Here is a 130,253-nt window from a genome sequence, read left to right as displayed (position 1 = left end):
AGTGCTAAAAAACTTTTTAAATCCTTATAAACAGTAGCAGAGTAACAGCACTCACTTTTCCAGCTGGGATTTGCACCAATTCCTTGTACCACATTTCTCCCCCTTTTCTGCAACCCTCTCAGTTGGAATACTCTGAAATTAATCTGGCAGGCACTCAGATTAACCTCCTCTGCTCAGCATAGGAGCCTTTCCTGGGCAAGGTACATCACTCTGGTTGATTGCAGCTGCTTTGACCATCCCCCCCAAAAGTGCTCTTGTTGTGGTTTAACCCCAGCCAGCAACTAAGCACCACGCAGCTGCTCACTCACTCCCCCCCACCCAGTGGGATGGGGGAGAAAATTGGGAACAGAAGTAAAACTTGTGGGTTGAGATAAGAATGGTTTAATAGAACAGAAAAGAAAAAACTAATAATGATGATACTAATAAAATGACAACAGCACTAATAAAAGGATTGGAATGTACAAATGATGCACAGTGCAATTGCTCACCACCTGCCAATCGACACCCAGCCAGTCCCCGAGCAGTGATCCCCCCAACCCCACTCCCCCCAGTTCCTATACTAGATGTGACGTCCCATGGTATGGAATACACCGTTGGCCAGATTGGGTCAGCTGCCCTGGCTGTATCCTGTGCCAGCTTCTTGTGCCCCTCCAGCTTTCTCGCTGGCTGGGGATGAGAAGCTGAAAAAATCCCTGACTTTAGTCTAAACACTACTTAGCAACAACTGGAAACATCAGTGTTATCAACATTCTTTGCATATTGAACTCAAAACATAGCACCTTACCAGTTACTAGGAAGACAACTCTATCCCAGCTGAAACCAGAACAGCTGTACTGCCTGAGCAGCTCACACAGGAGGGTTAATCACAAATTCTTGTTTAAATGCCCCCAGGGTGTAACAGAGACCTTTCCACTTCCAGCCCTGGCCCAGCACTCTCTGCTGTCATCACATGCCATAGTCTCCCTTGCAGTATCCAGAATCCTGCCTGCTGTTAAGCATCCTGCACTGTCAGCACTCCACTTATGTCCGTTAGTGTGAAAAGATATTAATTGTAAACATACTTTTCAGCCTGGAGTTCATATCATGTTTTCAGGAGGAGCCAAATTACTTTTAGCAGCAGCTGACAACTGCCGAGTACTGCCAGGCAGTTCCTCTGGCAGATTCCTAATTCAAACTTCCCTGGGTTTGCTGCACAGCTTTTGTTTTTATTCTAGCAGACATATCTGCATTGAATGGAAAAATGTTTTTTTGGTAGCACTAGTACAGATCTGCTTTGAGCTGCTATGTAGACAGGGTAACAGTACTACGTTTTATGGTGAATTTATTACACTCCCTAAAATGGCACTTGCTTAGGCACTGGCAGAACGCTTGTTTGAAACAGCACAATGCAGTGCTTCATGCTGATGTTCTCAATAGTTGGTTCAAGTGGATTCCAGCATCTGGGAATACCCTTGCCAGATACTTCCCTGTAGTAGCTACACAGCCATGTTCAGCACATTTTACTACTACAAAGCAAACAGGTGAAACCATGGCCTTAGTGAATCAGCAGCAAATTTCCATTCACTTCAGTGCTTCCCCCCAGTCTCTTTTATCTTCCTTTTTTTGTCAGCTGGTATCATTTATGGGAGAAGCATATTAATTACCTCTGAAACCCCCTGCAGCGAAGTTTATGTGGGGAATTTCGCATGGGTTATTTCCATTCCCTTTGCTTACCAAAACCTTGGCTTTGAGTGCCGTGAGCTTCGGTAATATCCCTGACTTCCCAGAATAAACTTCCCATGGTAAAGGAGACACAGGCTGCTGGATGTCAGAGGGACAGAAAAACCGATCCCAGTTTCGCACTGCTTCTCGTATTGGGCAGGTTAAATGTGAGGCAGCGAGGAAAGACAACAGCGTGGAGGGCTGTGCCGACAGAAGCCCAGCCAGTAGCTGGAGGGAAGCAACTACTGCCCTTTCCTCAGCCATAGGGGTAACCTTGGGGGGGGGGGGGTGTCAGCAGGAAGACAAAGCCAGCAGAGCCAGGCTTTTCACAATGCTGCATGGCAGGAGGATGAGAGATGGTGGAATAGAAGTGGTTCAGTCCAGATACAAGGAAAACGTTTTTCACTCAGAGGATAAACACTGCAGCAGGGACCCAGAAACGTGGTGGATCCTCCATCCTTAGAGGCTTCAAGACCTGACTGAACAAAGCCCTGAACACCCTGGTCTGACTTGTGTTGATCCTGCTTTGAGCAGGAGTTGCCCTGGATGACCTCCAAGGTTCCTTCAATCCTGACTGAAGCATCTATGATTCGTACCAATTTCACAACAGAAGTCACATCAGATCTAAGGTTAAGCACGCAATCATTATTTGGTCAACAGACAAACTCATATCGATAGTTTTATATGGATAGCATCTATCTTGGTTTTAATTATTCTCTATTCTAAAATTTCAGGCTGTATTGCTCTGGAGAAAACAGTAGCTTAGAAGTACAGAGTGTTTTATTGGAAGACCAAGACCACTGAAGGCTGCTCCTCAACTGATTCTGGCCAACAGGTTGTTTTCAAGCGACTTTATTCTCCAAACATATTCCTGGGTAGAATCAAACTGCAGGAGCCCATTTGTCTGGCCGTGGATCCGTTAGAGAGAGACAAGCTAGGCAATAGACCCAGACAGTCAGGAAAACACAACTTCTGCCTGGCTGTTTCACAAGTCTTTCCTAATAAATTAGCCCACTACAACTACAAGAACAAAAGCAACTGTTGCTGTAATTATTTCTCTGATATCTCACTGTATTATCATTAAAATCCCAGAGTAAACAAAGAACTACAGCATATACAAAACAGCAAGTGAGTCAATAAGAGAGGTAGGTTAGAGAGGAACCCTGGCATACAACATTTACTGTAGCTGCCAAATAAAGAATTCACATTGAAATTAGCAAGAGCACTAAACTTAATTTGTCCTTGTATTTTAATGGGAAGTTAGTACGTTAGCAGGAGAAACAGCAAGAAGTTTTCTCACTAACTGTGGAAGCAGATCACTGGCACTGCAAAAAAGCCTGCCAGCATTTGGCATGTTGACAATGAATGAAGCACTGCCAACTGCCCTTTCCTTAACCAAGAAATAATTGAAAATACTATTTTTTCTATTTTACTAGTGGATTAGGAAAAAACTGCTAGAAAATTGTTTTCAATATTTGCTGGTGTTTTATAAGAGAATCCTAACAAAAATAGAAAAAGTTCTTTAGTTTTGATAGCTTTCTTTTAGCTACATCTAAAACACACTGCATTTTTTTAGTCCTTTTAGGTGAAAATAAAACATCAAGGTACCCTGACTTCATCATACTCAACTAGAAAATTATCCTCGTCTCTTAGTCTATACCACTGGCTGTGTTTTCTTCAGGAGGATCTATTTTGACTTTTAATGCTATTTATCCTGATGAGGGAATGTGTAATTATCTTCCCACTTCTTTTATTTGGAAGAAAATAAATAAGGCAAGACAGTTCTCCATCAGTTAAAACTTCTGGGGTATCTGAGGTTTGTAGCTCTCACTGGGAGTAAGGTTTGCTAATGAAGCTTTTGAAGCACAGTGGCGATGTCTGATTGTAATTGCTGAAAGGTGACTCTTGAAGAGGTTTATTTGCACTAATCAACACCATGTTGTGCCTCAAAGCTAGAGTTCCCTTAGATGCACTGTCCCTACCGAGTTATTCTGCAATAACTAAACAGGCTTTTCTGTTTACTTCTGTTCTGGCACCATATCTGGTTTTTAATGGGATCCTTTGAAGCTGCTCTCCAAACCTGTTGTACAGTTAAAACTTTATCATTTCTTTCTAACACTTTCCTCTTGCAGCCCCCAACCCCTTCTCCTCTGGTGCCTGAGCCAAAGGGACCTTCAGTGAAAGTGTTAATGTAAAATATCCAAGGGCTCAGGGGTGGGCTGTAAATATCGAATCTATTACATGCAGAGTAACAATAATTTCTTGTTTTCCTGATGGTGTCCATTTGGAAACATTACATTCACAGTGCTGGATGCAGGTGGACAATATTAGAGAGTGATTCTTGTTCACAGCTGAAACAGGTCTACGCTTCCCTGAGTTTTTGTGGCCTATATTTTACTATACAATTGTTCTCCAGTAAAGTAGAAAATAGTCTGAGCATGTCAGTTACCAAGGTGAGCTTACTGTTCATGCTTCACGTGGACCGTTCGCCCATTAGCATCCACCATATGACTGAACAGATTTTCAGAAAAATAGCATTGGTGTTACAGGAAAAATGCAACAGCTCACCCCAAACTTACCCCCAGCATGTTGTTTTGTGCTTGTTTTATCAACTCAGAATAAATTGTTGTAACTTTGCTCTAAATTCCTTTCAGACTAGATTGCTATGCAGTTCAGGCTGTTACATTACACAGGTCCTCTTATTTTACAAAGTCCTTGCCCATCGATGCTGAGCTCATTGGATCATATTAATGCTTATTAGCACGAGGCAGTTGTGGCACTCAGGACACAGCACCATAACCGTGTCCTGCTCTCTAGTCTTCTCTGCAGGTCAGTTACCAATGGATGCCTGGATGGTGCTTGTTTCACTAACGCAAAAGTAGTATTGCTACAGCTCCATTTTAAGGCATTCTGAGATGCATGAAATCCTAGTCTGATTGATCATAATATCACCTTCAATGCACAGTACACTACATGAAGAAGAACATCATTAAGTGAAAGGCAGAACCCACAGTGAGATGAGTCTTGGATTGTAATGATGCTAGGTTTGGGGTTTTAGGCTGCCACAGCAATAGTCTTAAGGCAATTACAGACATTGCCTTAACGAACAGACCTTTCCTGCATAGACCCATTCCCCTGGATGTGCACAGTGCCTGTGGAAGGCTGTCACTGAAGCCAATTATGGAAAAAAATTGAAAACCCTGTAAAGGTGTTTGGAAAGTGAGAAATAAATCCTACCTGTCATTTCTTACTCAATCCAGCCAGCAAATCACAATCCTCACTCATTACCACCCTTGTACATTGTAGCAAGGGAAGGATCTAGCTCTGAAGATCCAGGATTGCACGTCACTTTGGGGACTGTGATTAGCCCAAGTCTTAAGTAAATGAGTTTGAAGCTGACAGCTCACTCAATACTCTAAAGCCACTAAGTGTAGCTGGCACACAGTGTCAGCACAGGCGCTCTGCGTGCCATAGAGGCTTAGCGGGAGCGAGCCGGGAGGCTGAATTACGATTCCTCTTGCAGACAGGGTGAACCTTTCGGGCTGAGGCTGAGATCATCGGCTAGACACCGCCGAGGAGCCGAGCAGCAGTGAGGCCATCAGACCAGAACAGAGATATAAAGCAAGCACTTCAGTAAACAAAGAGGCTTTTGCAAGGAATTAACACCTTCTCAAGCACAGGACGAAACACACCTGGGTTTCATCCACGGCGTCTGGGTTTGTGGCACTTGTGTGTTTTACCTCTGTAAGGAAAAGGTGCTGCCTGTGTCTGCTGGGCACTGACGGAGCAGGGGACCTGCACGAGTCCCTCACCTCCTCCTGGCTCATCCTTTCCTTCAGCCCGCTTCAGAGAATTTCCCCCACCTGGGGATGTTCCAAATACTCATATTTGGAAATGCTTTAAGATACAAACTGCTAAATACAACATTAGGATACTTTGGCCACTAGTTGCTGCTTGTGTTGTGTCTCAGCCCTAGAGAAGTATTAAGATGGCAGAGAATACCTGGCATTGTTTGTTGTTTCAAGATGCTGGTCTTTGTGATCCCAACATTCCTGTGCATGCCATTCAGTAAAACATTGGCCGAGTATTGCTAGAGATCAGAATCCGAAGTTGGATTTAACTCCCTTAAGTCATAGCTCTGTCGGGTCGTTGCCACATGAATTTTCAGAACAGCAAAGCCTTCCCCTGCTCATTTAAGTGTATAAATGCATTATTTTTGTCATAGACTAAACATTTTTCATGGGTACAATTTTACACAGATCTGTTACGAGCTTCTACTGGACGGTAGCAGAAACCAATCTCAAAGTAATTTATTAACATTTTGAGGCTATCTGAAGGTCACATGTAATCAAGATTTGAGGCAAAAAGAGGGGGATGCTTGTTTAAAGCAAACAAGGATTTGATTAGCCTTGAAACCCTTCAAACTACTGGGGCCAAATCCTTTCCTAGCAGGCAAAGGAGGTTCCTGCTGTCAGTCAGGGTAACATAACCCTTCCAAAACTGCCATGCAGAAGGTGCAGGTTCATCTGAGTGTTTCCAGCTCTCATGCCAATGACTGACAAATGATTTTAACACTTCAAAAACTTTAAAAAACAAAACAAAAAGTCAGTCAAAAGATTTAGAGCCCCAGATGCTGAAGTCAGATGACTTTAGGAGGTACTTAGTTGTCATTAAAAACATCTAGTCCTCATGATTGCCTGCAATCAAATGGTCTAGTTTCACATAGGAAAAAAAACCCCTCCAGATCTGTTGCATTTTAAATTTAATCTGCTGGATTTGGCTGCTAGTTTTTGTGTACATGGAGTTGGCGGAATGAGGGAGGGGTGGACTCAATCAATCAGTAGGTCTTTTTTTTCATCATGAACGCTCAGGGAATTGTCATCACCAACAGTAAACTCTAAATGCCACTTAGCTGAGATTTACAATGTGGAAGAATTAGAAGCCTCCTTTTCTCAAAGTTATGGTATGTTCAATCCTTGCCCAGAAGACACTGGTGTTTTTTTTTTTTTTTTACCTTTCTCCTCAAAATGCAAAAGTTTTGATTTTCCACAGAACGTAAAATCAAACATCCCTTCATTCCTGACCCACATTTGCCACAGGTCAAGTAATTATGAATGAAAATGCCACTTTGTTTATATGAGCTCTGCTTATGACAGAGATTAAGTTATGAAATTTGTACTCCTGGCATCTTATTAATACTGCTCTGCTGTAAAATCCCTCAGGCAACAGGCAAAATAATGACTTAAAACTGCAACAAGATAATTACCTTACAATGCAGGCATTTTGAAGATAGACTTAGCTCTGGATTTGAAAATACAATTTTTTTAGGACCTTATCCTTTATATAAAAGGGTGCGAAACACTTACAATTACCTACATTTATTTTCATGACATTTTGGTTTAGATCCAATCAATTCCTAGTACATTAAGGAAAATCTTGTCATTATTCAATAACGGGATTTAGCTATTCAAAGCAATTTTCTTAACCTTTGATTTTGAAAAGGTAACTCTTCAAATCTTAGCAAAATTAACTTTGTGCCATGGTGAAGACTTTGATATATACAATATCTGTATTGTGTCTGGTGTGCCAAGATGCTTTGATGAATGAAAGAAATTAGCAGTTTCAGCACTTCCCTTCAACTTCCAGCTGAAAGCCCAGCGTACACGCACAGAGAAGCAATGTCCTTGCTGATACAAGGCCACGGAGGAAGGTTCTTCTGAAGCATCTCTAAAGCAGATGACATAAACTACATCTAAATATTAAGTGGGCACTCTTCAAAATTAATTGATTTGATTTAGCTTCCTCTGCTTTCAAATGCAAGTAAACAAAGCTTCTTTCTGCTTAGTGATAATCCACACTAATGTCATAGTTCAAGATCATGAACTCTCCCAAGTGTCCCTTTGTAGGTAACACCTGATGTGGAAATAGCACAACAGGTTAATTCAACAAATGAATTTCCTTTACGAGTGGAGCAGGTCAAATTCCTGCAATGGGAAAAGATCTTGATAGTGCATTTCATCCTTGTCAGTCCTGCAAAGCCAATACATGCCGGAGGGGACACCCTGCCTTCCCTACGCGTGGAGACAAGTTTCTCACTTGCCCAGCTACTGAAGATTACAAAAGGGGACAGCAGCTACTCAGGACCATTAACATGGGAACATTGTTACTGATGAAGATGCACAAGCCCATGGAAATACTTCACTGAAAACCTACTTTCTGGTGTTCAGCTACACAAAGCAAAACCACTTGACCTAACGAGGCAGCCTAGAGAAAATTTTCCATGAATTTCTCATTCCCAATTCTAAAGTTGCAACGTTCTGGCCTTGTAAGGTGCTTAGGCTTGTCATTTCTCCACTGAGCTCCAAAATGAACACGACTTCCCCGAACACAGTCAGAGCTCACATCGCTGTTTTCAGGAAAACATCACCTTTTTTTTTTTTTTTTTTTTTTTTTTTTTTTTCCCCTCCTGTAAGCAAAGCAAGACTACTATCAGCATCCAGTCAGGACAGTCTTCCACGAATGAAAAACAATCAAAAACCAGGCACCTAAGGAAACCCATACAGGTATTTCTTCTTGGTCACCAACATGTGGGAGATGGCAACCCACCAAAGGGGAACACAGAAACAAAAATCAGTTGCCTCCCTGAACTGTTTTCTGCCCTCTTTGCAAACACCTGCAAACTTGGAAAGTAAAGGCTAATCAGAAGAAAACTCCTCCCCTATAACTGGTCTTAATAATGGTTGCTGAGAGAATCTAAGTATTTTATTTGGAAAGCATGACTATAGCAGATTCCTGAAATAAATCTGAAAACGCTGAAGTTTACCCCTGATTGTGCCTTTGTTTTCCTGGTTTGGTTTGTTTTTAACAGGTACTATTAGCAATTTCTGAGAATAAACTTCACTGTTCCCCAACAATGAAAATAATTTTCTATCTATCTCCATAAAGTGAGTGTAAAAGACAGGTGAAAAGATTGCAGCTTTCTTCTTTTGCCTCTTAACACACCCCTCCACCCTGAAAAGGAGATGTCAGGTGCTCAATAACCATTACAGATCACATCCAGCCAGGATTTACAGACGTTTAATTTCTCACATGCTCCAGCCATTGTTCCTAATGTAAATTAGAGTTTACACAAAAGCTAGAAAACATTGTACTTCCAGGCGAAAATACCAATAATGCCTTTAACCTTTAGCTAAGGTCAGACATATTAAAAAAGTGACGACATAAGGATACACTAAAACAAACAGTTTACAATTTCTCCTAACCGTCTTCCTACAAAAATGCTTTCAGAACCGAAGTTCAACATTTGTGTAGGGACAGTAATTAAATGCTAATACGTGTATGTATGTATTGCATCCAAACTGGTAGTATCTTGTGTGGCATTACATTCTCTTTCTTGGTTACTCGGACTTCAAAAACAAACCTGCTCCACTGTTTTTTTGCTCTCTCCCTATTTAGCGAATACAGTTTTTATCTGTGCAGAATCTCACTTTGATAATGTTAACTGCAAAAGGAAGCAGTTATAGTAGGTATAAGAATTCCAAGCAGTTGCAGAAAGCAGCTCTTTAAGGAACAAAAAAAAGCCACCACTGAACTGGGCCTTCCATGTGACTATAACTGAGAACAGGGTAGACAAAGTGTCTGTGCAAAGTTCGGTACAGGGTTAGTAGATAGCTACCTGCTACGTGAATTCTCCAAGAGGAGATTTACACAAACCAACATTTACCACTCAGGCAGAAAGAGGAGTTGGGGCTTTTCAGTAATTTTTACCTAATCAGGCATGCTTTTACCATTTTACATCCAATGAAGAAATCCCCTTGTTGCATTCCATTGCTCTGAAAACTTGAACATCAAAGTAGTCCTCTTAGATACTCCAAAAGGAAAAAAAAAAAAAGGCAACAAATCTCCCATTTTTAATATTGCCTGTTCAATTTACCATTAAAAAAACCAAACCAAAACAAAACCCTGTCTTTTTCTTGTTGTTGTTAGGCAGATAAGCTATGGAAAGGATTTTCAGTGCAACCTGTTTTCCATGTGATCTAGAGAAGAGCTGACTCTAAAGGCTGAGGTGCGTGAACTGCGGATCCCAGACAGCCGGCAAGCACGGTCAGATTGTAAAGACAGTGCAATCTCTCTCTCTATTGTGCACAGGTTCCACTGTGCTCTGCTTGCTAGATATACAGTTGGTTATCCATGTATTAATGATCCACACTCCTTGTAGTTTTTGACAGCTCCTTTAAGCTTCTGCAATATATATATCAACTAGCCAGCAAGCATATCTGCAACCGGAACAGTGTACCACAGTACTGCCAAGAGGACGTGGAACACACCAGCACTTCTTTTAACTGCATACCAAGTGCCACTTACCAGAACCATGTAATGTAACCCCAGCTGACAGCTCAGTTGAGCAGAAATTGATGGTATTGCTATAATGGAGTTATCAGTGACAGATACCTCCTATGCAGCTTCCAGGTCACACTCACTTAAGCAATGATAAACGAGCATGAAACACTATTAGCACAAAACAAGATCATAAATACTCAATTTGTAGTTAAAAAACCCCACCAACTTCAGACAGCGGTAGCATCTTGTAGTTTCCATGATTTTATGGATGTTCTCACTCTTGTCAAAAATATACCACAAAATAGTGAAAGGAGACTTTTTGCAGGTTTAAAAAAAAGAAAGGAAAAAACCTCCAGCCATCCATCCAGAGAAAATATTACATCACCCTACACTGGCTAATACACAAATACATCGGTGAACCTTGCAGAGTTTGTAACAGCTTTTGGTATCCCAAGGTCTGACATCCATCTGTCCATCCTTCTGTCATAGAAAGCTGCTTAGGCTGAGAGGATGCAGACTGTTTGGAATGTAAATGTCAAAAGTTGCGAAATTCAGTTGTCTGGGACTCTTCTGTCCAAGTACTGACATAGGTGGGAAGCCAATGGTTTGCAATGGAGAAAAATTGGAAAAGTCCATGGGGAAGCAGCCCTTGCAATTGTGCTTTATCCCTAAGGAGTTATCTCCACAGGCTCCAGTTGCTTTTAAGAATGAATAAAGCATATTCCTGAGGGTGTTTGCTGATTACAGTTAGATCAGTGACAGCTTGGGACACGAAAGACTGGCAGCTGCTTCCCCACTGCAGCAGCAGAGAACCTGAGCGCCTTCTCCTGCTTCCCCATCACCTGGGATTTACCAGGTACAACACGAAGGGCATCAACCCTTCTCTACCCAGCCATCACGCTACCAGCAGTCTGCCATCTCCAGATTATCCAACACTTAGCCAAACGCCTCTCAGAGAGAGTGATAGCATTTTGGCTGTTTACATGAGAAGCATTAAATCTAAAACCAGGAATGACAAACCACGCTTGTGGATGCACCGAGACCTAGCGTGCAGGAGCCAGCGAGCGTGTTGCACAGGGCACCCCTGCTCAGCCACGACCAAGCTGCTCACTCCTGCTTCGGTGGATGTGCCTGCTGGTCAACGTCTTCGTTACTGGCACTGCTGTACTACAGACTAAATCCTTTAGTATTAACAGTGCAAACTTTAAAAAGCCTGGCTACATCTAAAACCTTAGGAGCAATCAGAAATTGTATTTTATCCTAATTTTCTGTATTGCTAAAAAAATGAGTTCCTTACTGGCTTAAAACAAGATTTTTGAAAAACAGTTCTAAATCTTTTCATTTAGGAGGATGTCAGTCTCACTTTTACAAACCATGTAAACATTTATGCGTGTTCATTATTTATATCTTTTTAGGGTTTTATTTGCTTTTATTTAGTTGTATTTCCTTCATGAAGTTCAAAGAATAATCAAACACTTACTTGCTTACCAAAAGCAAATTGGAAATTAACATAAAAATGTCTGCATATGGCCATACACCCATATGAAATCTTACACTCATGCTAACACCCTTCCAATTTACAGTAGTTACTTCCTTTTTACATTGCTACACAGACGGGAGCAACTGCTACAATATTGTACAGTAAGAATAAATTACTTAGCTATATTTTATGTGTCAAAATACTTGCATTATTAAATTTACTGCTAGAACTGTCTGTTGTATTGTGTCATGTACATTCAAATGTGCTGCAATTTCTCTGTCCTGGAAAGTGTATTACGAGACAAAGCACACAATATTGCTTCAGTCAGAATTTTTTAATCGTATTCCTACAAAATCATGTAAACAGTAGCATACAGATCCAGAAAAATCAATATAATATTATGGTGCATAAACTGTAAGTTTAGAAGAACATCAGGAACACTGCAACAGTTTATAAATTAATATATACAGTAATGGGTACTCATCATTAGATAAGAACACCTCAAAACTGAGGAACTTAGGTGCAAGAGCTGTAGAACAACAGAAGTGCTCCGACACCAAACTTGACCATGAGGCAACACTGCAATCTACATGACTGCTTGTTGTCGTTTTATATTAAGCATTCGATTTAGCTGCTAGAAAGTATAAAACAAAAATTTTGGTAGGAAGTTTATTTTTATTTGAAATCATATAGCAAACATCCCTAAAGTAATAAAAAACCCAAAAAATGGAATACTCCATAAACAGGTTTCTAGAAGAGTGAAACTGAAGCTTACTAGGCTGCACAAAGAGATCATTAACATCTCCATTCCATGCTAGTTCAAACAGAGCACCAAAAGGCATCTCTAGCTAAAGAAAACGTTTCAGGTAGTTTATAAATGGAGAGCGGTGGGCGGAGGGAAAAAGAAAGAAAGATGCAGAGCACGTATTGGGCTGATGCAAAATTCCTGCTTCCACATGCAGCATTCTGGGCAGTTTAGCTCTTTATTGAATTAGAAAGTTATGGGAATGTAACACCGTTGATAATTTGTTAACTCTGGGCTATTTTGCTTAAAAAAACCCTCCAAAACAATAAAGAAAATCTTCAGCCTGTCTGCGATCAAAGTCGTATTCAAAGTGTTCTTACAACATTGCCCTTTACGAGATCAGGGACACACAGTAGAATGCAGGATATATCACTCTTATTTAGATGATACATTAAACAGAAAATGAGTTATTACTTTCCTTTTCTCCTGTCTGTACAACCATATTTCACGGGGGGGGGGGGGGGATAATAAAAGTATGGTAAACATATCCTAAAGAAATAAAAGGCATTCTTCCCCATATTAGAAAATTCTCAGATATCAGTGAAAATACGGACTGCATAAAATGACTAGGATTATCCTGGAAACACCTGACACTGCAAAAACTCTCTTAACTAGATACCCTATAACATGATTTTCAGAGAATCTTTCCAACATTAAATATATTTTTCTGTTTCTAGAGTTGAAGCAGAATTTTATGCCATCTTGTTTTGGTACATTTTTCATACCTGACCAATCACTTCCCCTTACAATGAAAATTAATATTGCACTAATAAAGGGGCATTTATTTACAATAAAGGGGAGGTCATATCTAGCCACCTAAAGCTTTTTGCTGCATTTTCTTCCAGTTGTTTAGGAACAAATTCTGTTCACCTTTTCTATAGGAAATCCTGAGTAGTAAGGTGAAGAATGTTTGGCAGATAGCACCAATTTTCCATCACTTGTCTTAATTAACAGGGTACATTTATCATCAGCAACGCATCTAGAAGCACTATCGTAGTTGAACCTAAATGCCCAAGTAAGAGCTTATTGTAAAACACTGTTATGCCTGTTGCCAGAATCTGAGCCAACACTGAAACACCAGGAACAGGAGAAAAGATTTCCGCTAACTCTGAGGACGCAGGTTGCAAACACAGAAAAAGGTCTGAAATTCTAGCCCAAATCTTTTCCTTATAATGGATGGGGGTGGAGAAAACTACAGCTGGTGGGAAGAATAGAAAGAAACCCTTGAACTGCTGTTGTCTGTCACGTTCCAAGCAACATGCTTCCAAGCTGCCCACTTAGCATTAATGCAAAGGTGCAGCGCTCTGGAGGTGTTTATAAATGACCCAAACCCTTTGCTATTGCTTCCACCAGAGCAGCTCAAGCAGCAAGTGCTTGAATTGTAAGCCAGACTGCCAACAGCTTCCAGCATTTAATTACCATGTTATGTTTCAGGCTTAGAGAGGTTTATGTCTGACATTAGCCGACAAGATTTGTTGATATTAGAGCCCTAGTTCACTACATTTCCTGCTGCAGTTTTTACTTGTATTACTAAACTTGTAATAGCAACCATGACAGACCAGAAAATCTAACACAGAAGAGGCTAAACTTAGCCATTTGGGCTTAAACTTAAGCTGGGTTTAAACTACTAATAGACAAACATTTCATTGGATTGTACATAGTACATAGACCTGGAAAAGTTTTATCACAGATGTATCTGCAGCTTTGTGTAAACTATTAATGTACTAAAGCAACACTAATTTGGTATTCACAGAGATAGTAATAGCACAGTTTTTACACATCTTTTGCCCTCTCTTCATTGTCATTATTCCCATGCCTAAAAAGACACAGGCACAAACTCCTAACAAGACCTCATGTTCTTATCTGTAGCCTGCAGACTTTCCTCCCACTGATATGTAAGTGATTTCCATTTCCTCACTCATGTTATCCCATGGGGATCTTATACTCACATATACGTGTACTGTGATAAAGGAGAACTGATATGACAATATAAACACAACTAGCAGACCTCAATTCAAATGATATCGCCAACAACAGTGAACCTTGAGAAACTCCAAATATACTAACACATCTAAGACCTTGTTCAACGTTGTAACAGATAGCACCAGCAAAATGGTATTGAAGAGTGTCAGGTGAAAATGTTTCCCTCTGCTAACTTTGGTCACATTTCTCATTTTCCCACCCTCCCATACTTTGTTTTTTCTCTACTTCTTCATGCTAGCTTTTGTGTCTGATTTGATAAAGACAATGCAGTTGTGAAATGCATTATAGCTCCCCCAGAATCTTCCCATTTTTAACCATTTATTAAAAAAATAGATTTAAACCAGGACATTTTAAGTTAAATGAATGAAAAAGTTGATAAGAACAATGAAGGTACCGTGGCAGTCTTAAGGAGGTAATCAAATTATGACAATTTTCAGTAAAAACGATCATTACAACCCTTCTCTCTAAAATCATCCCCAGAGTTACATGGCTGCCTGTACTCCAGCACTAAGCTTACATGAGAAATCTAAGTAAGATCTCTGAAAAATAAAGGCAAAGGAGTATAGAGAAATCTTCTGAAGTCTTTCAGCAATTTCTTGACTGAAGTACAAATGTGTACCAAAAAAATCCTGCTTAACAAGGTATAATGCGAACCAGATTTACCAAAGAAATCTTTTCTGTACACATATGAACAAGGTTTTCATGTACAAAACCATCAAACAAAAAAAATCTCATCTCTCAAAGGTGGTTTTTTTTGTTTGGGTGTTATACATAACTACCAATGCAGTCAATATATATTAAATTAAGCCAATTCATACATTATACCCAGCAATTCACACAATATACCAGTGGGAGGAGATGGACAATATTCTGGACGAACACATTTATTTTAATCCTCGAAGCACAACCCTTTTTCTTCATCATCATCATCAGTAGAATCTGCATAGGACTCAATGGTGTTGTACATGAAAGAGTACAGCTTGACATCTGGTCCTGAAGTAGAACAGCTTCTGCATTCTTCATTGTAATATCTCAGTAACAGCCTATAAATGTCCCCTTAAAAATAAAAAGAAATAAAAACCATGTAAGATCATGCCATATGAAGAATGTATGACTGCAAATGAAGACTAGAAATGCACACTCACACTGAGATAGTGGCTAGGAGCATCTCTTTAAATGAGCAGTGAAAGAGGAGGTAGACAACTGTATGAGGGGAATGTAACTGTTTCCAAGTTTGTTCAAAACATAGAGTGAGCTCCCTCAACTTCCTGCTGAGCTTTCTGCACAAGCTATCCGAACATTAGGCTTGCATACGTGTTACTTAAAAGTGTATTGCCAATTACCTAGCTTTGTGCTTCTGTTCCAGAAATTAAAGACATTTGACAATTATAGTGGGGCAATGGATACATTGCTTTTCTTGTATTGCTACTGCATAACACATCTGACCACATCTTGCAGGATCAAGCCAGAACCACAGTAAGACAAATCTGTTTCAAGAATGCGTAAGCAGATTTTCCCTTTTTAAAGCATTTTGAGTTATATTAAAAACTTTTGCAAACCTTCTGTCTACCACATGTATCTGTATTTTCCAAATTCTGGAGCATAACTCTCAAGTGAATTAGAAAAGGATTCTAGAAGTCTTCTAACAGATTAACACTGCGCAGTGGACCCTGACTCAGAAGAGCTCCCCACTCTGGAAACAGGTACAAATAAACCGAGACCCATTTGCTTGTGTTCAGGACTTGATGACAGTAATTCTTATTGGAGAATTTCTACTTAAAGAGATGGTTAAGTCTCTTTGCTGCGTGAAAAGATTTCTTTATGCTCACCAATAGTTTGGCCCTTCTCACAGAGAAAAGTGTGCATGCTGTAAATATCTCGCATCAGCTCCACATCTCCAAAGGTAAAATAAACAACATCACGTCCAGCCTCAGCAGCTGCCAGTATCTGTATTAAGGCTGAAACAACAAAAAAGATTACACAAATGAATACAGGATAAAACAATTTGCTGAAGGGAAAAATACAGCCTAAGTTTACAGCAAATAATCACACCACCAGCAGTATGAACAATGGGTGGGTAAGTATTACTTCCACTTTTAAAACAAAGTAAAGAATACTGGGCACTGCAGCTCAGAATGTTGAAGTGTTCTGCTGGAGTCACTAGTGACAACCACCCTTACTTTCCAGATAAATAATGTGCTTAAAAATCAAAGGGTTTTTTGGTCTGCATCCGCCCCCAAGCACAATGCAGCCATTAGTTATCTAATAAATGTGACAGCCTAAGACGACAGCACCATCTTACATCCTGGTTTAAGCTCCTTGCATCGAGTCACAAATAGTAGGGTAAAAAGCATCCATTAGCACGTCACAATTTCCATTCTCTACCACCCTTCAGAAGGAATGGAGCCAACCCTTTCACTAGGTAAGCTACACAAAGCAGGAGCTGACCCAACTTTTAGCTGCCAGGAGATCTATGGTTCTGCAGCCGCTTACTGCACAATTTAAGGTGTCCATCTTACCTATAATAGAAGCATGCAGCATGGAATATGATGTCTCGTTCTGACCTATAAAAAGCGAGTGGCAATGCCAAGAATGCAATTGAGGTTACTCAACTTCCAGCTTCATGTCAAACTCGCTGGATCAAGCTGCATCCCCAAGTTCTGTCAATGGCTAACATTACAAAATAGACAGACTTTGTTTTCCTATATGGAAAAGAAAGAAGAATGCTTCCTATCTTGGAAACAGATTTTTGAAGACTCATCTTGAGAAATCATCTGGGGCATTGATCAATGGTCCAGCTGAGCCAAGCCAATGACCCACTGAAACTGGAGAAAGTGGCTCTGGTCCAGCTACATTTTCTGCCTTCTCACCCACCTCCTGACTTCTGCAGCTCTCAGGTGCTCATCAGACATCTCACTGAGCCAACTCCATTCACCAACCTGGCAGAAAATTTATATGACAAAAGAATAAAAGCTAACTGTTTTCTGCTAGATCTGCAGTTGAATTGGCTGAGTGAAGGGTTTGCTAAAAGCCAGAGCTGATGTAAGGGAGGGCACCAGACCATACGGCCAAGAACAGGGAAGGGGAGAAGAAAAAACAGGACCCTTTTAGGTAGCACCAAACTATTACAAGAGTGCAGCTTTTTCACCAACCAGTACTGTGAGGTTGGAGTGTCACAGATGCGTGCAATCAATCACACATACATTTCAGGTAATGTTAAAACAGTCCAAATAATGGACCCCAGCAACGATTTAATCTATTGCGGCTTGTCTTATTTCAGAGCCTATGGGTGCAGTTCTGATATTAATTCTTTCCTTTTCCACACAGTAAGCAGAGTTAATTAAAATGTGATTAATATTGTCTTTGTAAAGATTAATTTTAAGTAAAATAGCATACGTACTGCATTACCACCTGCTACTGGAAACTAAATAGAAAGCTGTTCATAGCTCAGCTCAAGAATCTTTCACATTTTTAAACAGACCTAATAAAATGCTGCATTCTTTAATCAAACAAACCTCTTGTAAACCCATAGCTAAAATTATAAATTACATGATTCACATGTGAAATTAATCTCAATCTGGGAATGATATTTTAATTAAACTACTGAACCAGCTGTGGATTTGGTAAAGCTTCAGTAGTTCAGCTTTTAAAGGGTCTAATTAACTAGCTTGCATAGGGGAACAGAACCTAATGAATCTTAGTATTCATTCCAAACAAACAATGCAGTTTCATTTTACAGAAGATATTAAAAATATCCTACTGTTTATTTTGAATTGCTATAGACCTTATGAAACGAGGGTCAAAATTTCTGTCAAGAATCAGGCTTCACAATCTTCTGGGCATTAATGATATACAATACCATGTGAAATTTCCATGCTACTGATTGTCCTGGTTTTGGCTGGGATAGAGTTAATTTTCTTTCTAGTAGCTAGTATAGTGTTATGTTTTGGATTCAGTATGAGAAGAATGTTGATAACACACTGATGTTTTCAATGGTTGCTAAGTAGTGTTTAGACTAAGTCAAGGATTTCTCAGCTTCTCATGCCCAGCCAGCAAGAAGGCTGGAGGGGCACAAGAAGTTGGGAGGGGACACAGCCAGGACAGCTGATCCAAACTGGCCAAAGGGATATTCCATACCATGTGACATCATGCCCAGTATATACACTGGGGGGAGTTGGCTGGGGCAGGGTGGATCGCCGCTCAGGAACTAACTGGGCATCAGTCAGCAAGTGGTGAGCAATTGCATTGTGCATCACTTGTTTTGTATATTCCAATTCTTCTATTATTATTATTATTGTCATTTCATTATTGTTATTACTATCATTATTATTTTCTTCCTTTCTGTTCTATTAAACCATTCTTATCTCAACCCACAAGTTTTACCTTTTTCCTTCCATTTCTCTCCCCCATCTCACTGGGGAGGGGGGGAAGTGAGTGAGCGGCTGCATAGTGCTTATTTGCTGGCTGGGGTTAAACCATGACACTGATACAGAAAGGAGCATCACATGAAGAGCAATAGAGCCTGTGGTACAGGGGTCTGGAGGGATCTGGGCTCTCTTGCCCCATGCACCCAGCTGATGTGATCCCATTTAACTCTTCTAGACTCACACCTGAAGGGATGGCTGTGCTGACATACCTTCTTCTACCACCCACTGAGGGTGGTAGAAGCATGATACAAATCCCTCTAGGGACCCAACTATCCTCACAGGCCCTACACCTTCAATCCCTTTTACCCAGAGTAAAGGATGTTATCACCAGGGACTCCTCTCCTGCAGTACCCTTGCAGCAGCGCAGCTAAAGTCCAGAGATCGGTGCGAGGCAAGCGGCACCAGAGACACCGCAGGAGCAAACAGAGCGGAACTCCACTACTGCAGGTGCAGCAATGCTACACTGCGCGAAATGCCCCATACTCCTTGTGTCGTTGCCTATTGTGTGAGTTCAGAACTGCAGTACTATCATGGTAGCACCTCAATATCGCACGCATTTACATGAGGCAAGATGCATGCTTTTCTCTCCTTCCACTAATCCTCTTTTTAAAGCTGACAGCAGTCTTCCTATTGAACTTCATTTTCTCAGATAAATAAGAACACCAATTCAGCTAAAGAGTACTTTCTCACAATCATTAGGAGTTAAATTTATGTATTTATAAGATGCCTTATCAGATCATCTCCTTTGCATTTTCAATAAAACAACACTTTTCCAATCTTTAGACAGTTGCACAGAGCCCCTGCAGCTAGTAATTGTTAAATTATCTTCTGGTTTGAAGAGCAAGACAAGATCTTCCAACTTCTCCCAATTACATAAACATACTTTTTTTCAGTATTGAAAGTCTTAAGTTCATAGTAAAATTTTGTGGAAATACCCCTAACTTAACTGGAATCTGGCTTGTTTACATACCAGGTCTTTAATTTATAAAGCCAGATTATATTTTTCCTCCTTTAAGACAACTTTAGTTTTCACATCATCCGTGACCTTGAATGAAACCATATTTTATACACAATCATACACCTTTAATTCATGACTAAAAAAAATCATGGCAAAATATCATAATGCATTATGGAACTTATCCAGTTATATCCAATTATATCAATTACTTTGGTGGTTCTGAAGTCTTTGTTACAGATCCAGATAACTACTTCTGAAAGGACAAGGGTATATATTTAAGAGCGTTAAATGAAAAAGTAAGTTTTTAAACTACGAAAATTATTTTGTCATTGCAATATGCTGTCAAGCCTGTGTAGTCAACAAAAGCTATTTATTTGGGTTCAGTGAAATTGTGATACTGATAATCTCAGAGTTTTCTAAAACATACTCAGAAATGAAGAATTTATGACTCCCTATGAAGTGTAAAAGATTATTCTCCAGTGTAAGAAATTTGCTTATAATGAAATGAAACCACTGAGAGAATTTGCAGAATATATTTCAGAATAACCCTATACAGCATTTTAGAACAAAAGGGAGAAACACCTTTAGCACTTATGACTACGCAGGGAGTATCTGTGAACTAGAGAAGACTTCATATGGTTATCACACATCAAATGCAACTCTATTCTGACAAAACCACACATGACAAACTACTGTACTCTTTTAGTAGCTCTTAGTTTACAAAAATAAAGAATGAAGCCATCTTGTTTCTAGTCAGCATCAGCTCAGAGAAAAACATCACATACTAAACGACTAGCTCCATATCCCATAGCATATCACTGTCATTTAATTCTCTTTATTAGGTATTGATTTTTCAGAGTCAACTAAGAAATTAAGCTGAGTTTACAACAAGAGTAACTTTAGTGCAAGTTAAATCAATGTCTGTCTTTGTAAGGTCTGCCAAAAGAACAGGAGAAGACTTGAGAGTACACACATAGATTTAGATGAATTTTTCACAACAGCAGCAGTGCTGTAATTTGCTGTTAAGTGTTAACTCTTGCAGACTTTGGAAAAAAAAAAAAAAAAAAAAGGTTGATCCAAAACCAGAGGAAAAGTTACATAAATGAAAGCTCAAACTAAAACATTAAGTTAAAATAAAATTGAGACAATGTTCAAGACTTTATATGCTCTTGTTCTGGCCAGAGTTCATATCCAAGTTACAAAGCACCACATCTCATGGCTCATTTCTTTGTCTACATCAAAGACTTTTCTTATGGGCTACCTCACCAAATAGACTCAGCTCTGGTGGTCTTTGTCATTATGCTTCAGTTTTGAGTTCCGACCAATGGGGAGAGGAAGTAAAGCACTGCAGTGAGCAATCCCTATTCTAAAAGTCACATCCAGTGTTGAACAAATAATGGCTTAGATCAGATGAGCCGTATTTTTATCAGAAAGCCATACGTTAAAAAAAATATACATGCGATATTACAGTTCAGATCCAAGAGGAGGCCTTATGCAGATCAAAGCATTTATTAAACCTTCCTAACATAATCAAGTATGGTCAGATCCTGCAGTAAATACTACTTCTGATATTGATGATCTGCACTAGGCAGCCCATTTTATCTAATGGAAATCAAAAAACAACTGTCAGGAAATCAATGAGCATTGAGGAAAAAAATAGATGCTCAATGAATAAAACACACTAAGAAAGAAAACTAATGAAGCTGGTAGCCTGGTGATTGTTTGTCTCAATATAACTACCTAAAGCTGTGCAGAAAAGCAAATGTTAAATACTCTCCAAGTGTTTGAAAACAACGAAAATGTAAATTTCTACTTAGAACTATATGAATCAGGATATCAATTTAAATGTCAGGATCCATCAGTTCTTGGCTTGATGGGAAAAAGTCTTAAATGAATGCAGGCATGTGATATCTGCTGCATTATAAATACTCTAATTAAAAATAAAAGAACATGAGAAAGTGAGTGATATAGCAGGCAAGTCAGGAAAGACGCTTGTCTGAGTGACTGGAAACCTCTCTGGCATATGGCAATATATTAAGGAGCAAAACTAAACATTAACTATTGCCAGCAAGTTTGTGAAGCCTTGCAGATTACCAGGTATTTTAAACAGCTTTGCAGAGATATGAATTTTAGGCATAATCTGAAAAGGTTGCTCCAGAAAGGTCAACTGATTTATACAACTGAGAACTGCAATGAACATGTTCTTTTGTGAACTAATATTGCATGTTCGTGCTTTTGAAGGTTTCAGGTCCCTGTAAACCCAGCATTTCACCATAACGTACTTACCTCAAACTTTAAACTGAAAATAGCATATAAAAGCAGTGTGCATTTTTATTGTTTAAGGCCACAATACTCATGGCCTAAAGATCAAAGCTAATGAACCAGTTCTATGGAGAGTTTAACTACTATTCCAATTCTTGGCTAAAATGTATTAATTTGAAGAAAACAAAAAAATGTACTTGAACAACAACAACAAAAAGGCCAAGAATTAAAATCTATTTGATTCATTTGGACATTAATGAATTGCTACAATTTACCTTTTAATCGGGAGTCCCCTCCAAAGGCACCACATCCCCAGTTTCCTGTGGCTATTGCAGAGAGATGCTGAGGTGGAACATTGGGTCGAGAGAAGCCGCAATAGGCCTGCAGGCAGACAAGAGTCAGAAGATGAAGTTGACAGGCAATCTGGTGCAATATTTTCAAACAGTAAGGTGACAACGATAATCAGTGTTGTCTTCTAGCAATACCAAATTCAAACTACTTCAATCCACCATTAGTCTTCCTTTAAATTTAAGGTCAATCACTAAAGAATTTAAGGCAGGAATAATTTTGCCTTATTTGGATCCAAGTTAAAAATTAAATACAGGTGCTGACTCCTAAGGATTTCATCACAGCTATAGGAAACTTCTCAGGATAGCCAGAGCAGAGAATAACTTTAACTGCAGATTGTATCACGTTTGTTGGTTTTTGGCCCATTTAGCACAAGACAGCTGAACCGCTGCATCCAGTATTACTGAAATTCCTCAGAACTGAAAATAAAATACAAAATAGGCATCCTAGAATACAGGTCTGATGCAATAAATGAGGGTAGGAGGAAAAAGTGTGTGATATTCAGTAAGAAATCTTGAGTAAAGGCAGATGCTTCCATGTATAGAAAAAAAGGATAAATCTCTTCAGGAAGTTTTTCAACAGTACAAAAATTTATTGAATTGGTACAATTGTCTGGTACAGATTGAAGTACCGACAGTTTCACTCCAATCTGATCTAAGCTGCAAATTCAGACTTCTGTTAGTTGTAATTTAGCAGGGTACCATGATTCAGAGTTTGCATAAGAAGCACTTACACATCATCAGGTACATGCAGCTTCTTGAGCTCTTTCAAGTCAGAGCTATTAGTGTGCTTAATGTCCAAAGCATGTTTGTACGAAACTAGTGGGCCAAGCAAGCTAGTACTCTGGCTGTGTGGACAATAATTCTTCAAACTCCATCCTCCCAGTGAGGGAAATGGACTGGTGTTGCAACAGGATGCCATTTTCTTTTCAGCTTTTACTTAATGGGCATGTATTTCTCAACTCACCAGGACATGGAGAACAGAAACTGTCTCATCAGACACAATAAGTAAGTCAGCAATTACTTGGAAGGACTTCAGCAGAAATGAATAAAAATATCTAAGTAAGTGCTCCCATATGATTTTTCATAGCGAATAAAGGATAAAGATAAAACTAATAACTTTTTTTAAAAAAGAGGCAATGCACCAATATTTTAAATAGGTTTCACCTAGGAATACAGAAATATGAAAAAAGCTTTCTGTCCAGTTTTAAAGCAGTTGCTTCTATTTGGGAAGCAGAAGACCTGTTCCTTTTGAACTACATAAAGGAATCTGTTTTGAAGTTGTAGACAACTTCAAATATATGGTATCTCATATTGTTTAGAAGTTGTGTGATGTTTACAATTGGTTTGTTTTCATATAAAACTGTTATATATAGTTCTCACAGCTAACCATTTGAAACATAACTGTTCTACATACCATAATTCTTAGGGAAGCATTTCTTGTCAAATACGAAACTGTAGCTTTTTTTAATTGGTGACTATCAAAATAGGCTTAATGACATTTATGAATGGGATTGCAAGCCCAATAATAACTCAGTTGTTGCTTAGGATTTGGAAACTGGAACTTGCAACTGGAAAAATTATTGCTAGTGAGAGTCTTTATTAGGCAATAATCTCAAGGGGCTAGCAAGGATGAAACAGTGACATCTCTTACACATACATCTGCAAATCTTAATGCTGAAATCAGATACAATGGGTTTTTTTCTTATTCTGAACAGCTGACCTTAGACAATATTAATCTTGTTTTCTGAGTATGGGTTACACCAGAAACAAGGGTCGGCCTCAGACAGTGACCTTTTGAGAAAACTAACCAGGACTGAACATCTGGTTCTTTAAGACAGATAGATCTTATAAGGAGAAATCACATAGGCTTATAAGAAAATACAAGTTGTAAGAAAAATCACTTTAAGTTGTTTCAATCATTTCCTAACGTCTAACAAAATAACAGACAAACAAAAGAACCTCTGGACACTGGGCTCTGTCTACTAATACATAATACACTCGGATTTCAAAGCCTGTGTGCATACACTGCGTTTACTGAGTCCTGGTTTATTAAGTCATAATAGAAATAGAGTTGCAGCTTATTCCATCAACTTGTTTTCACCCACAGAAAAATCTTAAGGTTAATATTTATTTTATATCAAACTGAAAAAAACCCACCACAGTACATTTGAAAATATTTGTTAAAATATTATAGAACCTCCAATAAACTTAATGAAATTTTTACTGTAGTAAACAGAATTAACTCAGGCTTAAAATTTTCTTTAAATACCAATCAGTCCTTATCAAACATCAGCCAAACCAACACACTGTATAAAAGTTGCATGGATCTATCATAATTTATTTTAAAAATCCAAACCCAATCAATAATACTGAAAATTGTAGGCAGATCATAAATTCACTAGAGTAGGTAATTTGGATTTTGTACTAAGATATCACTGAAGTTTATAAAATTTATTTACTGTCTTTTTCAGGGCTAATTTCATTACCAACCATGAAGAAACAAGCTGATGAATATTACTTTAGTCAAGATGCTAAGATTTTATAACTAAATTAAATTAGTCCTTCAGCACTGTACATCGTTTCGGGGTGGGGAACAAAGCACCACTACCAAAAAACCCCCACAAAAACAAACAAACAAAAAACCCCAAACCACCCTCCCCCCTACCCCTCCAAAAAAAAAGAAATGAGCTTTCAGGTATATTCCCTTTCTCTTTTCAGGTCAGAATTGGGAACACACTGCCCCACGTTTGAATTTATTTACAATGCATCCTATATTATTCTATAACCTCCTATACTACAGAAAGCAGGAGACTAACAACAGCAGTATTGTGCCCTCATATTTAACACCCTAGCTAAAGCAGAGGCCCACTGCATCTATAAACACAGAAGCACACTAAACAGACTTTATCATTAGCATGTTTTGAACCCAAATATAAGCACACTAATATAGTATAACTGTATAAACATTCTTGTACTCAACTGCCCAGTAAAAATAGCATTGCCATTGCTATAACAGGCCACAGACCTTTCACTACCTATGCCTTATACTAGCCATGCAAGACCCTCATTCTGGCCCATTAGCCTTCTTATTAACTTATGAGAATTTGCTATGTGAACTGGAGATTGATACCAGGCATCTTTTGTTAGGAGATAAAATTTATGCATGGGATAACAGCAAAGGCCTTGAAAACATTGGCATAGGTTGAAAGCTAAGGCCTCAGAACTATGAACAGCTCACTGATGGCAATTGCTAGTCATTGGAAAAGTACAACCTCAAGAGCTGGGAAAAGACTGCTTTAGCTTTAAGAAAAGAAGCAGCAGCAAAACAAGAAGTAAAACAAGTAACATGAAAATCTCAGCCATACAACATAAAGCACCTGCCATGGCTTGGCAAAGTAACCCCACATTCCCAAATATTATGCAGCACACAGTCCAGGGCAGAGACCAAGGGCTGGGAACCATCTAGAACCTCAAATACCTTGTTTAAGGACAAGATCCCAAATTAGGGAGGGCAGAGGAGAGAAAAAAAGATGCCCACCGCAGTTCCAGCTTTCCCTGTCAAAGAGCTCTTCAGCCCAGCAACTTTGATGACTATGAGTATAAAGGACCATAGCCATTGGAGCAGTGTAGTTTTGTATACACACAGTTAATCTAGGGTAAGGTCAAGGACTGACTGCTTTGAATACATAGTGATAATGATTAATAATGTGTAAGAATTATTAGCAGGAAGTGTGCTGTTTCTGAACATTAGTCTAAAAGTTTTGTTTAAAGGATTAAAACTGGCCTGATTTATCAGTCTTCTGAATGCCCTCATCACTGTAAGCTCTAACTGGCATGTATATACACATACTCAGTTGCAACAGCCCTTACAGCTATTGTTCAAATAAAGATATGAGATTTATGAACAGCTGGATCTGATCTCAAGAAGACATCAATATATGAAAAGATAAACTCCCAGGTAATATGGCAATACCCCAAGAGCAAACAAGAAAGGTGGAAGAAAAGTAAGTGGCACCGTATTTATGAACTGTCACCATATTAAAACAGGAGGCACACCCTTCTCCACCTTGACTGCAGGGCTGAGTAGGATATTCGGCAGAGCCAATCAAGGGAAGAGAACTTAAAATCATAATTTAGAAGCAGGACAGGGAAGAGTTAACAAGTTAATCCACATTTCATTTACATTTTTGAAAGTTAAATAAAATACACCTTTGAATAGCATATCAAAGGATAAGAGTCATTCTATTTGACAAGCTGCTGCTTTAACATTGGACAGCAAAACCCTGAAGTACATCTTTTATGAGAGAGACAACTAAGCAAGACCTTCCTTAGCTGAAGATAATAATAGAAAAATATTTGAAAAGCTACTATAAACATTCGACTGCAGGCCACTGTAAGAAGTTACTGGCCTTGTTGAGCTCTCTTCTAATTTTCTCTGGACCAAACTGATCAAGGAAACGTCTGAAGTGAAATGCATCTATAGCAACAATTTCAGTGTAGCGTCGCTGCCATTCATCCCTAAAATTGGAGGGAGAAGAAAAGTAGATGACATTAGTTATTTAATATTGGCAATATAATCATGATCCGAAATAAGCAATTCCGTGCAGAGCTTCTCTGTTAGAAGAAGCTAGAAAGGTGAGCTCATAACAAACAATGGAGCACTTTTTTTTTTTTTTTCTTCTTTGTGGGTTGGGAATGAAAGCAGCATCAGAAGTGAGACAGGTCTCCCTATAAATTTAGAAATACTTTGGCTAGACTTTGGGCATAAACGTGAAACAAATCTAATTACAGACGTAAGAACACTGCAAGGTCAAAGAAAAGCACTTTGGCTCTCTGTCTTCCTCCAACATTTAAATGAGAGTACATTGTGTATGTTTCTAGACCAAATGAATAATTTTGTGTATACACTACAATAACCTTGTTGGAGAAATAAATTCAAGAGCTCAGAGCTTTCTACTCAGATTCACGATATTAAATCTTATTTTGCCACACATCAGCTGCACTGTGGCACCTGAGGTATCATTGTCAAACTTCTTGTGGCATTATAATCCACAGTTCAGTCAGCATCTTAAAAATTTGGATTAAATACATATAACTGTAAAAGATGTTGGTTTAAGAACTGACATATTGGCAGGTACCATTTATTAGCATTAATATCTCATTATTAATATGAGATAATTTTCTTAGCTTGTTGGCTCTACTGAAGAGAGCAGGATCAAACAGGCAAATTCTCTATTAAGGCAAATGCTAGGCAATACTTAAAGCACCAAGTTTTCAAATTTATAACATTTATTTATTCCTTCGCTTGAAATATTTATGTGGAAGTTTACCTTGGGGTCTTATCTTCGTGGCTTCTTGCCCACCGGTAAGTTTCTGCATAGCCTGTATACTCACTGTACTGCTCAGTACCTGAAACAAATTATTTTCCATATTACTTACAAAATACGTACATATTTTTTCACTTGGCAAATCCTTCATAGGAATCACTGCTTCTCCAAATGAACATGCAGCTCTCAGAAGCAACGGAAAATAAAGACTCATATCTGCACCAAGAATACAAGATCTTCCTGTAACCAGTAGAAGCTTCTTTTCCACAGATAATGTATAGCATCCAGCATAAAACATTACAAGTGCAGATCTATGTATGTCGTCCAGTATAAAACAAGAAGATAGTTTTCAACTTGGCCACTCTCAAGTTCAATAGCTTCTCCATAAACTGCCCATCATCTTTAAGGTTTTACTGGCTAATACCTGGTTAAGAAAGACCGTGAGCCTTTGCGTCACCAGTATTTTGCTTTTCTTTTCTCTTTTTTGAGGCTACTACCCCTAAACACGATGATAAAATAGTCATTCCACTATTGAAAATGTGGCAACCTTACTTCATCACAATTTAGCAAACATCTGGGCTGACATTTTAGGAAACATAAGAAGAAAAATATAAAGAGATTCAAAAGTGTATGTGGCAAGCTATATGTTTATATATTTTATTTCTCTAACAAGTTTTATTTCTCTAACAAAATTAAAATCCATAAAGCCAAAGAAAACCCTGATGGTCAGAAACCAAGCAGATTTCCAACGTGCCAGTGTTACCCAGTTTGTAGCCCTACAGTCTCTTGAGGGCAACCTTACATAAGGATAGGTAGGACTGTTAAGCTTCCTAGTCTCATTGCCCAATACACCTCTTTCCCTTGTTATTGTTTTGTTTTACATTAGTTCAGCATGATTTCTGCGCTATGGTTCCTGACACAAATTCTCAGATATCACAGCAATGTATGGCACTGAATGGACCGAAAGGCCACTGCTCTCGGCTACAGTGGTCAGTACCAAGAAGCTACTTCTGTAAAAGCTCGAGGACCCACAAAACCATGGTCTGGAACATACTTGGCTGCTCTGTGAAGAAGTCCAGCAGGGTATCTTGGCAAGCATTACGGGCTATAAGAAAGTAGCTCACTAAGACCTCCAGTAATTTTAGCTATTATGCGCTGCTATGCCAATTCCTTTTTCAAAGGTTTATCCCAAGACCAAGAAGGAGAGCATTTTAACTGAGAGTAAAGATCATAACCTTTCTAAAAGGCTGTCCTTCACCTCATTTTACTGAATTTCAGGACCTTGCTTCAAAACCTGGAGTTGCACAACTGCTTCAAAGAAATACTCCTAAAGTAATGCCACAGCAAAATCACAACTTTTCCCCCTGTTCTGAGCTTGCAACAGCTGAATTTCAAAAGTAGGGGACTGAAAAGAATACCCTGTTTGGAAATTTTCAGCTCATACAGGTACAGTTTGGCACAAGTGATAAACAATACGAGTAAGAAGAGAACTGTTAAGCAACCCCTTAACTACAAACAGTGGCACCAGCCATGCCTATAAATATAACAGAAAAATAGGTTTTAGAAAGACGTGCAAGCTGACAGCACAAAACATCTGATTAGTAAGACAGCAGTAATGCCTAACGATTGCACAGATTAGTGATACTCTGAGAACACAAATGTTTAATATCAAAGTTTTTCAATCTCTAAATAAAAATAAAAAGTTGAAGAATCAGAAACATAAAACTATTCACTTTTAACAAGGGAATTTAAATGCTTGCTTTCAGTAGTCTCAAGCATAGGAAACACAAGCTGTTAAAAACTGTTTAAAATTATGCATATACTCCAAGTCATTTTCTCCATCTACCCAAATTCATTTTAACTGAAAAGACTTTTCAGCGCTTCTTTAACTCATCTGCCCTATTATCCACCCATTATTTATTTAGATTTGTCTAGATGAATAACCATACTGAGGGCACACAAATACCACTCAAGGCTATTTTGGAAAGCTGCTATGCAAAATGAGTGGGATGGTAAAAGATTCCTCACCCAGAATTCACTTCCTGTTACAAAATCAAAGTCCCCCAAGTTGGGTGGCAGAATATGCCTATATATTCACACACATCCATGCTCTTGTACAAAGGACAACTGTGAGCAGCTTAAATATTCAGAAGTCAGCCTTCTAATCGAATTGTAGGCTATCAATCTTCAGTAAGACTTTTCCTGACATAGGTAAAATTCAGTTTTACTGATATGCTTGGAAAAAGTGTCTGAGCAAATAGTAAGAAAAGACAGACAAGAAAGTTACGTGACTCTTCTGAGAGCTCTCTTTAGGGGACAACTTAGCAAAACTTCCAACTTTGAAAAGGAAGCATTTTGTTTGGTGTCTAGCATATGGAAAGAAAAGACTAGGTTATCAAGATATTGCAACAGGATAGATTAAATGACAGTCAAAGTATTAAGCTGACTTTTTCAAAAGGGTCATTGTTTTCATTTATTTTTAGGGAAGTGCAGTGTCTGATTATGAAAACACCAGGAAACAAACAAACAAGCAAATACACATATATTAAAAAAAAAAAATCAATAACAGAGAAACTCAAAGAAATCACACGAACTCTAAACTCATGTCCCAGAAACGCAAAGTTAATGAAAATCAATGGGTTTTCATAAATAAAGCTCTGGAAATTTGTCAGACAATAATTGTTATTCAACTGGAAGCACTTTTTGCCTGTGAACTACTGGGATACAAACTGCTGTTGCTGGAAGAACAGAAGCAGTATGGGAAAATTGGATATGCTAATGCTTCTGGTGAATCTTTTTGTGGCCAAGCCACAAATACAGCATAATAGCACAGTTCCATCAGAACTTTAAAAACAAGTTACAAAAACTAAAAAAGCCTAAAGTCAAAAGAAAGTATATACTAGTACCATTCAAAAATACATTCTTTGTGAAACTTGTAATAGTTACAGCATCAAACAAATAGTGAAATTGCCAAGTGTTAGTGCTTATGGGACCTCCTCCATCTAGAGAGAGTTGCAATTATTACTGAATAAAAAGGAGTACATGTGAAAAGTGCAAGAGTATAGTTTTGTAGTCACCAACATAAATGCACATTTACTGCCAAAAGTGAGGGGAAGGTCTTTCTCTCCTTTTCAACCAGTTCTTCTGACCCTTATCTTGCACCACCATTAGTCTTCTGGCTCTCCAGACAGTGGCACGATCAGTTTGCTAAATCCAGCTGAAAAACAATTTTTCCCCTCTAAGTAAATTTTCAGCTGAACCAATTATCTGATCTCATTTACTGCATGGGTAATGTGCTTAGAAGTCTCTGAAAATGCATCACTAAGATGTAGTCAGGACTGGCCATTGTTCAGTCAGTAGATTTAAAGCAAACATGGAATACAGCTTCATTTGCTCTTAACATCACCTGAGTATACATGAACTCAAATAGGAAAAAAAAGAAGGGAAAAAAAAAAAAGAAAAAAAAAACTGAATGAAAACCACTGATACTTATTCACAGCTCTACCAGAAATGCAGCTGTGGAAATCTTTGGCATTGCTGCTGACATTTCTGTAGGTAGATGTCTGTGTGGAATAACTTGACTGTTTGCATGACCAGTTCCATATTCATTACAGCAGTGATCTTAACCAGATACTGTGCAATCACAACAAATTTAATTTCTCTCCAATTTCTCAGACTCTTCTGCAAATTTAAGCTGCACAGTTATACCCATTAGGCCGCTGAGTCAAGATGCATCACAAAGAATGTAATTTATCAAGAGGATTGTGACACGCAGTGGAGACTTGGCTAAGAACTGAGGTGGAAAAGCTCCAGTGATGAAATTAAAATGATGGAATGGCCATTTCCATTAGAGAAGAACACCATATCACAAATACTAATTGCAAAACACTATAAAGTACTCAAGAAAACTAAAAGAATAATGCCGCAGTGAAAAAATATCCTCACCTTTATTTGTTCATGCCAAATCACTGGTTTTTTTGCAGGGGAATGGAAGAAGGTCTTTCAAAACATCCATTTAGTGTTTTCCCCCAAGCAGTTATTACAGACTGATAGCTGTGCTCTGTTTTTACCCTCCCCAGAGGAGCCTCACCCAGAGGACAGTATTTCAACATGTTAATCTTGTTATAGTATCATATCCAAAATACACAACAGAAATCGGCGATGGCCAAGAATTCTCTGACTCGTTTTTTTAAAAGGTAATCACAAAAGCCAATTTATCAAGAAGATTTCATAGAAAAGGCATTAATTTTGGCAGGGTGGAAAAACAAAATAAAACACTCTTAAAAAGATTACCAAGTATAAAACGAAAACTAAAAGATGCTCTGCACAGTACAATCAATAGCTCAGGACACAGTAAGATTTGCAAGATCTAAGCTCAAATTTTTACTGTGCATGCATGCGAGAGAAAGAAGTGCTTTGGAAGGACTTTTCCAAGAAATGTGTTCTAGTAACTGTACAAATTCCTGACTGTTGAGGTAGCTCAGGTAACTAAACCCAATGTTTTTTACTATAGCAGACTGAAAAATATAAAATATACATAGTGTATTACAGTATTTACCCAGAGGATCTCCCTGATCAAATATTTTTTCTTCATAGCTGTTCTTTAGAGTAAATAAAAAAATATTATAGCATCATTTTATTTTTCAGTCATGAAAAATGCCCACTGTGTTCCTGTGTATACAACTGAGCCACACACAGCATGACCTGGGCCTCTCCAGTTCTTAATGGCGACATTTGGTGTTTTGATGCTAACTGTTTTGATCCAATGGATAATAAAACATTCCAAGTTCTATGACAGAGGTGGAAACAAAAGGAAAAACGCTTTCAGCAAAGCACTGGACAGACAGCTCATCTCCATACACAGCCCCTCAACAACATACTGGAGAAGTGTTTAGTTTTTGATGATGTAATTAGGAACCCGTAACTACCCTACAAGTAACACAAACACATGCTTGTAACTTAACAAGATCAAATTCCTTAAGAGACATTTCCTGACTTTTTACTGTTTCTAATGGATGCTGATTTTCTCCTCTTCCAGTTCCTCCCCTTTTTGTAACCAGAAGGCAGTTCCTCTTCTCAGAGTTTTCAATCCCACTGATCACATCAAATTTTACAAATTCCAGACAGGAACAAAAAAAAAATCCCTGCTTTAACGTAACAGAAACATTACCTCCTAATAGCTGGGACAAACTGATAGCTGGTAATTGTGGCTTTTACCTATATTGCCCAACAGTATTCTTTAGCTAGGCCTAAAGACACTGAGTCCTCAAACACATTTATATAGGATAAAAAAAAAGTTCTGTCTGCTTGCTGTCACTTTTTTTTTTTTTAATGTTTCCTTCACAAAACATCTATTGAAACAGAAGCCCTATGGTCTTAAGAGGTGGGGTGAAGAAGGAAGTTCTTTGTCAAATTAGTATTATTTTTTTTTCTTTTTTTTTTATCCCTACAGCATTTAAAAATACTAAACTTCAACTTGGAATATATTTTCTATATATAAAACCAGAGTAAGATGTGAAACATTTTCTGTGGAGACTAACCTGTGATGATAAGACATTCATTGTGATCCAAGACTTCAGTGATGAGCCTTGATACAATCAGTTCTGGGTTGATTAAAAAACGAATTTCTTCTTGAACTAGCCCTGCCCCAGTCACACCACCTCCAACAAAACGGTTTGCAAAGTCAACCTAACAAAAATATATTCAGGAGGATTATTAGATAAGCAAACAGCATAAAATCCTTTCATTTACCGAGGTAGACGAAGTCCCGTACAAATTTCAATAATTCTGTTGAAATCTGCTGGAATCACTTGAAATACAAGCAGCAGGACAGAGCCTGTTCAACAGAATGTCTTTGTATTTTTTTCCTTTCTACTTCTCAGAAAACTTAAAAGACGACAAGTGAGATATTACACAGCAAAATAAAGTTTTGCATCTCAAATGCTCTGAATCCAAGTTTTGTGGGTTTTCTTTGAAGAGCACATATTTAAGAGTAAAATGCATTTCAGTAAATGTGAAAGATGAAAACAGCAAATTACAGTATTTTTTGCATTTTATGAACACTGAAGAATTACTGAGTTGTCCTTTAATAAGCATTCTGCCCCAGCTGTCCACACTGAAGCATTTTTAGATTAGCATTGCCCCTGTACCAGTTGTTCTGTACCTAAAATTTTCTTACAAATTCTTACGAATTCTCCTTGAAATACACTTAAACAAGGCAAGTCATTTAAATCATTAAGGTTTCTGCATGAAACAGAGAAGCTCTGGACTCTTTTTTTATGCAATAATACATACTTTGCAAATTATGTTTTTATATAGACAACAGTTTTTAAAGGATTTGGTTTATTCAATAAAGTGATTACTATTTATGCAAATTAACTGCCCATATAAATTTATAATTTTAAAAAGTCACTTCATCTTTCAAATGCTATTAGCTTCTTACTGATTTTTATTTAGGTAGCTGATGAGAGCACATTTACAGGAAGGGAACAAAAGTTGCTGGAGTGATACGAGCATCCGTTGAAATTACAAACTGATTCAGGAGTCAGAGTCAAGCCTAAAGCACACTGAGAGCCGGCCACTACAACAGCAAGCATTCCTGAAGTCTATCCTGGAAATACCAAAGGACTGCGGTCGTTTAAGATTTGCTGAACTCGATTATGATACAAAAAAGTAACGTGAAAACTACCCAAACGTTCAGTGCGTCTGGGCTCCAAATGCACTTTTAACTGTGCTGAGTAGGCTCACCTTGGGCCCCCATCCTTGGCCCCGGCACACGGTCCCCTTGTCCTGGACCTCGCCTGAGACACATCAAGTATAGGCCCATGCCCAGCCCTGTCCTCTGCTGATGCCCATTTGCTGACCTTTGTGACCTGACTCATCACCTTGCCTTTGTCTGATGTCTACCAGCCTGTCAGCAGAAACTGTTATTGTCACCATCCCTGGTCTGCCTGCCCCAGCCAGCGACCCTGCCCGCTGAGGCTGGGGTCACTGTGGACTCCTGCATTGTCTTGCCTTGGTCATCCTGCTCCCTCTTGGAGTAAGCGCTCTTCATCTGAGTGGAGATATTGTGTTTGATAAGACTTGAAACAGCCAAAAGGAAAAATCCTAGGCAATACTCACTTTTACAGAGTGCAACAGAAACAGCACATGAAAAGGCACAATTCAACCTTCTCTCACCTCTGAGGTTATAGTATATTTGAATAGAGAGACAACAGAAAAATAATGATTATTGAGCAGTTGCTGAGTTCTCAATAATTTCAATACACATTTGAGTGCTCAAGTTTCATAAAGTCATAAGACATTTTAAAGTTTGAGCAAAAAGCATTGCAAAAAAAAGTCTTCCTATTCTCCCTCCTCCTCCTCCTCTGCAGCACTTGTTCCCAGCTAAAGAAGTTGTAATGAACTCTAGAAGGCAGACTTTTTTTTTTGTTTGTTTAAGAAAAGCAAAAACCAAACAACTAATTTGAAACCTCAAATGTGTTCCTTGCTATAGACATGGACAGGACATCCTCCTTATGAATTTTTTGCTGACTGGCTCCAAGACCAAAACAGTGGTGCTGGCAGCAGCAAGAAAGTCTGCTGAACCACTGACCTGGTCACTGTCTGGGGCACAAGAATAATTTTTTAAAAATAAACTGAAACCCTTGACAGCTCATCAAGATCACAGCCTGAAACTTTTATCTTGTCAATCTTTGATCCTGGTTTGAACCAGAAGACCTGTCCAGGCCTTGTGATTTCCTGTCAGTTCTTTCTGTACCAGGTACATGTGCAAAACTAGATGAGCTAAGGAATATTGGCAGTACTAAGAATGCCCATGGAATTAATTTTGATGTTTCTTTTACACCACATAACATCTTGTCATTTAAGTCAATTGAGGATAAACAAATAACTTTGTTAAGCTGGCAGACCATAAAAGTATGACAAAGACATGACAAAGCCACATTTACTGTTAGATGCGCTTACCTGTAGCATACCTTGCCCATTGCTTTCAATGGTGCCTTCATAGGTGACATGCAATCTAGACAGTTTTTTCTGAGATCTATCATTAAGGAAAAATATTGTACAGAAAGGATGATTACAGAATCTCCACACACAGAGATCCATTTTAAAAGAAAACACATCCAAACCCAAACTTCTTGCACACCTTAAATATAAGGTAGTTTAAAAAAAACCCCTGGTGGATTAACGAAAATGCAATTTTCCTTTCAGAAACTATTTGTAAAGGTTTAACATAGTCAATTGTTCAGATTCTCCACCTCTTCCACCATAAAACCCCAAATGTGAAATTGAAGTTCTATGTTTTTCACACAAGTTTGTCCCACATTAACTTGCTAACCAGCAACACTTCTGTTTTCATGCTGGTTATCACCCATACTTCATTATATTTCCTGTCATTTCTGAAATCAAGTCATCTCTCTCTTTTTTTCCCCACTCAAGCAACAGCACCAAAGATGTACTACTGTTTTAAAAATTCACTTAAGACTTGTTGGCTTCACAAGCAAACAAACATTTTTGGGGCACTCAAACTACCTGTGACAGTTCACCCACTTACCTCTGTACTTTTCTCCATAACAATTCATACCAAACATTGTCTTCGAGGCCTGAATCAATTCCACGTGAATGGGATTCAGTTATCGATTTAAGAAATTTCTTACATTAACACGCTTGGCTTACCTTTCCCAATCTGGAAACTCCTGGAGACACTGCCTTGTAAACGTCACCAATCCCGTAGGTTCTACAGGCAAATCAACCCCAGAGGAAAATGTATTAACTGCTGGAGCTTTAGTCCTTAGATTCTTTGAAGTGGTAAACTTTTAAAATTACAACAAACATCATTCTTGGCAGAAACACGAAAGCTTAACTTTCCTCAAGAGCAGCTTTGAATTTTCCCCTGACAGCCCATGCTCAAATTGAAAACAAGTAACATGAAGACCAAAATATACACTTCTCTTCTCCCCTTGGAGTTTGAGTATTTTCTTTTTCCAGATCAAGGAAAAACTATTTCTTAAGTGATTTTCACTTAAACTGTAAACACTACTAGAAGGACTCAATAGCTGAAGTAAAATGTGCTGCCACTTAAAAACAAGAAATTGCGAACCTTTAGAGGTGACTACTGTTCAGTGTCAACAGGCAATGCACAGAGTACTCAACCCATAGATGGATGAAGCAGCAGCTCATATTTCCAAGAAAGTCCTACTATGTCAATAAAGATGCAGTGTTAGTGGATTCCATATCAAGCCGTTTTCAGCCCTGCCAGAATGCTAGTGAAATTCACTGTATTTCAAGTGAAAAAAGACTCCTGCCCACAAGAGAAAAAGAGGAGCCGTTGCTCATTGCAGGAAGGATGCATTACCACCTTCTCTCCTTATTTTACTCAAAAAAGTCCGGTTTTGCAACAGAAAGAAAATATCAACCTTTTATTAGGTGATGTCATCCTAATAAAAAATTTGAGACTCATTTCTTTGCTCCAGTAAGTCTACTGTGCTGGCTTGCGAAAAACATTCAAAACAGTATGTAAAGAACACAAATCCTTCCAAAAGCCTTAAATAATCCTATGCTTTTCTTCAAAATTATAGGGGTGCAGGGAGAAAAAAGGGTTGCTTGGTCTTAAAAAAAGTGCAGAGCTTTCAATAATCAAGTGCTTTTCCACAAGGGAACTCTGGTATCAGTGGTGATATTTTACAAATTAAGCATTCACCTTTTGAGCAGAAAGTCTTCAGCTGATATAGTCTCCACTGTGTTCTTTTACAAGGAATTCAATTACCATTTACAATAAAGAGAGTTGCAAAATTATTACAGTAATTTATAGAGCTAAGTTACTTCAGTCTTACTAATTCCTTGGACAAAAAAGAACAAGAAATGGAGTCTTTTAAAGGTATGATAGGAATTTTTAATTCAAGAAAAGAGCACTCAAGAATCTCATTAAATATTATTTAAAGTTATAATATTAAGAAATCTAATCATAAAGCATGTTCCCAACAGATTTCATATGCACAGGGGGTCAGGCACAGCTGCCTAAATTTAGGATTTGGTTTGCATGAAAACATTATTACTCAAATATAAAAAATAGCTAGTACACTCTATCTCTTCTCAGTCCCACACATAGATCATAATTTACTTTTTACCTCAGAGATTTAGTTCTATTGACATTGCTGAAAGTTTGCTAGCTAAAACAGGATGTAGCTGCATTTAATTTGTGGTGAACTAGAACGATGAATTGAATCAAGTAAAGGGATTTTTATATTTAATAGTTTAAAGCTGTCTTCCTTTTAAAGCAAACCCTTCTGAGAGAATATGAAGCTAATAGTGAACTACTGACATGTAAAAAAAAAGTTTTTTAAAAAAATACTATAAGGATATTGCTGCAGATGTGATATATGCTACTGCAGTAAAATCTCTTTCTCCCCCAAAATATAATATATGAGCTCTGATACAGTTCTCACATAAATAAATCTATTTTTGAAAGCTTATGCAGATGTTCAAATTCATGGTAACAACAGACGATCTGACTACGCACACTAAAGAAAATACGGCAATAATGTCTAAAAGAGTTGTGGATATCTCATGTCTTGCTATCACTTGTTTTATTTGAACTGGGAAAACTTCACAACAGCTTTGCTTTGTGTAAATAGAAGGTAAAAACCTGAAATATCAACACAAGTAGTGGAAAATCCCTCAGAACAACAAACATTATAGGCAAAGGACTAAATGTGCACGCTGCAAGAAATCTGAAGCTTGATTCAGAATCTTTTAAGCCTGTGATTTTAATGATTACATATGGTGCTAAGCTCCCTCTACATTCTCATTCTGATGTGGTACAGCAAGTAGTTGCATATATTACAAACATTATACATATATATATTTATATATACACATACACTTTATATATATATTTAAAGGAGGGTGAAAATATTTCTCTGTTTTACACATCCCTCCACATATATATCTTGGAAAAAAGAAAACAGAGTAAGCTCTGTACAAGAAATTTAATTGCATGCATCATCTATATGAGAAGAAGTGACATTAATATGAATATCAGTGTACTTAGCAAGCTGGCTTTTGTTACACACTTCCATCATAATGTTGCATAGCCATTTCTAAATTTAATGGGATTAAATTTTTCATGTATCTGCTTTGTAGCTCAAAAGAAGAATAAAGGATTACTTTTTTCTGTGACTCTCCTAAAATAGCAGAAAAGGGTCTTAAGTTTCTCAGGCTTCCTTGGTGACCGTCCTTCAAACAATCTGAAAAACAAGAAATAAAAGCAATTAAATAGATATCAGGGATATAGTCCATAGTAATTAGGCTACTTACTAATTGTGATTTGATTTTTTAACTATTATGTACATATTTTGATTAGCCTTGCATTTAAATACTCTACTGTAGAAAGAACTCTCTAGACAGCCCCTCTGTAACACGGGTTTTTAGGAGTAACACATTTGTTCACTTGCTAAATTTCTCATGAAGATGCTACGAGAATGCCTATCTCACTCATACTGATTTTGTAATATCAAAAAATGTAATTTCAATGCAAACATCCAGGAAAGCTACTAGTTTTTTTTGCAACAGACTGGCTCAGATTAAAATAAGTGACTGAGAGGTGAAAGCATGTATGTTGAGTACTCCAAGATCCAAATGTCTTACCCTACTTTCAGCTCAGTGAGTTGCAGAGAAGAATTAATGCAACCCTATTGCTTTCAAGAGTGGCACGGCACCAGCAGCATTTCTAAAGAAAAGAACCTACCCCCAACAGAAATGGCTTCACCCACTGGGCTACTACTGGCATTCTAACATTCATTTGTAAAAAACCTAAGCATTAAAAAAGAAGCATCCTATTTTTAGCCATTAAGTGAATGTATTCTTTTAAGGTTAGCTGAAATACTTTTACTGCATCATCTATCTTCCAGCAACTTGAACACGCATTACTTAATTTCACTTCCAACAAAGTGACAAGGCATTGTTACTGGCAACACATAATGGAATTTATCTGGGAGGAAGAATAGCGGCGACTTCAGAAATAATATCCTTTGAGTAAGAAGTTCACTAAAAGATGTCTGATACAGTGAAAGCCCTGAGGATGTAAGATTCCCCCCCAGTAAACAGTCTAAGTAAAGGAATGACACAACATTATTCATTTGTTTCCATGTACCGGAATGACAACCTGCCTTTAAAAACCAGAATGCTGTCAGGTGAATTAAGCTTTTAGTAGTGAAGTGAACTAGATTTTTTCAGTATTTAAAAATTCTTATGAATTCTTATACATGCTGAAGAGATCAATTTCATCCAAAATCTATATTAAGTCACAGAAACTGATTTTAAAAAGGTTAAAAAGGTTTTATGAAAACTTTTTTATTCTTTGAATAATCAATCAGGACTTTAAGAAGGCAAACTCCAGACTTACACAGTCTATTTTAAAATGGGCCAATATGCAAGTTCTATCAAGGGGTTGTGATTGCACAACTAAGAAGGGGTTCGTAAAAGAGAGTTGATGTGTGCGCATGTGCGCGCACGCATCTTGCCTAAATGCATAAATTATCTCTGACCTTTTATCCAGAAGTCTCATTTGGCATGAATCCTTTAAACCGGTTAATTTACCTATTAGCCTGATCATGCCTTTACTAGTTTTTTGCCTCTTTACATCAAATTGAAATGTTGCTTATATTACAAACTCTCAGGAGAGAGTTCTTCATGTCACAAAGGCGATACATGATTTGGCATAACTAGCGGAGTGGGCAGAAGAAGTCCAGAACCAGAAAAACTATGCCTGAAACAAGTCAGATCAAGCTAAAAGGCAATGGCAAGGCAGATGAACTTGGTTTCATCCATTACAATTACGCACCAAAATGCAGTCACTGTGTCAAGTAGGGAATTTCAACCACATATTTTTTAAAATCTGAAGTGTTCAGCATTGGCCTGTCTTTTCTCTTGTTAAAAGCTGTGATAACTACCTCTCTTCTTTCTCCTCTGGGATCAAAGCTAGAGTAATGCTGATTTGCTTCTGAAAAATCTCATTTACAGCAGATAAATATTCCCAAAACACCATCTATAATTACAATAATAAGAGGTATCTGTATTTCTGTTCTAGCCCTATACGGCTGGGTAAAAACCACAGGGCAGCACAAATGAATCTGAAAAGCTCTGGGTTCTGGCACAGGCACTTGCTGTAGAGGGATACTCCATACAGCAGGAATAGAAGAATACTGTGGCATTCAAAATTATCTGTATTTTGACCTAGTAGCTATATGCACCCAGGAACTACATGCATCAGATCTTTTATAGCAGCTAGCTCAAGAGCTCTCATAACCTTTCTCCTCCTCACAGTATTTGCTTTTCTTCGCTATGACGTAACATAAACTGTACTTTCTCTTTGAAAATCCATGGTTAAATAGAGAAAAATAATTTTTAAAAAATTATTTATTTAAAACAAAAGCAGGCAACACCAGTCCTGCACACACGTTTTAGGACTGAATCCACTACAAATTATGTTTGTCCAAAACAGAATGCATTCATAAAGGGATAGCTATTTATGGCAGCTTGAAGACACCATATCTTAGATTATTATGCTTGAATTTACTTAATATTTTCTGTGTCTAAAATTTACCTTTATTAGTGAGCCAGTGGCAAACTGAAGATGGCTATCTGCAAACATGCTTTTTATTATATATATATTTGCAAAACACTAGTATATTACTTGCGCATTTTCATATAACCAGACCAAGGAACTCATCTTCATCTATTTCAAGTAAGAGTGCTTTACATTAGGAATATGTTTTAAAGGCCAATCAGACCAGTGGAAAAATCCCCACAGATTTTAATGGGCTACAAATTGGCCTTAATACCTCATAGTATCTAATTATTTGAAGTTATTGATATTCACTCAACTGAATTTGATTGCTTCATATGTTCTTTTAGATTTCCACAGAAATCATATCATGATTACATTAACGATTCAGAAGACTTCCCCCAAGCTATACTAAAGTCAGAAGAAAAGCAGAAGAGAAAAACCAATACACAGCCCCCCATACACACAGGCAGCCAAGCTTTCCTAAGCACAGCATAAAGTAACCAGTCATCTTTGTGCATGCAACAGTAAAAGCAAGTGATATTTACAACAATCAAAAATGGCCCAGTCCTGCCCCATTAATTTAAGTGAGGATATAACATGGCAAAGTTATGAACATTTTAACCTTGAACCTTACTTCTGAAATGATCCATTAGGCAACGTTATAAGAAGTTTTATTTCTGAAACAAGTATCTCTATTTTGAAGAACAAAGCTAGATAACGGCATCAATAAGATATTAAATAAAATTTTTCTTCAAGCTCTGAGACACAGATCCTACTAAAAAAACAACCCAAAAATGTAAGTGGAAACCACATAATCAATTTTCTGACAAAAGAACCCAAGGCCAAAACCCATTAATTCCAATTAAAGAACTCATCCAATGAAGTACACTGTAAATCAAATGCAAAGCACTGCAAGCCCACTTTCAATCGAAGTAATTGAAATATTACCGGCAACCGCATATGTAAGCTGTTTTGCTTTGTACAAGATGTTACCACTGCCATGCAGCTAACTTCAATTTAGCAGACACAGGAGCTAAGAAACCTTGCAGGGCTGATCACCAAACACAGCTGCAAATTTATCTCTGGTTCTCCAGCTTCCAAGCCAGGGTAGCGGCAATGTTAATCAAAGACCTCTACAGAGATACACTTAAGTACTCAAGAAATCAAGGTCAGAGATTTAAAAACCTAAGAAAGTAGATGTGTGAACAACGTCATAAACACCAAGTAGTCATTGTGGCTAAATTAAGCAAATATTTGGACATTAATTTAATTGCTCTAAAGAGAAATCCTATATATGAGAAATAAAATATTAAAAATAATAAGAACAAATACTGGGAAAATGTAAAAAAATTTTTTTTTAAATTACTCAACAACTGTCGGTAAACATACTGTAAAGTTACAAGGCAAGAGTTTATGCTATTTCAGTAATTGTTACAAAAACATATGCATTTGTTTTGCATTAGTGTTTTCTTAAAATTTCAGGGTGGAAAAAAGCATTTTAGAACTGTAATCAGTATTCTGGTTTTTGCAGTCTCATTGAGTGCAAACTCAAAATGGTCTTATTTTCAACCAACATTTCCACCTTGGAAAGCTGGAGCCAAAAGCTCTAAAGAACCTGCTCTTCAGTCCTTCGAGTGCTGAGGCAAGCGGCAAATCTGCAAGATACTTTAAAGGCTGCATTTCCAATAATGCAACATCAACATGATTTAATAACATTAAGAGCTACACAAAGTGACCTTGGCATGCATATAGTTTACTGGGGGAAAGTTGAACCAGCTTAAGTAAACAATTCCAAAATACATCGTTTCTGATTAAGGTATAATCAAAATACAGTAGTTTACTTGTAAAATTTAATTTCCAAGGAGCTAAATTGATCCCTTGAGATTACTTGAAGAACTGGCTCCAGTAATTTTTACAAGCAGAAGGAACCATTACAATTATGTGGTTTAACCTCCCAGTTAAGTAATTTCATATCGGTATTTCCATCCGCAGCCTGTATCTCCCATCCCCAGGCTGGGCTTCTTTTAAATGTTTCTTTTCAAAAAGTATAATCGTGTCTTTACACTGAAATCGGAACCTATCATAAGACTCAGAAAGCTGTCCACACTGTAACAATATGCAAAAATTTGCAGTATGGATCATACTTCAAAGAATACTTCCCATTCATAAATCCATAGCATTTCATGTGTGCTGTTTGCAAAAGCATGGATACACAATTTTATACTTACAGTCCCCCAAAATAACTATGTGTGCTTTTTCTTAACTACTACAGGCACTAAAAAGTGCCTTTTACTTTACTACTGTAGTTGAAGACACATTTGTATTATTTCTTGTATTTTAGCGTGATCTCACTAAAAGTAACATAGCATCTAAGCAAGTGCAAGCCATTTTACTAAAACCTAATTTTTCTCCTACAAATAGAAGTGGAAGAAGGATTTACAAGGAAATAGTATAGAGAGATGAATTGCACCCAGTGAAGGGACTAAGCAGTGGGAAGGATGGAAAGTTGAGGCAAAAATGAAAATACGGAATCAACGTTACCTTCAACCTCAAGAACGCAGCTAATTACTGAACAAAGCTTTAGTCTAATGTATAGGATGACAAAACACTTGGAAAAAAGAAAAAACCAAGCACCTTGCATTTTGTGTCTTGTTGCATTTCAAGCCTAAGCTTATCCGAGGTATACATGTAGGGGTGGAAATACTGTGCTTACATCTGTGTCCTGGTTTCGGGTGGGATAGAGTTAATTTTCTTCCTGGTAGCTGGTACAGTGTGTTTTGGATTTAGTGTGTGAATAATGTTGATAACACACTGATGTTTTAGTTGTTGCTAAGTAGCACTTATCCCAAGTCAAGGATTGTTCAAGTTTCCCATGCTCTGCCAGGGAGGAGGTGTACAAAAAGCTGGGAGGGAGTGTGGCCAGGACAGCTGACCCTAACTAGCCAAAGGGATATTCCATACCATAGAATGTCATGCTCAGTATATAAACTGGTTGGAGTTGGCTGGGAGGGGTGGATCGCTGCTCAGGCATTAGTCAGCAGGTGGTGAGCAATTGCATTGTGCATCACTTGTCTTTTCTTGGGTTTTATTTCTCTCTCTTTTTGTTATATTCATTAGTATGGTTATTATTATCATTATCATTATTGTTATTATTATTGTTTTATTTTAGTTATTAAACTGTTCTTATCTCAACCCACGATTTTTATTTTTTTTCCGATTCTCCTCCCCATCCCACTGGGAGTGGGGGGGAGTAAGCGAGCGGCTGTGTGGTGCTTACCTGCTGGCTGGGGTTAAACCACAACAGTATGTTACTGTCAAACTTGTATTACTCTTCATATGATTGAGGGCTATTTTCATTAAAAGGCTGAGCATTCTCAATTGCTAGCAATCTCAATGGGAACTACTAAAATTTCATACTGATACATGGAACCCTAAAGGAAAAACTAACATAGTGTTGAATGGCACAATAAACTTATCATTTAGTATTACATCGATTGCACTGGGGAGCACACAAGAAGAATCCCTTTCATCTTTCTCCTGCAATTCCCCCCCCCCCCCCCCCCCAGAAAAAAGAAAGTGCAGTTCCACGAACAGGAGAGAAAAATAAAACCCTCCCTTTTTCAAAACCAGTATCATACTTGTAATGAAGTATTTTTTTAAGCTTTGATTTGCAATGCTAAGCACAGTTGATGAAAACACTTTGTTTCAGTAAGGGTCCTGTCACAATATTATTTGACATTTTATTCAATTGTGCTCAAGGTAACCTTAGTTACACACACATTAAGGACTACCTATAGATATTAGTGTATCTAATGTCTAGGAAATCTGTATGCATTAATGTGCACAGAGGGAGAACCCCATCATGTAAGAGCTGGAATGTGTATGTAATTATGTGTGCTTATCACATGATTGCACAGGATAGAAAACAATCTCTTTCACTCTCTAAATATATGAAAGCAATTCAGCCTACCATATAGGAATAACTGGAATTACATTAATTACCTGTATCCTTTGCCTGAAGTTCTTTTCTGAGAAAGCTGTTTACAATTGATTATGTATTGGGGGGGTCCCCCCCATACAGAAATATCTATCTGCCTTTTAAACCAGAGTGGTACATCACTAAAGCTTTGCTTCAGTGAAAAAGATGGAGATAGTTCCAATCAGTTACCAGTCAAGGACTTTACATGAAGAATGGAGCTGCAACAAGTGTTTCACTGCTACCATTTACACTCCCCTTATCAAGAGAAATGAATTACGCAATGTTTCATTCCTGCTTACATACCTGTATTTTGTGAATAGCAATACCCCAGACCCACTCTGCTCTCCAAAGCACACCAGGGGGTGCGCAAGACAATCCACTAGGATGCAGGAAAAAAGTATTTTTGTACCATTCATAAAATAAAAAATATGTTTAAAATAGTGTTTATTTCATCTTTATCTTGTACTTTTTAAAAAATTTTTTCTGCACGTTTTAGAATGCAATATACTAATACAGTAGCACATGTATGTAATTTATAAGTAAATAAATACGCATATATTGCGGGTGCATGCTCAAAAATTTTTTACTGGTCGGTATGTGCGATCAAAAAAGTTTGGAGCCCACTGCCCTAGACAGCTTTAAATACTTAAACATCAATTACATAAGATAAGATGAAAAAACCTTAGCAAATTTAAAATGGGAAATTCTTGTATCCAATATAAAATATAAACCCTTACTAGAAAGTCCTGCAGCCATTGAAAATATTATAAGTGAGAACTAAATACTATTCAGAATATTAAAGTTTCAGTTCATGAAATTTGGACTTTATATAAATCAAAAGCAGAATAATACAGATGAGGAACCCCTCCCAGAGAGATGAAAGGCAGACAAATTAACCAGCTTTCTGACAGTACAAAAGGGAACATTATCGCTGTCCAGATCTTGCACTTCCCAATAGGAAGACACATCACAACCTTATGCAAGTCAGGTACAGCAACCTCACTTCTGCTTTTCTGGTGTCTAGTGTATGCTTCTTCCACTTCATCACATGAATTTCATCCGTCTGTATTAAAACTGCCTTCCTTTTCTCTGTTTATACAGGATGTAATTTAGAGTTTTTGAATTCCCTTGGTGTCACGTAGGAGAAAAACAATACATTCAATAATTCAACCTCACAGGCAATTTCTTATTTAGTCATGTGTCATTGGTACGAGCTGTCGTCATCTCAAAGTTAAAGATCATCGTACTATTCAATACTCTTACGTTTAATTAGAACTTCATCTCTAGATAAATAGTGACTTTTAAGATTTGTATAAACAAAAAATTGAGCAATGTAATTTTGTTGGTAATCTAGATGCAAAAACTATCTTTCCATCTTAGACACACACATATACCCACATCTCTATTCTCTGTGCTTTTTATTTTGTACTTTTGTTTATTGTGGTAAGTAGCTTGGAGCATTATAAACATGCTTTAAGAAACAGTTTTGGTGATTTAGGAGTCTTAAAGTACATCGGATTGATACTTGACTTGGATGAAATGATAAGATGCTAACTCCAAGTACTCAACTCCAAGGAATAGCAGGGTAAAATGTTTTACCCTGAGGATCTAAAACAAAAGACATCCCACAGCATGGTACAACTAAGTTCTGGACTAAATGACTATATTTACTAAGCTAACAAAAAATATTCAGATTGGATACTGTTTTAATCAGTACAGCAAAGTAATTATGCCAGGTGTGTTAAGAATAGCATCCTTTTAAAGTTGTCTATTTAAAGATTATTTCATCATTTACCACACACAAATGCTAATTTTAAATTTTTCAGAAAATTATACTCTACTTAAAGTATTCCATCCAAGGCTAATTAGAACTTGTACTTAAGGTAGGCATAACAGAATCAATTTTGTCAGATCAGCGTCTGTAAACTCAGAAAACCTAGAACCACTTTTCAGAGGAACAACGCAGCTCGCAGTCCAAACCAAGTTCTCTCAAAGTTGCTAGATAATTTATTCCCCAGAGAATACTCATTAGTGTTGCAAAATTGATGTTGTTTATGTAGAGACAATTGCATTACTGGTAAATTAGGTTTCAATTCTCCTGCATAAATGTACTATACAGTTTGCCCATTTCCTTTCATATATTATACATGCCATGAAAGACATATATATCTTAACTAGGGGGTATTTTCCCCTCATTTCCAATCACTTGAAATTACTTTAAAGGTTTGTTTGATAAAGAAATTCAGTCCTAGTAGAATACTGGCAGTTTCAGACCAGAGCATCCACTAATATACATGCCAGAATATCCACCAGGCTTATGCCATTAGACATACTACCTTCAATTATGAATTCAGCCTCAACTGCTTTGATGGGAGCTATTACAGATGCATAGTCTCTCCAGTTTAACTACAGTATTTTTTTGAAAAGGAAAACAGGAGTTACTGTAACTTGACACAACAGCTAAGAACAGATCTGTAGCAGTCAAAGACACAGGAAAAGCAAAGTAGGTCCTTGACAAACCTGTCTCCTTTTCAGTCATCCAGAACACTGACTCAAGATTGCAGAAGTTTTTTTCCTCATACTTTGCTTTTACATATAATCAAACTAGGTAGTTTCCTAAATTACCAAATTCTACAGTGTTAAGACACAGGTCTGATAACATGGTCAACAGGGGGGGAAGAAAAACCTCCACAGCACCAAGTCTTGTGAGACAGTGGACAGTAGCTGTTTCAGCATCTTACAAAAAATAAATGCAAGAAAGCATAGTTCAATCTTATCTTTAATATATTTCAAGAGGAATACGTTTTCTATAAAAGTTCCATGTTAAACCACAAGCTATTCACAAAGAAGATTAGTTATAAGCATTGTCATAAGAAACTACTTTAAACTGTGCAACCAACGATCTCAGAAGAGTCAATGCAATTCATGCTCTACCTTCAACCAGCATGCAACTTCCATGGAAAATTTATCAGTAAGAGGAATAAAATGGCAAATTTAATTATTTCTTTCTTTTGTGATGGGATATTTTTGCATAAAACTGCCCAATCTATTTCCATCTTACATACTATAAAAGCGTTTTTAAAAAGAAAAATTGAGCTCTTTAAATTTAACTTGATATTTCGAACAGAAGCAGTATTTTATGCTATTTAGTATGATCTAATGTTTGGCCACTGAACAGCTGTCATTCTATCTACTAGAATTCATAAATATTAAAGCTTTCAAAGTTAAACTACAAATTCCATTTTATTACCTACATTTGAAATGGACTATGTTATTAATGACCTAAGAATCATAATAGGCCCATCCTTGCCAAGCACGAAAGGGAAGAATTCAATTAAATTGAGTATTTCATTATACACAGGTGACTTTCAGTCTGTAGCATGAGGAACAATCAAAATAGTCAGTGTCACAAAATACTATTAAACTAAGTGCTTCAGTGTCAAAAGAGGAATGCTCACTTTTTTTTTCCTTCTCTCATTTGGCAAGACCAACAGGCAGAAAAGGGGAGGTAAAGCATAGATGACTTATGTTAGTATTACCACATACAATGGCCTTCCTTCCAATCAGTTGCAGCACATGCACCAGTATTCAAATAACTTGCCATCATCACTGTACTAACAATGCCAAGCACTGGTTCACCAGAAAATGCTTAACAGAGAGGAGAGGGGGGAGAAAAAAAAAAACAAAACCAAACAAAAAAAAGAAGATAGGGAAAAAAGAAGGCGGGGGGGAGGGGGGAAGTAAATTCTTAATATCTTGCACTGACTGTCTGTTGTTTTGTCAAACAGATTTGTACCTTGGGGGAAGCAGGGGTGGAAGTCACATATGCTAGTTAATACCACATAAAAACCTAAAGCAGGGAGAATACTGGGAGGGAAGAGGGAACATGACAACATTTAAATGTAGAAACTGTAATTATTTTATAGTGTATAAAAAGATATTAATGCTTAAGTCTGCATAAAGTGAATTGATAAATGACTGCTGTGTAAAATTAAAAACACAAGAAAGAAACAGCTTACACAGTTGTGTTTCTAACTTAAGGCACAAATTTTATTTTTTCAGTCTCAAAGATTTGAGGGGAGGGGTGGAAGCCTTTTGTATGAATGTAGAAAGGGCATGTGTAGTGGAACTGAGGAGCACCACATTTGCTAAAGAAAAAAATCCCTCAAATGCCAGCATCCGCTCAGTAATTTTGCTTCGTTAGGGAACCATGGCAGATTATTATTTTGTACCCAAAGAACAAAGTCATTCATTCAGTCATGTAGCAGAGGAATTATGTTGAGGAAAGAACTAAGTCTGGAAAAAACTGCAGACCATAATACTGTGGGGAGAAAGAGCTGCTGTGTGGAACAATCTGTTATGCCCATCCCTAAGCAGACAGCAAAGCAGCAGCCTCCAAAGCCTTTACATCAAAAACATTGTTATAAAGAGGAAAAAAAAAGTCACAAACATTTTAACTTCAGTCATTGCCTACTGCCTTTTGAGTATATCCAGCTTCACAAAAGGCTTTTTTGTAAAAGCTGAAAATACACACTGCAATGGACCAAACCTTGCCGTCTTTACAAGGCTGAAACAATAGCCGAAAACTTGACATTTTATTCTCTGTCCTTGCTACTACAGAACTAACTTTTCAGGGCAATAAAATACAGGGTTGACCGGAGGAAAAGAAATAGGATACTATCCATCCTCCTTCTCCTCCTCATTTTAGATTTCAACTGAGTCAGGTTATACACAGTAGCACAATACAAAACTGTAAATTCTTGTAGTACTCTCTCCACCACTCACTCTCTTCAATCTCCTTTTGTTTTTATTCTGCCAGTCCCCCTCTCACTGAGACATTCCCTCTTATTTTATCCACTGCTTGTCACACCTCATATTCTACTTCACTAATCTGCTCATTATCAAATGCAAAATACACAGGGAGGGGAAATTGTGGTCCGACAAATGGTTAAGTAGAAAAAGGACTGAAAAAGGAAACTGTAACTATATAAAAATCACACAAATTGGCAAACACTGAGGAAGAGCCACTTTTAATCCTCAAGAACCAGAGGACATCAGCTTCCTTTCTTTTCTCCAGTTTGGCGACAATATTCTTGCACTTAAATGAATAAAAATGGCTTTCTACCCTATGTGACTAAAAGCTGAGCATTACCTCATCCATAATGCAAAAGGAAGGCCTGAAGATTGTCTGCTGTATTACCCCTTTTAAATAACATTGTTGGAACTTACTCTGAGTGATAGGACTAGGAAGCCATATCAGAAAACAAAGGACGACGACTGGAATAGCATAGAAAATCCTGAATGGTTAATACTTATACTACTGGTCATTCTTTAAGTCTATGGCAGGAAACTATTTACCTAATAATTTGCCAAGGCTTTTTTATTTAGAAGTAGTTCAAAATATTATGCCCCGAGTTAACCACTAGTATTATACTGTACTACAGTGACTTTACATTGCTGTGCAATGTTCATAGAAGAGAATATGAATTTACTGCACTGATTTAACAGCATTTTATTCTATAGTTGGTAAGAATTTAACTGCTTGATTTATAACATGCTTAAGTTACAATAAAAACTGGTACCTTAAAGTCCTTTAAAAAAACCATAAAATTCAGCTATAAGTGTGTAGCTGGTGCAGTCAAACAGAACTCTTTCCAGAAGAGGACTCTTACTGTCCTCTTTCACTGCTCTGAACACAGATCTTTTTTAATGCATGGATGGTACTTTCCATTTATTTGTTCTTATGAACTAATGGTGGAAAAAATATGCTGAATTGTATGGTACATTAATGCCCACCCACAATTCTCTTCTGTAACCCACTGCACTGTTGGAATAAACACCAAGACAGTGACCCTGGTCTCTCTTCTGAAATACACAGTATAGAGAAACGTGTGCTAGCCCTTGAAGACAGCAAGCACCAAAACCATTATTAGTACATCAGCATGCCTGACAATTTATTCTGGGAAGTTCTAGTCTAATATAGCTCATGACATGCATACCCAAGCGTGCTGGATCACAGGTAACAGTATTTTTATATTTCATCTCAGTTTTCAGAGCATATACACTACATATGTTAACTGTGAGAAATAAGAAAAACCTCTAGATCAATAATCTGTCCAAGCTGCAGCCTAATAAACTTAAGGTTGATCCACACAGACTTGTATGGAAGTGTCCAGAAGATAACAAACTCATTTCTAATCTACAAGTCCATGTGAACCATAATATTTTGCAGCAGGAAATATCTCCATCTTCTTCCCCCATTTAAAATTGAAATAAGCATATTTAAAAAATAAAAGATGTGAAGAAAAATTTCTAATCAAATCTGTCTGTAAGTAACTGTTGAGCAAAAAAGAATAAGCATTTGTTTAGAAATCAGAGTATCTTTGAATTCTTATTGTGGTCTTGAAACCTTTTTAGGCTAACTTGTAGCAAAAAGGACAGCTTTATTTTAACATGCAGCTCTACAATTGCCTTAAAATGATAAAGAGACTGTATGGATACTGAAGAATCAAGTCCTATTGATCTGACTTAATGTGCAGATCACCACTGCTGACACAAAGGAGACAACAGTAACATGGCTAGGGAAACGCTGACCTTTAATTTAAATACATATAGAACACTTGGAAGCACAACTAAAATATACCATTTGCAGACAAATGGCTTATGAGGAGGTAGGGAACTGTATCAGCTTAATTATGCCACAACAAGAGTGTGCCTGTGCGTGTGCATGCATGAAGAAAAGAATAATTTGGAATATTAAGCGTATCTTCCTGTGCACAGGATCCTTTCTTACATAGTTGCATAGTTTTCTTGTCCCTTAGAGGTAAACAGAAAAGACAGAAAGCAAACTACTGAAATTAGTGACAGGAACATGAAAGAAACAGGAGTTTCTCCTGTAAACGACAACAATAATATTTTCATTGAAGGGTTATCAGCTTCATTTACTCCTGAGTGCCATACCTGTTGAAGTTAATGTCTGGATAACTAGAATATTCAGACTTCATCTTCGCATTACGACGTGGAAAAGTACAGAAGAAAGCATTGGCTAGAAAACTAGCAATCTGTTCCTGTGACATTGTGATGGAGTGATTCATCTTTTGTTTCAGTAGAGGTATTGGCTACCAACAAAGAAGTGAGGGGGAGGGAGGGGCAAGACAGAAGGGAGGGGAGGAGAGAGAAAAATAATTAGCTTACCCATTTTAGAAGAAAAAACAGGAGCACAAATTACATTTGTTGAATTAGAGCAAGAGTAATTTAGGCCATTGGTGAACGCTTTAATCAGCAGCACCATTAAAGTCAAGAACCGTTTATTCAAGACAATTAGGAAAAAGCTTGCTTGACAAACTGCAGATTTCTAATCAATAATAAAAAGACAGACCAAGAAAACACTGCTTATCAAACAAAACCATGGGTAATGGGGGGGGGGGGGGGGGGAGTAGATGGGATGCTGTAAATCCTGGGCAATCTTAAAAACTGAAGTAAAAGCCCGCTTCTAACAGCTGTATAGTTAAGAACCCTTAAGGAATGCTTTCAGCTACAATAACCATGCTTTACACTTTACAAAGAAATGTGGAAGGCATGCCACACATCATCAGTCTATGATTTGCTCTGAATTTTTTTCCATCCTACTTGAAAAAAATAACACTGATAATATTTGCAGGAAGTGCATGATTATCCATTCTTTTATAATCACAATGAACAAGAAGCTCAGCTTCACTTTGGTCTTCAGTTTGGAGTTTTATTTGACTTTAGTCAGGGTTTCTTTAATATAAAAAGAAACTAAGGGGCAGGGGGAACAAAAAAAAACCCCAAACACCTGAAGTGTTATACATCTTCCATTTTATCAGACTTTAGCTTCCTGATTTGGAATTTTTGCTCACCACATTCACGGCATTGTATTTTTTTTTTTTTTAATTATGTGATAATACTAGAGGCGGGGCTGGGCGGGGGAATCATTCTGACTGCTAAGGAGTCCAGTAACAATTACGATAAACCCACTTGACAGGAGAAAGAACACCGTTTTCATCTCTTCTTCCAATATTTTCAGCCATCATCATTAGCATAGCTCCAGGACAGCTGAGCAGCTACATATTAATCTTTCTAGTTGTGAATACAGAAATTGCTACTAATTCAGACTGTTGAATACACAGCCCTGTTTACTCCACAAAACAAGTTTTCCTTGATTCTTATAACTACTACATTCACATTCACTGAATCTCATTCTGTCTTCTGGCTATTTAATTAACAAGCTACATTATAATGTCTGAAGTCACACAGCTAGAGGGGGGGAAAAAGCCTGACAAGCTCTCTCTAATAAGTTCTACAAGCCTATAAAAATAGGATATTTTGGACAGTATGTTATATTGGAATAAATTTAGCTTTATGTCTAACCAAAAAAATTAGTCTGACAAAGTTCTTCACAATTTACATTGCCTAACAGTACATCATCTTTATAAAAGGCATTACTACATGAACTTGCAAGTCTTGTGCTTGACTTTGTGTTCAGAAACTTCACAGCATTCTCAAAAACTTCCCCCACCAAGTGACTAGTAAAAACATTTTTAAGAAATAGTCATACTGTTTGAAATTATCTCTACTGTAGAACTCCTGCAGCATAACAAAGTAGGGAGAGATTTTCCCTGGTCCTGTCCAATAAAATCAGTTTAGAAAATTGTAATAAAGGAGGTTACAAATTAGTTATAACGCTGCTAATGTGTTACCTATCATACACCCTCGCTTGATCAGTCCTATTCACTTTTATCAGCTTTACTACCTACAAAACTGATTCCCATAACAATAACAAAGAGTTAGTTAATGTTTGTATGTCTGCAAGTATTGTGATGCTTTAACTAGAATAAAACATGTTTCCAAGTAAACAAAGGCTTTATGAAAATACTACTTGTAGGATTAAAAAAATTCTAAAATAAAAAAATCACGTTTTAAGATTATTCAAGTAGTTCAGTTTGTAAGTGTGATTTTCAAGCCTGAAACGTTTCATGGTATTTTCATTTTAAAAAAGCAAGAAGCAACTCCAGTATATAGAAAGGAAAGCATTACTGAAGTTCAGACTAAAAGTATGACAGCAAGATATATATATATTTTTTTTTTTTACATTCCACTATATCATTATAGAAGTGCATTGTCCGTTCTGCTCCCCAGGCCTCAGCTACATTCAACACAAAAACTATAGCTTTTATTATAACACAATCCTGATGTTTTGACCTTAGCCATTAGTTACAGTTTGCAGAAAAGTGGTCTGCCACAGAGCACTTAGCTAGCTCTATTTACTTACCTGGGTGCAGATACTAGGGAGACAGAGTGCCAGCTTGACCATATCAGGAAGAATGGACTGGAACAAATGTTGAGCCTCTGCATCTTCAAGAACCTGTTAAAAAGAAAGAAAGGGGAAAAAAAAAAAAGCTTTTTACCTCAGAAAAAATGATTGTACAAAAAGTTTGTGAAAACAGGACCCATCCGAAAGAAACAAGAGAAAAAAATAGGTCCTTTTAGCTTCATGCAAATCTGTAGCATTTTTCATGGTAGTACCTCACTGCATTTTACCTTGCAATAATCCACTAACTGAAATACAGAAACAACTCTCAAAAGTTGCAGTTAAGAAAACATGTCACCAAACGCCCTATAAACGAACCTTGAATAAGTTATCCTTTGACTCTTTCCAAAGCAATGAACCAAATTCTCAACTGATAGAAATCACCACCTAACCACAAAAGTACTGGAACAATTTACTTAACTTTTATATTCAGGTCATAGTCCAAGACAAGTGCCTGTGACATTCTCCTGTTAAGGACATATGAAACACACTGCTGGGTCAGATCAGTGGTCCTCAGCAGCAGCAGCAACAGGAAATGCTATGTAAGAGGAGCACGCAAGCCTGGGCACTTTCTGCTGTCCATCCCCACCATGTTCCCTAAAGAACTATAGCCGTTGGATTACATCCGTTAAAGGGTGCAGCCTGCCTGGTCCACATGCTGAAGTTGCAAACTTTTCAGTCTCCTCCTGTAAGACAGCTGGTCCTATGACTATTTTAGCTGCCCCTCTCTACCTGCGCTAACATTCTTCCAGAGGAGACACCAGAATTGACAACATTAAAAAACAAATGGGGACACCAATGTTTCACAAGGCTTCTCAAAGCTTTTATACTCAATCACTCACATCAATCCATTCTTGTCCTATTCCCAACTCCCTTCCTAACACTGTCTGGCCCACTGTTGACATGTTGGGCTGCCAAAGTGTATCAAGCCAATGTATTCAGAGAAAGTCCAGGATCTCTCCTTTAAGTTGCAACTGCCAGTTCTGAGCATAACATCATGTACCCAGGGTTTAGACGAACCCATCCACACCCTACACCCCATTCATGTATAATACACCTATTTTTAAAAGGTGCAAAAGGTTCTTTACCACAGGCAATGCTCTTCTAAGAAAAGCTAGGATAGGCACATGAATGGGACATTGTGAAAAGAAAAGCAACATAAAGCAGTGCAGTTACAATATGCAAAGTGGCACAAAAGCATGCCATATCCTCAAAAGTCTCATATTCTGCCATATGAACCAGCTGAAGTAAGATCAAGGAGAGGAAAGGATTCTCCATCTTCCTGTGCAGTGGTGCAGTTTTTCCCTGATCTAGGGATCCAGGCACCAGATGTGACCGGCTGTTAGATTTGCATGCTGCGTTTAAGTCAAAAAGCAGAGAGAACACACAGCTTGCACTACAGCTGGGGAACAGAAGACGAAGGTCCCAGTTCAGCCTTCTGCCTCCCTCTTTCCCCTACATCCAGGGAATCTGTAGTTGAGAAAACTACCTTCTACCAGTTTCTAGATTAAAATCATTAAAGTTCTGAAACTGTGGCTTTAAAGCTATAGAATATTATTTTTCAAGTAAATCTGTTAGAAAATAATTGGATTTACTACCAATTTCACACAAAAACAATAGCAGACAGAATGGATGAAATGGCATCAAGGTATTACCAATTTTAGTCTCTGCAACGCTTAAGACTAATTGTGAAATCACAGGAAGTGATCTTTTTAGTCATACAATCAAAGCTTTGTAATTCACACTTCAATGGAAAGTTTCACACAGCCTTCAGAATGTAAAAAAGATACTGGCAATTTTCTTGAGAAGAGGAAAATATGGTGCCTCTGATTCAAAGCATACTGTTCCCCATAAACGCCAAGCTGAAAATATTGTTTGAAGGCTAGCAACTTCTGTTCTTCCAAGATCATTAAAATAACTATAGAGGTATCTCTGTTCTATTCTCCCCCCCCCCCCCCCCCCCCCCGTTCCAAGTGATATAAAGGGAGAAGAGTACTCAGGAAGTTAAAAAACAAAACACAAACAAATGCTCAAAGGACAAACGACTTATGGCAGGGAAGGGGGGAAAACAAAACAATCCCAACACCTACACAGTTACTTTCCATGCATTATGTATGCTGCTCATGGAGACATACAAACAAGGCTTTAGTTTAAAATTTTAAATTGAAACAAGAGCTTACAAAGAACACCAAGCCTAGAAAACATGAAAATCATTTGATATAATAGAGGAAGAATCCAAGTAATATACAAATTATTACTGAAAGTCAAATTTTTTTTAAGGTTAAGAAATGAACAAGATGCATCTCTCTCTCCTGTTGTTGGCTGCATATGCACCTACATATTTACACAGTATAAGTCAGATACTGAAAATTATGACCTAACCTTTATGATCATCTGCTCTAACAGGAAACCTTCCTCTGTTCTTAGGCACAATGTTTTTAAGTGACAAAGTAACAAAATAAGCATTTAAAGGCTGGAATTTCAGATCGCAATACGTAAAATGAATATGTAAGTTAAATCTACTCAAAAGATGACATTTAACCTCAGATGTCTACCAGGCTGTCAAATTCTGATATTCTCTCCCCTTCGGGTAACACTTCTTCTCTTTTAAAGTTGACATATAAATAGTGGCTGCTATGCTTTGCTGACTGCCACAGACTATACAGTATCACTTATCTGGTGACACATTATGGCACTGGACTTTGTCATAGCTGTCAAGACTTCAACCTTTTCTTTATGCTCCTTTGAAAACAACATAATAATAGTATGAGAGAATTTCTTCCCCAAAACCAAAGCAGGGCCAGCAACTGTACAACTCAGCTTCAATATAAAATGCATAACTACAGAGTTCACTTCTTAAACTGAAATTCTACTTTTCCTTCTCTTTACTTTCCTAATGTTGCACCAGAACATGCTCTCCTCTCTACATTTTTCTTATGCGTGACTTTTACCAGGCCTCCACTAATGAAAACCTCAAAATTTGAAGCTGTTAACGACCAGAAGTGTTCTCATTGGACTTCAGACAGATTATTCTTACGTGTAAATGACAAATAAGATGGGTTTTTTTGTGAAAAGTGTTGGGTGCCATGAAAGCCTTACATTTTCAAAAGTCACTTAAAGAACACCACAACTTTAAAAAGATGATCACTGTGAGTGCTAGGTTCACAGACCTTGCCAAGAAACTCCTAACTCTGCATCATTCTCCAATCAAAACACCAAGTAGCCTAAGCATCCTTGTTTTGAGTACTCCCCTATTTAGGCAAAGGTCTCCTAAATATTGCAGGGAAGCACATCAATAGTTTTCACACTCAAACGTAGCTTGTTTATTCCCAGAAATACCAGAAGTTCACAAAATAGTTGCTGCAGTAAGTAATCCAAGAACTCTGTTGTTCAACTGCAGGTGCTGTTTTTGTTTTTTTAGAAAACAAACAAACAAAAAAACCCCAACCAAACCCCTTTCTCCCTAATAAACTTTCTCCCTAAAAATAACTCCTTGGTCAACTACTCAGTCCTCTGCTTCCCATTTATATCTTGAGACTATAACCCATTATTGAACAGTGGCAGTAAGCCAGAAATACATACCCTTCCTTGCTTTAAGTTTTTTTTAAAAACTAAGTAACTTGAGTCATGGTTACGTCCATGTAACTGTAAATTCCCCTTTCTGCCCATGGGCTTTTCCTGTACAGGTAACATTCCTATGAGGTTTTTATGAAAACGCCTGCAAACCTCTGGCTGCTCGGCCCTCATCCTCTTTTGACAACTAAACCAGCATGCCACCACAGCTGCAGCTTTGTAGACCAACCACTGTCACTGCATATTCTCAGCTATGCTCAGTGCAACAGAGCCTGGTTTTATCTGTGACAGTCTTTTCAGACTTTGAAAGCAGCAAAAAAGAACACTCAATCATGGAACGTAAAAGGATTCCAGGACGTGGAGTACTGACACCACAGCTACATCTGACAGATATCCCATGATGAAAATGCCAACCTGGAAGAACCTAGCAACAGCACACAGAATACCTGGTCACAGAATGGAATGAAGATTTATTTAGAAGGAAAGTCTCTTCAGGAAGCAGTGACTTGTAGTGATGTAAAATCCAGCACATTTAGAGCCACATTACATATGCTACTTATTTGTTGCTACTGAAAGAGGGATGTGTCGTTCTAATTCCCCAAACACAGGCACCCATCATTTTACCAGTTCCCATGTTCATCTGATAATTTCCTGAGATCCTTCAGCTTGCTAATGCTACAAGAAAATAACTTGGGGGGGGGGGGGGGGGGGAGGTATTCTTCCCCTGCATTAGTAAGTCAAACAAGCCTACCAAAAAGTCATGCATTATTAGATGTTGTGCAGGGTGCGTGGTAGGTGAAACAGAACTAGTCACATCCCTTGTCAATGGTCTACAAAGGCAGATACCAGTTGCAACTCTTCTCACTGAAAAAGCAGTAATACTCTAGTCAGTATGAAGCTGTTACAACAAGCACCTCACTTTGAAGTGAATCTCCTAGTACAGGAACATCTATATGGATTCAGTAATGTGCTTTTAACTGTGTACAATCTTTTTCAAGGCTACAACTATGCAAAGATTAAGAGAAATGATTGGATTTCCCTTGTTTAAAAAAAATAACATTTCTTTTATAACTTAAGGAATTCTAAAATATTAAATGGTTGTCAACAATTTTTGGTAAAGGAAAATACATTAAGTATAGCAATTTTGTTTTTAAACAATTGATCAGTTTCCCCTTTCCTTATTATGCATATATGTCCTTTGCAGCTTCCATCAGGATTTGAAATAAAAACAAAAATATATTGTTGACTTTATTCATAGTCCCCCAATCATGCAAAAAATTATTTAGGAATGAAATAAAAGCAGGGGCTATACCCCGTGGGAAAACTATGCAATCAGAGTTGCAAAGCATGACTTGCTTTTTGCCAAGAAATCACTTGGCGATTTCATCAGTATTTGCACTGGAGTGACTGATTAAATGAACATGACTTAGGGCTCCAATTCATAAGATGCAAATGGTTCAGTGAGCCATAGCAGAGGTAAGAGCTCTTGCCCAAACTTGCATTGCAATTTTGTAAAATGAACATTTATACTGCAGCAAAGAGGCCTGACTAAACGCCACCATAAGTAATGGCCTCTTGTCACTATAAACCAGTCCTCCAAAACGTAATGAACGAGCATGCCTGACAGTCCTAATAAGAAGGATCTGAGGTAGCATGGGGTGATAGTGATGGTAGAGAGTTTAAATCTAAATCTGACAGCTCATCAAACCAAACAAACTGCACATACAGAACACAAATTTGGACAGCTCTATCTATCACATGGGAAGGTAGAGTCATCACACCAACAGGCAACCAGCATGCTAAGACAGTAATGGCTTAATGCTTTCCATTTGTTTGGTTTTATTTCCCAATATTAACTTTCGTGGCAGGACAAGGACCAACTGAACCACATTCTTAAGGATGAAGGGGAAAACCAGAGTGCTTCTTTCAGATTTTGTGTCTTTTATTTCCTAATTCTAATGGATTTTGAGTTCTTTTTCCTTCCCAGCTGCCCTAACGCCTCATGCACTTTCTTAGAATTACTTTGTTTCAGTTAAGTGCTCTGTACCATCAGTTACTATACTGAACTGTCTTTCCAGTAACAGCTTTCCTAATTATTTTAATGTAAGATATCATATGGTTAGAGGTGGTAATAGCCTCCTAACTAATTAGACAAACTGCATAACTTCTATGTACTCTATTCACAGTAAGTTCGTTTTCCTAATCTCAGGAATAATTTTTTTCTTTTTTTTTCTTCACTATCTTCAATTTGTCTCAAATAAAAAAATATCTCTGTATATTTTTACAGGGCATTAAGACCCACATGATGAATACTTCCAAGCTGAAAAACTTGGTTGCAAATAGAAGTGTAGCAAATAAGGGTATATATAGCCTACCTAGACATAACATCATTATTAAACCTCCTTCAAGTCTGCAATTCAAAGAAAATAACAGATAGCAAACAAAGAAATACTAGTCACATTCCCACAAAGAGAAAGATTTGCTCAGTGCCACGTGCAAGGAACATGCAGGTGGAACATGCCCTGAAGTTTAAGACAACTTGGAATGGTCTCCTGAAAAAAATTTGATCAACATTTATAATTTTGCAGTTTTGGTGAGGATAACATGGAAGGCAAAAAACTGGAAAAAAAAAAAATATTTGGGGAACAAGGACAACAGGAACTTGTGTTTGAAGGCTTAATTTCTTTTTAAGACTGTTAACAGTCTTGTTCTACCCATAAGCATTTAAAATGCTACTTATTTTCATTCAATGCATAGACTGTACCTCCCTTCCAAAGGCTTCCATTTTACTGTCAAATGAGACTCAAGAGTTCCGTTGTGCTCTTGCACTGTTCTACAAGATATTGGTTCTTGTGCACTTCGGGATAATGTTAGCAATTTCAATTTCCCACTTTTTTTTAAAGTGTATTCCACAGAAGAACCTCCCAGGCATCCTGAAGCATCTCCCTTACCATTCCCCTCAAACTAAGACTTTCCATTGAGATGACACTTATACAAAAACTTGAATGTACTTCAGCAATCACAACATGTGGCTGCTCCTTTATTGCACTAAGCAATATTGTCTTCATTCTTTTCCTTCCAGAGCAGCCTGTACTTATTTACTTGTTCTCCTGTCTCATACAGGAGTCACATGCTTTTTGTATGCTGTTTGTGTAATACTTAAACATGGTGGAGTCTAGATCCATGACTAGAACACCTTGGTGCCAGTAAAACAACCAAGCCACTGCCTATGATGTTTAAGTCTTTTACCCAAAAGTAAACCAACCTCAGACTGCCAACCTGTACTTGCTTTCTTCCCCTAGTCCTTGTCATAAATGCTTTTAAATATTATAGAATCATAAAAGCAGACTCTCTTGATCTGTTATTTGGGACAGCTGGGGAAAAAAACCAAACCAAAACAAACAAAAAATCCTAAACAAGTTCTTATCAGGTAACTTTGAAAACTAATGTACTAACTTAATACACCCCCAAAAAAACAGAACAAGCTTCACTAAGTCATACTCTCTACAAAGCCTTTTCTTCTGGACAGGGAGTAGATGAATTCTACTTAAACATACTGCGCCAAACTACCAGCGTATCTGACACCTAGACAGAGACACTATGCTGCAGACTGCTGACTTTGTCATAATGTAAAATATTATAAACAAGATTGAAACCAAGCAGCAAAGTGGGGGTCGGGGTGTGGGTGGATTTTAGTTCCCATTTTACTGAGTCAATGAACTTCCAAAAGAGGAAGGAAACAATAAACTGTCATCTGCCTCCTTTTGTTCCCTTACAAAACTAATTCAGTAAGAAACACACTTAGCTGTCAAATCCATCCCATTTCTTGAGCACTTGTCTGATTAGAAACCAGAGGAAGGACAAAGTAATCTTTGGAGGGAAGAGGGAAAAAACCCCATAATGCTGGATTATGCAGAGAAGAATCTTATTTGAGAAGAATGCTTCTGACATTTATCAAAACCACAAACTGACACTTCAAAAGGAAAAAGGAAGACAGCTTACAAGGCAGAGGTTAATTCATTTTTGTTTAATTTCACCCCCCCCCCCGAAGGCTTATTCACTTCTTCTGCCAATCCAACCCTGGGATGATCTCTCAGGTGTATCATCCCTAACAATGGCAGCTTTGTTCTCAAAGCTTTTCACCATTCTAAATAAAATCTGAGAGAAAAATGTATATTCATATTTCCATCTCCTCTTAATGGTTTCAGAAGCCCAGTTTATACTTCTAAGGTACTGGAAATCTAACCTCAAACATTTTCATTACCAACAAGTGAAACCTCAGTCCTGATTCTCTACAGCCCACCAATAGATTCCACCTGCACATTTTTGCAGAACAATTTTATCATGAGTAGAAGCATCACAAACATTTCCAAAGCAGTGGCAGAGTCCTGGGAAGAAAAGTCATACTGCTTTCTAAACGCTTTTGAGTTACTCTTCAGAAGTACAAAGTAGTGGAAAGGACAATGACCTTGTTTCTACAGCAGTGCTGTAACATGAATTTAAAAAAAAAAAAGTATCTTTCATCTGACTGACATAAGCTAACGTGAGAACAATCCATTTCCAGGTTCATTCAAAACTTTCACCTCTCTAAACACAGTACTTGGGGGAAAAAATGTTTAATACTGCTATGATTTTAAAAACATCTGCTACAAACCATAGTGTGGAAGCATTCAAAAGCCATCAGATATTTAACTACAACTTTTTTCAACCACTTTTGTAACTGATAACCTTGGCACTAAAAGCTTCATGAGACAACATAGCTATTGCCCTTATGAAAGCTGTATTTTCTTTAACATTACCAAAAAAAGGTCAAGCACAGACAGAAGGGGAAAAAGAAGGATCAACTAAAGATAAAACAATAGCATTGTAGACTTCAACAAATCTATAGACTGGGGTTTTTTTGGTTGTCAGAATTATAGACTCTTGAAAAAAATATCCAGTAATTAAGATTATATTGGCCAAATAAGACCCTCAGACCATCTCCAGGGTACACACTCTGTCACCTTTGCAAACCTGCTCTTTAAAGAATGCATGGCAACTAATAACAAACTCTGCAAGGAAGCAATATAAACAAATTCAGTTTTTCAGATGAAAAAGCATGGGAAGAATTGGGAATATAATTACAATACACTTCATTTATGCCTTCATAGTCATTCTAACAATGGCAATGCTTCCTTATCGCTTCCCTACTTCCATCTACACTTTTTCAGAGAGTGTTTCTCTTGAAAGCTTTGACCATCATCAGGTTTTTTTATTCTTACTGCTCTGGACATTAAATAAAAAAAAACCCAAAACCAAACACCAAAACAAACCCTAAACAGACAAATAAATCTAAAGGCACAAAGCAGCTAAGGAAAGCCACCACAACCAAGAGGGGCTTCTCTTAGTCATTTGGGATAGATAAGTGAGCACAGGTAAATGACAATTTACACATAATCCAATGGAAGCAAAGAAATATATTCATCAGACCCCTGCTCCCGAAACACAACAAAAAAAGCAACTATCAGAGGATAGCTTTTAAAACCAAAACATTTATATTTACTAGATTTTTTTCTTTTCTTTTTTTAAACAGGAATGCTCTCAATACAGAGAAAAACTATGGAAGAAATCCTCAGGATGTACCTCTACATTGTCTCAAAGCATTAAGTATCCACAAACACTTAAGACACATTATAATTAAAACTCTACACCTGGTATGTGTAGATATCCCTTCCCTGGTAATTCTGAGTCAATAGTCTGATGCAACAGTCATTGCGATGGTGCTTACAAAACACCACTTAAAAGATACTCAACTGTTTTCCTGAGAAAGTACAGACAACTAAGAATAAGCCTGTAATTCAGTACTCAATGCTATTTCTCCTCTACAATGCTTAGCTTCTAATGTTTTGAATGTGTACAAGATGCATATTCCCTCCACACCAGAAAAGTGTTTTGTTCAATATGGGGACAAATTCCTTTCTGCTACTGTAAAAAGAAAACCCTTCATGGCACACTCAAAAGACCTTTCAGTTTAGATTTTAAAAAGGTAATCTGATGTAATGAAAATTGTTTGAAAACATCTGGACTAAAGTGAAATCCAGCAAGGAGCAATGGATAGGCTATTTTCAGCCTTGGGACATTTTATTTCTTGTTTAAAAGCCTACATTTGTAGTGCTGACATCTCTAAAATGCTCACTTCTGTTAGTACTGTCCAGACAATTATAAAAATGATTTATCAAAAACCCAGTCACCAGAACAATTTGGTACTTTAAAATTCGTTCTATTCCAGTATCACTGATTACAGCAATCATTTTTTCAAGCAGGTCATTCAAACAACAAAACATACAGGAAAGACTGACATGATTCATAAGGTCTGCTAGGAAACGAGAGTGGGGTAAAGCCCTATCCCCCAAGATATGCACTTACTTAACAGTAGCAGGTGTTCTTAAACAGTTTGGTCTTTTTCAAATGAGTGAAAATCCAGAGCTCAACCATAATCCAACCAGACTATACTACAATCGCATCATCTTCAGATGTTGCATTCATATTCTTTTTTTAGATGAAAAATAGAAATAATGGTAAAAAAATGAAAGTATTATTTCCAAAATTGTCCAGGTAATTTCCAAAATTTCTTAAGGTTACTAAGTTTAAGGTTATTAAATTCAGGTTATTAAGGTTAAGAGCACACACGCTTAAAGGCTGTGTGGTTCTGTGGCTGTTTGAAATTTTGCATTTGGAGTATTTCATTGACAAGACAGTTCTTAATTTCATTCAAATCAGCTCAGTGATCTCAAAAAGCAAGCAATTCTTCTTAGAGAGTAAGCAGACATACTGCCAATATTTGCGCATCTGATTTTTCTGCTCAGTTCTCAAACATTTAATATGCTCCATCTTAATTCAATTACTGGCATCTGACATTTTCTGAAAGTACCAAGTTCAGACCAAACGTGCCAGTATACTACATAGCAGCACACATTCAAATGAGAAACTATAGTGTGGCAAAAAAATCACACTAAGCACATTCTGCAGATATTATCCCAGGTTTTACTAGGTTTATGCCATAATTCAGCAATTCAATAACACACATTTGTTAGCTTTTTTTCACTGAAATATAAGAGTTTTCTTCCATTTAATTATTCCTAAGTGCAAAGCATTGACTAACAGAAACAAGACTCAATGCAATATGCTCCCCCACTCCTCACTTTAAGAATATTCTCCTATATCCTGGAATCTGCACAGAACACCTGCAGTAGAAAAAAAGTGGTATCTTAGAAAGTGTGTGCACATATCTATATGAATATTGCTAGGCCAAAATTTAAATAGTAAGGATTTGTGCAAATGAAAAATAATTTCTAGTACAATAACGTAACTACCGATTTTTCAAGAAAAGGAAACCACACTTTTGGAAGAGCAAAACACCTGTAATAGGGATGTGTGATATTTATGGAAAATAGAAAAAATTGTATTTATAAAGTGATTTATTTACATATTTATCTTGCATATTATCTATTAATAAGTTTACGTATTTGTAAATTACATTTATAGAAAGCTTGAAAAAGGTGTTAAGCGAGGTTCTACAAATTTACAGGTAGACACTTGCATGCAAAAGCAGACAGTAACGAAGCCTCGTATCCTGACTGCTCTGGACTTCTAAAACGATCTAGCATCCAGAATTATGATTGTCATGCAAGCTTTAATGGAAAAAAGCAGGGAGAAATGGGACTCCTTTTCTAATCCTGTTTCAAAACTAATTACAGCTGTAATTGTAAGACAAACATTTTTAATAGCGCATATTCTATACCATGTAAAAGCATAACTAAAAGGTGAAGAAAAATAGCAATATATTCCTTCAGCTTGACAACTGACCTTGTTTTCTTGGTATATAGCTTTTTATCAGATTTTAGGATAAGCTGAGATTTGTGCCATAAAAAACTGCTAACAGCCAGTTTTGAGGCTAAAACCAGTGAATTCATGCTTGACTGGAAAAGGACAAAAAGAGCACAAAGTCGTCTGGTACGTTATTCCTTTTCCTTCATGCTGAAGGTTCTTCTCTGCAATTAAGTATAGACAGGAGAAGAGATTGGTCTTTTTAAAGAGCATTATCATGTTTCTTTCAACCTCACAGAAAAATCCAGATGTAAAAGTTAGTTATACAGCTTCTTCCATAATAGAAAAGGATTTCCTGAATGCTGAATTTATATGGGAATCAACAGCAAATATGCAGATCCTGGTCATTAAATTGATTGATTGGCTTCAAACAGCTTTCCCAAACGACAAGACGACCACAAGACATCCATAAACAGGCATTGCAGACACACACATGCTTTTTCCTACACTAAAAGCCGGAAACTGAGTATTATACACTGGAGAATGACAGAGTGTCTTTGTAAAGATACCTCTAGCATATCCCCTTTAAGTCTTCCTACTTGCATCAAGTAGGCATCAAGGGTTTAAAGTTCTGCAGAGAGCCTGGAAAAACAAATTTTAAAAGGCAAGTGCCTTCGAGTGAGATTCATTTAAGATGTCAGTTACATTTACTACTTTGTCCTCCTAAAAGAGGCTAGTGTATAGATCCCCATGCCTTTCTGTCAGCAACGTCTCATATTGGTACTATGCCACAATGGGGCCCACATGACAAGGCCACTGCTGCCTCTCAACTTCAACCCAGCAAAGTCATAAGAATGTAAAAATGGACAAAAGTTCATGAAAGTCCATCAATAAAAAATGTCTAGAAAAGTCTAACAGCAAGAAAAGCAAGTAATCAGCAGCACTTCCTCACAACGCTCTTTACTTGCAGTAATCAGTTTCAGAAATTTCCAGAGTCCATCACAGTATCTGTGTAGATGGTCAATGGCATCTTTCCACCAGCAATTTCTCCAAATCCCTTCAAAACCTGATGTAAAGCCATAGCATATTCCACGTGCCCTGGACAAGGAGTTCCACAGCCTTTTATTCAGTATCTAAATAAGTAACTACTTTTGTCTGGTTTTGAAACCCTTACCTGCAAGGAACACTTATCTGGTGTCCCTTAACTGTTGCACTAGAAGAACAAACAGTCATTTCCTCTTCAACCTCTTTTACATTAATTTTGGACACCACTGTTATAGCCATTCCGCACTTCTCTCAACTAAGATGAAAAGATGGAACAGTCCTAGCTTATTCAGACGTTCCTCATATGGAAACTATTACATACATTTACACCGTTCCTGACTCCTCTCGTCATTTCTTCTCCATTTCACAGACACAAATTTTCCACCAAGCTGATCAAGCTCAAAGAGGCCAGACAAACACAAAAATATTTACGGATACAATGTGAACATCTGCAAGATGTATTGTGATCCATTTTTCAGATGACTCGCAGAAGCTCAGAGACAATCACTGTCTATGCCACACAAATTTACCTAAACTCCAATCTTCGGTCTATGCTTCTTAAGAGATCAAACTTATGTCTAAACTATTTGCAATTTCCAATACATGAGTAATCACCAGAGATTACAGTTTTGACATGCTTAAATACTGGATTAATTGTTTTCAGCACTGAATAGCATACAGACATTATTTCACAAAGTAACTCTTTAAACACAAATATTTTGGGAATCCTAAATGCTAACAGTCCTGCATACATGAGTCCCTCTCTTTCTGCTTTGTATATACAAAAAAGCAGCAAGAGTAGCTAAAAATCAAATTACTAGATCTGACTCCTTCCTTTTACTGAAGCATATCAGGAAAACCTGTAACTTGGATAACTTGCAAGTAAGAATCAAAAAGCATATGAGCATTATTCTTTTGTTTTCTGACACTAAAATGATGAAAATGCTCCAGTTCTCCAAGTTTCAAAGGAGTTTAGAAGACGACTGAAATTTAAACCATGTGAGCAATAAAAGTGCCCATTGTTGTTTCATTGCCTGCAGAGTTCCTTTTTGTCACTTTAAGTGTCTGTCACATTTTTTCAGTAGATTTGTTATTAACTTAAGTACTGCTGCTAAAACTCACAAGTTTTAGATGGGACCAAACAACTCAGTTTGATACAGCTCTACTGTAAAGGACAAAAACAAGTTGTGAGGCTGCTCACTGACTGGTTCACCTCAAAAGAGCTCAGATTTTAATGACAGAGGTTCTATATCATGAAGGTTCCTGAAGCTTCACAACATAAATCCTGCTGACTTAAGTTCTTATATACTATGCAACTAAAACTGAATTTAAAAGAAGTATCACCTTTAGAGAAAGTTATGCACTGCTCATACAATCTCATGTCATTTTCAGATTTAAACACTCCTCTGTTCCTGAAAGAGCAGGAGAGATGCAAGCAGTAAGCGGAAGAGTTCATGAAACAACATTAACAAGAATTATGTTTAAGCTCTACGAGACTTTAAAGCAATAAAAACAAAGCATGTCCAGAACAAGCAGGCCCAATCTAAAGCAGCAGACAAATGTGACTATCTTAAATTATAAAGCCCTACTTTTCTCTTTAAATAAAGTTGCTGTTGTTGGAGATTAGTCTAAGAGATAAGCCTTGAATGACCTCACTAGGCTTTTTGTTTCATGCACTTGGGAAAAAGCAAAATAATTTGGTCTTGCCTGGAAGTGGAAGGGCAAGTCTACAAGAAAGAAAAATAAAAACTTCTACAGTATGTAGCACTGTTGACCAAAAGCATGTAATAAAACCCCAACCTATCATCATTCACGTAAATAAAGCTCATCTACAACACATTGTGGGTCCTGAGACAGCTCCATCCACAGCAGTTTCCTCACATTTCTTTTTCTGCTTGTTGTTTACTCTTCACTGTCTGGCTTCTATGTAAATTCTGGGAAAACTGATGCAAGGATGACTTCCAAGTGACAAGAATTTTGCAAGTAAGAAGAAAAATGTTAGCACTAATAATTTTCATCCACTAAGTAATAACTTGAATAAATCCTAAGCCTGTTTGCCAATATTAACAAACAGATGGCAAAACAAATCAATACAACAGTGTGGAAATTCCATAGAGGACAACAAAACTGTCATATGTCTGAAGCAAATAAGCTACTGAGAGCTTTATGTACATTACTGATGGGCACTATGAACTTTTAAAAAGAAACAAAAAAACCCCAAGCTCCCAAATTTACTTCAATGTACAAATAGGAATTTTACTTCCAAACATTAACTGGCATCCAAAAGAATTTTTTGAAAATAGTGTGAGGGCTCCCTCTTCTGACAACACTTTGGACAAACGGTAAAACTGGTCAGCCTTTACATGTCAGGGTATGTTGTTCTGGAAAAAAAATCCTGCATCACATACATGATATTTATTTCCCATTAGTTAAGAAAGCTGAAAGAGTTTTACTCTTAAAGGAAAATAAACTTAAACCCAAGAAACTGGTAAGTATTGTTATTACAAAGGACATTGATTTGAATCTTACAAGTAGGATTTAAAAATAATGCATATTTTGACCGTGTAACTTGGAAAGAAACTACCTAAAATAGGAAACACAATGTAAGACTGATATGAAAGCATTCAACAGATTAATAGATAAGGTGAGCTGTGTCCAGAATCAGAAGATAAAATAACAAATGGTACTTTATAATTCACCAAGCACAGACTTATTGAAGTAATATCTGAATACAGTGGCCTTAAATGAATCACTAAAATAGACACTATTATATTTGTGGACCCAGCTGCCTTCTAAATCAGACCACAGAATTCTTGGTTAAGAATGCATTGGAAGCCAATAGTACCCAAGAATATAAATAGATATTTGAGGATCAGAGACTCTGTTTTAATCTTTTTCTTTTAATACATATTTGTGACTATTTCTCCCTTTGTTGAGCTGCTGCCCCTCCCTTTGGGCTGATTACTCAAGCCAGCTTTCCTTTCAACCAAACCTCTCAACTTCTGCTGAGCAAACGTCACTTGACACAGTTCCCCTGTTCCCTCAAAACAGTAAGATAAACAAGAAAATACACAAGCCAATGGTAAGCCCTTAATCATTAACTCCCAAATACAGTAACTTCAAAAGCTACATTTCACTACAGGCTAGTATATTTAGGCATTTCCACAGAGGATCTCAACTTTTCACTCAATAGCTACTGACTTAAGCAGACTGCAGTCTTTGAAAGCAGATGCCTTGTTAATTTACAGAACTTGAAGAGTTCATACATCCCTTAATAACAGAAAAGATTTAAACATCTCTCTGCAAGATGTATTCCCCCCACGTTCTGTTCACTAAATTCAATATATTCAATAAACAAAGCCAGGGTAAGATTTTGCTCCTGTGGTCTACAAGGAGCCACTGTCTTATAGTGCTTCACTGCTCCTTATTTAATACACTGCTGCACACTCTTCACCTTGGTCAAAAATCCATGTTTTGAAACAGCTCTCCTCCCTTCATCTGGGAACATCACAAATAAATCATCATTTCCAGGTGACAGAAATTGCCTTTTCACCCTCAGTGAAAGATTGATGCCCAATACATAGTTTATTTCCCTACTGTTCCTCTCTTCTCTGGAGACAGCTGATATTACTTATTCTCCCTGGCTGATGATCTCTGAATCTAATCATGCATAGTTTCTGAACTCCCAGACGCACGATATGAACACATCAGGACAAGCCCAGTTGTGTTTGTAGCAATACGATGCAAATCTGGTACATTCCCGAGTCAGATTTTAAATAAATAGTTTGCTTGTACTTTAAAACATTCTAATAATTTAAATATGTATTCTTCAATAACACAAGATTGAACAGTTGAACAGCCCAAGTTAATTTCAGTTATTACAAGAGTCAACAGGAGCAAAGAGGCCAAATATCCACAGCCTCTACCAGCCAGCCTGAAAAACAGAGACATCCCACAGATGAGAGGAGGGAGCACTAAATTGGCAAGATGAGCGAACGCAGTAGCTCTCATGGCTAGCAAATACGATACCACCGGTAGTTTTATAGGTACCTTCTGCGAGTAATAAAAATACTGTGTTGCATGCAAAACAAAACTCATTCTGTAAAATAGTAGTCCCTATACGCCATGGAAACAGGCAATAGAAAGAGCAGTTCCTCTGATCACATGAATTAAGTAGACATCTATTTTAAACATACAGAACTGACAAAATTGACTTCAAATCAAATTTAGTTTCCAGTGAACCTTAATACAGCTTAGCAAGCCCCTCCCAAGAAAACAGGCACACGTGTTTTAAAAGCACTTCTGAGTTGGTGGAAGAAAAATACAATTTCTACTGCATCTCATTTAACCTCCCATACTGCTTTAATTAGCATAGTTTCTGAACATCAGTCAGGGTGTACATTAATAATAGTCCAACTTGCATTTGCCACCTACTATTAATTTTTATTTTCCATCCTCTTCCAGAAAAGTAATGTGAAGTTATAAAAACCATCCCAATCTTCCAAAGGCTCTGCAGTTTAAATTCATCATCTCAGCATATAGCAAAATTTTACTGCTAGACCAGCAAAGCACAGTCTATACAAACACCACTGTATTATAACACTAAAGTTGTTTAAAAAAGGAAAAAAAGAGCAATACTTTTTAAAACAAGAACCATTACAGTGGAAATACTAATACAATTTATTAATAATTCTGGTTATCATAAAACAGAGAAAAGGCATTTCTCACCTTACCTTCAGTAACCTTAGTTCTTACTGAAGTACCCAAATTACCTGCGTAAGATTTAAAACTAATCCAGCTTATAAAGTATATTTATCATTTCAACTGAAGTTACCAGCCAAATAACTGTCCACATAGATCATGATTGCAAAACCTTTACTCTTGAAAAGGGAAATAAAGCCAAAAGCATTGAGACATATAGACAGTCACTTATATTTTTTATTTTTCACTTTTCTTCCTATTTTAGACTTGGTTTACCTTCTCACAGAACTCAGTAAGAGCAGTGAAGTCCCATTTCTTGGAATAAGCAATGTTGTATCTCAGTATAGCCTCCTAGGGAAAGAGCACAACAAAATAAAGCCTAGAGATACTTAAGAGAAGAAAAATGATTTTATGAAATTCCCTTTTTGAAGGAACAGTACCATCTAGTGGCTAAAACCTGTCACAGAGCCTATCAAAATCCATAATACAGTGTGACTCCATGGTACTGAATCCTGTATTTTAGGTTTAGCATTGAATAAGCTTTAGTCTACAGGGTTTTCCTCCTAGCACAAAACAAGATAAGGCATGCTTGGATCTGCCTAAACCACACAACATAAACATTCCCCACCCCATGCTTCCTCTCTTTAAAAATACCAACCTCAGCAATATACCAGAAGTTTTACCAGTTTATGAACTTAAAGAATCAGAACCGCAACGAATTAAATAGGCCCTTACAACAACCACCTTTAAAAAATTCTCCAGAAAAAACAGGAAATAAAATAGTATTATCAAGGGAAGTTTCATTAGATGCCAGGGGAGCACTATTTATTTGTTTAAAGTTTATCTGTAGCTTTTGCATCCTCCTCCTTCCCTGCCTTTCAGGTATAATCTAAATTACATTATTCTTCACAAAAAACATAATAGCAATTCTAAGCTGCTCCAAATCACAATTCATTAAAGCCAATGAGAACTATAAGAGTTATCAACAGGGCATTAGTCTCCAAAATTTACAGATTTTTGTTAGCAGCTTGAATCATTGCAATTTTAGTGAAGTATATTGGTATGAACAGTTACTGTTTCAAACCCTCTAACCTGTGCATCTCCCTACCATCTGGTTACAGAAAAAGCCTACATGCTTCATTTACCACAAACTAGTAAATACCACTGGACAAACACAGTTTTGTGTAGACTTATAAAGACAATTCATTTTAATAATACCCAATAAATTCAGTGGTAACACTTAAGACTCATTAAGACCCTTAATTCATTAGGGAATCCCTTGAACAGCATAACTTATTTTTATAAGTGATTAAACAAATAGGACCGAGTCAGAATCACTAACAGTACATGGAGAGCCTGAACATACATACATGTACATAGATTTGATTTCAAATTGACAAGCTTACCTTCAAATCATGCGAGCAAGTAAATTTGTTAAGTAAGGCAGTTTGGATTAGTTCCCATCGACTTCCAGCAGTTCTATCTCCGTTCTTTAAAACAAAAGCCCAAAACAAAGTCAGATGAAGTTACTCAAAACAGAAAGACATATTTACTAATAATTGTCTTCCTTGCCACATTTTTTTAAAATAAAGTTTGTTCTATTTGTGAAGTTCTTAAAAAATAAACCACATATTTTGAGTAACTGTAAAGTACTTCTGCAACTTCTAGTCCACTGCCTTTTACTTCCTTAAGAGTTCCTTTTTAATTGAAGCATTCACAAAATTCATAAAAAGATCTCTTTTTCATATATGCGGCACTCTCTCTAATGCCATCTCATGAAGGACAAATAATGCCCTTCTTTGTGAAGAAAGGAGATTTACATGACCACAGTTTATAAGATCTGCAACTCAAAAATATAAAATGAATCAAGTTTATAAAAATGTAATATTAAGAACAATAAGAGCACAGATTCTAAAAGCATATTGCTGTGGCTGACTCTTGCACCAACCCAAATTTAAGACATCCTGTGATATTTTTCCTCAACAGAAAGTATTATTGCCCATTGCAAGCAATAATATTTCTTACAAGACTACCACAAGGACAGAGACAACTCATCTTGCTCAACTGGCAAAGATCTTATGAATGGTTTCTCTCTGAAACATCAATTAAATATATTTTATACTGTATCTGTAATATTGATAAATGAAAAAACCAAGAGTACTTCCTAGAGGCTATAAAAGTTCTTTGTTCCAGATTCAAGTATCAATAATCGTCTTCACTACAGGACACACTTGCTCATTTTATTCACCACAGTCTTAAGTATTTCAGCAGCTACGTTTAAGTAATCCTTGAGCAGTGACAAGAAATATCAGATCAACAAACCATGCAGGGCTAACCATAATCTCTCTGTCATGGTTTTAGCAGAACAGCAGACATATACCTCAACCTACCAGCAATACCTGACAGAATGTTATAATCAGAATGTGGTTACAAATTCATTCACATCTGTTGGCATCCCAAATTGCTTCACAAAAAGACCCGCAAAACACATAAATATATAACTTACATGGAGTATAAGCTTATACTTATCAAAATCATCCATCAAATCAATAGCTAGGTAAAATAATTACTAGGAAAAAAAAAATCTTCTGCTCTGCCTGAAGCATCACGACCCAGAATCCAGCTTTTCAGACCAGGTATGTTCATCTATTTGATTTTCCAATTCCATACATACAATTTGCTAACTGAGCAAATGCAGTAAACTGAAAACTCATTTATACATAAACAAACTTATTTGATTACACAACTGTAAATATTTTATCTTACCTCATCTTCTACAGGGTATAAATTTTGTTCTGAACAAGGCATTTTAACATGTTTGTTGTCCCACAAATCTTTGTAGTGAGTTGGAAAAGGTTTAGGCACCTCTCCTTCCCTCAGAAGATCTACCTGCAACACAGAAAAGGGCGGGGGGGGGGGGGGGCGGGGAAGCTCAGACTCTCTATGCAAGTTTTTAAATGGAAGAAATAAATAGTAAGCAAAAACATAGTTAAAAAAGCTCTCATCTATGGCCATCCTTTTTGGAGAGAGGAAAGCTACAACTTGATCACATGATGGATATTCAGTTAGAAAAAAATCCATCTGTTACTCTTATGTTTGGTGAAAAGAACACCACCTTAACATTTGACCTCTTGAAACATACTGAAATAAATGAAATACATGCAATTATTTTGTGTCCATTTATCAGCTAAATACTTCCTCATTTATGAATTTAACTATCTACATAGTTTCATGCAAATATTTTCAAAATGTAGTTTTAAATCTAACCATAGTTGTGTGCAGAAATAACATTTTTTAACCTAACACTGAAGAGGATGGAAAATCATTATAGATATAGCAGTATTTCAAGTTTACTCCACAGAATATCAGAAATATAAAAATAAATAATGCAATGTTCTTAAAGACTTAATCTGCTATATGGCCTTCTGGCAGCACTGATTCTCTCAGAACTTGCATTTAAACTTAATGTGCTTCTCTTTTGTTTGTGATTTATCCATGACCCTACAGATTTCTGGTCACATGTTTTATTTCAACAATAACTTGACCGCATAGTACTCCAAAGGATTAAAGGCAAATGTATCTGATTTGATCTAAAATGCAGTGGTAAAATTGCTCCAATCTCCTCTTCATTCTTTGTCTTTATCATATCTTGAATATCTTGAGCGTTTTGTATATCTTGAACCCAAAATAGAATCATATTAAAATGAAAATATAACATGAAAACACTGAAGTAAAGATTTTACTTGCAGACGTATTTAAATTGCCACAGTTTACAACTCAGCCAAGGAAGTACACACACACCCCTATGCAAAAGAAAAATATTCATCCCTAAAAGCCAGAGGCATTAAAACCATAATTACATTGCTTCTGGATCTTAATATCCTAATTCTGTGCATCAGAAAGGTCAATTTTCAGGAATATCAGTTGCCCTAGTCTGCTCGCAAGGAACGGCAAAGACAGACTTCCACAACCCGCTAATACTACAAGACTAATATTTGGCATTTCATGTTCTTGAACAATTCAGTAAGAAATTTGATTTCAGGTAATACACTCAATTATCGTACTCTGACGGTTACTGTATGATTGGCTGAGGGTCGCAGATGAGGAAGACGGGCCCCACACATAGGCATTCTTCTCATTTCTTCAATCGGTGTCCCAAACCATTTCTTATTAGTTGGAAGAGGAGGCGGCATATATTTAGGAATCTTCCTTCCTGGCCTCTGGGGTTTGAATTCACACTTTTCTTTTCTGCTGTTAAAATAAAATACATTGAAACATTTTATTTCCACTGAAAAACCTGGTAAGCAAATACATGAACTTCCACCCCAGGGTTATGTTTATAACTGAATCAGTTTATTTGCTAGACTTTGCTGTGGCCCCAGGCCAAAGCTTTATCTGGGGAAAACCCCTGCCACCACCAACCTCTTCCTCCCCAACACAGACATGTACACAATGTCTACCGAAACACTCTTCTCTACAGGCTTACAAACACCTTCACAGAACTGCAATATGTTAGCAAGGCAGGGTTCTCCTCTGCAGAGTCATGCTCTTTCCCAACAGGATCTGTTTATGCAGGGACAGGAGACAGACTCATTGGTCCGTATTTGTCAGGATACCCTCTACAGACCCTTCTCAACTGTTAGAAAACAAACACATGTACATGCACAGATGCACATATTCCTTCTTCAAACTACAAAAAAAACCAACCAACCAAACAAACAACCCACCCCAAAAAACAACTTCTTCACCACCTTTTCTCACTAGGGTTCCATTTTTCATGCCATGCATACAATACTTGCAATGGAAGTAGAAATTTAAAAATAATCCAAAAAACACTTGCAAAAATCAAATATATGCAAGAGCTGATGAACTCATCCTCTTTAATGATCAAAGGTATTTGAATGGATCTGAGATTTTGGGGAAGAAAAATCTGAACCTGCTGTATGTTTGATGTAACATACCAGATGCTTCTCATGCAAGAGAAGTTCTCAGAGCAAAATGCAAAACAAGTTAAAAGCCTACACTTTGAGGTACCGTTTAGACCTCTAAATTCCCATTGGCGAACTCACTCCACCCTTGGATAAAGATGTTGTCCAACCTGTTTGCTGCCTTTATGCATGTGCCAGTATCTTCAGGTGCAGACAATGCCTCCAACCTGGCCGATCACATGCAAATAGTGTAGCCACATCAGCATGACACTGGGTACAGACCCACTGTGCTCATCTGACAGCCAAAGAGTAATTCTGGCATAGCATTACTGATGACCGAAACCTGTTTGATACGTTACTGCTGCCTTCTCCCTGAGTTCAGATTTGAGCCACTCTATTATCTTATTAGACTTGGTCTAATGAAAACCAGGAGGAAAGCTTTAAGATTTTCTAATTGCCCTCTTAAGCACTTGTCCTGGTTTCAGCTGGGATGGAGTTAATTTTCTGCCTGGTAGCTGGTACAGTGCTGTGTTTTGGATTTAGTGTGTGAATAAAGTTGATAACACACTGATGTTTTAGTTGTTGCTAAGTAGCACTTATCCTAAGTCAAGGATTGTTCAGTTTCCCATGCTCTGCCAGCGAGGAGGTGTACAAAAAGCTGGGAGGGAGTGTGGCCAGGACAGCTGACCCGAAGGAGCCAAAGGGATATTCTGTACCATAGAACGTCATGCTCAGTATATAAACTCGGGGGAGTTGGCCAGGAGGGGCAGATCACTGCTTGGGCATCAGTCAGTGGGTAGTGGGCAATTGCATTGTGTATCATTGTCTTTTTTTTTTTTCCCCTTTTCATTATTATTATTATATTTTATTATTGTTGTTGTTCATATTACATTTTATTTTACTTTACATATTAAATTGTTCTTATTTCAATCCATGAGTTTTACTTTATTCCCGAATTCTCCTCCTCATCCCTCAGGGCGGGGGAGGGCGGAAAGTGAGCAAGCAGCTGTGTGGTGCCTAGTTGCTGGCTGGGCTTAAACCACAACAGCACTATAGGCAATACCACTATTTTGCCTGGCACTGAGGTTTATAACATTCACATCATCTTGTTTAGGCCCCGAAAAGAAAAGGAAAAATAGTCTCTCTACAGCCTCATACTCTACCTTACTAATTATTCTGTAAAGCATTGCTAGGATTCGCATCTATCCCCACAGCAAAACTTTTGCATGAGTTTCCCTTCTCAAACATGGATTTGTTGTAACACACGATGCTCTAGCACTGACAAACACAACCCACAACCTCTGCTGCTTTGCTACAACAGCAATTCATATAAATTAGTAAAAAGAGTACTCCCTAAGCCCGTCTTTTTAAACTTTGACCCCCTTTTCCATGCTTTTTTTAGCAAATTCTTCATCCATCCATTTTTCCTAAAACTACCTTTTTTTGTTTTCCAAATCCACTCTCAGCCTACTCATCTCTTAAGATTTCTCAAATGCAAGCTCCCAATGCTAGTTAGCCACCCTCCATCACCTCTTCTTCATTTCCTTGAAAAGTATGATTTGTGCTGCTCTTCACATCCAGAAGGGACCACCCAGTAAAGATGTACAAAACTACTTTCTTGCCCTGCTTTAAGGACTTCAGTCTATGGAGATAATCACTTATCACACCAACACACACAGTCCTCTTCTTTCTGCTTACTCCTTTGCTGTTTATTCACTTTCTCAGTTCCCACTGAAATCTAAACTCTTCAGAGCAGAGATTATCCTTTTGTCCTTACACAACACCTAGCATGTGGAGTCCTGGGTCATACTCAGCACTTCTATTTCCATTGCTGTAGCATATCATCACCAGTCATTCTCTCCCCCAAATTATGAAAAGCCAAAAAAACCCCGAAAAACACTCACACACATCTCTACAACTGCTTTCAAAAGTGAATTTTTTCATGTCTATTTCAATCAAAGCACCAGTAGCACTGATGCTTCAATAAAATAGATTCAGTATTTTTTGACAGATGGAACTAAAAAAACCAAGAAAACATCAGTTTCCTCAAGTATTCTGAATTAAATAATGAATGCTAGAGCAATACTCCATAAAGCACTCCTGTACCACCATTCATTTTCAAGCATTAGAAATCCCATCATCTTAAATCACTTCTTTGATAAAGAAAATCAACTTCCTACAGTGTCCTTAATTCTGAATTTTAACAGATCTCCAATGATTTAAAAAATTGTACTGGACAAACGTATCCTTTAAAAAACCCACAAGTAGTCCCATTAAAAATAAGTTATTTCAAGCTTACATCAGTTGTCTTTGTGTCTTAACATACATTTTGCAAAACTCTTTATACAATCCAGCCTCCAGTGCTATTACCAAAGTGGAAATTTTTAAGTGTGAAAAAACAGATGAAGAGGCAGACAGAACGCTACCTTTTCTCCTCTACTTTAGGTATCCTCATGAAGTGAGAGGTGATTTTGGAGTCTCTCTTCACACTCTGTTTTGCACCTTTGCATTCTGACAATAGAGTAGGAGAGATCCCAGGTGACTTTGTATGCAGACTATCCTCTTTAACAGAATTATCTATTTCCTCAAAGCTTTCACAGCCCTTGGCAGAAAACCATGACTTTCTTGACTCCAATTCAGCATCCCCATATTGAATTCTAAAAGATTTGTTTATGGATTTTGACATATTGATGTCCTCTCGCTCATCAAGAAACTGACTTGTTTCTTCATCAGCCTCTGACCCATGACAGCTATTTTTAGAATTATCTACATCCATCGGTGACTCCGGTTCACTTTCTTTCTCAAAAGCAGGTGAATCCCCTGAACTGCTCTGACATTTGCTCAGTTTCCCAGGACCTCCAAGATCAGATATACAAGCATCACAACCAGCATCTGAAAGTGGACTTTCTGGAACTACATCCCCTTCTTCTTGTTCCCCCATTAAAGAGACAGAATTGCAACTCTTCAGCTTCTGTGAATTGCATGAAGCCACTTGTCCATCTGTCTCAGTGTCTTTTGAAGAAAGTTTTGTATTTCCCATTTTCAAAGACCGGCCTGATGATAATTTCCTCTGAGTCCAATTGTCACTGCTTTCTTCACAGCCTCTCTGAGCCTGCTTGCCAGTTTTGTGCATCTGATCGATGTTGGCATTTTTAAAGATGTCTCCAGACTGCATCCCCTTTATAGGCTCTGTGTCTAAGACTGGATCTTTGTCCTCAGCCTCCCAGTTATACATGCTGCCTGTCTGAGGTAAATGTACATGCTTTGCACCAACTTCCACAGATATTTTTGAATAATTTTGCTGACAAATATTCTCTAGTTTTTTCACATCATGCTCACAAAAGTTCTCTTTTTTAATGGAAGTCATCTTCGGATTTGCGTCAGTATTAACTTTGCTGTGTAAGCTGTGGAAGAGAAGTAAAGGAATTTAATGTCTTATCTCCAAATAAAATTTCTGTGTGTGTATATATATATTTAAAGCAATGATTATAAACATACAACAGAAACTACAGAATTTTACCCATTATACTCTCTAACTGAGCACTACCAGGATCAACAAGTTTTACTGCACTGGGGAATGTAGCTTACTAACAACCTATTTCCATTTAAAGGCTCCAAAGGATGATGAATCAGTTGCTTACCTCAGAAATCTACTCCAGTGATTCATTACCCTTATTTTCAAATCTAAACAGTATTAAGCTATTATTTAGTTATTTTCACCAGATGAAAAATGTTAAAGTCATGATAAAGTCCTCCTTAACTTTCATTTTAATCAGTTAAATACAGTGAGCAAGGAAATCAATGGTTTTGTAGCCATTGCCTCAGAGCTACAAATTCATCTTTCAGAAGAGCAGGGCACAGTAGTCCATAGTCTCAAAAACATCCTTATTACCTCCTTACTTTTGCAAGCAGCCCATGACTCTTCAAAAAAAAAAAAATCACAAAACAAAAACATAAGAGTAAGATCTATTTAGGACTGATAATAAAAAGACACATTAAATCAATTATTATTTTTAAAGAGAAAAATAACCTAATTTGTCCTGCGCTGTCTTACACAAAGAATGGAAAGAAATGTGTCCTGCTGGTTACACAGGGAAATGAAGCAAGTTTTGTATGAGCAGATGAAACTTTTCAAGACGACATTGGAAAGTCATTTCACACGTATGTATTAATTTTTGTGTAAGTACATACTTAGATGTCATATGAATATTAAAAAAAACCTGACTAGTCTTGGTGAATATATCACTCTGAACAATACCCTCTCCTGAGTGTATTGTTACGGCATTGTATATAACCAATGCAAACTAAGCACGCTAAACTCTGTATCACAGTCTGGTCATTGCCCAGTTTCCCATCTACACTAAAAATATGCAATTATCACATAATCCTAAATTCAGCAACTGAACATCTTAATAGACTCCTGAAGGCATTAATTGTCTCCATGAATAATAACAGATTGTCTTCAAAGAGCACTCTGGATAAAGAGATAGCATTCACACCTTTACCGCTACAGACCAAAAAGGAAAAAAAAAAAAAAAAAAAGGGGGCTTGGAGCAATAGATGATAGCTTGGAACTTCACCCATATGAAGATTATTTGAAAACAAAAGGATTTTAGAGGGTTTTATGTTATGATAATTTAACTCCCCATAGATGCATTTGTTCTTGCACTGAAAATTTTGATGAAGAAAAATGAAAGTTATCTTACTGCTGCCATCTCAATAAATGACTGTTCAAAGGTATTGACAATATCTGTTGTCAGCTTAAGATGAGAAATCAAATCTCACACAGTGTTCAAATTCAAATAAATTAAAATTGTGATGTTAACTGCAACAGAAAGGCACACAAAGTGTTTACACAACAAACCTGCTGCTTAAAACTGACTAGGCTGTAATCTGTCAGCAAGGCTGGAGGAGAACATATAAAAGCAATACTCTAAAGGGAATCTTAAAACAAAAACAAAAAACCACATTCCCTCCTTAAGCAACCTCTTAACATCCTTGCTTTACTGCAACCTGTGAGCCTGTAATTGAGCCCTGTGTACTTCTGTACTAATCATTATCACAAGTTTCCCCAGCTATTTTAGCATTGCTATGGATTTCAATTTCTATTTATTAGCAAACATCAATGAAAAACAAACCAGCACATTTACAACTGCAATTATAGAAAAACAATATCTGATACTCCTCTGCATCAGATAGTTAAACTCTGAGGAGTTTAATTTTAACGCTGCCTTGCAAACATTCCTCCTGACAGACTACACTAGCAGAAAATACCAAACTTTACCTGGTGCCATTCAGCAGCAAAGCGTTCATAACAACTTTTACAAAATACCCTGAATGCACGTTTGAGCATCTGTAAATTCTGGCCCAAACTAAATCAAGTTGTACACGCTTATACTACAATCACAGTCCAATGAGACAAACCAGAACAGACTTTTGTCTGTAAATTAACAACAGAACTCTGAGTTGAATGCAGGGCCACCAGCCAAAATCCACAACTCTTATTGCCCTATGTTAAACAAAAATAAAATCAGAGCTGTTGACTAAGACCATAGTCTGATACTACAGCTAACTAGATCTAGTGGTTGGCTGCCACTGGAAGCAGCAGTCCCACTTTGCCTTCCCTTGCTGCAGGTTCCCATCTTTTTCTTTGCCCGAGCAGCAGTATTTATTCACCTAAACACTGAGGTGCTTCAGGAAGCTAAGCCAGCAAAAGAGTTTGGTTTTGGGGGGTTAGAGGGGAGGGGGACTAGTTAGATTTTTGTAGTGAAATTCTGTCAGTTGGTTGTACTCAAGAGGATGCGCCAAGGTAAGGAAAGCAGCAGAAAGAGGGTTGCCTTTTTTTCAGTAGCTAGCTGTACTGGCAACCTGCACTTTGAGCTCCCCACAGGCCCACTCAAAGAACACAACTTTTGAATACGTATGCTGTGTATTTTACCTTTTGGACTCAGTTGTCTTGGGTCCTTTATTCTCCAACCAAGTGGTAATTGTCCGTTGTTTACAAACTGAAAAACCACAGTTCACTACATTATTACATGAAACATGATAAAACTGCAACAAGATTGCATACGAATAAGATCACTCGTACCGGATGAAGATAAAAACACCTCAATTAAGTCCTGATTATCATCTCTACTATAGGGAGTATCCAGACACTAACAGTATTAAAACTACATGTGATGCAATATTTAATTTGTATCAGTCAGCAGCTGTAGCTTCTGTAATAATCTTTATAAATGCCAGGCTTGGTGTGTGGTGGGGTTTTTTTTAACCCAGCTTCTTTTTTTTTTTTTTAATATGGTTAAAACATACAGTGAATCTCTAGATTAAGAAAAAAACAAAAAAACAAAAAAAAAACCCAGTAACTTGAACTTTCCAGCTCTCATTATTACCTTTAATTACCACCACCACCACAATGAGCCCTGAAAGACTTCTGCTGAATTTTGGAATGAAGAGGCAACATGACATAGCTTAAAACAAACAAAAAAATAACAACTAGGCATCTTAGAAGACCCAGCTAAGAACCTTATTTGTATGTAGCATACTGTGAAACATGAGGTTTAATATAAAGATTGTATATAGCAGAAGTGACAAGTGCTGAGAAAAGGACTTTTGCTTTTCCCTTCCATGCATAAACAATTTCTGAAGCCTATCAATGCTTATTCCCCTAAACAGCAACAAAATGTGAAGGACACAATTTTTTCAGATTTACTACCAACGACCCAGCTCCAGTGAATGTGATCAGTCTTATCTCTGTGATGTTGCAGTTCAGACAAGCTTTTAATAGAACAGCCGCACATGAACTAATTATGGGGAAATGGGGAGGAAGAACTCAAAGCAGTTATTTCACAACTGGAAAGTAATCTTCATTAGTATAAGAAGGGTTTTTTAGTTTTGTTTTCTTGTTATTATTTAAAGGTAACTCTGAAAATTTGGCAACTAGCTTCAGTTCCCTTTCTTTCCATTTGCCAAGAGAAATTATCTACCTGTCACTGCTGAATGCGCAAGGTGTTAACTCACAGCTTTCAACTGGGTAAGTAAAATCTGTAGTTCACCTATTGCAACAGTAGTTTTGCAGAACTTAAAAACCAGTACAGCAGATCTGGCTATTCTGAGTAATAGTCACTACAGACAGACTCTGCATTTTACTGCAAATGGAGGTTGTGTAATTTGTAGCATAGGTAACTTAGGCCACAGGTAACTTAAGAGACATTGTTTCATAAATGCTTTCCCTAACATTTGAGGCCTTGAACACTTTTCCACAGCTGGTTATCAAGTATCCTCATCAAAAGTACAGAATTTCTAGAATGAAAAAGTAATCTCCAGGATACGTTTAAATCATTTTAAGTTCTTCTGAAACAGCACAAACAGTAGTGCAAAGTTGCTATCACTTGACTAGGCCACCAGGGAGTAATGCCAAGCCTTATGTAGATTACAAGCACAAGAATACCTGTGCCACCCTCAGCCATACAATTCTTCAACAAACACTCAGCTTCACCCCACTGAGACAAAAATAACAGCTTGATAGATTTTATGAGCTAAAAAATTTTTATTTCTAATAATTCACTAAAACCAAAGTCTATTAGTCATTCTGTTTACCAAAATTCACCTTCTTGTATTTGAAGTGTTAACCCAAATTGCCTACAGGAAAGGAGAAAAGAAGCAGCCAGAAAAAAAACCTGAAGAGACATGTTAAAACATGGGACGAATAAACCTCTCCAAAGGCAGCTGACTACCTCTTGAGGTATAAACTTGCACTGAGGAAGGAATACTTATTCATTGGCGCAATAAATAGAAACGATAGCAGCAGCATCAGAACAGAACAAAATGGCTTTGGTCTGAACTTTCACATCTGACTAGCCATTTAATCCCTATAACCAATGTAACACACATCATTTTCCTTAATACTACTAACATCTCTTTTTGCTACAGATAAGGTGGTATAAACATAAGAGGCAACAAAAAGACAACACATGCTGACATTCAGTATAAACAAAACCAGACTTCAGTGTAATTTTTTTTAAAGTGGTCTCTAAATTTCTATTCAAGATTCCCCAAACCATTCCCATAAAACAAACCATTCCTCAGAATCTGCCACTCACTGAGGAAAACAACTGAAGTTTTAGAAGATTCTTATTTACCACTCTGTAGGAATGCGTACATATAACTTTAAACTATTACCTACTCAAAGTTGCCTCTTAGTTACTGGTGGGAGGTTTAACTCATCAACCAAAGACCACAGAAAATCTGTTTGGGTTTTTGTTGGGTTTTTTTTTTCCCTTCCCTGCATTCCTTTCTATTCCTGAAATAGGTGCTTTATTGTGCATTAAAATTTTATTTTGACAGCGTTAGCTCCAAATAAAAATAACCCAAGGAAGCCATGCGGGAACTTTTTCCTACGCAGCTCTGTTACACAGCAGGAGGAGCACCCCACACGACCAGCAGCACTCCAGGCCTGCAGCCACATGCCCATGTGGGTTCCTGTCATCACCCTTAGCTCTCCCTGCCGTGATAGCCGGGCACAATACCCCGCTGAACGTCATTTCTCTTGCAGCAAGTACTTCTCCTCTCACACGCGAGACACGCTACCTTTAGCGGCTCACAGCTCACTTGGATGGTTGCACCGTTACCCAAAGTTTGTAAAGGATCAGGCACAAAGTCGGGATAACGGTCCTGTACCCAAAGCCGTCTCCAAAGGAAAGCAACACGCACTGCCCTACGCCACCGGGCTCCGGTACACGGGACACGCTGGCTCCGGGAAGCCAAGTTAGGGACGATTCAAGCCCGACATTGAAAGCCAGCTCCGGGGAGGCTACGTGCACCGGCACAACCAGCCTCTCGCCATTTAACGCTGCCCTCCCTCCGGCGTATCACGCGAAGAGAAACACAGCAGAGACGCAGTAAGGGGCAGAGAAGGACACCGCAACTCGGCGGAGCCCCTGGCCCGGCCCGGCCGCCTCCTCCCGCCAAGCCCCAGGCGCGGCCGCGGCTCCCGCGGCGCCTGCGGGGGCGGGACGGGGCGGCGGGGGCCGCCGAGCAGTGCTCCGGCCCGGCTTGGGCAAGTTCAGCACTGCGCAGGCTTTGCGGGCAGAGCCGGCCCGTCCCCCGGCACCTCGAAACCGTCGAAGGCGCGGGGGGGGGGGGGGGGGGGGGGGGGGGGGCGCGGACGGACGGACGCCGCCGCGACGCGGACCCCGGCGAACCCCCTTCCGCGCCCGGCCCCGGCGCTCGCCTGGCCGCTCCCCCTGCCCCGGGGAGAGCGCAGCCCCGGCCGGTACAAACCTTTGTTCCCCACGGCGATGGCGGGGCTGCCGCCGCCGGAGCTGCTGCCCCCGGGCCCCTCCTGGCGGGGACCGAGCGGCGGCGGCGGCGACCGCTCTCCCTGGGAGCCGCCGCTGGGGCTGGCGGTGCTCGGCCGGGCTCTCTTCCGAGGGGGGTCCCGCCCGCAGCCCGCACTCATCCTCGGCGGGCCCGCCTCCGCCCGCCCAGCCCGCCTCAGCCGCGCGGGCCCGCCAGCGGCCGCGGGGGCCAGGCGGCAGCCGCCCCCCGGGGACGGCGCGACGATGCGGCGGCGGCGACGGCTCTGCCCCTCCGCATCCTCCGGCCCCGCGGCGCCGGGCTCGTCCCGCCGGCCGCGCCCTCGGCGGGAGGGCGCGGAAGGAGCGGTGGGGCCGGGGCCGAGCCGCGTCCAGCGAGGGGGGCCGGGGGCCGCCGCCGCCGCTCGCAGCAAAATGGCTCCCCGCCCGCCTCACCCCTCTCACCATGGCGACCCGCTCCTCCCCCTCCGGCGGCGGGCGCGCGGGCCGGAAAGCAGCGCGGCGCGCGGCGCGCTTTACGGCGGCGCGCGGCGGTCGTTGCTGCGGCGGCGGGCGCGGGGCCCGGCGGCGCCATGGAGGGCGGCGGCAACTCCAAGGGCACGGGCCTCGGCGGCCTCTTCGGGGCCGGCGGCGTGGGGTACTCCCACGCCGACCTGGCCGGGGTGCCACGTGAGTACCGGCGCGGCAGGGGGCGGCCGGCGAGGCCCTGCGGCGGCGCCCAGCCCTCGGCCCGGGCGGCGGGGGGAAGGCAGTATCCGCTTCCCGTCAGCGGGGCCGGGCGGCCGATCGATCCCTGCGGGCCCGGGGGCGGCGGCACCGCTCTCGGAAATCAGCGTGGCGCGGCCGGGGCAGAGGGCCGGGCCGGCGGAGCGCGGCCCCTGAGGGGCCGAGGGCCCGCCCCGGCGACGGGCCGGGGCCGCGGGAGGCCGAGGCGCAGCGCTTCCTCCGGCCGGCCCTGACGGAGGGGCCGGGCCGGGCCGGGGAGGGATCGGTCCCTGCCGCGTTTTAGTCAGTCGTGTGTCTTCACGGTGGAACGTCCGCTGATTCCGCGCACGGGGCCTGGCCCCTTCTTACTGGGCGTGGAATTGTTACCGGGGAAACTGGTGTTAAAGTATTCTATTGTTGTTTCCTTTCAGTAACCGGAATGAGTCCTTTGTCGCCGTATTTAAACTTGGACCCCAGGTATCTAGTACAGGTGAGAAGGCGGCCTGTTTTTATTGTGTTGAACGATTCCGTTGTTTGTATATGAGGTCATATGTGAAGACCTCAAAAACCCTGCAGTGATGTGCAGTGTGTACTGGAGTCTCAAACTGATGAGCAGTTGAAAGGAATGATTTTTTTCAGTATTGTTCCTAATAAAAGCTTGCAGCGCCATGGCATCAAGGAGAAGAAAAACAGTTTTAATACAGAGCATAAGTAAGACTGCTGTGTCAATATAAGCCTGCCGCTATTGAAAAGAGGAGGTCTCCCTCCCTACTCTGAGACATACAGCCCCAGTGCACCCTTGCACAAGTTCTGGCATTTGTCACACCCTCCACTGAGCCCCTCCAATCAGTAAGAGCAGCTGGAAACTCTCCACTCTTGATGGATTAGCTTTCTGTACTGTGATGAGTTCAGTCAGTTTACAGATGTGTTCAGCCAAACCCCGGACCTGATACAGGCTTTGTCATCATCTGTGCTGTCATCACAGCAGCAGCAAATTTCACACCACTTTCCTTATGTCATTTCCCAGCTGAAGGGAGACTGTCGTGAAGTAGAGCTTTCCCTTTTATTCTACAGAATAATGTAGCTGTTGTACTTACACAGCTTAATACTAGTTAACCTAACAGGATGGCCTGTAGGCCACCATAAGGAAAATAAAATAATTTAAAATCCTATAATGTTTTCCTTTATCAGCAATATTAACTACAGCTGAAAAGGTTTAAGTTAATCCAATAAGGATGTATGTCTTAATGATTTTATTTAGTTAATATTATCTATATATTTATATATATGACATTATTTGAGAACATTAAATTTTGCAGAAGTAGCACTGAAGGTCAACAGTTGTATAGTATCTGCTAATCTGTGTGCCTTTTATTTCATGGTACACTGGGTCACTGCTGCTTTTGTAAGTGGAAAGCTCTGAAAGCAGTTCTGGGGGCTGTGTTTTATATTTCTCTTTCACGAGAAGCTGTTGTAGTCAGGATTACAACATAACGTTCCCACAATGGTAGGAAGCAGGGGATATGCCTCTGTTTGAAGTGGATTCACTAACAATGATTATCTTGCCTGCTGTTGTTGAGTAGTCGAAAAAATGCTAAGTGATTATTTAGACCTCTTCTGAAAATACCCTCTAAAGTTGTCTTGTTTAGTTAGTACAGTATATCTGGGAACATGCTGGTGTTAAAAATGGTACAACAGAATTTTGGAACAAAGCTTGTATATACTGATAGATTTCTTTTTTTAAAAAAAGCTTGCTTTAAAAGAAAAGAAGGTATTGGCATTAGCATCATGACTAACTTGCAAAACAGTTCTAAAAATACCTCTTGACATAACACTAGAGGCTACAGTTTGTGTTGTAACACTTCACTGCTCTTTATGTTTAGCACTAGCAAGTACATTGAAATAAAAGGGAATTCCATTTAAATGTGAGAAATTTTTTTTTTACTTGAACAAGTTGCCGAGGCAAGCTGTGGAGTCTCCATCCTTGGAGATGCGCAAAACCCAGGTGCAGTCCTGAGCAACCAGCTAGTGCTGACCCTGCTTTGAGCAGGGGGGTTGCACTAAACAGTCTCTGCAGGTCCCTTGCAACCTTAACCATTCTGTGATTCTAAAAATTGAAAGAAAAAGACATAGCTAATATTTTAAAATACAAGAACTTACATTATTAGCCTTTAAAATTGGTTTGTCTGTGAAGGTGTGTGTGGAGGGGTGAGGGTCTCCTGTATTTAAAGATCATCAGTTTGCTTTCAGGATGCAGAGAGAAAGTCGGCCTTATTGTTGAGAATCTTACATTTTGATCCTGGCCTTCCCATAATAGCGAATGCTACAGTGGCTACTCATGACTTTAAAACCCACTTTCTATGTTAGTCCATTAATGCAGGCACAAACCAATGTGTTTTCTGCAATGCTTTTGTTACCTTCAGCAGGTATCCATTATAAAATAGCATGCCAGCCTTTGTCACAAACCTAGAGGATAGGCTTCCTAGGTTGTTGTCTCTGTAGAAATATAGAGGTTACATACAGAGGGCAAATGCTTCATCTTGACTTTCTGGACAATAGTGAAAACTCTTAAGAAACTGCTAACTAGTGTATGCACTGAATTTCTCCAAATACCTAGTTACAGGGAAGATAGAAACCATAATATAGGTTCAGTTAACTGATAAAGTATTCACAATTTTAGAAGTTGTATATTTTTTATGTATTGCTGTCCATGTTTAGTGGCAAGTATGGACTAAGAAAACCCCTTAGAATGCAATTACTTGAGCCTGCAGTTGTTGTGGTCATATATCAGTTAAATGGGGGGTGAATAATACTATGACTGGAGAGCACAGAAGCAGAAAGGGCGATCTTACCATTTTAGCACCTTACCAACACGTGTGCATCTTGTCAATGTCTCATATTGAAAAAGTGCTTTGGCCCACATGCTAGTTATCAGCCCATTTCTTTAGCTTTTTTGACCAATCTGATTTACGAGAACACAAGCCTGTCCCTGTGGGAGAAAGATGGACAAGTAAAAAACTACCAACCTTGCATATTTTGTGCCTGATCATCACTAGTTTTGAATGCATTCCGTGCTTTTTCATGTCTTCAAAATAGGTCACTTATTTTAGTGCAAGGAAATACTTCTTTCGGTACAAAGGCAGTTTTTCTTTAGTGTCAGAGTAGTGGAAAAACTTAATGCATTGCTGCATAAGTGTAGGTTGCTCAGTGAGGAAACAGTGCTGCACAGTCAGACACCAGGAAGATTTTTGGAGAGCAGCAAGTCTTGTATTGCCTGCTGGAAGCTGTAATAAATAATTAAGCAAATAGTCATTTAAAAAAAAAAAACAACCACCCACACAATATAAGTTCCGTGGCTGCCCAATGTAATTTATAAAAAGTTAGGACAGGTAGGGAAAAAAAAAAGCTCTCGGTCAGTTTATCTTTTTAAAGTCTTTTTTCATTCATATTAAAGTATACACGTAGCATATTCCATTTCTGTGCTAGTGTGGACAACGGTTTTACAGAAACACTGGTTGTATATGTCTTGTCTTTAGTTCATTGTATGGATTAAAGAAAAAAATTTATTATGGCATACATTTTGAAGCAGGTACACTTGGAAAATACAAAAGCGTTTGTTGGTTTTGTTTTGTTTTCCCCCAGGATACAGATGAGTTTATCTTGCCTACAGGAGCCAACAAAACTCGAGGCAGATTTGAGCTGGCCTTTTTTACCATTGGAGGATGTTGTATGACAGGTAGGTCGTTGTGTTTTTCACTTTTCCCAGCTGTCCAGGTAACACCTATGTACTACAGTAATTGATGAGACTGTAAATGTCTTGTTCTTAAATAAACAGCTATTTGACTTCAGTCTATACACTGAAGTCTATTCTCAGTATTTGTTTCTAGTAGTGTTCTTTTTGTTCCTTTTCTTCTTAAAAAGTAATAACTGATATTATGCTAACTAGGGGCAGCATTTGGTGCGTTGAATGGTTTGCGACTTGGCTTGAAAGAGACGCAGAATATGGCGTGGTCAAAACCTAGAAATGTACAGTAAGTGTTTAATCCCCCCAAAGAGTACACCTTAGTGACAGAGTTGTTTCTTCCAGCTTGTACAACGTTAGATCTGAATATACTGCAAAAATAAATGTATTTTTATGTCTTTAGTGGGGACAAACAAGAGTCAGTGTTTGTCTTCATCAGCTTATGAAATGTTTTTAGTTATAAGGATGTTCAGTTCAAGCTTTTTGCTTTTCATTTAGTGACAACTGGTGTGTCCTCTGACTTACCTTAAATATTGAGAATAAATTACTACTTTGGTATTTACTAGAAATCTTCTTCAAAGTCAAAACAGTGTTTTTATACGTTGAAATATTCCCAGAAGCAGCACAGTTTGCTTTGAGCTATTTTTTGCTGTCACTTACCTGAGAGTGAGTTCTCTCTTCTTTCCCAAACTTTTCAAAACCAGGAAGAGATTAAAATGCAGAAGCTGGGTCTGCCTGGATTTGCATTAGGGATGACATTCGTGCGTGCTGCTGAGCAAGTGTTGCATGGTGGAAGTTGTTATGGATTACGGCATCCACAAATACGCATGGCATTCCCGTGTTTTTACCTTACCTGATTATTTGAAAGAACGCAGTAAAGATAGGAACACATTTTTTCCAGCAGTATGCTTCTCCTAGAATTATTGGTAGTTTAGACATAACTATAAGAAAACTTAAGTGCCTGTGAAGGAGACGTAGCAAACTAGAGGAGTGGAATAACTGGGGGAAAACATTTTCACTCTCACAATACTTTGGAAAAAGGGAATTTTAGAGGAGGAATTTAGTATTTCCTAGGATAGTTTGTACTGGCTCTGCTCCTTTTTAAATTCTGTTTCTGTATTTTTCATCCGCTTCTTTACCATCTTTAGATTTACAGCTAGAACCAAAATGTTCCCCACTATAATTATGACACTTCCATAGATGAACAGAGTTGTACTTTATGTATTTGGAATGAGCCGAGTCACAAAAACAAGTTAAGGGCGGACTTTGATGGGTCGAGTCCAGCAGGTGGCGGTCAGTGCTTATGCTGCTGTTAGTACTTGCCCTTCAAGGGAAAAGGCCTGCTGAAGGTCGTCACCTTGAAACTGTGTATTAAATTCCACGTTTTCCTAATCAGGTGCAGGGAAGAGACTTGCCTAGCTAGATTTCCTTCAAATTTATCCTTAATATACACAGATTTTTTTTTTTTTAATGAATTTGAATTTTGCTGTTAATCCCCATCATCAAACATCTCACAGTATGTCATGGTTATGAAAATTATGAATTTTCTCATCAATTCAGAATTGATGTAATGTTAACAAAATGGGGATGGGGGTTGTAATTAGGGGGAGATTGTCAATACCCTAGCCTCTTGGATTTTTTTCTCTTGTTTCAAAATGAAGTTTTCCATTATTGTTTAATTCAGTACCTAACCATATTCAGTAATGGCCTGTGTCTCCTAATGAAAATTATTAAAAAGGAAAAGTAGTGGAAAATAAATCAGAAGGAACATAATGTGTGACACTTTCGTTGCTTTAAGTGATAAACTAAGTTCCAGTGGTAGTCAGCTGTCCAGAGCAGTACTGTGCCTGTGATAGTGTTACACTGCTGGGAGATAAAGATCAGTCATTTCTTCTGGCTGCTGTTGTCACTGTTCTGGAGACAGCTGATGCCAAAAAGAAGTGACATTGTGCTTCCCCGAGAGTGCACTAAAGATTTGCTTTCCCTCTTTAGTGCTAGTCTGGAAGCACACATACAGAAATACTCTGGGTACTTTACCTTTTGTTGGGTGCTAAGTTTGACAAATGGAAGTGCAAAAGATTACCTCTTTTCTTCCTGACTTGCTTTAGTTCAGACTTGCTTTTAGTACCTACACCATTTGTTCAGGTGTCACCATGCTCCCTGACACATGGTCCCTGTATTGCTTGCACCTTCTAGAAGAGCACTCTAGTCTTCTTAGATGTCTTTTACCCAGTTAAATCAGCATAAGCGTATCAGTCATTCTCAGTAGCTACGTGTAATCACCACATAAGGAACATTTATCAGCTAGGGTTAGAAAGTCATTTGAAGGGAAGAGATTGGATTCTTGGTAAGGGGCAAGTTTGACTTGAAAAGAGAGAAAGATTTTCTTAAGACTTGACAGGACTAAATATTTGCCTTCAGTATTGCTTGCATTACTATTTGTAGTATGTGTGATAAAGGAGATTGTGTATTACCAGGCTGTGTGCTTTTCCTCACTGTTTTGTTTTGAAGGGCTTTTGGTTCATTATTCCAGTTTTATAAATCAAATGTATAGTTGTAAACATATCACACCTACTATCATAAACACTGCATCAATGTAAACACAGAGAGCTATAGGTTTTAATACCTTTTTAACTCCTTTATAGAATTCTAAATATGGTGACAAGGCAAGGAGCATTATGGGCTAACACTCTGGGATCTCTGGGTAAGTAAACTCGTTATTTTGTAGGGAAAGCAATTTAAACATATAACTGTTTGATGGGAAAGTGTATTCTCTAAATTTTCATTATGAAATCCATCAGGAAAAACTGCAGGTTTTTTTTTCTTTGGGACATGAGGGCATTTCAGTAAACATTGAAAAGGAAATTAAAGGCTAAAATAGGATTTGAAGCATAAGTAGCCAAAAGCCTGTAATTAGAAACCAAAATTTTTAGTATATTACGAACAAGAACTCTAGCTATAGAATAGCAGGAATAACTGAAAGTTATAGATAATGCTTACTTGTTAATAAATTCCAGTTAAATCACAACTTAAGTCAAAAAATGTAATTGAATACTTCAGAAATAACTTTAATAACCTAAGAAAAGACTCAGTGGTCATGTGAGCAACTGCCTGATGTCTGTTTCCAGCTAAAGAGTCAACAAAATTTTATCTGTAGAAGAAATGTGATAGTGACTACAAAGACTTATCCTTTTGTGATGGTAGCTTAGCTAGAAAAATCATATATGATACCACCCACTTTAAATCTAAATGTTGCTTATAACTAATACGGGTTAGAAAAAAAGAGAAAAGAAAATGATCAAAAGCCTGATGTATGAAAAAGAAACTTCTGTGAACTGAGATTTGGGTGGGGAGGGGGCTAGGAAATAAAATCACACCAGTTGCCTCAGAAAAACAACTTCAGATGATTTCATAAAAGTCAGTGGAATAACTAATGCCCTAGAGAATACAAGTTCTTTGGTTCCCCCCCTGCCCCAATCTTAAAAGACCAAAGGGTGCTCAGTTTGAAAGGAGAAATCCAAAACTGATGAAATTATTTTGAAGAAGATTAATGATGGAACTCATTGCCCCATGAAGTGATAACAGAAATTAGCAATATTTAAAACAAGAGATTACATTATACTTTAACCCAGTCTACATATATTTGAATTTTGAAAAATGCATCAAATGCATCAAATGCTAAGTTGCATTTATTACATTTTGTTTCAGTCTTATTTCTAAAGAGTAGATTAGTCTGCCATTTAACTCAGACATCAGCTTTTGACGTATAATATAGAGGCCATGGTTAGAGATGGGCTTCTGAACTACAGTGAGAATGGCACTTTTCATGAGAGATGTGTATTGCCTAGTGAGTTTTGTGGTGGGATGTTTGTTTTGTTTTTCTTATTTTCTATTCCACATCTAATCGAAATGTCTGAAAACTGAGATGCAGGCACACTGCAGTTCAAGGTTCCAGGTTAAGTGACACATTAACAGGTTTTTTCAGCTGTGTTTGAAGAAAGATTACTCAAGAAAATGTTTGTGCATTCCAGTAACAAACTGTTATTTTTCTTATAAAATATGGCCTCCCAAGCCACAGAGCTAAGCAGAACTTGTTATTTTGTGATTTGGTATAGCTCTGCCTTGTCCTAGGTACCAGAGAAGTTCCTTTCAAGGAGCTGAAGTATTTTTGCCTCTTAATTCACTTGTGCAGCATTTCTGTACCTCAGAGATTCCTTTTGTCACTACCAACAATTTTTGTCATTTTGTTCCTAAACAGAGGTAGCAACATCTGTGTTAAACAATTTTTTAAAATGTTGAATTCAGCTTTTCCTTCCCCTCGTTGTTAATACTACATGCTACTAAGACAAGGTAAAAATACCATTGCCTATGCTGAATGGAGAGAGATGCTACTGTTGAACTTACCAACATTAATATGGTTGCTTATGAAGTATTTACGTGCTTTTTAGCAGAAGTAAAGATTTCAAATTCTTGGAGGACAAGGGATGAATTAAAGTGGCATGGTGTCTTTTCACTTTAAAATGATGACACACTCTACTGTTCTTTGTCAGCATGAAATGTGATTATAGCATGAGGGGTGAGGATGGGAGTGCCTTCTCCCTTCATCAAAATGCATAGATGATATATGCATCCATACTAAAAGCCCAAGCATTTCTCTTTCTAGTCCTTTCCAGGACAGTCCCCAAAGTTCTCCCAAAGCAAAAGGCCCTGTAGGGACAAAGTTTTCATATCCAGGCAGAGGTGAAGCAGCTGTAAATGTCAAATCCCAAGCAATCTAATAGTCATTTATACAGGAAATGCAGCCCATTGTACTTCAGCCCTTGATAACATGATCTGAATGCTGCACTTAACTTGCATTTCATCTCAGTCACACGTGGGCAACAATTTTCTCTACTACCTAGAAAGTGTTGTTTAGTTTCATGCAGTCCACAGAAGACAGTATAAAGCCTGCCACTACAAAGTTAAACCCTCAAAAGTTTTTTAAACAAATTTGAACTAGCAAAATGGCCTTAAACTTCAGTCAGTGCTTTATATCACATATTTATCATGACTTGAGGCAGTACTAGATGTCATGAAGAATGCTACTTTATAACCAAGCTATAGCTAGAGAACTAAAATTATCTGTAAAATAGAAATAGGTCTGGAAAAAAACACAAAAGACAGGATTTTGCAGAGGATTCCCCCCCCTTTAAAGAAACAGAAAGTCTGTGCTTCAGAACCATAGTCTAAATAGTTACACCATGACTGGATTCTAAGCCTTGTGTCTCAGAGAATGGGAGTTTTAACTTGAATTTTTAATATGTTTTTCTTTCTCAGCTCTACTTTACAGTGCATTCGGAGTCATCATTGAAAAAACACGAGGTGCAGAAGATGACCTGAACACTATAGCTGCTGGAACCTTGACAGGAATGCTATACAAAAGCACTGGTAGAGTAGCAAAATGTTTCTAGTTTTCCTCTTCTTGTGCTTTATGGTAGTTATTAGGATTCTCATTACTTTTACTAAATACTGTCCCACTGTGAAAATCAGCAGTGTAAAAATGGTACACTAGGAATGAAGACCTATTAGTTCAATATCCCCTAACCCACACATTGTTTTTCACACAGCTAAGTCTACTCAAGGAAAACTTGCACTAAAAAAAAAAATTCCAGCTGAATTAAATTGGATTCTTTCCAACTTGCACAGGACAATAATCATGAAAGCCAAATTATGTCTGTTACATACTGAATAAACACTCAAATATTTACTCAGATTTGTAGTGAGATTGTATAAAATACATACCCAGCTCATTCTTAGCCATGTTTTTCAGGTATAGCAGGAATAAAACCAATAGTTTCTCCAGTCCATGAGTGGATGCAGGCAAATGGGAGCTACCTTCCAAAGTGGAAGGGGGCAGGGGAGGGGAGAAATACGCAGAACACAGTTTGACTGCATCGAAATGAAACTTATTACAAGTGATTCATGTGATAGTACCTGGAGCTGCAAAAAAACTATACACATAGAGAAACTGATATATTTATAAAGTTATTACTTAGCTGTTTGTGAAACTGTTGTCTTGTGGTAAGACTCTAGTCTTTGCATAGTGGTCAAAACCAACAAACAACGTTATTTGAGAACAGCATGGATTTAAGGTTAGTTTGCTGATGTGTAGTGAATTGTTTGCAGAAGAGAGGGTCTGAGCTTCATCAGCAGAATGCCTCTTAACACATATTCCAAGCTCAACAATTGAGGGGATCATCTTTTTTAGAGGACTGCTGGGTACCACAGATGGACATTACCACAGGAAAAATGTATATGTTTTAAGTACCTTGATAAAGGTTTGGCTATAGGATTCACCTCTATTTTACTGAGGAGATAATTCTAGAATTAACCTATGTACTTTTACATATCTAACTGAGCCTCAATGTCTTAGAAGTGTTCCTGAAGGCTAGCTTTATATATGGGGCAAAACAGTTTGAGAAGTCTTATTCTCCTGTTGGCCTAGACTGACTGAAACCAAAAATAATTGGCTTGAGCAGCCTTCATAAATACTAGCTTGTGCACTGAACCTTGCAAGAGCACATAGCTCTCTTGTAATCAATTACTTATTCGGGATATCATGAGTAATACAACAGATCACCAGCAACAGCTGGATAGGGTAGCAGTATAGAAGTCTAACGTTTTCCGTAGGAAGTTATTAAGAAGGAGAACTGCCATCTACGCTCCAGCAGAAGCTTCCCCCTTACCTTTCAGAAGTATAGAGCTGGCATTATGTGTAATTCTTCTTGGTGCAGTGCAACCATGGGGTAACTACTCCAGTCACATGCACAGTCATCTGACACTACAAGGATTTTTCTTACCAGAGCACAGTGGGACTTTTGTTTGTAATGAAGGATTTACTGAGCTAATAGTAGCACTGATAAAGGTAAATGTAGTCAATAAGTCTGTATTCATTACAGTATTGTATTTCAAGTATGTGTTGTGCATATGAACTGTAGTGCGTAGAAACTCCAAAGAAATACATTTTTCACCATATGCAGAAAATTTGAGTGGCACAACAGACCTTAAAGGTCAAGGATTAGTTAATTCCAATCTTATTTTCCTTTTTTTCTTTCATGCTCTGTCCCTCTTGCTTCCTCTCCTGTCACCTTATGCCAGAATGCCCTTCCTAATTCTATATGGCAAAGCTTCCTTCTAAGTTGTGCCTTTACCCAGCATCAATATATATTTACCTAAAAAACCTTGAATATTTAAACCATATGCAAATAATCAGTTCACATCTGGGACTTATTTCAAGATTGTAATCATTTCCTGCATTACATGGAATGCCATGTTGTGTTGGCATTAACAAAGGAAAATTTGAAAGCCATCAGGGACATTTCTGTTATGAATCCCTGTATTTTAGTGTTGGCTGGAAACTCTCACAAACAGGCCATTTCAAATCAAGGCTTTCTGTAATCCACAAAGGGTGGATACGGAGTTCGAGGCAGTGCTGTTCAAACACTCAGATCTCCCGCTTCCATCAGTCGTGTTCTGTAAAGAGATCAGGGACATATTTAAGAAGAAACTGTATAAAGTATGGCAGGTTTTTTATTATGACTTTCTGGTTAATGTTTAGACATAGCACTGATGGAAGAATCACATCAGCAACCCTGCTGCACTGAAAAATACTCTTCTGTACACTACACAGCCTAAATTGAATTTCTGAAACAAATGATTAAGCCTTTGCTGAGGGGGATGAGTGAACAGGAAAAAAAAAAACTGGGAAGACTTTTTGAAGGCTGAAATTTCTTGCCCCAAACTGGTCCCAGTTTTCACAATTTGTCCTTGTAGAGGTGTTAATCATTACCAAAATGCCAGCAGTCAAGCAAAAAAGGCTTTCCAAAATACGCACATTCTAGAGCCATTACATTGTGAGCAGTTATGTGCGAGGCTACTTAACACACAGCTTGTGTAAGAGAAGATAAAAGAGCATTAAAAAGTCTGCAGGTGAGCACTGTGGAAGTTCAGCCCCCCTGTGTTCACTGAAGTGGCATTAGTCACTGAAAGTTCCCGACTGCAAGTGACTAAAGCAGTTAAGACCCCCAGACTTCTGGTCCTCCTCAGAGTGAGTCAGATACTGTTAACTTGCCATTATAAATCAAGTGTTAACTGGAATCCTTCTCAGCATACTGTATGGCTTAAGTTAACAGATGTTGAATTGAGTTGAAGGTAAAACTGTTTCGAGGAGCTTTGAAACAGCATACTAGTTGATCCCTTTGACCAAAGTGATCTCTAGCTTTCGCACTTATTTGAAATGAAATTTAATACCAAGATTACTCACTAGATTTTAGCCCAAATGTAGCAATCTAAGTACAGTATTAACTTGTTACACTAGACTTGCAGCTTTATGGAAGCTGCGTTTTGAGTTCATAAATTAAACAGAATGTTCTGGGTAGAAGTTGAGTGACAGAGGGGAAAAAAACCCCTTTGTGTTCCTTTGCCAGTGGCATATGTACTAGAAATGTTGTTGCAACTTAGTCAATCCTGTTTAAGTTTTGCTAAAAGGGAGTCTAATATCCTAAGTCCACAAGGATAGCTTTTCCATTTAATAAGATATTATTCTTTATTCTTCAATTTCAAGCAAAGGCAGAAATTGAGATCTGTTATGCCGAGTTTTTTCTGTTAAATGTTATGAAGCGCAAATACTAACATATCTTAAAACAAACAAATATTTAGCCCTCTTGCGTGTGTTTTCAACCTCTTCTCTAAATCAAACATCTTTATTTTGTTTTTTCATAATTGTATTAGTTTCTGAAAGTAGGAAAAATCAAAAAGATTATTGTCACTGTGCACTATGTCACTATTATTCCCTCCCACCATGAAAGTGCACGCGGTTCCAGTCATCATGTCACAAAGGTACAGCTGGTTGAGGATCGTACAGTCCTCCTCAAGCATGCAGGATTGATCACTCACGAAAAAGATACTGAGCTAGGTGGGGACTTTGGTCTGACCCAGTGTGACAGCCATTAATTTCTCATTGAAATTCCTGACAGAGGCTTCAGTAAGCAAAAAAGTTAAATAACCTTTACCTCTTATCTGAGGGTTACACAGGTTGTAGATGTTCTTTTTCTTAGATAATTTTTTTTTTCCCCTCTTGAGGTTAGGGAAAACGGGAACAAAAATAATGCTTTGGACAAACTAAATTATTTTGTTTACTGTACTTCTGTCTGGTAGGAACCCGATACTAGACAGAGCATCTCATGCCTTTTGCACAATAGGTGTTACATAGTTTGGTATAAAATGGTATGCATCTGAAAAGAAGGCAATTGCATGCTAGCAATAGCTGAAGGGAGTAGCTGTCATTTTAAGACCTCAGAACACAACCCTGAAAAGTCAATACATTATGAATTAATTAAGAAGGGCTAAATGCTTTATTGCTAGCAGTAAAGTCTGGCCGGAGCTAAAGATAGGTTTTGTGACATTCAGCGGGTAGGAGTTCAGGGCAGCTGTGTTAGCTAACTACTTCTTGAGCTATAAAAGCCTCTTTCCTTTGGGCTCAGTCTGGGATGGGGGGGGGGCAGACAGGGTTTTTTTTCTTGTTTCTGTTTGGTGAGGAGGGGGAGGTTTTTGCAGACTGCTGCAGTATGGCCCTGGGATGTCTTATTTTTCTGCATTATTTGGAGAAAAGGAGGTAAAGGATTTGCTTCTGAATTTTGAAGTTCAGGGCTGTCAGGCATTTTAGAAATTAAGAACCTCTGTCAAAACCTGCTTTTAACATGACAACTCTATAGGACTATTAATCAAATGGTATTTAGTGAAAGTATTTTGTTTCAGGTCTGAAATAAGGAAGAGATAAGGGTAAAGTACAAGCATGTGCTACAGGTAATAGCTTGTTGAGGCTTTCTTTGTCACTTGAGGGCTAACATCTAAGAATACATGTGGCCACTGAGAGCAGTGCTGCCTTCTGCCCTGCTCTGCTAAGTAGAATCAGTGAACTAAAGTTCCCTGTGCTGCAGGAGACCTGTAGCTGAAGTAGTCTCCTGTCGGTCAGGTGCTGGTGCTTTCACTCAGTGAGAAGACACGGAATGTTAATAATGTTTGCAAAGTAATTTTAACAGCTTTAATACTTCTAAACTTTTAAATTAAATTGTAAATTCTTACTGTTTTTCTAATTTAGCCTTCACACCACAGTAAGTACAGGAAGTGTTCCCTGTCTCAAGCTTTGCTGTTTCTGTATTTTAACTACAATACTGTCTTAGCTGCAGCAGTATGAAAGTGGAACATGCTTTTCTGGAACGTATCTTGTTTCCAAAAAGAAGTTTATCAGTTTCCTCAATAATTTCTGTACCCACAGACTTTGCCCACACTTAGAAGATTTCATAAAGTGACCCCTGTGGAGCAGCAGGAGGAAACTATTTGAATTTTCTACTGACATAAGACCACCCACAGATGTTCAAACAAATGTCTGCCTGATGGTTCAGAGGGTCTGGCTAGCTACCACTGTTCTTGCATTTGGAGAAAAACTGAGGTTGCCTTGTACATTTGAAAAGTCAAGCCCTTTAAACCATTTAAAAATTTTTTTGTTCCTGGAAGCCCTAAAGGAAGAGAAACTGTTTGCATTCTGAATATCAGAGAGAGAGATTGGAAGACAGAAAACTAATCACAACTTAACTATTACAATTCTTTTGTTTGGCATAAATACCTATGTCTGGGTTTTCAGTTAAGGTATTTCTAATGTTTGCCGTTGGATGGTTCTTGCTTTAAACATCCCAGGAACTATCCCAGGATAGAGTAACACATTCTGAAAATAGACACACTAAGGTCCTAACTGGAAGATTTTGCCCTTGTGTTATGCCATATAGATAATGATTTTACCTACTATACGAGTCAAATTCAGTGTTAGGAGTGGATCATACCATGAAGAAATGCAAAGCTGCACTATTAGGATGCTGTGTGTCATTGCATAGCATATTCCAAAACCTATTCTAAATGCATAGAAGAGGGATAATAGTCTGTGGTGAAAGGGTGCAGCAGCTAAAGTCAGAGACTAAATTCTCATTTAGAGAACATCAGATGTATCTTTGGAAACCCATAGCAGTTCTCAACTATTGTGCAAGGTGCTTGATCTCAAAATACCTGCTTTCAGAAGTGTCTGTCAGCTGGAACTTTAAGTTATCTTATTCAGACATGCAAGATTAGGGGCTTATGACCATGTTTCTAGGAGGGTTTGTCAAGGCAGACTTGGTATCAGAGGCTTGCAGAGAGTGATTGCAGAGGAGGGGTGGGAATGTGTTCTATCATGCAAACACAGCTGGGATGGGAGTGGAGAATTTTTTTTTTTTTTTTTAACAAGGTAATCTTCTCAGAGGGCTTAACATTTCCTGCCCAGCAACTGGGCTGCATTCTACAGTGCATTACCGTTTGATGCCTGCCACAGACTTGGAGATACTTACTCAAATGCAAATCTAACCAGTTAGGGAAAGTTTTTCTTTCCCCTTTTTTGTAATTACTGTGGATAGTTCAGAAACCAGGTGCAACTGCTACAAAATAGATGACTGGCAAAATTTTGTAGCAGAAACATAGGGAGCCTGGTAAGAAACATTTCTTGCATGTTTTCTTCTTGGATTTTTTCTAACAACTCAGTAATTTACCTATACCAACTGCACAAGCTTAGTGCCTGTTCATTAAACAGACTTCCACTGAAACATCTTCTTCAGCAAAAAGTCCCCAAGTTGTCCACAAGACCTACAGACTGCTTTAGGCCCGGTGGTTGGCACTTTGTAAGTGGATTCAGAGCTGCCAACCTCACCTGGCTGACCTCAGCACATGAAAATATTATCATTATTTTTTGTGTTAGGAGTAGTATGTCTTAGCAGTGCTGTGTCTAAGTCTGCATGGATGCTAGAAAGTGGCTCAGCTATCCAAATTAAAGAAGGTAACTTTCTTGTACAATCCTGACTTCACAGAATCTGGAACCAGACTTGATCAGCCTTCAACCTACCTTTCTTCCATAGGAAGAATAGGATTTTAAGGGGAAAGGAGTTGAACCTGGGGGCTGAGGGAGGAGTCTATGGGAATAGTCATAGCTCTGTACTGCATTGCATTCTGTGAGGATGTTCCACATTTCATGCATTTCCCTGTATACCATAATGGTTAGGAGCCCTCTTTGGGGGTTTCTTCTGTAAGCAACTGCTTTCTAATACAAACAGCGGAAAATCAGGCTCACTAATGTTTTATTCATTTTTCCCAAAAGTAACAAGGAGTTCGCATTTTTACAGATTATCTCAAATATTTGTTTTGCACAAAGTGTCCTTTAAATTTCACCTGTGGCTTTTTGCCAGAAGCTGCTTGCACATGGTTAGTTCTGTGTACCCAGCTGCAACCCCTTCATGTGAAAAGCTTTTTGTGCAACAAATTCAGGATGACTTATCAAAAATAGAAGCTACATCTGCATTCCTAAATCCTGATTTAGGCACGTAGGTGCATAAACAGTATGGCTTTCCTTAGAGCTGTTGAGTTCTCAACAGTTAGGGCAGTGAACTCAGTTAGGCTTATAGTCCAAAAAACTCTCGAATCACCACAGCTAGTCTGGCAATGAAATTTCTAGAAACTATGGCTAGACATGACCTCTAGTGCCAAGTCCAACTTGTGCAGCTTCTTGGTTTCAGTACATGCCTGGGCAATGTGAGTAGGTTTAACAACTCCAATGAAATCCATTTAATCTTGCAGCACAGGTAATGCAGTCTCAGTCTGGCTGACACCAACAGCTTCTTGCCCCGCTACAAGCCTATATGCAATTCTGTGAGACAACTTTATGACCATAATGGAAAAAAAAAAAAAAATCACTGATTACTGAGGTGCATTTCTTTTCAAGTTTGAGGAACCTGAATTCCACTGTCAGTTTTACTAATAAAGCAGGCAGGTTTTATCTAGCTGTAAGCAGAAACTGGCCTTGTTCTATATACTGTACACATTATCTAACTTGCTTCGGCTGGGATTGATAAACATTGCAGAATCAAACTCAGTGAAGTTTTCCTAGTGTTGAGGGTCATACTCTCAGGTGTTCCTGCACATTTATAGTGCGTTCTGGGAGCTTTACCAAGGCACTTTCTACTACTGAGGAACAGAAGCATTTTGGTGTTTAGTAAAAGCAACAGAAGTTTCTACTTCTGTCCCTGTACACCACAGCCCTCACATGGATGGAATGGAGTTGTGATGCCATCTGATTCCCAGCTCCAGCCAGGTGCGCTGGCTGCCAGTAGTAGCCAAACTTGCCCTGTATTTTTACCTTCACAACTTGCAGAAGCTTCAAGTCTTGAGTGAGCAGTAAATATAAAATAAAAAAAGAAAGATTTTTTTTTAAATCACCTGTGTGACTCAATTTTTGCCATTGCAAGAGGATAATTTTGAATATTAATAATAGTAAGAATAAAGTTGTTCGATGTATGACCTAGTAAATTCTTGCCAGTTGGTCCCTTTCATCTACTTTTTTTTTTTCCAAAAGGCTTTAAGATTCCAAAGACACAAAAGCAGTGATAAGTTCTCTGTGATGGCCCTCATTAATCTGTGGAGCCCAAGGTCATGCCCACATCAGCTGCTGTTGTGTTCACTTATTTCCCTCCTGCCCTTTCTCCTCCCTCCCCAAACCTAGTTACCATAACTGACAAACATTATTATTATTATTCCTCATCTGAAATCCTAAATGGAGGAGTTCTTAAAGCAGGAAGAGATCATATCTATCTGTAAACACCTGTGTTGAGGACAGATGCAATAGATAAAGTAGGACTTAGGAAAAGCCACCTTTGCTTCAGGCGTTCTGTAGTGGTTCACTCAGGCAATAGTGCTAAAATAGTTTGAGAGGAAGTCATACCAGCAGAATTAGTATCAGGATCAGGAATGACCTTTCTTGAGCCTGGCAGCAGATTTAAGGGCAGGGTAGAATTAGCACAGGTACCCTTTCTGGAAAGTTATTCAAAAAAGAAAAACTGTTTCATTAAGATGCCTCTGGATTTGAACAGCTTCTTGGAAGTTGCTGTAGCTGATCATTTCCTTGGATGTAACTTTAATGGGTTTTAATCTGTTTTTCTTTTTCAGGTGGAGTGCGTGGGATAGCACGAGGTGGTATTGCAGGTCTGACACTTACCGGTCTCTACGCTCTTTATAACAACTGGGAGCACATGAAGGGCTCCATAGCCCGGCAGTCCCTCTGAGCAGGGCAGCCAGCGCTGGACGGAGGACACGCTTGCATAGTCACCAATCAAATCAGTTGCGAGATCTGTCTGGTGCCCCTTCCTATTTTATTTACAATTAGTGTGAAACTGGAGGCAGCTATGCTGGGAGGAACCTCTTGACACCATGTAGCTGGACTGGCCCTTTTCTTCCCGCCAGCCAGTCACTGGAGAGGCAGCAATATTTGTTGGACCTGCAAGTAAGCAGAGTGGCCACCGAGATAGAGTCTCCCTGACACGCTCACCAGCTAGCCCTGGGCCAGAGCTACGAGGCATGCTCGAGTCCCATAGCTGTACCTGCTGCGCTACCAGGTTTGTTCGGTTGCGTGTGCTACCACGATAGCGCTGCATAATAAAGTCTGTGTCCATAGAGCTATTCACTGCAGTTTTTCAACGTGCATTGCCTGGGCAGCCGGCGCCCCAGCAGCTGGAGCCAGCGGAAGCCTTAAGTAGCAACTGGCACAGGGCAAGGCTTGTTATTCTGACAGCACAGGGTAAGCTGTAAAAAGGGACATCATCGTTAATAAAAAGGGTGGTACTTACGCAATACTGTTTCTATGCTTTGCTGTTCCGACTACTGATAAGACAAAAATGTGCTGTATCCAGTGACTTTTATTTACAGTTTTGTTTTGGAGGACCGATGTGATAAAATCCTGGGGGAGTTAGTGGGTGAGGGGGGAAGTGAACTAACAGGCTGATGGTCTCCTGATGCGAGGTGATGGTGAGGCATACCAGGGCTTGACTCCACTCCCTTATTTGCACTAATAAATAAGGAACTGGTGGTTTCTGGGTGAGGTACAGTTGCTATTGCAGCTGCCAGTGGATTATCAAAGCTCTTGGGTGCTCCGGGATCTCGGAACTCATTTAGCTAACAGTTAGAAACCAAGCAGTATAAATACTCCTCTTATTGCCCATTACAGGATTTTTAATTAGTGACAAGCTTTTTCCTCCAAGTAATATTTGTATGTTTTTGGCAGAATGAAGACATGTGATGAACCTACACCTTCTCCAGTGTTAAAATTAAACCATGTACCAAGCATCGTTTGCAGATAAATTAAACAGTAAGTTGTGAATTAGTTCAGTAATTGGAATTGCTGTATAACAGCAACTTTTAAATAATTAAACAGGTCTGAGACAGCACGAAGGCAGGTCAAGGGAAAAACAAGAAACTTACCGCTCAATAGACAACTTAATGCAAAACAAGAGTTTACTTTGAGTTTTCCCTACTAAAACAGTTCTTGATAACTACATGGCACCCAACAACATAAAAACAACAAAAAAAGCAGCAGAGGGAAGGTGGTACCTCTTACCTTCCTCTGAGAAGAAATGCCACTTTGCCAAGAAGCCTCTTTAGGAGGAGATGACTGCTGGGACTAGCTTTTTATAGAGCAAGTGCTCTAGCTAATGAGCCTTCATAGTTGAACTCGATTAGCTTTGCTTGGATACCAGGTCAAAGTAGATGCTTTGTGCCGGCACTTAGCTAGATGTAGCATAAAGGAAGGAAAAGAGGTCTTTTCTCACCCGCTTTGTAAATACTGTTTCTCGTTAAGCCATATGTTCCACTGTCTTTTAGTGGGCTGTGTGTTACTGTTGTGGTGTTAGAGCTGGACCTTCTAGCATGCATTTTTCGAGGGCTGTATCGCCAAAGAAACTGTCCCCTACTCGCAGCCTGCTGAAAGGTGACATAGGCACCAGCTGCGCAGCGCTGTCACATGGAACATCGGGAAAACGCGTGCACTTTCTTCCCAAGCTTTTTCTCTCCCCATTGGCATCCGTGAGTTCTCCCCACCCATATTTCTTGGTCACCGTTAACAGGATTTGCGCTCCTGCGTGCTTAAGAATGCTGGATGAAGGATTGAGAGCTGCTTTGGGGGGGCTGATGGTGGGCAAGGGTTGCTTTTTTAGTGTCAGGAACTTTGCAATGTATCTTGTAGGTTTTATAGAGACTTTTTCCAGACTGAAATATGACCCAGGAGCTCTCTGCCCCTAACTGAAGTGGAAAGCTGTGAAGCGTAACAACTGTCTTTCCTCCTTTAGGTGCACTGGAGATAATGTAGGAACAAGCTTTTGTAAGTTCAAAGTTGCCACAAACTTCAGGCTAGGCTGACGCTTGAGACAGCATGTTATCTAGTCTGCAAAACCCTCAAATTTCCTGGAATTGCTTGCCTCGGGGCAGAACTGAGTGCATTTTTCTGAAATAGCTGTGTTTCCAAGGCTATTAAAAGCTTTCGTTCATATCCTAGTTGTATGTGGAGTGATCCATAGCTTGCGCTATGAAATACAACCAGCACAGAGGCGGCAGTGAGGGAGGTGAATTGTAAGTATGGAACACAGAGAACATCTTTATGATGTTCCATGTCAAGACTTCCCATGTTCACAATTTAATGGTGAACAACCAGTATAAAGTTGCCACTTAAAGCTGTGACCAGAAGTATATCCGGGTTCAGTAGGAATAAAAGAAAGTAAAATCAAGTTGGAAACAGTATCTGGGAAGCAAGTTATAATCCTCCCATGCAGTATTATGTGAATGTGAGCATGGGAGATCTTGGCCATCTGGAAGAGCTGTGTTTTATCCTCTTGCTGTGCCAGTCATGGCATCTAGTTTTGCTGATAGATCTGAGACAGCTTTCTGTGGTGTGGCAGCAAGTGAGGGAGTCTGAGACAACAGGTATAATGAAAGAAGGCTTTTTGAATCGTGTAAAGCTGCTTTTGTATAGTCTTTGGAACAGAGAAAGGCAAACCCCTTTCACCATTCCCTGTCAGCAGGTGACTTCTCTTACAGTTGGGGGAGTTTGTTGAACAATCACTAGTCATGTGGTAGGAAATTTCCAGCTTCCTCCATGAAGGAGAAGCTACTGCTGAAAACAGGAGGGAAACATATGCTAGGGCAGAAAAATGATGCAGTGTTCATAGCCTGTGTTTCTTCTGACCTAATCTGGGACTGAGAAAGGAGGGGGAAAAGCCTCTTTTATGATTTAACAGGGGGTTACCCCTGTGCTTAATAAATTCTAGATAGGACATTGGTATGTTTTAAGTGGAGCTTTGTGTACTCTACGAGTATTGACCTGTGCTGTTGAATGCCAGGCACTGCAGGGACACCAAAGGGTACTACAGCCTTTTTTGGTACTTTCACAGCATCATTAATACCAGTCTTGTGTTCCCCTCGGGTGTCTCTTCCCCATCCACGAGTGCCGCTGCCAGACTTGCACCACAGCCACTTCGAGTCCGAGGAGTCGAGCGGGCTGGTGCCCCAGGAACCCTGCGCGCAGCCCTGCTCCAGGTAGCTGCCTGCGAGGGAAGGACACCTCTGCTGCCATCACACCCTCCCATGCCTTTGTTACAAGGCTCTGCATAGGGCTGACTCCCGCCTTTGTAAAGGACTTCCCCAGGCTCCATGGGTGTCTAACAAACAGAGGAGATGGCGGTTTGCTTTCTTGGCTCACCTAGCCTGTACCACAGCCTGTGCTGCTGCTGTAAGTCACTGCCTGTCAGGCGCTGCCTTGCCCCCTCTCCTCGGCCGGCCAAAGTCTGGCCCACCTTCCCTTGCTGCCCGCAGCAGCTCTCGGGCAGGGATGTAACAGGCCAGCGTTCGCCAGGCAGGCTCTCGGCTTGTAAAGAGTCTCCCACCTGCAATTGGCCATAAAGCTAAAGACTTTCACCAATGTGTACGTGACCAGAAAGCATTTTGGTTATTTTGCACAGAAGCAAGTTAGGAGGATTCCTTTGTTACAGAAACTCAGCTGAGGGAGAAGTGGGAGGTAATTGCTCCAGCTCCACCAGGAGGGAAGAGAAATCAAATTAAGCATTTCAGAGAGGACCCTGTTCCTCAGTACAACCCAATAATCCCAGATTGCTCAAAACAAGGTCTTCAACTGTTACCCAGAGAAGCCAAGAAAAGCATTCTCTGCTCCGGCTACTCTATCTTCCTTGTCTTTGGAAGACCTGCGGTATTTTTTTCCCTGTCTTTGAAAGCTATACTCGGGATACATGTTCAGTTCTGCATGTGGCTGCTTCTAACAAAGAACCTCTAGTCCATTTGGAAAAACTCTGTGTGTGCGCACACCCACACAGCATATTCAAGGTACTGTGGTTGAAAGGCTGCCAGGCCCAGCTGCATGCTCTCTCATGAGAACGTTCGTTACGGTACAATGCAGCCTGGAGTTGAGAAGAATGGAAAATCCTCAAAGGAGGAACAAAACATGCAGGGAGCCTGATGTTCAAAAACCAGGAGAGCAGAAGAGCCAGAGGAACCAAATTCCAATTGCGCAGCCATACCAGAGATGTTCTACAGCCATGGTAGAAGAGGACTGAAGGCTGCTAAAATCCATAAATCCTCCTTAAGTATTCAAGAGTGGTAAGAAACAAACACATCATTTTGTCTAAACCTGTGTTTCTTACTGCACCCGAGTGAAGGCTGGGTGATTTAGACATACCAGCCGCGTGTCCAGGGGCTTACATTGCAGTGCAGTAGTTGGCAGGAGTTACCCATTAGGTGTGTACCTGGTGCCAGGGCTTCCCGGCTTTGAGAGCGGGGCTCCGCGCAACTGCCAGCAGCAGTGGAATAAAGAACCCAGACATGTGAATCCAGTACAGGGATGGAGCACAGCTGCAGCCACATCCAAATGTAAGTTAACTAGGCAACGTGCCACAGCATTTTCTGTTAACCATCTTGCAAAGGAGATGTACCACACCCTTTGGTTGCAATTATTTTTTAATGGAAAAGACGAATCAATGTTTTACATAAATATCAATTAGTGAGAACAAGTCAGTTGAGTAAGTAAAGGAATATATACCCCCAAGTTTTAGAGGCTCATAATGAACTGACAAAGTAGCACACAATGACAACTACAAGGAATTATAAGAGGTGGGCTGCACGTCAATCACCTTCATTAAGTTCAACTGCTAATCAAATTAGGCTATTATTGGAGTTGGTCACAGTGCAGTCTTCCCATGCCACAACAAGGACACGTTCAAAGGGGAAAGTGAACTTCAAAAACATCTTTCTGCTTCCAGCAGAAAGCCCTGGCTATGAAAGTACGAACCACTTGAGTGGTCCACTGATGTTAAGCCCTTTTGGGGTCTGGTTTCAGACGTGCAGTGTCCCCCTCTTAGACTAAAAACTTAGTTTTATCCAAATGCACAGGTTGTACCAGACGGGAATGTGTTCACACTGAAAAGTGATACCAAGATTGAATCTTGCTAGTAATTTCTTTTCTACAGGGTTGTGAAGAACTGCAATCACTTTTATTCCCAGGCAGGCTGCAGGGATGGGGAGAAGGGGAGGCTATTGTTATAGTCATTAAGAGCAATTTTTTAAGTGAGTAGAAGCTGCACCAGAAACTATGTAACTTCACAGTTTTTCATGCAAGCTGACGGGCGTGATCCACATTTCCATCTAACATCTCCACACTCTGTCCCATGGGCTCAAAATGCTGAATACCTGAAGAGGCATTGCTCATATTATGTCCACAGCTACAGGGATCAGAGTTACTCAACCCCACTTCCATATGCATAACAACATGGAAACCCACAGATTAAATATCTTTAAAATGGATCAGTGGGAGCCAGGCAGATTGCCAAGTTAGTGTTTCCCAATCAAGGAGCATGACATCAACCTGATGAGAAGGCATCAAATTCCCCAAATATTACCTTCAAATATTATGTGGCTAAGATGCTTGCTTTCCAGTGGTTTAGTCAATAAAAGTTCATTATGAATTATCTAAAACTAGCAGAAATGTACGAATTTCATCTTACAGCTTTTTCAGTGAAATTCAAATAGTTAAATGCAGTATGATCTGATCTACTGATGCATGAAAATTAACACCCCACCCTGTTCTCTGAATGGCTTCAAAATTTGGAAGCAAAGTTTTCATTCAAAACCAAGTTACCAATTCTCCTGTCACATGTCAGGTCCCATAAATTCATGTCTTTTTCAAAATCTGGCCTACACATACTCAGCTAGGAGACACACCAATACAAGTTAGCAACTGCTCAATAAAAGAAATTGCTTCCAAATACAGCCTAAGTTATCTTGCAATCCCAGTAAGCGGGAACCTAACTCATGGCAAAGTTGTAGCAGCTAAAAGGAATGGCAACACTTCTGAAGTCACTGCCAAAGGTGGATCTTTCACAGCACCAGAGAGATTTTGCTTTATACTTGCACTGGCTTCAACATACTTCAAGTGACAACCCATTAAAGAAGATTCACGTAGTCCCATAACAAGATACAAATTTACTAACACCTCTATAGTATCGGATTGCTTATGCTCAGTGGGTTTACATTTCAGAATTAATCCTAATGAAAAGGCATCTTCTGCACCGTAACTCTGTTATATGAGTAATCTTTCTTTTTGTTACAATTTTAGAAGAAAAAGCAGACGGCTAAACACAAAACACAAGAATTCAGCTGGCTGCAGTCACTCAGCATGATGTGCGATTGATCAGCAGGAAGGGGATGATTCTGATGCTTCCAGTTCTTCACATCTAAACAAATTTAAAATGGGGTTATTCTCTTGGATAAACAGAAAGCAACACTTTGAAAAAAACATGTATAAGACATCCTGGGGGAAAAAAAAAATCATACTGAAATACTTCCTAAAACTGAGTATCTTGCCTTTTAGGGTTTGAAGGTATGCCTGCTAAGAAGGACTTTTTTCATGAATTTCAAAAACAATGATAAAGAGTTATCTCGGCAGAAAGGAAAAACATCACGTCAGCTGTAAATACATTACCGAGCTAAAAAAGAAGCTACCTGGAAATTTAGATGTTAATTGCATGTTCTAGTTACAATAGAAGTTACCAAGATTTTACCAAGTGTCAATCAGTTGAAGAGTGATTTACTCTAGAACATAAGTAATTCCCTCCCTGGCTTGTGATCAAAAGAGGAATAATGAAAAAGTAGAACGGTCCAAGCTGTTAAAAAGGTATATGGGGAGGAAGTCACAATGCTGTTAAACATTACATTTAGAGAACTCCGAAGACAACAGTTAGCTGCCAGCATCTGTATGCTGTACCCCCGAGTCCTGTTTAGGCTCAGCTGTTCTGATACATTCTGTGCATCCTACCTGCAAAGGAGTCCGATACAGCCATTTTTCTTTATCTCCATTGAGTTTCATACAGGCAAAAAGGTCACAAACTGCAGGAAGGCCAAAGTCCTGAAAGAGAAGTCACCTTAATTACTGATCTCCAAACATAAATACATTCTGATGCATCTTCAAATTCTGTCAAGTGTTCAAAATTAACACTGACTTCTGAGTCTTTGAGATTAATACTTTCTTCATTTAGTAAAACATATTAACTTGTTTTGTGTTAAATGCTGGCCTCATCTACTCAAGTAACTAAGTAATAATCACTAAAAACATTAAAAGAGCTAAGAAACCTAAAAAATTGTCAGTCAGTATTATCCAGAAGAGCTATGAATTTGGAAGAGAAGGCAGGCATTAAATTCAGTAAAACGATAAACCTGACACATTGGCTTGAGACACAGCAGTAACAAAAACTTATGCTCACTTGTGCTTTCTTGCGTAGAAGCCATTTATCTTCTGCTGGAGGTGGGCTAGCATTTTCTAAGTTGTTTGAAGTCAACACCCAACTGTTTACATTCAAGGGGAGGTGGAATGGAGCCAAGAGGTCTAGGAAAGGAGTCTTGAAGCTATTATCTGCTTTTTCCCTACTTGCTTTTTCTTCTGCACTTTCTGCTTTGTGCTCAGACTTGGCCAGCCAGCTTGTCAGAGGCCTTTCGAGCAATACTTTCAAGGGTTCTGCGATCTCTGCTGAATAATCTGCTTTCTCTGCACTAGCCAGTTGCCCCGTGAGCTGCTGTGTGGGGTTAAGCCAAGAACTGGCAGCAGACTTGGTCTTCTCGTGCTCAGGGTTCAGTACATCTTTCTGGCTGACTGGAACTCCATTTTTATCCTTCCCTTCTTTCTTCAGAAGCCATTTACACAGAGCCTCTTTTCCACAGTTTTCGTCACACACGCATTCTGAAAAGCTGGCGCACAGCTCATTAGCTTTGCACACATCTTCCACTTTAAATGGGGCCTGGGGATGCTGAAGAAGCCAAGCATTTACAGGAGATGTAGTGGGTGATTTCTTTCCATCAAGATGCTCATTCAGGCACTTCAGATTTCCCAGGTTCTCAATTTCCACACTTTTGATCTGGCTGCCACAACAACTGGTACATGTTTCAGCTTTGAGGAGCCAATCATTCAAATTAAATTCTTCCCTAAAAGGTTTAAATTCATACTTCCATTTCTCATCTGAAGCAGTACTTCCATTTTCTGTGTTGGGAGTAAGCAGCCAGTCAGAAAGGTCTATCTCTTCTTGTCCAAGGGATTCCAATTCCTCCACCTTTTCAACAGTGGAAAAGGACGAGTTGAAAGTAGAGGTGGAATCCTTGCAGCCAGGGGAGTCTGTCTTCCCAGCAACATCACGCTGTTGATTCTGCAGGAGCCAGTTTTCCAAATCTTTCAGATTTCCCCAGGCTTGCTCAAAATAACAGACTTTGGAAGAATTTAAATCCTAGTAAAGACACATTGAAATGCATCTATTAACATTAAAAGACAATGTTCAGTAACGGCACAGTTACAGCTTGGAGCATTCTGATAGTAAGTGCAAAAGTATTAGTTGAACACGAGGCAGAGTGAACAGAATTACAGAAGGTTTAATTCCCACCATATTCCACCTGCAATCGGACACTGTGTTTTCCCCTTTATTAAAAACTAGGTTAGCACATGAAAGGCTTACCTGGCTGGGCTCTGACACACATTTTTGCGTAACCCATTCTTCAAGATTGGTGCTGGGAACATACGGAGCCTGGCAAACACCCACAGGTCTGCTTCCAAGTAACCAGTCAGCAAGTGAGGCACTCACTGTCCCACACAATGTTTTCTGCTGAGAAAGAGTGTTCTTGGTTATGAGAAAGTCCAATTGCTGAGGCAATCTATGGTGAACATCAAAACAGGCATTCAACATGCATCAGAATTTCTGAACCAAAAGAAAAACCAGTCCCTTCTAATTAAGAAAAGGTAAATCTTCATTCATCTCTATGACTTTAAGCCACTGCACTGATAGATTGTTTTGTGATCCCAGGTTCTTAAGAGAGAAAATGACAAGAAAGGGAAGCAACAACTTCTACAACACACAGTTCTGGGATGTGTAACCCAGCCATAACCCTCCTTCTGACCACAATTCCCGTTCCTAATTTGCTACCCTGCTTCACTGGCGCTGTTTCTGTGCAGAGCCCAACATGAGATTTCCCATGAATTTCTGCATTAAAAGGCATCTGATAGTTCCAAGTCCTGGCTTGACAACACCAAGGAACATTCAATTAAAAAATTCTGACTGACAGTCACACTACAAATGCACTTTCATACTATGTTCTTGCACACCTGTTCCTGGAGCAGCTAGAACATCAGATCACTAATGCTCACCACAGCGACTGTTACTGGCTACTCAAACACCTTAACAAACAAACAGAAGTCATTACTCAAGCTTGTGTAACATACTGTGCTTGAGTTCTCCTTTTCCCTTTAATACAATTAAACATTCACAGATACAAGTCTTAATCTTACCTGCTCACAGTTCATCAGGGCACAATTCTGCCCTGGGAACCAGGGAGAAGTATTCTCTCTCTCTGAGGTCTGCTGTAAGGAAAGAAAAGTAAAGGTTAATTTAAATCTCAGTTTTGTCCAGTTCCTAGGATGAATTCCACAATAAAGCAGAAGTAAAGCACAGTTACAACTGGTCAGTTCTTTGTGGCTAACGATTTTCTCAACATTTAAAAACTGAATGGAGAAATATTTACTATAAAAATACTACCTTCAGTCCACTTCCTTTAAGAGAATTATCTCCAATAATACAGGAGATCTGCTGCTTACGTAAGAATCCCAAAATATTTATATCGCAGAAAGCCACCTATGATGTATAACTATTAATATCTATAGAAAACTGTGACGTTAATTTTTCAGTTGCTGGAATAGAGTGAGAGTACAATCATCACTCCCTCAGTCTCTGCCAAAATATATTAAAATAACACATACAGAACTAGATCTAAGCTCAGTCAAAATCAGAACTACATGCAATAGTTAATAAACCACTGTGTATATATTATACAGCTAAAACTACATGACTCGTACACAAGATCCATTCAAGCTATATATCGCACTACTGCCTCAAAAAAAATCTTTTTTTTTTCAAGTATTCCAACCCAGGAAAGTCTTGGTGCTTACCATCGTTTTAATTGAACCAAAGGAGGTAATAGCCTGGCGAAGGTAAGATGTGTCAGCCTCAAAATTCAGGATGGAAGACTCCTCTGGTTTAAGAGTAAGACTTTCCAGTCTGAAAGAGCAAGACGATAGTTACAGAAAGAAAAAACAACACAAAACAAAAAAAAACCGTGACCATCATCTTCATCTGTCATGTTTTGGGCATCAGTCCATTATTTCACAAAAAGGCTTCCAAAAGGCTTCACAAAAATCAGATTAAATTCATAAGTCAAAATAAATACCAATTGTGTTAGCTTGCATCATAAAATATATTTACCTCTCCAGGCAAACTGAAATCTGGTTTGCTAGTTCGTTACTATAGGAGCGTTCCAGCTGATGAATAAGGCAATTGAATTGTCCCAAATACTGCACGGAAGACAAAACACATGTTATTGTTTTGGCTTCTAAGATTAAAATTGAGAAAATACTTGCAAGGACAAAGTTTACTTAAAAATGCCAGTGCAACAATTTACAACCAAATCTTACCCAGTAGAGCTGCTGCGCCTGCTGCTGCAACGCCTCCTCTTTCAGCTGCTGAATGAGATCTACCTGCTCAAACAGCCAAACTTCACGACTGCGCAGGCATTCCAGGTGGCGGCTTATGTGGCTGTGAATCTTCGCTTTTACCTGTAAGGTAACATGTACCATTTCTAGAACATCTGTCAAACAGTATGAACAAACATATGCTGCGCTGATTACAGAATAATATTTATCACAGATAAGTGGTATTTTTGGAGCAAGTTATTTCTCAAAAACTAACCACAATCACCCATAGCACCACATGACTCAAGTTGGTAAAAGTTCCAAGGCTACCTTTAAAGAAATATCTAAGAACAATGTTATTTGCAGTATCTCTCTATTCTGATGTTTCAACCAACAGCTTTAGGAAATTCTGCATGCCTAAACTAGTAATACAGGAATACCTTTATCAAGAGCACGACCAAATTACACAGCAAGATGCTTGCAAGTCTCTAGGAAAACTTCAGACCATCATCATAATAGAAAGTACTCTGGAATAATAAAAACTGTCATTAAAGTCACGTTACTTATTAAAACATTTTCTAAAAAGGGGTTAAAATTACCTCCCGCCAGTTCTCTTTAATCTGTTGTTCAGCTTTGACAATTCCAGATATAGCTGTTTCCAAGTCCTTCTTTGCTTGAAGGCACTTTGCCAGAGGCTCACTGTTGCAGGAATTTCTACTCCTGTCTTGTGGTAGACTCATTCTTGAAGTGTTCCTAAAACACAATGAAAAAAAACCTTAATAGTTTCTATTCCTCTTCAACAGAAGAGGAAGGGCATCACATGAAGAACCATCTGTTCTACTTCACTATAAAGGTGAACAAAAAAAAAACCCTAAGACCCTACACCGATGCAAGTTTTCTAAACATAGACAAAGCTTTCTGCAGGAGCGACAATGGTCTCTCCAACACCTCAGCCCACGGGATTTGCACAATCACAGGAAAACCAACAGGTATTTGACAACAGCTTCAACCGCAGGAGCTTAGGAAATCCTCCCCTGCCATTCCCCTTCCTCTGGCACTTATGTCTATAGCCAGCAAACTCCAGCAGCTGAGGGGTGATTCAGGCAAAGTTCAGCAGCTCTGCCGGAGCTGGGGGAGAATGGCCTGGCGAGGGGCAGGAAATGTTTCAGTCACCCTTTTTTCAGCTGCAGGCAAATGAACTGGCTCCCATGAATGAGAAAATTCTAATACAGTTTGATCAACTGAAAAACCAAGTGTTGATACGCAGATCACTCTTTACTAAGCTGCAAAAGCTGAAACTTATAGCAGCTGCCCATTATTTTTGTCATGGTCACAGCCATGGTAACTTACTCAGCTTCAGCATATCCTCAAGTAAAAGGGGCTCAGATACAAAATTTCTACAGAAGTTACAGTGGTATGGATTCTGCAAGTATGGGAAAAAAACTAAATATGTATTTTTAGTAAAAATGAGAAGCATCAATATAAGCATTTTTTCTAAACAGTGGGTATTTTGTTACTGAAGAGTTTCAGTTCTCCTGTTAGTTTCATGGGGTTCCTGAAGCACTAACTAAAGATTCATAGTAGACATTTAAAACAAGTCTTCAGCAATGACAACTATGGAAGTTCCCAGCAGAATTAATTAAAGCATACAAATGTGCCAATCTAAATATTTCATAGAGGGAAACTGAAAAGAGTATTTTGAATATGACAGGACAACCATGGAGCTTCTGTTACTGAGCAACTATTTAGTCTGCAATTTCCAAGGCCCAGGACCATATAAACTGCAATCCAAAATTCCTTCTACAGCCGAGACGCACCAGATACATCTAAGTTGTGTATTTCAGAGAGCAGAGGGCTAGGAGTGGTTCACAAGTGGAAGCTGACAGAAAAAGCAAGGTTCGCTGTGAGGCCGTGGCAGGGATTGCATCTCCCTTGGTCCCCTCCACACCACGGGCCTCCCGTCCCCTGGGTGCCCCCAGCCACAGAGCAGGCACAGAAGCCACCCCAAGTCCCTGCATGCAACTGAATCCCATTCTCGCCATAACATCTCATCTTCTAGGAATCGCAGAGCACAACTACAAGAGAAGTGAACTTGAATTTATTTTTTAAGCCTATGTTAATTTTACACCAAATTAGACAGGGTGCAAAAGTCCAACGTACGTCATTCTCCATTCTGTGCTATTAATGCCAGTTTTGTCCTTGTATTTGCATACTCTAATTCATCCACAGGTTCAGTTCTGTAAGGTTTCATGATCTTTACCGTGCTAGTGATGTTCAATAAAAGGTAAGCTTTCTCTTCACAACACCCCTTAGATTTTACCTTGCTTGTCAACTCTCTCACATACAACCTACAGGAAAACGTAAGTGGGAGCCCTAGCTCTCAGACGTAATCTAAAACTGTTAAAGCAAAGGCAGATGGAGATACACCCAGACAAGAACACAAGGATGTAATAGGTATATTAAAAGCTATCGTATACTCAAAAGTAAACAAAAAAATCGTATTGTTCTTTATTATTTCATTCATCAAACTCTTACATAACCAAGTCGAAGTCTGAAAGGCTAAATGTAACTGCGATGTTTGCTCGCACAGTAGCTAATGTACTTAAGAGTTTTGTGAAAATTATGTTAAGCTGTGTATCTACAAACGCCAAGTCCAAAGTATGCTGCATTACCATTTATGTGTTTTCTGAGTTTATGCCACTAGGGAATTGGGCTTAATGCCTGAAGAAATGCTACTTTTTCACATTTTGCATTAGCAACTTCATACTGGCACAGTCAAATTGGAGAAACGTCCACATGCTCCTCTAACGATCTCTGAAAATACTTCCATTTGTTGCTTTTCTGGTTTTTCATTTGGTTGCAAGAGTCCCTCTCCAAAATGTATACAGAGATAATGAATGCTGCTTTCCTCCAGCCAGCCAGGTCTTGTAAAATGGCTGTTCTTATGCTTTGTTAAAAATTGATCAATAAAACTACCATTACTGTTGAGGATGAGAGTCCATCCATCCTTCTTTTCAATTTCTGCAAGCCTCTAACAAAAACAAGTGGGGTTAACTACCTATTTCCTTGCTTCCCAATTACCACCAAACAGCACTAGGAGGTTAAGACCTTTTGAGGTCCGGTGCTCTGAAATACCCGAGATGATACACTTCGGCTCAACAGTGGGAAAATACAATTACTTCTGCAACAGGATACATGGTTGCAGTACAGAGTCACCATTTTTGGCAATTTCCATGTCATCGAACTGTTTCCAACCACACGGAGGTATCCCACCGTGGCTACACTGCGTCACGGGATGCACGCACGCACCACCCCCCCCCCCCCGCGCCATCAGCTGAACTTGCACTTACTTTCCGAGCGAAGGAAGCAGCTCAGCAGCGTCCTGCTTATAAAGCCGTTTCCATTTTCAACCTCCTATTCTGCAGAGTAAGCACGGGCTCCAAAACGCTTTTAAACAGCCACGCGCAACTGTTCTCGGTCCCGCCGCAAATCCCGCTCCAAACGCCGGCTCGCTGGCTGGCGCGGACGCGACCCGACCCAGATGAAGGCGGGGGGAAAAAGCCGGCGGGGGGGGGGGGGGGGGGGGGGGAAGCCGGCGGGGCGGGGAGCGCAGCGGGCGGCCGCCCGGCTCCCTGCAGCGCGGCCGGCGGCGGGAGGGGGAGGGCGCGCGCCCGCCGCCCCGCCCCCCGCGCCTTATCGGGGCGGCCAGCCCGCGCGCCCCCGCAACCGCCGCAGGGGCGCGGGAGGGCCGGGCCGGGCCGGGCCGGGCCGGGGCCCCGCGCTGGCCGGGGCCGCCAGCCTTTCTGCAGGGCGGGGACCGGGCCAAGGCACAGCCATTTTGCCCGTGCCCGGCGAGGAGGCGGCGGCGGGGCCCCAGCCGTGCTCCGCTCCCCTCCCCTCCCCCGCCCTCTCATCGAAAACACCAAGTGCCTCCGAGCATCCCTCCGGCAGTTTAAACCGCAAAACCAGAACGCTTTGCAACAAAACCGCTATTGCTCGCAACTTCAGAAGCGTGGCAGTCCGCCCTTTTCAGAGAACAAACGCAAGACAGCACGCCCGAGCGCCAAGGCATTCAGCACGGCCGCCTTCTGCAGCGACAAGGGCCAAAAGGGCCGCGAGCCCTACACAGCAGCCACGTGGAACCCTCCGGCCCTGGCCGCACGCAAACCCCAGCACCGAGAGGCTCCCCAGGCCAGCGCTGCACCCCTGAAGTTCCAGAAATCCTTCTGGTAACAAACCGCTCAGACGCACTTAACTCCTGGAGGGGCCGAAATGACACCTGCACGCGTAATTTTTATCACGCCTACTCTTGCTTCCACCATCTCGGGGGCAGATGAGGAAAGCACGTGTACCTGTCTGCGTGCAATCAGTAACAATGTTATAGCTGTGAAACCAAAAGAACTGCCCAAATGAGGCAGGAAGATAATATTATTGTTCCTAATCGCCATTTCTATTAACACCCAAAAGCCACACTGGAGAGTTGTCACTGCAAAGACCCAGCAGCCCAAACTCCTGGTCACGGTATTGCTTCTCCTGGTGACCTGAACCATCTCCAGTCTTCAGACAGGCTGCCTGCCCTCCACCCCTGAGATGTTACTCCCCGTATTTGTCTTCTTTCGCTTTGATTTGTAGATCAGAAACTGCTGGACAAAAATCATTTTTTTAGATTTTAATTAAATATCACGTGGCTGGGGAGCAGAGGAGGAGGGAACAGCCCTTCCTTGCTACGCAGTTTGCTAACAGGCCAGCAGAAAACTGGTTTTACCAGCTTTTCACTTTCAGCACAACCATCCCCGCTGCCACTTGGGAAGATCATTGTTTTACATTTCGAACGGGTGTTGAATAACCTCAAAACGATGGCCGTGCCGAGCCTTAGCTGGGGAAAAGCTTCTGAAGGGAACAAAAAATCATGTCAAAAAGACTCTGTTCATAAATGTGGAATGATTTCTTTCAGTTGGCAGGACGAGGCAGGCTGTTCCAAAGGTCTCTCCGACCTGACTTCATGTGGTTTTAAACCAGCTGGCTTGTTTGAACTGAAATCCCTCTTCACTTCCATTTTGCCACACCAAAAAACAGTAGTTCCTCTTAAGTAACTGTCCCAAATTAGGTTTGTGGGAGTTGTGGTCAGGGAGCGAAATACTGTAAGTATGCGAGCCGAATCTCAGAAATTTCCATTTATCATCCAAACATCACAAGCATTTTATACAGTACAGCATCAAAATCACGAGCCAGCATCTATGTGGAGCTTCTGCTGGGGGGATTATTTTACTCCAAAACAAGTATGTACCACTGTATTTTGTAAGTCACAAACCAAATCCAGAAAAAACGACCTCTAACAGTTCTGAGTAAGAGAGACAATGAAATTAACCCCTTAAGGATTGATAATAAAAAAAGTTCAGGTAATACATTTTCTAAAATTCAGGTAGTTTTTATCTGCCTGCACCGTATTGGATCTGTGCCACAGACCTGAACACACACAACTGCCTTTTCAGCCTATTTTAGCCCTGGAAGAGGCTGGTCAGTGCACAAAGCACGTGTACTGAGACATTTTCACAAGAGCTGGGTTCTGAAGAGTCACAAGTCACCAGTACAGCTGAGACAAGAAGTCTAATCATCATTTTATTCCACCAATCGTGAATATATTTAAGTACAGCACAGCAGGCCCAAAACTAAAATCAAAAAATATCTGAAGGCCTGAAATCACTATGTCATAATTACATGCAATGCCAAAGCAGATATCCCAGAGTGGAAAAGACACACTGTTATCTTAACACAGATTTTACACTACAACACAACTATCTTTCAGACTTTTGCATTTAAAACCCTTTGGAAAACAACTGACAAACCCCTTGCTCTGCTTGAAGTGTATGGCCCCAAAGATAGCATTGCCATACTCTCTGTATATCCATCGATACAACCTTATGCACTCGCAGCGTTACGAATGGTATTTTTTACATGACTGTTGGTTTTTTCCCGTCCCGTGACTGCATTCCTTACCTAAAACCCCAGCGGAGGACGACCTTGTTCCTCTGTCAGCTTTTCCCATTAATCCCAGCCACAAATACCGAGTTTAAAACTGAAAGAATGCCTAACAGAGTCCCTGAAAGCTCTGGCTCGAACCACTTACCAATTACCTAACAACATACATTTTCCAAACTTTCAGTAAACACGGTGCACGACAGCTCCTGATCGTTTTTAAGCCAGACTGTTATTGCTTTTGCAACCTTTGAAAAGCGCGGCTGTTAACAAAAGATTTTGACTTTTCAGTTAAGGAGGGAGGTGACTTTAGGCGTGCTAGCAGCTTAACTTCTCACGGGCATAAAAAGAAAGCGAGATCAGTAAAAAAACCCCGCGTCTTTGTATTCGATGAACGTTAGCCCTCCACCACACAAGTTTAACTAATTCCCTGACTGACCTGCCCGGTCACGACCGACCTAAGCCCGGGCCCGCCTGAGCGACCTCCAGCTGATTCCTGCTGGGTCGCATGCAAAGACCGGACCGCAGGACACCTCACCTCCCAGCGGGCAGCGGCGGCTGCAGCCCGCGCGGGCCGGGCCCAGCAGCGCTCCGCCGGCTTTGCGCGCCCGCCCGCGCTCCCCGCGCGGAAACGCGGCCTCGCCGCGCCACCACGCGCGGGGGTGCAGCTACCCCCTCCTCGGTATCGCGGGCGCGCGTTTCTCACAGATCGGCCTCGAGCAGGCGGCGACGCCGGGACTGCTGAGAGAAAACCCTCACACGAAGTAACGACACCACCTCCTCCCCCTCTCGCACACCGCAAGGTAACGCATGTCCGTCCCCACTGCGCGCAACCGCCGCCAGCCCGGCCCGCGGCGGACGGCGGACCCCGGCCCCGGCCCCGGCCCCGGCCCCGGCCCCGGCCCCGGCCCCGGCCCCGGCCCCGGCCGCAGCGGCCGCCGGTCGCCGGTGAGGTCGCGCTTACTCAGCCTCGGCTCCCCTCAGCCCAGCACCGCCGCAGCTGCCCGGCGACCCACGGCCGCTCTCGCGAGAGCGCAGCGCCGCCCCGCCCCGCGCCGCGCCGCGCCGCCCCGCCCGCCCCCTGGCGGCTCGGCGGAGCGTGCGGCGGTGAAGGAGCCGAGCGCCGGAGCGGGGCGCGCTGCGGGGGGGGCCCCCGCGGGCTCGGAGGGCGGTGAAACCCGGCAGCACGACAGGAGGGACGGGACGGGGCGGGGGGGGGGGGACGCTGTTCCACAAACCGACCAAAAAACCGTGAATCACAACAAAACCAGCGCAGCGAATCCCCGCCGGCAGCCGCTGTCGAGGCCTCCATCCCGGTGCCCCACACGAAGCCAGCCCCACCAGAGCCTCCCCCCCGGGACGAGGCCTTGCAGCTCGTGATCTCTGGCACCCCCTCCCCTCTCCCGTTTTCTCTGTCGCGGTGGGAGAGCTGCTCGGCAGGAGGGCTGCCCGGCTCCCTCGGCCCCGCACAGATCACGGGCTGCCGAACTGCGCCACCACAGAAGGTCTCCGGGCGGCACGTGTTGAGTCCACCACCGACAGCCCGGCTGGCTCCAACACCTCCGACAGCACCGGGCCACCCTCCCCGCCTGCAACAAAGCAAAGCAGAGGAGAAGGATGAAGTACGGAACGTGTCAGCAGATGTGGCAAGCCACCAGTTTCGGTCTCTTTCCGTGCCCACTGGAAAATTCCCAGTGTGCATCGCTTGGTTTGGCTTTACATAGTGCTTTGCTTTGGTTTTGTGTTTCCCCAAGCGTGAAGCACAGCAGAACACTTCCTAATGTCTGCTGTCACGGTTTTCAGCTGGGAAAAGGATCCAGTTACTATTCTGGAGGGTAGCAAGAGCAGGCTGCGCTGCTGCTGCCCACGCTTTTACCTATTCAAGGCAAGGAGATCTCAGCCTTTCTGGGACTACCCAGCCACCACCTCTGAGAATGCATGCTTGTGGAGGGCTGCCTTTTATAGGTGTTTGCACAGTACTTAAAACACACATTAACAGAGAAAAGGGGCTTCAAATGGAAACCTAAGTAGCTGTACAGCTCTGCATACATGTGGTAGCTGAGTCACCATTTCCTATGCACAGGAGCTCCTCTAGGCACAGACCAAGGAGCTGTTCTTTTGAATAGGATCATACTTGTGGTTAGGGCTCATGGCTGCCGCCAGAGTACAAATAGTTCCACGCTGACTTAAGAGATCTTAAGTAGCAGTCAGTCACCTAATCCCAGCTGTGCTGTTACCCTCGAACCTGCATTTCAGGTATTTGGCTTCCTCGTCTAAACACGTAGGAGATGCAGAATGTGTTATATAATCCTTCTCGGTGTATTTGGATTTAAGAAAAAAAAGTAGGACCAACCCTGTCTGACCTTGAAAACCAGCAGCGCTCATCTATCTGTTGTGTCCCCCTATCCAGTTACCCAGCAGGACTGTCCCAGGTAAAGAGAGCAGCCTCTCTTGGGCAGGCAGGCATAGCGGACAAAGCCATTTGCTGTCATGTCTTCCGTAGGCTTGACCAAGGCAATATCGTAATCCAGATGGTTTGAGCAGTTTTCGTGGAACCGCTCATGCTGGTAGATTTGCTTTACACGGTACGCTCTGTGTGGATTCATTGTGGCTAAGGTTGTCCTTTCCTAGGAGGTTTTGCCAGTTGGATACATCTTCCACCTCACCCCTAAAGGAATTTCAGAGTAAGGAACCCTACGCATATTTGTAATGGGCTCTTTCCTCCCACCACTGATGGCAGTACATACTGCTCCTCCCGCTGCCCTACCCTTAGCCACATCACATGTGCCTTTTTACACAAACCTAAATAGAGGATCAAAAAATTAAATTTAAAATGGCATTAGCCTAAGCAAAGGACAAATTGGTAGTCTGCTAAAATAGGGACAAAAGGTTGGGTAGACATGTGATTTTATGGAAAAATAAACAAGATGATCTCCTCACGTTCAAACAGTAGCAAAGATGAAGACTTATGCACCGTGTTGCTCCTCAGTGCTGGATAAAACTGTGTATTAGTATTGACAACAAGCCTCCCACCAGAGTACAAAGAGAAGCATTTTGGATGCATAAAAGGGATCTACGTACACATCAAGAATAGTTAATCCAGATAAATGCATGCAACTTTTCCCTTGGGAAGTGTATGACACCACATAATGTGCTCCTGTACCCAAAATTCAATACTATTACTTGCCGAATGGGAATCACGCATGTAGTCCTGCAGCGTAAAGCTCATCCTTCCTGACAAGCCACCACTTAGCTTTGCCTTGATTCGGCAACAGTGCTTAATGACCCTCTTTGTACGCTCAAAGACGTTCTTCCTTGCTCAGCTGCAGCATGAGAATAAATGGCAGGGTGGGATTCATCCCTCCACAGCCCCTTGAAACAGGAGCCTCGATAGAGAAGTGGAAGTTTTTCCTGCAGTTCTCAGGTATTGTCCTGCCAAACTGTACTACTCTGCACAACCCAAACCACAAAGAACTTGAGGAATGTTCTGTGCTGCAGTGATTTTGTAGCAAGTTTTATGGGGTTTATGCACATGTTCTTAAAGAATGTTTCTGGTTCCTGTTTAGACCATTCCTCTTTCAATAACTGCAATAATTTAGTTGAAGAGAATCAGTTGCAGTAACTTTGATGTTTAACGCCCCATAATGTAATTTCCCTGTTCTGCAACTGTTGTGGTTTAACCCCAGCCAGCAACTAAGCACCACGCAGCCGCTCGCTCACTTCCCCCCCACCCAGTGAGATGGGGCAGAGAATTAGGGGGAAAAAAAGTAAAACTCGTGGGTTGAGATAAGAACAGTTTAATAGGACACAAAGGAAGAAAATAATAATGATGATGATGATGATGATGATGATAAAATGACAATAATAAAAGAATTAGAATATACAAAACAAGTGATGCACAATGCAATTGCTCACCACTCGCCAACCGATGCCCAGTTAGTTCCCGAGCAGCAATCCGCTCCCCTCCAGCCAGCTCCCCCCAGTTTATCTACTGGGCATGACATCACATGGTATGGAATACCCCTTTGGCCAGTTTGGGTGAGCTGTCCTGGCTGTGTCCCCTCCCAACCTCTTGTGCCCCTCCAGCCTTCTTGCTGGCTGGGCATGAGAACCTGAAAAAAAATGCTTGACTTAGTATAAACACTGCTTGCAACAACTGAAAACGTAAGTGTGCTATCCTACTAAATGTCATACTAAATCCAAGTATTCTCATACTAAATCCAAGACATAACACTATACCAGCTACTAGAAAGAAAATTAACTCTACCACAGCCAAAACCAGGACAGCAACTCTAACACACAGTTAAGCAGCAAGCACATCGCTGCCTTTTAAAAGGGAAATAAAGAAATGCAGCACACTGACAGTGGCCCAGCAAGTACGGCGCAGTTGGAGGTGAAGCCAGATGCCAAGGCAGACTAACAAGCTGACAGCGGCTCCTCTCAGAGACAGCAACGGTCCCAAAGCAGAGTATGAAATTATAGAAGAGTCGTCCTTGTAGGCATCAGGGAAATTCATGCAGCTCCTGGGGGAATCAGCAGTTGCTTCATGCTCTGCCGCTGGAAGTGGGCTGTTTTCTTTTTGGCCCTGCCAGCCCGGGTGCACAGCCCTCCCTCCTGCATATCCTCTCTGACGTCTGTCCTTGGTCCCCTTCCAGGCAGGCCGTGACCTGGCACTCAGTCCCACAGCTGTGTGCCAGATCCATCCCCAGCCTTCCCCCAGAACTTGTCCTGCCCGTGGCCAGAGGCCAACCTCGCAGCCACCAACCCGTCCAAGGAGCAGAGCGGGGCAGCAGTCAGTTGTGCTGAAGTCCAAGGCTTTACTTCCCTGCAGGGGATTTTCAAAGCTCTCTGTGCTGTATTTACTCACCTTGAATCTTTGCTTTTGTGTCGAGCTACCTCAATGCCAGAAATAAACTAAGTATTTTTGAACTCCCACACAAAGGGTTTCATATGTAGACTGTAAACAGATGTTTTAATAATCTTTTCCTGCACCCCATACTTGGCCTTATTCCTTCCTCTAGTTTAAGGATTTCTCATTTCTGCAAACTGTTTTTAACTACTGTCTATTCATCTATCCCACAAATAGTCTATCCCCCTTCACATGAAACAGAAGTACAGACTACACCTAACTCCACATGCATCTTTCATTTAAAGAGGTTCCCAGAAAGGTTTTCCGTAGCTTCTTCAGGAAGTCTAACCAAAGGCAGAACTTACTTCTGGAAGCAATGGGCTGCAGTGAGAACCCAGCATTTGTGAATAAGGGTCCCGCTACAGAGGGGAACAAATCTCTTTACTTGTGGTGGTCCAAACATATCAATGCAAAAAATAACAACCGAAGTTTTAACCAAAGAAGTGTTATCCCTGAGTAGAGGGACAGAGAAAAGGAGCAGATTAACTTGTGATAACAGAAATTATTTCTCTTGTGCAATAGCAGTTACTAGCAATTGTAGAGGGAAATACCTTTATTTATGTACTACTACATCATAGTCCTGGTTTCAGCTGGGATAGAGTTAACTGTCTTCCTAGTAGCTGGTACAGTGCTGTGTTTTGAGTTCAGTATGAGAAGAATGTTGATAACACTGATGTTTTCAGTTGTTGCTCCGTAGTGTTTAGACTAAAGTCAAGGATTTTTCAGCTTCTCATGCCCAGCCAGTGAGAAAGCTGCAGGGGCACAAGAAGTTGGGAGGGGACACAGCCAGGGCAGCTTACCCAAAGTGGCCAACGGTGTATTCCATACCATGGGACGCCACATCTAGTGTATGAACTGGGGGGAGTGGGGGCGGGGGGATCGCTGCTTGGGGACTAGCTGGGCGTTGATTGGTGGGTGGTGAGCAATTGCACTGTGCATCATTTGTATACTCCAATCCTTTCATTATTACTGCTGTCATTTTGTTGGTGTTATCATTATCATTATTAGTTTCTTCTTTTCTGTTCTATTAAACCGTTCTTATCTCAACCCACGGGTTTTGCTTCTGTTCCCGATTTTCTCCCCCATCCCACCGGGTGGGGGGGCAGTGAGTGAGCGGCTGCGTGGTGCTTAGTTGCTGGCTGGGGTTAAACCATGACGGAGTCCTAATGCCTTCATTGCATACATGATTGTCGTGGTTTAACCCCAGCCAGCAACTAAACACCACGCAGCCGCTCACTCACTCCCCCCCCACCCGGTGGGATGGAGGAGAAAATCGGGAAAAGAAGCAAAACCCGTGGGTTGAGATAAGAACGGTTTAATAGAACAGTGTCCTGGTTTCAGCTGGGATAGAGTTAACTGTCTTCCTAGTAGCTGGTACAGTGCTATGTTTTGAGTTCAGAGCGAAGAATGTTGATAACACTGATGTTTTCAGTTGTTGCTCAGTAGTGTTTAGTCTAATGTCAAGGATTTTTCAGCTTCTCATGCCCAGCCAGTGAGAAAGCTGGAGGGGCACAAGAAGTTGGCACAGGACACAGCCAGGGCACCTGACCCAAACTGGCCAACGGTGTATTCCATACCATGTGACGTCCCATCCAGTACAGAAACGGGGAAGTGGGGGGCAGGGATTCGCCGCTCGGGGGACTGGCTGGGTGTCGGTCGGCGGGTGGTGAGCAATTGCACTGCGCATCATTTGTACATTCCAATCCTTTCATTATTGCTGTTGTCATTTTATTAGTGTTATCATTATCATTATTAGTTTCTTCTTTTCTGTTCTATTAAACCGTTCTTATCTCAACCCACGGGTTTTGCTTCTTCTCCCGATTTTCTCCCCCATCCCACTGGGTGGGGGGGAGTGAGTGAGTGGCTGCGTGGTGTTTAGTTGCTGGCTGGGGTTAAACCACGACAAACAGAAAAGAAGAAACTAATAATGATAATGATAACACCAACAAAATGACAGCAGTAATAATGAAAGGATTGGAGTATACAAATGATGCACAGTGCAATTGCTCACCACCCACCAATCAACGCCCAGCTAGTCCCCAAGCAGCGATCCCCCCGCCCCCACTCCCCCCAGTTCATACACTAGATGTGGCGTCCCATGGTATGGAATACACCGTTGGCCACTTTGGGTAAGCTGCCCTGGCTGTGTCCCCTCCCAACTTCTTGTGCCCCTGCAGCTTTCTCACTGGCTGGGCATGAGAAGCTGAAAAATCCTTGACTTTAGTCTAAACACTACGGAGCAACAACTGAAAACATCAGTGTGTTATCAACATTCTTCTCATACTGAACCCAAAACATAGCACCTTACCAGCTACTAGGAAGACAGTTAACTCTATCCCAGCTGAAACTAGGACAGAGTCCATACCCTACACACAGACCTGTTGGTAAGCACATACCCAAAGACTCTGATGTTTGTCAACATAGCATCTTTTGTGTGATAGATGCCTAGGCAAGTAGGCTTTCTTAAGGGACCCACAGGTTCTCTAAAACAAAACCATGAGTATGGCCGTTTATAATCCTCACCCATTTTTTTCTGCTTTTTTCTGTTACTCATTTTTCCCTCCTGAAACCCTCCAAAGCTTCAGCTCATAAATGTGACTCAAACAGCAACCACTTCATACACACATATCCTTTTGCAGAACTGGGACATCCTTTGATGGCCAGAAATTAAATGTCTTCCCACCTACCAAGGGGAAAGCACACTCAGTTCAGGTATGACGGATAGGTACTGCAACTCACACATGCTTTATAAACAAGAGGAAATGTCCATGCATGTTTTGTGGGTTACAATGGGCTTGACCACATCCACAGCGACAGCAGGAATGGCCCAAGAGCTATGCAAAAATGCGCCAACACAAAGTCAGTTATTTGTCAGCAAGTGTGTTGCTGACTTCATCAGCAACCACTTCCAAGATAGTGATATTCATGTCACCAAAAAATTGTTGTAAAGGCTGTGCATACCTGTATTGAGACTTGCTAAGGCCAGGAGTGTGGCTTTTCTTCAGTGCCTGATATAATTCTCCCTGTGGTGTTTGGCTGAAAATACCCTCTGCCACAGTTTGCTGGCCAATCTACAATACACAGAGAAATACATTCAATAAGCGAAGTCACATCCCAACAGTGGTTCATTGATCCTAGACTCGGTGGCTCCTACAGCTTGAAATATTCAGGAAGGAGACAAATAATAAACATAAATCCTTAGTCATGTTCCACATACACCACACAGTCATTTTTTTACTAACTGCCTGGCACACTTGGGAGTTAAAAATGCTGTAAATTTAAGAAATGAGAACATGAATGGAAAAGTTTCCTATGCAAGTGTAGAGCTCACTGTTAAAATTTCAGAGACCTATGGTTTCCTGAAGAGCTGGGTTTTGTGGTTAAACCCCCCATGCCTCTCGGCCTGCAAGTGACTAGCTTTTGGGACAGGGCAGCCGCTTTGCATTTGGCTGCTTGGAGGATAGCTCAGATGCAGGCTAATGGAGAGCAGTTAGTGTTCAATAACTGGGCATGAAACTAAGTTTGAGTTGGCTTCAAGACATGAAAAACTATTTATTCCCAGGGACTCACTTTGCATTTTAATTAGAAAACAAGCAAACAAAACCCACTTGATCCTGCACAGTGTATTTCTTGAGATCGTTCATTACCTCCTGCTTTTCATGGCAGGGTTGAGGAGATGAGCTTAAACTAGGCGAGGTTATTATTAATCATCTTCAGCAAAAGACAGTTGGCTTCTGCAATGCTGGAAAGGTGGGAAAGTGATACAAGAAAGAGCTGGTGTCTGGCACAGGGCAGGAACCTCCAAATTTAATATCCCCAATGGAGAGTATTTGATTTTGTGTAAAGGCATATAATACCCAGATATTCCATTTTTCTAGGAGAAAAATAACAAAAAAACTGAAATAAGAACCTAATGAGGAGAAAATGCACAGGGAAGGCACAGATCTGGTAACCCAAGTGGGGTGCTGGCCCCACCACAAACACCTGTATTCAAACACGAGGGAAGGGCCTCCAGGGAGGCAAAAGCAGAGGAGATGGATGTCCACGCTTTCTGCAGCCCCAGGCAAGGTCTCGGCATCAGTGCTCAGGCACAGCACCAAAGGGC

At 39.8% G+C, this 130,253-nt stretch overlaps 3 protein-coding genes and 1 non-coding gene across 11 annotated transcripts; 2 read left to right on the top strand and 2 right to left on the bottom strand.

Moving 5' to 3' along the window:
• Positions 1 to 11,840: 11,840 nt before the first annotated feature.
• On the bottom strand, positions 11,841 to 86,453 carry PARG (poly(ADP-ribose) glycohydrolase). 4 transcript variants are annotated; one of them, XM_052799168.1, is made up of 18 exons: positions 86,324 to 86,453; positions 82,501 to 82,567; positions 78,989 to 79,966; positions 75,699 to 75,885; positions 74,401 to 74,523; positions 73,041 to 73,124; positions 71,911 to 71,985; positions 54,472 to 54,564; positions 52,140 to 52,297; positions 38,800 to 38,879; positions 36,310 to 36,370; positions 35,599 to 35,674; positions 33,174 to 33,321; positions 27,637 to 27,715; positions 26,716 to 26,824; positions 22,232 to 22,337; positions 16,139 to 16,267; positions 11,841 to 15,365 (listed from the first exon to the last, which is right to left on the bottom strand). In XM_052799168.1, exons 1-18 carry the CDS (start codon positions 86,451 to 86,453, stop codon positions 15,199 to 15,201), a joined length of 2,850 nt encoding a protein of 949 aa, XP_052655128.1. In that variant the 3' UTR covers positions 11,841 to 15,198. The 4 variants fall into 4 exon arrangements, with proteins under 4 accessions (XP_052655128.1, XP_052655126.1, XP_052655127.1 ...); XM_052799166.1 differs by lacking the exon at positions 86,324 to 86,453 and adding an exon at positions 85,845 to 86,310; XM_052799167.1 differs by lacking the exon at positions 86,324 to 86,453 and adding an exon at positions 85,845 to 86,310 and having other exon boundaries at positions 75,699 to 75,882.
• Positions 86,412 to 105,062, top strand: LOC128147025 (mitochondrial import inner membrane translocase subunit Tim23). The gene is made up of 7 exons (XM_052799176.1): positions 86,412 to 86,548; positions 87,016 to 87,074; positions 90,227 to 90,320; positions 90,531 to 90,615; positions 92,972 to 93,030; positions 95,643 to 95,753; positions 104,382 to 105,062. The coding sequence occupies exons 1-7, from the start codon at positions 86,452 to 86,454 to the stop codon at positions 104,495 to 104,497; spliced, it is 621 nt and encodes a 206-aa protein (XP_052655136.1). The 5' UTR covers positions 86,412 to 86,451; the 3' UTR covers positions 104,498 to 105,062.
• On the top strand, positions 92,138 to 92,340 carry LOC128147586 (small nucleolar RNA SNORA74). Its single transcript, XR_008237054.1, has one exon. It is a non-coding gene; the product is annotated as a small nucleolar RNA SNORA74 (small nucleolar RNA).
• A 4,146-nt stretch (positions 105,063 to 109,208) lies between the features above and the next one.
• Positions 109,209 to 122,290, bottom strand: NCOA4 (nuclear receptor coactivator 4). Of its 5 annotated transcripts, none has more exons than XM_052799172.1 (10): positions 122,204 to 122,290; positions 115,863 to 116,016; positions 115,267 to 115,407; positions 115,058 to 115,146; positions 114,745 to 114,853; positions 114,088 to 114,159; positions 113,261 to 113,407; positions 112,025 to 113,035; positions 111,580 to 111,669; positions 109,209 to 110,998 (listed from the first exon to the last, which is right to left on the bottom strand). In XM_052799172.1, the coding sequence occupies exons 2-10, from the start codon at positions 116,001 to 116,003 to the stop codon at positions 110,993 to 110,995; spliced, it is 1,806 nt and encodes a 601-aa protein (XP_052655132.1). In that variant the 5' UTR covers positions 116,004 to 116,016; positions 122,204 to 122,290; the 3' UTR covers positions 109,209 to 110,992. The 5 variants fall into 5 exon arrangements, with proteins under 5 accessions (XP_052655132.1, XP_052655134.1, XP_052655133.1 ...); XM_052799174.1 differs by lacking the exon at positions 122,204 to 122,290 and adding an exon at positions 122,037 to 122,055; XM_052799173.1 differs by lacking the exon at positions 122,204 to 122,290 and adding an exon at positions 121,679 to 121,779.
• Positions 122,291 to 130,253: the final 7,963 nt, after the last annotated feature.

The sequence above is a fragment of the Harpia harpyja genome, chromosome 10 (genome assembly GCF_026419915.1).
Source record: "Harpia harpyja isolate bHarHar1 chromosome 10, bHarHar1 primary haplotype, whole genome shotgun sequence".
NCBI lineage: Eukaryota > Metazoa > Chordata > Aves > Accipitriformes > Accipitridae > Harpia > Harpia harpyja.
Note: the sequence above shows the minus strand (reverse complement) of the source record. Positions and strands in the feature narration are given on the sequence as shown.

Excerpts from the sequence above, each read along its gene's own strand:
- NCOA4 (XM_052799172.1), bottom strand. The coding sequence starts at position 116,003 with ATGAGTCTACCACAAGACAGGAGTAGAAATTCCTGCAACAGTGAGCCT. Across the intron at positions 113,036-113,260 it reads GTGTGTCAGAGCCCAGCCAG|GATTTAAATTCTTCCAAAGT; the intron begins GTAAGCCTTTCA and ends TGTCTTTACTAG. Across the intron at positions 111,670-112,024 it reads TTCTACGCAAGAAAGCACAA|GACTTTGGCCTTCCTGCAGT; the intron begins GTGAGCATAAGT and ends CTTCTCTTTCAG.
- PARG (XM_052799166.1), bottom strand. The coding sequence starts at position 86,022 with ATGAGTGCGGGCTGCGGGCGGGACCCCCCTCGGAAGAGAGCCCGGCCG. Across the intron at positions 26,825-27,636 it reads CACGAAGATAAGACCCCAAG|GGATGAATGGCAGCGACGCT; the intron begins GTAAACTTCCAC and ends CTCCAATTTTAG. Across the intron at positions 22,338-26,715 it reads TTAGAAGAGAGCTCAACAAG|GCCTATTGCGGCTTCTCTCG; the intron begins GCCAGTAACTTC and ends GTCTGCCTGCAG.
- LOC128147025 (XM_052799176.1), top strand. The coding sequence starts at position 86,452 with ATGGAGGGCGGCGGCAACTCCAAGGGCACGGGCCTCGGCGGCCTCTTC. Across the intron at positions 86,549-87,015 it reads CGACCTGGCCGGGGTGCCAC|TAACCGGAATGAGTCCTTTG; the intron begins GTGAGTACCGGC and ends GTTTCCTTTCAG. Across the intron at positions 95,754-104,381 it reads AATGCTATACAAAAGCACTG|GTGGAGTGCGTGGGATAGCA; the intron begins GTAGAGTAGCAA and ends TTTCTTTTTCAG.